Source organism: Stenella coeruleoalba (genome assembly GCF_951394435.1).
Source record: "Stenella coeruleoalba genome assembly, chromosome: 13".
Taxonomy (NCBI): Eukaryota; Metazoa; Chordata; class Mammalia; order Artiodactyla; family Delphinidae; genus Stenella; species Stenella coeruleoalba.
The window spans coordinates 82420728-82555653 of record NC_137159.1 but is presented as its reverse complement, the minus strand read 5'-3'; the positions used below and the strand labels follow the sequence as shown (position 1 = coordinate 82555653).

Sequence of the window (134926 nt, the reverse complement as noted above, 5' to 3'; positions counted from 1 at the left end):
TGAAGTATAGTTGATATATAATATTGTGCTAACTTTTGCTGTACAGCAAAGTGACTCAGTTATACACACATACACATTCTTTTTTATATTCTTTTCCATTATGGTTTATCTCAGGATATTGAATATAACAGTTTCTTTCTTAAGAATCTGTTTAAAATGTTTCTTTTTCAATGACGGAAGTGAGCAAATAGGCTTTGAAGAACTAGAAATAATACAAACGTGTACAGAGGAGAATATAAAAGTTCCTCCCCTCTCCCCACCCCAAGCTGGGAGGAAACTGTCAGTGTCAGAAAAAGAGCCTCTGCTTTTACACCCAAAGGAAGCTGGCCTCGTGGCCCCGACGCTTTGTCCTCTTTCAAGCCTACACAGACGTTTCCTCAACAAGGCTGGCATAGGGCTGGCCCGGGCTCCCCAGCTCCAGCGATTCTCATATGTTTGCGGCGTGTGCTCACTTCTGCCGGGATGGCTCCCGTTCCCAGGGCGCCGCAGGCCCTGCACCAGAAGGCCTGCTCCACCCGCCAGGAGCTGCCCAGCCTTGAACAGCTGACCCCAGTACTTCCTTCCTGGAGGCCCTTCCTCTCTGGGACGCTGACCCGCACATGGCCTGGGCCAAAGGCTTCATCCAGCAGCCTCTGGAGGGAACTTCCCATCTGGAGAGATTGGTGCTAAGAAGTGATGTCATCCAGACCTGTCATCCACATAAATTAGGTCAAAAGTGAGCTTGGCATCCCTCAAAAGGGGCCCGTCTGGAACTTAAAATAGGTAGTTTTTAGAGTGAAAAAAGAGAAGTATTATTGGCACAGCAGGAAGTCACTGTATAGATTTTGTTACTCCTTAAGTAACACGATTTTAAAAGGTTGGATGAAATCAAATTAAAACACTTATTACATGCTAGATGGTGAAAAGAATAAAGACACATAAACCCTGGTCTCTCCCTTCAGGGAGATTTAAAGTCATGGATATTGCTGTCATTTGGATATATTAGTCATTTGATTTTGCACTGTGAAGCAAAGATCTAAAGCTTCATCCTTTCATCTTCCAGAAGTTCAGCCCACAGCCTTGCTGGTGCTGGTACAGGAGCTCCACGAAATCACCAGGATCTGGGCTCTTCCCAACTCTCAGTGCCTCGTCCTGGGGTGCGTGCCTTGTCCTCATGGCCCAAGACGGCTGCTGGAACCTGGCCATTGTGCTGAAATTCCAGCCATTGTGGAGAAGGCTGGAGATTGGAAAGGATGCTCCCTCCATAAGAAACATTGGCTCCCAGAGTGGCACTTATCACTGCCATTTTCCCTTGTCTAGAACCTGGTGACATGGTCACACCTAGCTCCAGGGAGGCTGGGAAGTGCAGTCTTTATTCCAGAAGGGCATGTGCTAACATTTGGGATTTCTATTGGAAGATGGGGAGAGACTGTATTGGGGATGTTGTTACTACTATGCAGTAAACATAAAGGAAGTGCTGGGCTTTGGAGGGCTGTGGCCTCGGGGAGAAGCTGGGCGGACAGGCCTCTCGACACCATGCCTAGAGTATGCAGACCACTGGACCTGTTTGCTCTGGTTAGTTATATAGATTCTGAGACACTCAGGTTGAAAGTCCTGGAGGACACTTGATCCCGCTTCAAACCCCGTCTGACTTTGCAGGCCCCTCACAGGCTGCCCCTCTTCTGTTTGAACAGACCCGTGACACGCATCATTTCCTTCCAAGGCAGTTCTCATTTCTTCAACTTAAACGGTCTCTCTGTAGCTGGAACTTAAACCAGCTCACAATTTCTACCCAGGAATAATTCGATTAAATTAAAACGCGAATGAGGTGTGGGTACCTTGCCAGGCCAGGGGACGCGAAAGCCACTGAGAGGGGAACCCCCGATGTGCACACAGACCTCAGGGCACTCAGGGCATGAGTATGTGCCCTGTGGGTGGGCAGGAAGGGACCTCCTACCCAGAAGTGAGAGCAGGCAAGGAGGGGGCTGCCCCAGATGAGGGGCCAGAGACAGGCTCAGGGCTGGGCTTGAACCCGGGGCCGCTGGTCTGCAAGCACCTTTAGCAATAGCACCCTTTCCCCAGCCCCTGCGTAAAGCTGTGTGCAAACCCCAAGGGCAGCTCCACTGAGGGGGGCTAGACGGGCAGGGCACCCCCTGCTGGGATTCCCAGGCCCCCATATTGCTGCAGGCAGTGGGGAGCCCCCCAGCACCCCTGAAATGATGCTGCCCTTGTGCTGTCAGGCCCAACAGCCCTACAGGTCATCCTGACAAAAAGGCCCGGAGGAGTGAGACACCCCCAATGTCATGGCCACGTTCCCAGGGGCCGGCCACACCTCAAGGGTCAGGCGGGTTGCCTGCCCACGCTGTTGGCTTTTTCCATATTTACCCCTGAGAGTTCCTCCAAACAATTGAGAGGAAATACTCTCAACCCCAGCTGTCCAGGATACACGTGTCTGCAGCCTTTTTCCAGGGAGGGATCTGCTGATCGCAGGAAGGAAGCCCAGCCCGCAGGAAGCAATACTGTGGCATCGCTGATTTCTCAGCCACTGCGTTCTCCAGGCCGTGAGAGACGCATTGCATGCATCCTTCCCCAAATGTCGGGTTTGCTGTGGTCCCCGGGGGTTGCCACCGTGCTCCACCAGCAAACAAGATGCCACGGAGGGCTGCACACCAGGCCACGCAAGGCTCCCCTCATACACACACGCAGCCTGGCTCGAGCCCCACTTTGAGAGGTTTGGGGTCCCTCTAGCCCAGGGACCCTACCTTCTGACATGTATTACAAGGCAAGCCTCAATCAGCCACTCATGATCTTTCTGTCCGCTATCCCTGAGGACCACGGGAAAGATGGAAAATACAACCGGAACATGTAGTCCATCCCTGTCGAGACCCGGGCCCAGGTGGGAGAGGGAGATGGGCCCAGCACCACCCTCTCGGCCCCCAAGCCCTACTTCTTCAAACCAAGTGACTCTGTGTCAGCTGTTTGGTTCACCAGGGCTGCCATAACAAAGCACCACCAACTGAATGCCTTCAACAACAGAAATTCATCAGCTCATGGTTCTAGGGCTGGGAGTCCAAGATCAAGGTGTTATCAGGGTTGGTTCCTTCTGAGGCCGTGAGGGAGCATCTGTGCCAGGCCTTTCCCCCAGCTGCTGGTGGTCTGCTGGCGATGTCTGTGCCAGGCCTTTCCCCCAGCTGCTGGTGGTCTGCTGGCGATGTCTGGCATTCCTTGGCTGGTGGAAGCACCACCAGGATTCTGCTTTCATCTTCTCATGGCCTCCTCCTTGTGTTTGCGTATGTGTCCAAACTTCCCTCTTTATAAGAACACAGTCACCTTGGATTAGGGTCCACCCTAATGACCTCATTTTAACTTGATCATCTGAACGACCCTATTTCCAAATAAGGTCACGCTCATGGGTACAGGAGTTTAGGACTTCAACGTGTAGATTTGTGGGGGACACAGTTCAATCCATGGTGGAGATAAACTACAGGACCCCTGGTCATAGGTGAATATCAGTGTGTCCCATGCAGGAGATGGGACATACTTATACTAAAAAATTATTGGTTGTTTATCTGAAATTCAGATTTAACTAGGCATCCTGGACATTTTTTTTCCTTTCTACTGGCAACGCTACTATGAGTAAACCCCACCTGTGAAAACTGAGATATTCTCAACAGAAAAATGGGATGATTTGTTGTTTTATGAAACAATTAATCATAGGATGCCTTTAAACAGCAAATTCCTCTGGAGGCTTTGAGGCAATCGGAGTAAAGACCGACATCTGTGCGGCTAAGGCAGAAGCCCCCTGTCTGTCCTGCATCTGGGGCTGGGGTGGGGAGGGTCAGCTTGGGGAGAGGTACACGATGGAGCCCTTCTGGATTTGGCTCCCAGGGGTGTGAGGGTGGCAGGGGTGAGCCAGGTGGGTGACCCTCCCCTGGGCCTGGGGCCCAGGACCGTCTTGGCCTGGTCGTCCACCCTCTGAGCCTCGGTCTCTCCCGCACACCGGTCTCTTCCTCCCTGTCTTCACAACCCCTGTGGCAGCTCCCCGAACAGGCCCCCCAGGGCCACGCCTTCAGTCCTGGGCTTTAGACAGTTCTCCAGGTAGAGCACGAGGGGGAACAAACATGCCAAACTCCAAGGCCAGGTGACAACGAGGACACCAAGGGACATGAGAGGCGGGTAAGTGAGGTAAGGGATGCTCAGGGCAGGGGCAGGTGCTGAAGTCCCCACGTCCAGGGGTCTGGGTCCCCTTGGGGACGTGAACTCCTCTGTCCTTAAGGCGAGAGGCTGAGAGCCTGAGCCCACCCATGGGAGGCTGGCAGGCTGGAGTCTCCCTTCAAGGGAAGCGCCCTTGGCCTGCACCCCCCGGGACGCCAGGCCCTTCCTGCACAGTCAGCTGCTCAGTCGAGAATACGTGGCCGGTCTGGCCGTGGGCTGCCGGTGTTGGGAGCTTTCTCCACTGAGAGAAGGTCTGAGGGGAGCTGAAGCACATCACTCTCTCCAGGGTTCCAGAAACCCAGATTTTCCATTGTGGTGAGCAGCTCCCCAGAGATAATGGCAGGAAAATTATTCAGACAGATGGGATCAGATGTGGTTAGAATTCACCTGGAGTTCTTCTGTGCCGAGGAGCTGAGCTCCGCCATAGCTGAGATGACAGTAAATCACAGTGTCCATCTAAGCGGCACTGGGCAGCATGAGTCACCAGCAGCTAGACAAGGGGCAGTTAGCAGTGCCAGGCAGAAGCTTCAGGGGAACAGGGTCCTGGCACCTCTGCCTAGTGGCTCAGGGCTGCCTCAGCCCCATCTGGCTGGCACAGCAGAGCTGAGCCGAGGGACAGAGCCGGCATTCGCTCCTGGCAGCCACGGAGGCCCCATTATCCCCTCGAGTCGCGCTGAGCGCCCCATTCCAGTCTGGGACCTGACCCGTCACATTTGGCTTGCATCTTCCCTCAGACGTGCTGCTCACTACCTATTCCCAGGTCCTACGGAGCCTCAGGTGTTCACTCCTGGAAAAGCGCAAATCCAAGTGGCGACAAGGAGGGCCTAATCCTTGGAGCCTGACTGTGGGTGGCAAACACCCATGAGAGGAGGAATTGGTCTGTCTGCACAATTTGAGGAATCTGACAGATTGGGTATGACTCAGACGGGTAAGTCTACCATCTCCTTCGAGTGCATCATACCTCGTGTAATAATACTGGCGTGGGTTTTGTTCTCTTTTTCCATCACTATTATTTAATGTCCACACTCATCGTTTTCCCTGAATGATGAAACTGCATCCACAGACAGCCGTCAAGCATTGCAGACACAATCCCTCCCCCAGAGCGGATGGGTGCTGATGGGCGCAGGGAGACGCACGAGGTACAGGAGGGGAAGCAGGCGCCGTGCATCTGCAGGTGGTGTCTGGGGGTCACGAGGGGCGACCCTGATGCGCCCGGTGGGCAGCGGGAGGTAAGGACAGACCGTCCTGGGCGGGAGGGGCCGTGGCTGTCCTCCCTCACGTCACCTTGGCAACCACGCGACAGCTCCACGGATCAGGGCTCAGTCACTTCAGTCAAGCCGCAGAGAAAAGACGGAGCGTCCCAGCCCCTAGATGGGACGCCAAGAAGTGGGGTGTTGCTGTAACAAATACCTAAAAGATGTGGAAGTGGCCTTGGAACTGGGTGACGGGTAGAGGCTGCAGGCGTTGGGAGGGGCGGGCTGGGAGTACGGAAGCGAAGGGTGATTGTGGTGAGGACGCAGAAGGAAGCGGGGAGAGCTGGGAGGAAGGCCCAGTCTTCTTAGGGAACATCAAAGCGGCCACGAGCAGAACGTGAGCAGAAATGTGGACGGTGTCAGAAGGACCCACCGTGTGGCACAGGGAACTCTACTCAACACTCTGTAAGGACGTATACGGGAAAAGAATCTAAAAAAGAGCGGCTATATGTACAAGTACAACTGACACACTTCACTGTGCACCTGAAACTAACACAACATCGTAAATCAACTACACTCCAATAAAAATAAACAACAGGGCTCCCCTGGTGGCACAGTGGTTGGGAGTCCGCCTGCCGATGCAGGGGACGCAGCTTCGTGCCCCGGTCCGGGATGATCCGCATGCTGCGGAGCTGCTGGGCCCGTGAGCCATGGCCGCTGAGCCTGTGCGTCCGGAGCCTGTGCTCCGCAACGGGAGAGGCCACAACAGTGAGAGGCCCGCACCGCAATAAATAAATAAATAAATAAAAATAAACAACAAAGAAACACACACACAGAAAACAAGAAACGTGAATGGTAAAAGCCATTCTGATGAGGCCGCAGATGGAAGCAAGGAACATGTTATTGGAATCTAGAGAAAAGGTGATCCTTGCTATGAAGTGGCAAAGAACTTGACGGAACTGTGTTCACGTTCTAGTGTTTTGTGGGGGGTAGAACTTGTGAGTGAGGGAATTGGATATTTAGGAGATCTCTAGGCGAAGTGTTGAAGGAGCTGCCTGGTTCCTCCCGAAGGCTTCTGCTAAAATGCAAGAAGAGAGGAATGATTTGAACGCAGAACTGTTAAGCAAAAAGGAACCAGAACCTAAAGATTTGGAAAACTCTCAGCCTAGCCATATTGTGAAAAATAAACCAGTGTGTCTGGGAGAGAACACTAAGCGACCATCTGTCGCGGAGTGAACTAAGACAGAAATGGAGACAGACGGGAGTCTTCCGGAACGTTTCTCGGGAATGGAAGGGACTCTTCAGGGTCTGGTTTTGTCATGTTTTGTTTTCAAGCTATTTATGTGGTGCTGCAAAGAAAGGCTCGTGTTATTCCAACAAAGCAAGGTCAACTTGTCAACTTCACGTCAACTTTAGGACTGAAGACATTGGCCCCAAGTACTCAGAACTTCCAGATAATAGGAATTTGGCTTCTGCACTCAGGTCTTAGGAGAAAATGGCCCAAGACAACTAGGAGAGCTTGTGTTCAAAGGGCAACCTGCTGCAGTCAAAGCCGCGTCTTTGCAAGAGGTGCCCTAGCCCCTAATTCTTCCTACCTGCTCTCAAGTCAGTGCCAGGCCCTGGGCCTGGGGACCCACCAGGGGTTCACGGCTGAGTAAGATCCGGTCCTGGCCTTGAGGACTCAGTTCGCTCCTGTGGGGAATTATAACCCCCCACTGCAGCCCTCAGTGAACACGGGAGGGCGGTTCTGGGCACTGAGGGGGCCGCTGTCCTCAGTATCCCCTTGGAGTCCTGTCCAGTAGCACCTGAGTTTCAGAACGAGAGACCAGTCACATCCAGTCCATTTCTATTCCAAGACAGGACTTACCACGGCAGCAAAGGAAATCACAACTTTTTAGAAGGTTTTGCTAGAATGGGTAACTTTCCCCTTAGCTGGCTAGAGAATGGATTTAACTGCCCAGCCATGAGATTCTGCTACCCCGGACACTTGCTCTCACACGTCGAGATGGAGCCTGGAGCTGGCGTGACGTGGGCCTGGCTGGTCCTTACTGGCAATGCTGCAAGAATGTCACCTTAGCGTTTACACCCATTAGTGAGGCTTTGGGCAAAACCACAATGGCCAGAAGACTGGAGATGACAGAGGCCTCAGGAAAGAGCCTTGTATTTCTCTCATGTCATGGTCTGTAAGGAAGTCGTCGGAGCCGACGGGGCAGCCCAGCTGCAAGAAGTCCCTGAGGGGCCCAGGTTCCCTCCCTCCTGTGGCTCCGCCACCTCCCCATGTGCGTGGTCAGAGCTGGCCAGCAGCTTATCTGACACATCCCCACCTCTCGGGAAGAGAAAAAGAGGAGGTGCAGGAGAAGACATTTCCCTTCGATCTGGTGACGTGGAAGTAACACATGTGACCTGCTCACATCCGCTCCCGGGGGCTCGAGGACGCAGCCTTGGGCTAGATTGTGCGCCCAGCTAAATCCGGGAGTGTCCCGTGACTAGAGGAGTAAGGGGGACAGTTAGCAAACACCTGCACAGCCGGCCGTAACGCGTGGGGTCAGACAGGTGCGGAACCCACCGCAGCCTGGGTCACTGTCTCAGCTCTGGTCCTAACTGACACCCGGACAAGCAGCCTCTGGGCTTCCACTTCTGCAAAACTGGGTGGAATCTGCCCCTGGGGTTTCCACAAGTGCAAAAGCCCTGGCACAGTGTCTGGAATATTCTAGGTGCTCCGCCAGTGGCAGGCCTTGTTATCAAGCCTGTTATTTATGCTCACGACCTCCCAAATGGTCTGGGCGGTTACACTGAATTAAGATTTATTATGTGCAGGGACTTCCCTGGTGGTCCAGTGGCTAAGGCTCCGCGCTCCCAATGCTGGGGTCCCAGATTCTATCCCTGGTCAGGGAACTAGATCCTGCATGCCGCAACTAAGAGCCCACATGCCACAACTAAAGATCCTGCACGCGGCAACAAAGATCCCATGTGCCACAACTAAGACCCGACACAGCCAAATAAATAATAAGTAAATAAATATTTTTAAAAAGATTTATTACATGCATATTAATGCATGGAAACCTAGGTGTTCGGAATCTGAGGATCATCTGCGAGCCTGAACCAGAGCTAGAAAGACAACCCCGTGGCAGCAGTCAGATAGATCTGTGCTCACGTGGTTACAGTTCCTTTATACACATTATCATTCACCCCGCGTTATCCTCTTTTGGGAGGGAGGAACCAGGCTCCCGAGCTTGTGTGACCTGCCCCGGGTCACAGAGCTGACACTTGATTCCAAGTCCAGGCCTCTTTCTCCACCACGGCCGCCTCCTCCTTCGAACCCAGATCCAGACATGCTTCCCACCCGAGGGGACTCTCTCCATCCTGAGAATTTTGGGTCCTCTAGACCAGGGGTCCCTGTTAGGAACCTGGCCGCACAGCAGGAGGTGAGCGGCGGGCAAGTGAGCAAAGCTTCATCTGCCGCTCCCCACGGCTCCCCACGGCTCCCCATCGCTCGCACTTACCGCCTGAACCATCCCTCCGTCCCCTGGTCTGTGGAAAAATTGTCTTCCACGAAACCGGTCCCTGGTGTCACAAAGATTGGGGACCACTGCCCGACTTAGTAGCCTTGGTCTTGCGGTATGTAAAGCTGCCGTAGCCTCGGCCAATGCATGTGGGTGTGGAATAGAGGGCGGGTGACCTGCTTGGAACCAGCCAGAGGCCACAGTGGGAGAGGCGGGCTTCATATTTACTGGGCGTTCCTCTCCTTTTTACCATCAGTTCTTCTGAAATAACTGGGGTAACAAGAAAAGCCCTGTGAGCAGAGTTCCCTTGGCTGGAGTGAAGGAGGTATGGACAAGACAGCCCAAGGGTGTACTGGTTTTACTGGACATGCAGTTACCTTCAGCAGGACGGGGGGGCTGGTCACTGTGCTGACTGGGGTCCGCTCCAGGTGAGGCCCTGTAGACTCATCTGTGTCTGAAGAGTCCTCCAGATACTGCTTTGCAGAGGTCAGCAGCTGGAGGCCAGAGCTGTAAGTCAGCCTGGATGGAGACCTCCCCCCTCTTGTCTCTGAGTTTCTCTCCTTTCCGTCCATTCCCAGTCTGGCACCTTGAGACACCTGCTTAACCCAGACATCCTTTCCTGGAGCAACAAATGCCTAAGAATAGCCCTTCCTAGACCACCCAGGTATGTGCGCACCTTGAATTTCTGCTCCCAGGTACGTGTGCACAGACAGATACAAAAATCAAATAGAATAAGGGGTGGATGTCCAGTATATATAAAGAGCTCCTACAACTTAACGACAACAAAAAAACCCCAAACAACCCAATTTAAAAACTGGGCAAAGGACTTAAATAGATATTTCTCCAAAGAAGATACACAAATGGCCAACAGGCACACGAAGAGATGGTCAACATTTGTCGTCAGCTGGGAAATACAGTGAGATACCACTTCACATCCACTAGGATGGCTATTGTAAAAGATAAATACATTTTTTAAAGTAAGGAACAAAAACAGAAAATAACAAGTATTGGCAAGGATACGGAGAAACTGGAACCCTGGTGCATTGCTGGTAAGAATGTAAAATGGTGCAGACACTGTGGAAAATAGTTTGGCAGCTCCTCAAAAAGTTAAACATAGACTTACCGTACGACTCAGTAATTACACTCCAAGGCCTATACCCAAAGGAATTGAAAGCAGGGACTCAGAAAAGATACTTGGGCACCAAGGTCCACAGCAGCCAAAAGGTGGAAGCAACCCAGTGTCCATCAACAGACCAATGGATAAGCCAAACGTGGTCTATACACACAACGGAGTATTACGCAGCCATAGAAAAGAATAAAATGTGGATAGATGCTACTGCCACAAAGATGCATCTTGAAAACACATGGTTAGTGAAATAAGCCAGATGTGGAAGGACAGGTATTGTATGGTTTCAGTTATATGAGGTACCTAGAATTGTAAATTCATAGAGATGGAAGGTAGAGCAGAGGTCACCAGGTCAGGGGGTAGAGCGTTTCTCTTTGGGATGATGACAAATTCTGGAGATGGACGGCGGTGACGGCTGCACAACAATGTGGATGTGCCTAGTACCACTGAAGTGTTCTCTTACAAATGGTTAAAATAGCAGAATGATTCTCCCCCATGAATGGCACAGGCCACTGTTACTTGTATTAAGAATGGCATTTTCAGTGAGCAGATGCCCCGGTTAGCAGAGTGAGGCTCGCTGGGCACTGGGGCCTGAGCCGGGCCTGGGGAAGGGCTGGTGCTATGACAGAGCAGGAGCCTGGCCCGGGGCCCCCACTGTGCCGCTCGCTCCACGGTGCAGGCCCGGCAAGCATGGGGGATGGAGGGGGCGAGTCGAGCTGAGTCATCTGCAGGATGTGTAGGTCCGGGGAGGGTCTCCAAACTTGGTGGCCGTGGAGGAAATAATTTTCATTTTTTCTGAACTCTCATATAACCTAGACATTCAGCTGGGGCTCCGTTTCCTATTTCAAGACTTCTCCATACAGTTGTGTTTGCAGAGACCTTCATAAACAGACATCCAGGGGAAGGAACCAGAAGGAACCGGGCTTCTCTGGGGCCGCTGGTCAATCCCTCGGCCCCAGCGCGCCTTTAGGGTTTGAACAGGAACACGGTGGCGGAGCCAACCGAGGGGCAGGAAGACTCTCAGAGAAGCTTTCTGGATTTGACCTCCAGCCATGAAACAACTGCAAACAGGAACGGGAGTCAGAAGACTTCCTGAGCATCTATTTACTGGCACCTACAGAGCCCTCCGCCTGGCTGGCAGAGGAGGCCTGAGCTGGTGCAGTAACGCCGGCCTCTGCCCCCCCCCGATATGGGTTAATAGTCCCCTTTCTCTTGTGGCTTTTCCAGGGCTCTCAGAGGGAGCACGAGGGCCGGTTTCTGGATGGGGCCTCGGATTGCTCTCTCCTGGAACATCCGCCTTGCTTCCTTCGCCCCCCATGTGGCTGGGAGGTGGTCCCCGGGTGAGAGCCCCTTGCGCGACCACCCCCGGAGCCGAAAGCCTTGAGCTTCTCCTACCTCTGCACACCGCTTACCATTTTGCCTGATCTGTGTTTCCGGTTTGTCTTTTTTTTTTTTAAATACACTTAATGTTTTTCAACAGCTTTAGGGTTACAGAAAAATTGAGAATATGGTACAGGCTGTTCCCAGGTACCCACACCGGCTCCCACTCTTGCGAGCATCTCAGATTCGAGTGGCACGTTTGTTACAGCTCATGAATCAATGCGGATATGTTATCCTTAACTTAAGTCCAGACTTTACTCAGATTTCCTTGGTTTTAACCTAACGTCCTCTCTCTGTCCCAGGACCCCAGCCAGGACACCGTGTTACATTTCGTATCATGTCTCTTTAGGCTCCTCTTGGCCTAAGTTTCTCATGGATTTTTGCCTCCCTCCTTAGACTGGAAGCTCCTTAAGGACAAAAAGCACCCCCAACCCCTCACTGTGCCCTGAACGTGCTTTGCCCACCGAGTGCCCCATAAATGAGGAAGCATCGGCCTGTAGCTGTTTTCTCCCAGCAAATATCCAAACACCAGTAAGATCAAGCAAGAAAAACCAGTGGTTGTTCCTGCAGAGACGGGGTTCTGGGGGAAATTCGCTTTCCTTGTTACATTTCTATAATGTTTAAATCATTTTAAATAATCAGCATGTATTTCTCTTCTAATTAGAAAGAATAAGGGAAAATCGAGTTGCGAGTTGGGGCCTGACGGTTTAAGAACACAGCCTGGGCGGGTTCGTTCAGCACTGGAGGTGTCCGGACGTCACCCCCTCAACACACGAAGAGGCTGGTGCCCTGAGATATGGGGTGGCCGCCTGGGGTGACCATCGGGTACAAGATGTGCCCAGAGCACGGTGTACTGGTTCCTTCCAGCCCTCACCCACCCACCCAGGGTGCCAGAAGAGACGAGAGCTTCAAAGCCATTTGGTATAAATGAAACCCGACACATGCCCATGACCCCCAGGCTCCTCCTAAGGCATTTTGGACACCCAGGTCCCACTTCTGAAAAGAACCATTGTTGGAATGAGCAAGGCGATGTGGTGATGGAGGAAACAGGGGCTCAAGGTGGCCAAGTCACCCTTGGGCGCAGGAAGATGCCGGGGTACCCTTGCTCCGGAATCGAGGCCCCGCCCCTCTGGCTCCCGTGCCCCCCCCCCCCCCCGAGCCCTTTCACCTCCTGGCATATCTGCGGGCTGTCACTCATTCCCTGGGCCAGCCCTGTGCCTGGAGGTTCAGACTCCACTCCCCCAGCTCCCACGTTTCCCCTGCACTCCCCATCTGCTACTCCCACCCTGCACTGCCTTGCCCTGTCACGCTTTTCTTAGCTGAATTCTGTCCCCATGCAAGGAGGGACCCGGTCTTATCTGCCTCTTATATGTCCCCGCCTCTCATCCACTGTCTGGGACAATGCCAGGCACACACTGGGGGCTCAGAACACACCTTGCTGAAGGGTTTGAAGAGCAAACTGATTGAACAAGTATTTTCAAGTATAATTGACATAAACCCTGAAGCCTCAAGCCGTGTCTAGAGACCGTATCCTAATAAGGGAAGCTGGGAATTCAGGCAGACAAGCCAAGTCAGGTCTCCAGGGCCTGACTGCCCCCAGCTCTGGGGCCTCCAACCCGTAACAGCCATGCCCGCCTGGCTGCCTTCCCGCGTTTGCCCTGACCTGGTGACCGTCTTCCCAGCAAGGGCCCTCGGGGAGAAATGGGCAAACAATGAGGTTTTTCCACCAGACACTCTGCAGCCTAGAAATGATGGAAATACTTTCTAAAACTGCTGAGCTATAAGTCAGATTTATATATCGTGTGTTGTTACTTAAACTGCAGATTTGCTTTGGGCAGAAGTCAAATATTTGGTACCCAAGAAATTCGGATTCTGAAATCAAAGGCAGAAAGGACAGGGGTGAATGGGTGCAGGGGAATGCTCAAAATTCACCCGAAGCTCAGGGTTTATTCTCATCCAGAAGACTGCAGGGAAAGGAGCAGCAGGGATTTTTCCATTAGGGGTCTTGGCAATGTCCCAAGCAAGGGAGGAGAGGCCATGGCGACCACCAGGCAGCGGGACGAAGGAGCGGGGAGAAGCAGGAGGTGAGTCCTCTGGTCTTCGTCCCCAGCATCCTCTGAGATGGCCCTTCAAAGATAGAAGCTGTCTGGCAGGTTGCATCGGGAAGCGGGAGTGACCATCTGGTGGAGATTTGGCTTCTACTGATGAAACTTGTGGCGCAAATGGGGTCAGGCAGTGGGGAGCGGAGAGTAGGACTGCATCAACTGTTTCCATGGTAACGGAGCCTGTGACCCAAGTGTGGAGCTCACTTCGCTGACACGGGGCCTGGGACCTCATTTGGGGCTGAGTCTCCACCGTGGGGCTACCTTGTCACACAGTCAGATGACTGTCCTGTGGGCAGAACCCACCGGAAGGGTGTTCCTGCAGTGCCACACTTATGTGCCAAGCTGGGTCCACACTGGACCGAACGTGTTGACAAGACTGGGCAGGGAAGGGGGGTCAGATGTTGAACAAGGAACCTACCATTTTCTAAGCACTGTCTGGTTCTTTACACACTTTATCTCATTAAATGGCCCTGCAGCCTCGTGAGGCAGAATTATGCCCACTTGACAGAGAAAGAAATCCAGGGGCTTTTAATGTTTCCAAGTTTCTAGATGTGGTAACCGGCGAACCTGGCTGTTTCCTCTGAGCCTTTGGTACCCGGAGATCTGCAGGTGGGAGGCCAACGGTGGGTGTGGTCCCTGTCGAAGAAGTTGTTGCTATGGTTACCAGTAGCAGGGAGGAACTCTCAACCCACAAAGTTCACAGAGGTGCAGCCCAGTCTGATGGCCTTTTTTGTACGGGCACGCTCAGCCCCACGTCACCAGAGGGTACGACAGGAGCCAGAACAGGGTAGAGACGTGCAGTGTATTCTGTCCCAGCCCCTCACCCTTTATCAGCATCGGTTGAGACGGGGCTGCGTGGGGCTGACACAGCCCATCTCCTGGGGCCTGTCAGGGCTGGGAGAGTTAATTGGAGGGTTAAGGGTAGAGACGATGGATGGCCCTGTGACGGAAGAGCGAGCGGTTAGAAAGTAATAAGAGATGAGGATGAACAGAGAGTGAGGAGAGGTGGATAGAACCCTTAGATGGTGCGGCCCCTGGGGGCTCCCCAGGCTACGGGTGAGCTGGTGGGTCTTAGCCCCCAATCCTGATTTTTTCACGTAGTGTCTGCTACTCAGCTCTCCACAGTGAAGAACACGCTGGTTCTCCTTCACGTGCCGCTGCGCTCAGCTACACGAAAGGCCATGGCCCGTACTTGCTAGGCCAAAACCTGAGGGAAAGTAAGTATTTTCCAGCAGACATTTCTTTTTTTTTTTTTTTTGCGGTACGTAGGCCTCTCACTGTTGTGGCCTCTCCCGTTGCGGAGCCCAGGCTCCGGACGCGCAGGCTCAGCGGCCATGGCTCACGGGCCCAGCCGCTCCGCGGCATGTGGGATCTTCCCAGACTGGGGCACGAACCCGCGTCCCCTGCATCTGCATCAGCAGGCGGACTCTCAACCACTGTGCCACCAGGGAAGCCCACAGCCACACCTTTTTACGTGTGTTTTTCAAACAAATCTGTTGTCATGGTAACCCTCTTAAAACAAGAGGTGACCTGGTTTAAAGAACCAGAGCTAATTACAATAGGGCTTTATATTCAGTTACACCTTTCTTCTGAGGAGTTTAATGGACCTCATTCATTAAGCTCCATCCTCTGAAGTCTTTAGGGGACAGATACTATTAAACCCATTTTATAGACGCAGACACCAAGGCACGGACGGGTTAAGTGACTTGGCCGCTGACTGGCAACTTAACCACGAGCAAGTCTGGGCCAGACCCAGGTCTCCTCTTGTTTCCGTCTGTTTTCTCTACTCACCAGGCTCCAGTCTGGGTTTTGAAGCCCTTCATCATGAAAGGCTCAGAGTTTCCCACAGTGTGGCTGGGGGACCCCAGATTCTGCTGCCATCCTTGTGCAGAAAAGGCTGCCCGGCCAGGGGACTTAGGGGCGCGGGGAGGGGAGAGAGGAGGCCGGCCCTTCAGGGGTCTGGGGGCCAGAGGTGCTGTTCCTCCAGCATCGCACTGCCTGGGTCACAGCCTGCAGAGCCCGCATCATCCTGCACGCTTGGCCAGATGTTCCCAGGGCTGGTGGGGCGGCAGGGGCTGCTCCTGCCTCCACGCCAGGAGTCTGACACTACACTGGCCAACGGGCTCCTCCCTCAACCTCCAGGCAAAAGCCTGCCCTGGGGCCTCTGCTTGGTGGCTCTCAAAGGGGACCCTGCTATGTTAGAAACCCGAAGTTTCTGGCCCCATCTCAGACCCGCTGAATCAGAAACTCTGTTTCTCAAGATTTCTGGGGGCTTTTCAGTATCTCTGCCTAAAATGTTCCTCCCCCAGCATCCCAGCCACCCTTCCTCCCCTCCTTCAAGCCTTTTCTCAGATCTCACCTTCTCAACAGGCCTATCCTGACCCAGCCTAGTTGGCTCACAGGTGGACTCTGTCCCGTCCCACCTCCCCTGACCCAGCCCTCAGGGCCCTCTTCACCCTCACGACGTTTGAGAGACAGTGTCTGTCCCCCCGTGAAAATGGAAGCCCCGTGAGAACACGGCCCTTTGCTTGGTCACTTGCACAGTGTAATCCATCGATACTGATACGCACCATGATCTTTGACTCAGGTGACTGGATGCGCAACGAGGAAGAGGAACAAGTACTTGGGCTGAGGGTTGGTGGGGGCAAGGGGTCGATGCCGTGTGTTTTGGGCGAGGTGACCCGAGGCACCAGAGGGCACACGGATGAAAGGTGCAAGAGGTGGTCCTGTGAGAGGAGGAGGAAATCCCGGGGCACGTCCGCACCTGTGCAGGTACACGAAGATCGGCCAAGGACCAGACAGCGCCGGAAGCGCAAGGAGCCAAGCGGGGCGGGAGAAGCGGGTCTCAGATCCGGCAGACACAGGAAGTGAGCCTCCCCCTCTACAGGGCTTCAGTACAGGAATGGGGGGAGGGCAAGAGGGCGGGTAGGGAACACCCGGAGACGCTCAACTTGCCCTGCAGAGACCTAGGAGGCAGACCCAGCCGGGATGGGAGGAAGGCCATTTGTCAGCTGGGTATGTCAGCAGAAACTGGATGGTGAGTTCAAAGGGACAGGACAGGGGAAATCCAATCAGGCAGGTGTGTGGCCAGCTGAACTGGAAGGTCGGTCCCATCAAATCCCGGGAGTCCAGGATTCATGATGCTGTCCTGAGTCTGAAAGAACCCAAGGCTACTAGAAAAATACAGTTGGCCTCCCTCCCACCCAACAGGAAAGCTTGTGGCCCTATAACTTTGAAGTTCCATCTGGGTTTACAAAATAGTCTCAGAGTCTGGAACCCAGCACCGTCAGAGAATAACAACTTCCTCCTCAATTAAGATGTGTGTGTGTGTGTATGTGTGCGTGCGCGTAGACAGGAAAACTGGGAGTGTGTGGGTGATTTCCAGCCCCTGCAGGACAGCTGGGCAGCAGGACGCCCCACAAACACCCCGAGCTGTGTCCTTCCTGAAACCTGGCTCCAGGCCCATCATATCTTTAAGGGCAAGGACAGAACGTCTTCTAATACATTTCCATTCACCCAGGATGTGCTCATGATAAAGGTTCCATGTCTTGAGTAGAAGGCGGCACCCTAATTCCCAAGAGAATTCATTCAAATGTCACAGACTTTTTACTGCATAATTTTGGAAAATTTACATGTGGCTAAAACATGAATTTCAGGAATAAAAATTATTAGGACTGGAATTTCCCCTACGTGTTCATAAAGGTGTGTGGTATCCTAGATTCATTTAGCCACTTATATAGGCCTTAATATAAGGACACTCCACATATAAAGGCAACTCCATATTTTCCCAAAAAGAAGAAAAAAATTTATGCCAACCTGGGCAGGGATGTCGAGGAAATAATCAAGTATCTATTATAGTATTTATGCCAACCTGGACAGGGATGTCGAGGAAATAATCAAGTATCGATTATAGTATTTATGCCAACCTGGGCAGGGATGTCGAGGAAATAATCAAGTATCTATTATAGTATTTATGCCAACCTGAGCAGGGATGTCGAGGAAATAATCAAGTATCGATTATAGTATTTATGCCAACCTGGGCAGGGATGTCGAGGAAATAATCAAGTATCGATTATAGTATTTATGCCAACCTGGGCAGGGATGTCGAGGAAATAATCAAGTATCTATTATAGTATTTATGCCAACCTGGGCAGGGATGTCGAGGAAATAATCAAGTATCTATTATAGTATTTATTTATACATATACCTTTTCTAATACTTTGCTGTCCTCTTTCCGTTTTGAGAAGAATTCAGTCACTTCAAGACCCAACATGTTAATTTACTTTGGACTTTGCTTGGATTAAAATACATTACTTTTAGTATTCTCAGTGCAGATGAGAGATGAGTTTTCTATCAGATAAGAAATATGGAGGCAGGTCTTTTACAAAGAGTAGAATGGTCATGTAACTCCCATCATCTACCTTTGCTTAAAAACAATGACAGCATAAACTCCAGGATTTTGTTTCAACTTCATGGCTACATAGGTAATATGAGGTTTAAGAGTCATTTCAAAACCAAAATCAATCAAAAAACAATTAGATTTTTAATGCATCGAGAGTTTACCTAAGAACCATAAAATCTTTTAAATTTTCTTATAAAACCACCCAAACTGCTCTTCTATAAAATCTATTTTGCATTTAATTTATGCTGAAGATAGAGCTTTGAGAAAAAGAAAAGTCACTGAAATACTCATCTTGTGCATTCAGTCAAAAAAAAATTCTCATGGAAGCTCCAGCAAAATGTCTCACTACACAATTTATCACTATTAGAAGTTATAGCAACAATTACAGGTTTGGGGGACAAACTTTAGGGGGTTTTGCCAACATGCTCCTGGAGCATGAAGACAAACCCATCTGTTAGGGTAGGTGGCAATTTCCAACTCGCGGCTGGAGCCGTCATTACTGGGTCATGTAATCAATTTAATAGGTGTGAACTTATTTGGGGGAGGATGGTGGGGTAAAGGAAATGTTATAGGACAGAACAGAAAAATGCCAGCCTGCTTCATATACTGGGAGGTACAGTTTGTAACACTTTTGATACACGTGTTCTGGGTCACAGTGTCAAATGTATTTCTTACTGTGGGACATGGTTAAAAAAAAAAAACAAAACATTTGAAAAACACTGAGGTAGGATTCTGGAAACTCAGAGAGGCAATAAAATCCGAGGAAAAGCAAAAGCAGAACCCAGACTTCTCAGCTCTTACGTCCTGTGTTTTATTACTCTGAGGAAGCAATTGGTGTTCTACAAAGATGCTCACGGTGGGTGGAGGGGCAGGAAGGAGAGAAGGAACGGGATGGACAGTTCCTGGGGATTGAGAGATTCGGCCAGAACAAAGGGTTCTGAATAAGGGTGAGCTTGGTGTGTAAGCACAGAAGTTCAAGACGCGGTGAGCGGGGGAAGAAGCTCACCTTGGCCCAATGAGAAAACAGAAGCTATTAGAAGAGAACGTCTACCTGCCTCCCTGTCGCCTATCTGAACCCCAGTGGCCTCTGCCCGTGTGTCTGGGTGAGGTGGGTGTCTCTGTGCACTCTATCCCATTCCCTCTCAGGCTAGTGTGTGGGTGCTAAGATTTGTCTACAGATTCTTTCTAGGGTTGTCAAATCTAGCAAAAAAAAAACCAGATCATCCATCACATTTGATTTTGAGATGAATGTTTTTTTAAATCTAAGTACGCCCCATGCAACATTGGGGACATAGCTATACTAATAAGTTATGTTTATCTGAAATTTAAATGGAATTGGGTGCCCTGTATTTTATCTGGCAACCCTACGGGATACTCCCTCCACTTAAAAGATGGTACCCAATTCCTCTCCCACTGTGAGCGGGCTGTACTTAGTGACTCACCTGTAACAAATCAAAGAAAGGGTAAGTGATGACGTGCCACCCCTGACCCCAGGTCATAAAAAGCACAGTGGCTTCTGTCTTGGTCTCTCTTGCTGTCTGGGATCCCTTGCTCTGGGGGAGGGAGGACACTCGAGCAGCCCTATGGAGAGGCCCGTGGGGCACGGAACTGAGGCCTTCTGCCCACAGCCATGTGTGTGAGCTTGGAAGAGGGATCCTCTGGGCCCAGTCAAGGCTTTAGATGACTGTGGCCTTGGCGGACGTCTTGATGGTATCTTCACGAGAGACCAGGAGTCAGAACCACCCAGCAAAGCTGCTCCTGAATTCCTGGTCCACTGAGGCTGCTGGATAACTGTTACGTTAAGCCACTGTGTTTTGGGGCAATTACACGGCAACGGCAACTGCTGTACCTACTGATGGATGTCACTCCAGTAGCTGTCCCCTGTCTCTCTGACGTCACCGTTTCCTCTTCCTGGCTTACTTCCAGTGGTGTGCAGTCATGCTGGATTTCTCCCGTTTTAAAGAAAACTCTCTCTTGATCTCACATTTTCTGTTCCCCTGTATTCCCAAACTCCTGCCAACTGCTGTCTGTAGTCACTTCTTCTGACTCCTTTTTTCCTCTTCTTTCCTGAACTATTCAATCAGGCCTTTCAGCTCTGTAAAAGCTCTTGTCAAGTGAGAATCATCCCTCTGCTATTCAACCCCAAGTCTGATCTTCCGTCCTCATCTAACTTGACTCAGCTATTCATTTGATAAATACTTATTAAGTAGCTGCTATGTAACCAGGCATTGTACTAGGTGCTGGATACACAGCAGTAAACAAAACAGACCAGAAAAGAAAAGAAAAAACCATCTCCCTATCCTTATGGAAGTCACATTCTGGCGTGGGTGGAGGAGGGGATAAACAATAAACAAGTAAAGCGCTACGAATATTTCTTGTAAAATGATACAATGTCTGGGGATCAAAACACTTCAAAACAAAGGGCCAATGGACAGGAGTAAAGAGGAAACAGGATGAGCTTCTGTGGTTAATTACTGAAGCTGGATGATGAATGCGGACACGGAAGCTCATTAAACTGTTCTCCACTTTGGTTTGTGTTTGAAATTTTCCATAGTAATAAGTTTGTTTGCTTGTTTTTCTTCTCTTAAAGCACATTGTGGTGGATGTCGGTGCCGGGAGCAGGGGTGGGACAATTCTACGCAGGGTGGTCGCGACCTGAAAGGTGAGACAGACATGCCGTGGGCCGACGAGAAAGCACTCCAGGCAGAGGAAATGGCAGCTGCGGAGGCCCTGGCTTAAGAGAACACTCTGCGTGTTCCAGAAACAGCATCACATGGTGACAAGGAGTAACTGAAGGGGGTGCAGAAGGGCCGGACCTCATCACGCCATGGAGGCTCTGAGGATCTGGGTGTTTGCTCTGAGGGCAGCCCCTGCAGGGTTCTGAGAGGAGAAGGGACCTGATCGGATCTAGTCCGAGTGGAATCCGTCCTCACCCCCTCAGTCCCACACCAGCTCGGCTGGGGCCCAGCACTGGGGCCGCGGCCTCCTCTCCCCCTCATGCGGCGCCGCCAGCCCAGCCCAAATCCTGCCAACGCACCTTCAAAACAAATCAGGTCCCACCACCGCCTCCGCCCCGTCCAGGCCCGCCCAAGTCACCCAAGGGCCTCAGCGCTTCTGCCCATTCTTCTCATGGCAGCTGGAGGATAAGTGAGGCAGGTCTTTCATGAGGTGGAAACCCGCACAACTGTCTTAGGAACTTTAATGATTTCAGTTGCAGGCATAATAAGACGTCCATGAACAGTACTTGAACAGCACGCTAGAGTATGAGGAACATCTCAAATAGCACGGTTCGTTGGTATCGTGGTAGGTATGGTAAGAGTACACAGCTGTTCACAGACATTTAAGAGGATATACCTGCTACTGTTAGTAGTTACGGATTAGTTGGGAATTTGTTATCATGGGTACATGTGACTTTGATGAAATCATTCTGTTTCTTATGACTTTAATTGAAGTATAACATGACACAGAAAAGTGTACAAGTCATGAGAGTAGCTCAGCTCCCAGGTTAAGGACTGGAATCAACCAGGTGCTACAGATGCCCCATCATGTCCCCCTTCAACCACATTCCCCTCTCTCCAAAAGTAACCACTGCCCCAGCTGCTGGAAGCAACTTGCTTTTAATAGTTGGACCAAAAAAAAAAAAAATTAGGCATCAGGTCGGGGGTGTCAGAGAACGAAGGGGATCTGGTACAGGCAGGCTTAGAGAAGTCATGACTCAGTAACCGCAGGGTGGTCCTGAGGTAAGACCCACGCCCCCAGCTTTAGGCTGGGCCTCTCCTACTGGCTCAGGAACCCCCTGCCCTGGAGAAGCACGGCCACATCATCGGGTTGCTGAGGAAGCTATCAGAAACACAGGGAAATTATGCAGCACGAAACTCGTGTTTAACATTTTTAAAACAGAAGACTTCAAAGAAATGGGGGGATCGTAGCAGGTGCTTCAGGAATCGCCACCCTGAAGAGGTGGGCCTGTTTAAGGGGTCGCTAGGGGAACAGCGGTGCCTGGAGGATGCGCTCTGCAGCTTTCTATCTATCCAGCAAGTTTTTCTCGAATGTCCCTCACAGCTTCAGCTCAGGCCCTCCATCTGCCCTTTCAGGACTCCCCCAGAACAAAAGCTGAGGGGCACCTTGCTCTAGGAAAATCTTGATATTAAAGAATACGTTGAGGGACTTCCCTGGGGTCCAGTGGTTAAGAATCCACCTTCCAATGCAGGGGACGCGGGTTCAATCCCTGGCCAGGGAACTAAGATCCCACATGCCATGGAGCAACTAAGCCCGTATGCCACAACCACGGAGCCCACACGCTCTGGAGCCCGCACGCCACAACTAGAGAGAAGCCCGCACGCCACGACTAAGACCCGACACAGCCAAAAATAAATAAATAAATGAATGAATTAAAAAAAAAAGTAAAAAAAAAAAGAATGTGTTGAGTTCAGAGGGGCGGGTGTGCAGAGGGGAGGGGCGTGGCTGCTGAGCGAGCACTTCCTCCAGCACTCCTGAACCCAGCGAGGTGCTCGTGCACGTACGGGCCGCATTCGCTCCTCACCGAAATGAAGCGTCAGGCCCGCTTACAGGAGGAAACGAGACTCAGAGAAGTTACGGTCAGTGGGTACGGAACTGGTAGCAACAGGCCTGGGACCCCACCCTGGGTCGGGCCGGCCCCGCTGCCAGCGTCCCAAGCGTCCAGAATGGGTCCACACCATCCTCCTGGCCCTGGCGATGCTGCGGACTCAAATGAGCCCTAGCTTCACAGGGCGAACGAGGCCCCTCTGCCAGCTGCAGCACGGCTTCTGGAATCTGGCACACGGTGTACTGGCTCCCCACGTCACACGGAGGGCCCCGAAGAAGGAAAAGGGGGGCCCGGGAAGGCCAGGTGTATGTACGGAAGAGCCTGACCCCAGGAAACAGGTCTGGAGCACAACCCTCAACCCCTGGGGAAAAACTCCAGCTGGCAGTGTCCTTCTTTAAGTTCTTCTCAAACTCCCAGCTCCTGAAGACAGCAGCGTGGGAGACAGAAAAGCTAGCCACAGAGAGCTGAAGCCCCGTGAATAGCTTAGGGGACGAGCTGAGAAAGGAAAGTACCAAACAGGTGCGGGACCCTCTGGTATCACAACACAAGTTGGATTGGCTGCCCATGTAACCAGAGTCTCTTTCTGGTGACTGTGTCTGTATGTACACACACACACAGACACACAGACACAGACACACACAGACACACACAGACACACAGACACACACAGAGAGACACACACACACACACGCGCGCGCGTGCCTACTCTCTCTCAGACCACAGAGGTAACAGTGTGACCCATGCCGTTCCCTGCCTGGGGGAGCAGGCCAGTCTGCACAGAAGCGGAGATATAACGGGGAGGGGGTGTAGGAAGAGAAGAGGGGAGACCTGAGCAAACAGGAGTAATGTTGAAACAGGAGGGAGAAAAGAAAGGAGGGCAGATGGGCCTGAGTCTGGAAGGCCTGGATCCAGGTGTCCCGAGGCAGCTAAGGCTCGACAGCCTGGCTGTTAATTGACGCCTTTGCCCCTTGGCTCACGGCATTTCGAGTTAGAGTCTATCATTCACAATCCAAGGAGTCACTATCCCAGTTGTACATAAAGAAACGCATCTCCAAAATCACATTCATACACAAAAAACTAAGGAAACCAAAGTTATTTTTCAAATTAACTCAAGGAATGGGTCTCTCTCCAAGAAGCTGTTCAAATGAAAGCATTTATTTTTATAAACATTTTCTCCAGCCAGTATGTCTCTAATTACACTTAAGAAACAGAATAATAAAAAAAAAATCTGTATTTCATCTTGTGCCAAGTTAAAAGAATATCCAGTAGCTTCCACTTCTTGTTTTAGACTGTTATTACCATTACTTTATATTCTCTTGGTATAAAAATATATTTAAAAAAATCCCAAACTAACACATAAACAAGCAACACAGCTACCAGCATATCCTCATAAACATAAACACGACCGACGCTCCCAAGTCGGGCAAGACAGGAATGGCATCTCGGGGTGGCTGATTCACGGATGGTGGCAGGCAGTGCAAGAAAGTGTCTGGAAGACCGTCAGTCCTGGTTTCAGCACAAGAGAACCTCTCATGTCACGGTGCACGTTTCACAATATTCAAAAACCACCACCTCGTTTACTTGATTAAAACCGGGGAAAGGGACAATGTTCTCGGGGAGCCCTGGGGGCACCGCATGGCCAGCGGGCGCAGCCCCGCAGTCTGACCAGAGGCCTGGGACCGGCTGCCAGATGTCGACCCCTGCAGACGCAGCGAGGGTTTCCGCGGGGCTCCGGGAGCGTGCGTCCCCGGCGCAGACAACACCCTCTAACGATGGTCAAGTAGGGGAGGCAAGGTCCTCCCAACCACACGCGGGGTCGGTTCCAGACTCAGTGGAACGGCCGTCCTCTCCGGGGCCTGGACTTCAGGTGGCCGGCTGAACGGCGGAGGGTCTTCCTCTCTTGTCGGTGCAGTTTCGCAGCCTCCTGCTGCTTCTTCTGCTGTTCCGACTAAAAGAGAAGATTAAATGGGGAGAGAGAAAGAGAAAGGGAAGGCCAACACCCCTTTTTTGTGACCATCAGAATGCCAACAGCACAACCACTAATCACTGTCCGGCTCCGGCAGGGACAGCAGGACGAGGGCCAACCTTTACGGTCACTGTGAAACCTGAAATCCTAACCCCCTGGGTAAGAGAACGGCCTTGACACACGGGTCTAAACCACACAGTCTGAGGCTGGCTTTCCAACTCCCCACACAACACGGCCCCTCCCAGGAGAGCCAATTTTAAGAGGACGCTATTGCTTTCAAGATGTCCACGACTTCTCATGTAGAACTGTCTTTCGTTTACAAGCCAGAGACACTCATTAGTTTACTCAGACTGTCTTAAAGACACAAAAGTACTTCTGTGTCCTGAAAGCGTATAATAACCCACCCATGATTAAGCGTTCAGTCTCCAGAGCTGGTTCCAAAGAGTTTTTGGCTATTTCCAGAAAGTCAAACTCCCCTTGAAAGGCAGAGATCTACCATTAAATGCTGATAAAGGCTCGGCAGACACATCAGTCACAAGTTCATGGCTGGAACAGGCGCGTGGGTGGTAGGTGGGCTGCTTGAAAGGAACCGTTCTCAACACTCAGGCGAGAGCCAGACCTCCTCCAAACAGTTTCACTACGTTTAGCAGAAATTCTTAAAAGAGAGGAGTTTCAACGCAGAATCCGCAATGAAGGTAAGAGCTATAGAGTTTTAAAGACATTTTTGGTGGTTTGGATAATACAAACTCCTAACCATGAAGCTCAAAAAAAAAAACCTTAGCCGGTGGAACTGACAGAAGGTAACTGTGAAAGCAGGGGCAGGGACAAATTTTTAAAGGTTGAAAAGCACTGCCTTATAGACACCTACGTACGCAGCCTGCCTGCCTGTGACCTGTATTTTCCATGCACCTGAAAATACTATTTGTATTTCAGTCTTGAAGAGAAAGTCCCTGTGTTCACTTCCAGCTGGTATCATTCAATATTTTAAAGAGTTGGAAGGTGAGGGAATCGTGAGAAAGGAAAGCAATTTATAAGACCAAAAAGAGACGAATCGCCCCTATAGGAGACTCTTAGAGATTCCGAATAATTATTTAACTTCTTTTTCTGACTATTACCATTTTTGCAAAGGCTTTTCACAATAAGGCCTGCCCTGTGTACTCCTCCCCTTAGCTCTACCTTGGCCCCGTCCCAGGCCGGGGTGCTGTCCGCACCCCACGGGCCCCTCACTGCAGGGGAGGAGCCTGCAGCCACAGGACTTTTTAAAAATGAAAACAGTATGTAGTCTTCTGCTAACTAGAGCTTCTCAATAACTTTCCATGGCTCTTAGGATTGAGGTTAAAATTGAACATGACCTACTCACCAGGCCCCACAGGACAACTCTACACGTCTTTCAAGTTACACCCAAAGCCACGGTTCCCCTCCCCAAGGTGGCTGTTTCGGACGCATAGGCGCCTTCAGATCCCCGAGCGCGCCTGGAACCCTGCCTGCCCCACCCCGGCTCTGACTTGACTCTAAGATCCAGCCTGTCCCTCACTCATCCGCCCCGCACTCCATGTCCAGGCCAGGCCCGACACTCACAGCCCCGGGCCTCCCTGGGAGCACGTCCCACACTACAGCGATGTGACTGTATGTGTACCCCCTCTAGCGCCTGAGGACTGCGGTGGCAAAGACCAAGTCGGCCTTGTTCTGTGCATCCCCAGAACGTAGCACAGAGCAGGTATCTGATACACATTTGTTAACGGAACTCAGAAACCCCGAGGGAAACTGCATACTCCCTAGCAGACCAAATAACGGTGTCATCAAGACGCCTGTGAATCAGTGAATTTGGTTTTGCATGTTAAAAAGTATCCCTGGGGCTTCCCTGATGGCACAGTGGTTAAGAATCCACCTGACAGTGCAGGGGACACAGGTTCGAGCCCTGGCCCAGGAAGATCCCACGTGCCGCGGAGCAACTAAGCCTGTGCGCCACAACTACTGAGCCTGCGCTCTAGAGCCCGCGAGTCACAACTAGTGAGCCTGCGTGCCGCAACTACTGAAGCCCGTGCACCTAGAGCCCGGCTCCGCACAACAAGAGAAGCCACCGCGATGAGAAGCCCGCACACTGCAACGAGAAGCCCGCACACTGCAACAAAGAGTAGCCCGCGCTCGCTGCAACTAGAGAAAGCCCGCGCGCAGCAACAAAGACCCAACGCAGCCAAAAATAAATAAATTTATTTATTTTTTAAAAAAAGTATCCCTAGAAAAAGTGCTTCTTGTCCAAATAACTTTGGGAAAATAAAATAAAGATGAACAAGGTGTTCTGGGTGGGGCTTCTAAGTCAGGTGCTGTTATGCGTCTCTAATACAGACATCAGTGGTAGATTTCCCTTATGTGTCCGGTGGCAAAGCCCCTTTCCATGAGGCCCTGCCCACGGGTTCCCACAAGGCAGGAGCCTACGCAGGAGCTCGTATGCAAGAGCGATCGTCCTGCAGACAAACCCCTGTCCAGGAAAACCTCTCATCAGCCCCCTTCTGAAAAGAGGCTGTATTTGGAAGACGTCGCCACCACGTGACCCATTTGCTATGACCGAAGAGCCAACTAGCTCACTCCCCTCCTTGCTCCTGTCCCGACTCCCTCCCCTACAGCCACAGCAGCCCTGTCACAGAGGCAGGGGAGGATGAACACAAACCCACGCCCTCGCACTAGCAGCGGCCCAGGGCCCCTGAGGGACTGAACTGCAGGGCGTTTGAAACAGGATCTGGGGCCTAGGCCCAGTTCTGCCACCTCACAATTTTAAGTAATATTAAAGCATAGGTTTTCTCCCTCAGTTCGATTCACGTATGAAAATACTGGGGAAACTCGAGATCTTACCTGACTATGTTGTACCCCTAGTATGAAACGATCTGTATAAACAAATATACAAACAATTCCCTAAATATTCTTAAGTAAAACTAAGACTTAATAGTTAAACTTCTGTTAGCCAAGTGATAAAACAGGCATAAGCCAAACACCATTGATGCATCCCCCGAACAGTTCCCAAGCCTCTGCTGGACCCAACCACGAGGCTGTGTTAAGTACTTTTTACTCAGTGTTGCTTTTGTTTTCGGGGGGAAAACACCCAAGAAAATCAGAACCATATTATTTTCACTTTACCACGAATTACAACCTGATATTCAACTCAGTACCTTCCAATTAAGGGGAAAAAGTGGGAAAGGAGTGTGCATGCATCCTCCTTGAAGCTCACTCCGTGCCACAGAGGGAGCGCAGGGCCAGGGCAGCCGCGAGCCTGAGGTCCTCCCACAGCTGCCGTGCGCCTGATGCCACCTCGGCCTCTTGGACTTCAGGGGGAATCGGGAAATGTTTGACGGTACACAGAGAATTTCTAAGAAACTAGGTACAGGCACAGTTAGTTCATCTGAACACAGAGCCAGTTTTGGCTTATTTAAATGAGAAGTGTAAGAGTGCAAATTTGCTCTAAATGGAGGCAGATTTAACTGAAAAGCTTCTTATGCTTATAATAAAGATGTTCTGAGGCGGGGTGGGAGGAGGGGGGACTTGGAGAAAGGTGGTCAAAAGATACAAACTTCCAGTTAGCTAACACTGCTATATTATATTACACACATGAAAGCTGTTAAGACAGTAAATCCTAAGAGTTCTCATCACAAGGAAAAAACAACTTTTCTTCTTTTTTTTGCTTTTTCTTTTTATTGTATCTAATACAATGGATAATGGATGGTAACTAAGAAAAAAAATGTCCTTATCATTTGCCAAGCCTCCTGATGACACCAAGAGAACTGTCAAAGGATCAGAGATGAATGGGAGAGGATGTGAACAGACAGTTCTCCAAAGGAAATATACAAATGGCCAATAAGCCCATGAAAAGATGCTCTACCCTCGTTAGTCACCAGGAAAATGTAAATCAAAACCATAATGAGATACCACTTCACACCCACTAGGATGGCAACAATAAAAAAGACGAACAATAACAAGTGTTGGCAAGGAAGGGGATAAAGTGGAACCGTCATACACTGCGGGAGTGTGGGAGTGTAGAATGGTGCCGCCGCTTTGGGAAACAGTCTAGCCGTTCCTCAAAAGGTTAAACAGTTATCATATGGCTCAGCAGCTCCATTCCTAGGTATATACCCAAGAGCAATAAAAACAAGAGTCCATGCAGAAACATAGGCCTGAATTTTCACAACAGCATTATTCATAATAACAACAACAAAAAACCCAACCCAAATGTCCATCAACAGATTAAAGGATAAGCAAAATGTGGTATATCCACGCAATGAAATACCAGTCATAAAAAGGACTAAAGTTCTTACACGTGCTACAACATGGATTAATCTTTAAAACATGCTAAGGCGAAAGAAGCTGGTCACAAAAGAAAACATGTTGTATGATTCTATTTATATACAGTGTCTGGAACAGGCAAACCCCTAGGCAGGGGAGATGTGAGTACGGGGTGATTGCACAAGGGGTTTCCTTCTGGGGCGATGAGGACGTTCCAGATTTACACAGTGGTAATGAACACCCAGCTTGGTGAATATACTAAAACCTCTGAACTGTATGTACACTTTAAAAGGATGAATTTTATGATATGTGAATTAGAACTCAATTTTAAAAAAGAATCAGAGGCGGAGTCTTTGTCACTCTTTCCCTCTTGGAGACAATGTATATTAAGGAAGATTGACTAAATGAGAAAAAAAATTTGACAAATAAAACCATGTAGCAAAAATAGAAATGAAGTTTTCCCTCTCCTGAGAACAAAGAAAAATGAAGGGAACAGTGAACAGGCTAGAGAAGAAACATAACCTGGCCTGAAAGAGTTAATCAATCCTAGTTTTATTTTAACTGTTACTAATCTGTAGTGTCTGTAGTTAGATCTGTCCTTCACAAAGCTAACCTGTCACCCCTAATCCTGTGTAATTTACATTCTACACCTGGTATTTGCTCCCCCTGTAATCTCTTGTAGCAAATCACCCCTTGTAGCCGTTTGCACTTCAGAAAGGAGGTCACAGACCGATAACCCAGAGACTAACGGACCCAATTACCGGGCTGCTGGACCCAATTACCTGGTTGCCTGACTCCAGTGGGGACTGTCTTGAAATAATGCAAGAAGAAGAATGTAAGACCTTCACCATTTTGACCCTTATCACTCACTTCGGACTGCGAACTCCCCTATAAGAATCCCTGTACCTCCCCGGGAAGCGGGGGCACAGTTCTTGAGGCGCTGGCCTATTGTGTCTTCCCTTTGCCTGGCACAGAAACTAAAAAGCCTCTTCACTTCTTATCTTCCCAATCTCTGTATTTATGTTTGGCATCGGTGCACAGGGAGCCAAGACTTGGCAAGAGCGTCACCCATGAGTTCCCAGCAAATATTTAAAGCAGCTTATTCCTCCTTCAATCGGTGCCAGGCATCACCAATGCCGGCTGAAGAAATGACTGTTATAAGTCAGTTTAGAATAACCTACTACCGACAGAAACTACCTACCCTGGACAAGCTGATCTTACTGCCATGAACACATCAGAACTCACCAGTTCTTGATCTCCTTTAAGTCCATGTGAGCCTGAACTATTCCATTATACCACAGGAGGCCACGACTTGTGCTTCAGAAGGCCCTATTCAGGTGGTCCAGCCACCCAGAAACCACACGGCAGCTCCTCACCAACAGTACCAAGCCTGGGGTCACTGAGGCCCTGTCTCCCTCAGGACACCAGACACACGCCAGCTCTGCCGAGGCCAAGCTGTGTGCTTGCGGCCCAGGACGCATCTTGGCTGCAGGAAAGATGCCTGAAGAGAGCACAGCTCCTCAACAGGGGAAAAGCCTGAGAAGGCAGCTCTGAGGTCACACACACAACACTACTGGAGGCCTGTTTTGCTTCTGTAAATTAAAAAAGAACATTAAAAAGCACCTTACCTTCTTTAATGTAAATGTCAACTGTTTGCTGCCAACCGTGGTGTCCGATACACTCAATGTCCCATTTTTCGCTTCGAGTTTCAACCGGTCTTCAAGGGTTTTACTGCAGGAAATTTAAGAGAATGACATATTAATTAGCATTTTGTTTCGATTTACCATTTGAAACAAGTTTTAATTAGAATTGATCACACGAAGAATGATCTTTCACAAATTTAGTAAAGACAGAAAATGGCGTTCGTTTAATACAATCAATGGAGAGAATCGTCATTATTCAGACTCCGCAGATCCCTAGTAGAAACAATGGCTGCTCCAAACACCCACTAATTTAGTATTTTAAGTGGGGGTTCCACATATTTCAATGGTTGCTACTTATCTTACTAAATCACATTTCTGAAGCCAAAAGGCAAAGGAGCAATATTTCTGAAGCCTGTAATTTACCGTAACAGTCAGCGGCACTTACGCTGCTGAAGCGTTCTATATGTAATCCACGCATGAGTTAGGCATGTGAGCAGCTCGGCAACTCATTCACCTCCTACAAAGGCCTCAACAGAAAGGCAGCTCTCCAGGTCGAGCCACAGAGAAGTGCTATGAGAATTCTGATTTGTCCTTCACTCGGTCTTAGCTCATGGACCACACTCATCACCCATCGTATGACCAACTTGAAACGTGAATACTCGTCTGATTACACAGAGAGAACAAGAGCAGTAACACTGAGGGTAAATTCTATCTGATCCAGCCCTACTCACTGCTACTTCTCCAGGTGTTTTCCTTTCAATTTCTTACCTGAATTACCCTTTCTGACACAATTTGCCCAAATTTCAATTTCATTTTATTTCTTGATCATGTTTCTAAGGTCTCTTTTTATAATCTTTGTCACTGTTATGGTTTGCTGTGCCCGGCAACTGACTGCCAGCTACAACAATCAAGACGTTAAATTTGAATTTTGTACCAGTTATACAACACTTCATTGAATGTTCTTATAATAATGGATTATTATAAAATCAGATCATTGTTAAGCTGCTTTAGAGCGAAAAAACAGAATTAAGCCTAAAGATAGACATTTTGAGTAAGTTTTAAAGTTAGCTCTAGCCCTTCTAGAAAAGGCTAAAAGCAACACCCTCATATCCCTGGGATGAAACTAGGAGGGAACAAAAAACAAGAATATGGTTTTCTCTTCTATTCGGTTCCTTCCTCAAAAAAAAGTAAATATACTTCCCTTTCCAATCCTCCTTGCACCAACTTAAAACTGTGCACCCTTTTTAAAAGTTAATATGAAAAAACTTGGTTGAATTTAAAAGGGGGTGTGTGCACTGTGTGAAAGGGTCTTCTTTTTCCTGAAATATGATCTTCGTAACTAATTACTGAGTAGAACACAGCTCCTAAATGATCCATTAGACAAAATGATGTTCCTTTGAAATTCTGAAGCCAATGTTTGATGTTTACACCTTTGAAAGCCCTACCTCTAGTTTATGACTACTAGTTAGTACTAAACATACCTTCTTTACATGATTTGAGACGTAAACGTGGTTAGCATAAAAGTGGCACTGTTTTCTAAGCAATAATGTTATTAAGAAGCACTTTTAAAGTACTTTTCATCTTCAAGGTTCTTAACAGACTAATTCTTTCAACACCCCTGAGACAGAAGCGTTTATCCTCTATAGATGGCACAGAGGGAGGCACGATGTTCTCTGACTTGCCCCAGGCCACAGAAGGATTCAAGCCTAAAACCAGGACTCCACCTGAAGAATTCCTGGTTTCCAGGCGTGTGTCAGACCATGCCTGATTTATAAAGGTTTGCTCAGGAAATGTGTCCACTAAGTATTCTAAATGACAAGCTTCCACATGACAAACTGAATGAGAAATTAAGGTTTGGTTTCGCCTTTTTTTCACTTGAGCAGAACTCAAGGGTGACGTGTAAACTGACTCCGGCGCGCCTGTGACTCACGTCAGCTCTGCAAATTCCTCCAACCCTTCATTGCACTTTTGTTCTTTCCTTTCAGAGCTACAAGTGCTGAGATTTTAAAGGTAACAGGAATTCTGAGTAAGTATGGAGCCACTGAGACAAGGTGGTACACAGAGAACACTAATTTGGGAAGAAAAAGACTTTTCAAGTAAACTGTGGGAAATGACTCCTCTTTTCAGGGTGACCTATTTCCTGCAGGTAGGGCAGAGAAGCTCTGGTCTCCTCTCCGTGTACCTGGCCGGGCACCTGCAGGAACTTGTTCTGCCTCGGCTGCTTGGAGAGCCCTGAGCTTCAGGAGGAGCCGTGGCACAGGATCAGACGCAGGGGCCGAGGGCAGAGGCTCCCGCAGTAAAGCAGGCCCCGCTTCCCTCCCTTTAAAGGCGGCGTGTGGAAAGTGGCTGTGAACCACCAGCCCCGAAGCCTGAATTCCCGAAGTGTGAATTCGCTCAGAGGGGATTGAAGACGCAGTCAGGCCCCTGAAAACTGTCTACTGTAACCTTAGAGGAAAAGGCAGAACCCCCGCACCCCCGCCCGTCCTGCTCCCGTTCGCCCAGCGCTGGCCGGCCCTCCGTCCTGCTCCTCCTCCTGTCTAGGCTTCGGGTCGCGGGCCTCTGGCTGCTTTGTAACTGACGGTGAAGTTAAGAGGTTTAGGGAGAAAGTACCCCCCTGCCGGTCACAAGACGATCAAAACTCCCCCACATCTGCGGGGACTGCTGAGAAGACAGACATGGGCGGCAGAAGGTGGAAAGTGACAGGAATGACTCAGTATGGGATGGAGAGGGTATGGGGGGAAGAACCTACACGATCAGTGCGGCTGCATTAAAAGCAAGAAGAAAAACGGGCACACGCTACGAGGGGAAAAAATCAAATTAGATATTTATTAGATGCCCCAAGACAGCTGAACGATTTACTTCTTTGAAGCTTTAAAACACACACACACACGTATCTATTTCCTTAATTAAAACTAATTAAAAATAATGCTCCTTCACAGCGTTTTTAAATCACTCTGTGAGGAAAGGGAGGTAGGGGATTGGAAGACGTACCTAAAGGCACCTGCTTTAGTACAGCGTTGAGAAGAGCGAAATGAGCTTAACAGAAAGGAATCACCCCACACCGTCTACATCAAAGGGAGTAAGAAGAGAATGGAGAAACAGAAGTACTTAAAATTTAAGTACTTCGTTTTAAATATATAACTTTGACAAATATTTACATACGCTGTCAAGGTTACTGGAAACTATTTCAGTGCTTTCAGTTTGCACTCGTGGCTTCAAAGCCTCTATCTCAGCAGATACAAGTTCAAGCAACCACGAGATCGGTTATCTCAGTGCGCAGCTCAGTTCAAACTTGAGAAGATCCCTGACAGCCAGTGTTGTTGCGAGTGTGGGGAAACAGGCACCCTGGCAAGAGGGCACAGGGCCCAGAGCCCTTCTGGAGGCCGATCTGGCCAAACTGACCACACACCTCTTTCGGTCCAGCAAATTCCATCACTAGGTAAGGCAGTCTAAGGAAATTCTTGCGCATGTGTATACATTTGTAACTGTGAGAAAGGAAGAGAAAAACAAGAAACAATCTAAACATCGAAAATTAGATAGCATGGCCCATCCATCTCATGAAGTTTTTTTTTTGGCGGTATGCGGGCCTCTCACTGTTGTGGCCTCTCCCGTTGCGGAGCACAGGCTCTGGACGCGCAGGCTCAGCGGCCACGGCTCACGGGCCTAGCCGCTCCGCGGCATGTGGGATCCTCCCGGACCGGGGCACGAACCCGTGTCCCCTGCATCAGCAGGCGGACTCCCAACCACTGTGCCACCAGGGAAGCCCTTCATGAAATATGTATGCAGCCATAAGGCAGACCTCCATGTATTTACCAGGAAAAAATTTCAAAACTTATTGTTCAGTGAAAAGAGCACATGAAACAGCAACAAGGTTAGCGCAATCCTTTCATGTCAAAGGCAGAAAAGCTAGAACTGTACACGTGAGCGTGTGCATATACAGGAGTGACTGAAACCTAAGAAGGCGCCCGGCGCAGGACCTCAGGAAGGGAGTGTGGGCAAGAAGAGACTTTCACCTTCCATCCTGTGTTCCTAAGTATTACAATGATAATATGCTCGTGTATTACTGGAGCACATATTACTGGAGTAATAAAAGATTCTCTTTTTTTTAAAGTGAAAGTTTGGAATTAAACTGCTTTCAAAATTAGATTTTAAAAATGTTTATATTAGAAACGAGACTGCGTTCTTTTAGTTCTTATCCACAGTCAGTGAAGAAAATTAGCTGAAGAGTAAAAACTGGCCATAGTTATTTAAAGTGGATAAGTTTGCAGACATGATAAGCAGCTCACCAAGAGCTACTGAAGTAGCTGGTGAAGAAGATGAGGTCGTCAAAGGCAAACAATGTCTTAAAAATCTTTGAATTTCCAGGACCTACCAGAGGGTAGGTGCTTCAAAGAATGCTTTCATGAATTGGGCTGAAAGGGCCACCTAGCATGTAGTATTTATTACCCAAGAAGAGGAGCTACCCTCAACTACTGAAATTTAGAAAGTTATCCCAAAGACTCTTTCTCTGGGGTTTACCAACAGACACCTCCAATATTTACATCACGCGCTGCAGACCGAGGCTGCCCCAGGTAACTGAAGAGGCTGATGTGCCCAGATTCCTGCCGGCGGCCAGCTGGCGTGAACTCCCAATCTTTCTACCTAGAAACGCAATCACCTCCACCCATCCTGACTTCTCTCCCTTGTCTCTGAAGATGTACTGGTGCTCCTGGCCCCATTCACTCCGGACTGCTCACCTAATTAGCTCTGCCAATTCAGTCCAGTCTCTCACTTCTTCACTCTCCCCTCCTCTCTGCGTCCTGATCAGTCACATCTCTCAAGCCTAGAAACCCTTTCCTATCAAGTTACTGGCTCTGAATACCTTCCTTTCACTGCCAGTGTCTTGAGAGAACCATCTATGCTAATTGTTCACAATATTCTTTTACCTCCCATTCATTCATCAATCCTGAGAAATTCATCGCAATAAGACACTCTTCCTACGGCCTTTTTCCAATCTCCATTCCGGGGCCTCCCGTGCTCCGCCTGACATTCGAGCCACGCCCCTCTCGGTGAAAGTCTCTCCATGTTTGGCTCTTTCGTTTTCCTCCCGCCTCTTGGGCAGCTCCTTAGTAATGTTTACTGCCCACATTCTCCTTTACCAGCCCTCGAAATCAGAATTCTCAGCCCCAGCCTAGCGATATATTCCCAACACCGCTAAAATCACATGTGTTACTTTGCATGCACTTGTATGCTGTCAGAGAGGTGTATGGTTTTCATCATAGACACAAGAAAAATACTTGTTCCCAAGGGCTCCACTCTTAGCCCTCATCTCCCTCTACATAATGGTGGGAAGTCTTTTTTATGCCACAGTTTCAGTCCCACAATGAAGCTGGTATCTCTTAAACCAATGTCTCTGGCCCACCTCCTACATTTCCATTTGTCAGCTGGACATTACCAAGAAGACATTTGGGTCTTGCAGGCTTAATGTGCTGAACACCCGGCTCAATACTTTAGCCTTAAATTTGTTTTTTCATTCTGTATCCCTTATCTCGGTGGCAACATTGCTAGACATTTCAACGTCACCCCTGACTCTTGTGACATTAAATTAGTGACCAAACAGTGCTGTAGTGTGTGTGTCTTATTCTTAGACGTACTTATGAATACTCAGGCTCCTCTCCACCCCACACTTCAGGCTTTCGTCACTTCCCACCAGGACTGCTGTGCAGTGTGTGAGCTGACCTCACAGGCCCAGTCTCTCCCTGCATTCTCTCTAAAACTGCGGTATTTCATAAGTCTCTGGGAAATAGGGACTTTTTCGCTTATGTTTTTATTTTCTACAACAAACATGTACTGCTTTTACTGTGTAAGTATTTCCATCGTTGGGAGGAGGGGCTGAGCAGATCTGATCACGTTCATCTTAGCCCAAACCCTTCCCTGGCCCGCCAGGACCTGGGTCGGGGCCTAACACGCCTCTCCGGCTCACCAGCTGTGCCCCTGCCACTCACTCTGCGCTCTCGCGGCACAACGAGAGCGCTTCCCTCACTTCCACACAGCAGTCCTCCCTCCACGCCGCTCCCTCAGCCTAGAATGCCAGCTTTCCCACCCTGCTTTCCGTGCTCATCTTTTTCTTTCAAGAGACCAGTTTTAATAGGACCTCTAATAAAGATGCCCTCAAATCTCTAAAAACTGACCCTCTTTCTTCCTTGTACACGTTCCCCAGGCCTCTGAACAGCTCACAGTGTCAGCGAGAATGGGAATGCAACGGGCATGTGAGCTGTGCTTTTCCTTTCCATCCCCCGGGCCTAGAATAGCACTTTGCTCACATGAGGCACCCGACGAATGACTGACTGATGAATGGGTGGGTGGGGAGGCTGCCAGGTGGGTGAGCAGACACACAAACAAAGCGCAGCATACTGGAAGGCATATGAAAAGGTGCTGACAGACATGCGCGTTTACCTAAAGCCTTGTTACTACGTCAAGCAAAGGACTCACTCAAGCACCCGGTCAGGATTCACTCTTCACTTTTCCCTTTATAGAAATGGTTTTACGGTTGGGCAAGTCCAAGTGAACTTTTAAACATAATACACTTGCTTCTGATGTTGTGTTTTGTTGGTCGCCTTGTGGTAACTCACAGAATAAACATAAGGAATCACTACAGCTGTCTGAAGGATAAATGGTTCAATGCTTCATTAAATAACATTAAAATATTACAAGTTCAGAATTTGCCAGAATAATCCGGTCAAGACCAGAGTTCAGTAAGCAGTATGTGCCAAAACGCCAGCCAACTGCAGGCTGTTCACACCAAAGGGTCATTACTTTAAGCAACTGGATTTGGCTTTTAAGCTTGTGTAAGTATCATCACTCATATAGCTCCTCTTCTCAAAAAAACTGTTTAACTTATTGACGTTTAACTTAGTAAGAACGTTTAACTGCAGTGCATTAACTTAGCTATTATTTATCATTAAATACTAAATTTTCATCCCTTTTGTTTTTTACATTAATATCCTACTACAACCCACAGGCAAAGCAAGAATGTCAGTGAGTTTAGTCATGACTCCCACCCCCAAATTGTGGCTTCCTGTTACCATGGTTACCCTGAAAACAACTGCTCCCAGATTTTCCTGGGTTTCAGGTAAATGAGTTCTTTTTCAGCAGATCTTGAAAGGGTAACTTCCAGAGTTGCCTGACATGTAGGCAAGGCATAGAAGATTCACACTCTCACAAGGATTTATCAAGTGCCTACTCGGGTCTAGGTACTGATCCAGGAGCTAGGGGTAAATAATGCAAGACAAAAACAGCAGATAATCTAAAAAGAAATTCACTCCACGGAATCAGAATGCTGAAAACAAGCAGTCTTCCCTCTGCTTCTGAGTAGGACTCCAGATAAAAATCTAAGAATGACAGCTGCATAAAAAGCGAGGTGCACATACTGCTGATGGAAGGTAAAATGAAGAAGCCTCTTTGGAAAACAGTGCGGCAGTTTCTCAGAAGGTTAGACACAACGATACCATGGGACCAACAATCCCACTCCTAGGTACGCAGCCGGGAGAAATGAAAACATATGTCCACGCAAACACATACACAAATGTTCATAGTACCATTATCTGTGATAGGCAAAAACTGGAAACAACATAAATATCCTTCAACTGATAAATGGATAAATAAAATGTGGTATATCCATATCCTGGAATATTATTTGGCAATAAAAACTAATGAAGTACTGACACATACTACAACGCGGATGAACATGTAAAACATGCCAAGTAAAAGCCGTTGGACAAAACACCACATACTATATGATTCCATTTGTATGAAATGTCAGGGACTTCCCTGGTGGTCCAGTGGTTAAGAATCTGCCTTCCAACGCAGGGGACGTGGGTTCGATCCCCCGTCGGGGAACTAAGATCCCACATGCCACGGGGCAACTAAGCCTGTGCGCCACAACTACTGAGCCCCCATCCTCTGGAGCCCATGCACCTCGACTGGAGAGAAGCCCGCGTGCCCCAACTAAGACCAGACGCAGCCAAATAATAAATAAACAAACATGAAGGGAAAAAAGAAATGTCAGAATAGGCAAATCTACAGAGGTAGAGAATAGATTAGTGGATGCCCGGGGATGGGATGGGGTAAATGGGGGTGAATACCAACGGGGTAAGGAATTTTGTTTGGGGGCAATGAAAATGTTTTAAAACTGACTGCGGTGGTGGTCGCAGAACCCTGTGAATAGGCTAAAAACCAACGACTTACACACTTTAAGTACGTGACCTGTATGTTATACAGCCTACATTTCAAGAAAGTTGTTATGAAAAAAAAAAGTGAGGTTGGTAGGTAAAGAAAATTTCTTCAAAAGATAGTAAGCCTATTACTAGACTCTTTGTCTACCAACGTCTCTTTTGTTAGTCAGAACCAGAATTTCTAGGTGCTCCTGGATCTAAGTTGAAGGGTTTGCTCATCATTTGGTTTCCCAGATATTTGCGAGAAACTGCTGAAATAAAGACGAACAGGCACATCTCCATTCCAGAAACAAGTCAGCCTGTCTGTCAATATCTTCCCCACCTTTTCCCCCTCCTTCCGTCTGAAAAACCACATTTTTCAAAACGGGAAGTTGGGGGCTAGAGAAGTACAGGGTGCAGCGCTGGTACCGCCCCTGACCTAATGCCTCACCTGTCTCGCTCAGGCCCTGCTCCTCCCCCGCTTTCCTTGGCTCCCCAGGCCTTTAGGCTCTTCTTACAAGGTCATCTACTCTGATGGGCTATCGATCCAAGTCCTGTATATCAATACTCAGCCTAGAAATTCTCAAAGCAGAGACTTGGGTGACTTAGAGCTCATACACGTTTTGGGCTTACATACCCAGCTAGTTCCTTACTTAGACACTTGAAAACTGAAACTGTTTAAATAATACCATTTCTTTTAAGGTTGATTTTTTTATTGTGGTAAAATATATATAACATAAAAATCACCATGTTAACCATTTTTCAGTGAATAGTTCAGTGGATATTCACACTATTGTGCAACCATTACCACTGTCCATTTCTAGAACTTTCTTATCATTCTAAATTGAAACTCTGTATCTCATTAAGCAATGTCTCCCCACCCCTCAACCGCTGGCAACCACCATTCTACTTTCTGTCTCTATGTATTCGACTATCCTAGAACACCACTCTTTCTGATCTCTCAGTTTTCCTACAAAAGGCTTAAAATTCCTGGCAAATTTTCCAAGTGACCTTTTTAATAATCAGGTAAACTACGATGAGGGTAAACATAACTGAAATTCTAACTTCTAAAAATAACTTTCTGTTAAAGAAGTTGTTACCTCTTAATTACCACCGTAATTTAAGAGTGTGGCTTCTGCAGTATGAAAGTGCTCCGACGTATATATTTACCAATACTCATGGGGCCACACCCTGCACCTTATTGTATGTAAACTATACCTCAAAAAATTGTTAAAAATAGTCACAGTAAAGACCAGTGTATTTCCCCTCAGGCCTTGTGGTGCTTCCCTCACATTAACTCCAAAGATCCAAACGCCACCTTTAGGGCAAGGAGAAAAGCAAGGCTGGGACAACTCGATGAACCTTCACTGAAGGCTGTTCTACTCACTTCATCAGCTTCTGCTTTGTGGCAGAATCTCTGAAGCTTCTGAATTCTTCGCCTGCTTTGATCTCATAAAACTGGGGCTTGAGGACTGTCTGCCGGTCCTCCCTGAGCCGTTCCTGCCGCTTCACTTTTTCCTCCTGTTGGAGAAGTCGGCGCTGTTTCCTGACCTCTGCAACCCAGTCTTTGTCATCATCCGAACTCTCAGAACTTTCTGCATCACTTGGTTTTCCTTCCGGTTCTTCCTCCTCTTCCTGAAAATAAAAATAGTAAGAAGCAGCTCCTCTCCCCCAACCCAAAACACTGACCCACTATTTTCTTTTAAATAGCATTAGCCCATCAGAGTACGTGACCTTGCATGCATCGGAAAAAACATCTTTAATTAAATAAGATATATTCCTAAGCTGAAGGTCAAACAAATTACAGCTCAAGTTTGTTCAAAGACTCTTTCAACCTACACAGAAAACTTTATTTTAAACAAACAGGAGCAAATTCTAAATGATAAAGAGTACGTTACTTTTTCATGAAGTTCCTGTTGCTCTAAGAGTCTTAGTTTCTTCTTCCTTTTTTCACTAATTTTGGAAACAAGTGGATTCAAAAGCCTAAATTCTTCACTCTCTTCGTCTACTTGGAAGTCAGGGTTCTCAAACATAACTTTAAATCGATCATCGGTGAGAATATTAGGAAGGCTCTGTAAGGAAAAGAATGTCAAAATTTAAAGTTAATACTGGAATAAAATCTGACCAGAAAGATGGCTTAAACACATTTTACTCAATAATAAATTAATAAGCTACATAAAGCACAACTTATTAAATTATGAAATTGTTAAAAGAATCAGTTTCCAGAACTTTCTAACTGCTTATCTCTTACCCACAATCAAATTCGATTCACCCATTTCACAGAAAATATGTATTAGTTGGCCGATGCACACAGTGAGCTGAGACTGAGCCTTCTGGCCTAACTTTATGCTTAACACGTTAGAAAGAATTTCCTTCAATTAACATTTTTTGATGCAAAAACATTTTTCAAGAAAATACATGTTTTTGAAACATGGCTTTTTAAGCATAGCTACTATACTGAATGAAAATTAGTGAGACTTTCAACTTCATATTCTAAAACTGGTAGAGGAAGTTGCGTCAATCACAAGTCAAGAATTAACAAGGTGGGGAGCTGGTGGTGTAAGTTTACTGACTCTGAGCTATTCGGAAACCTAAGGGATATTTCCTTCCCTCATAGGACAGCCTCATCGATCTTTTTCTCCTAGGCCATTTAATTGTTCTCAAAGGATATAATGTGAGACTCTACGATATTGACATAATAAAACTTTACTACTGAGACCCATTTGGGATAGCTCAGGACTTGACACTGTATTCCCTTTTATTTATACCACTCTGAACAGAAACATTTTCTAGAATGTACTGTAAATTTATCTGTTCACTTGAACAGATGATAATCTTATACACTCAGGGCTCTCCTATTGTTCCTTATCTGCACTAGGCTTGGAAACAAGATAAATTAACCTGCTTAACATGGTTTGTAAAGTAAACAGCCTGAGCACAGGCTGGAAAAAATGAACCTGTTTGTGGTAAACTATGGCTCTACTTAACAGACTTTATTTTACTGGCTGCTTCTCCACTATTGGGAGTAAATAAGGTTGTAAGTAGTTGAGCTCAGAATGTTGTATAACTGAGCTACACAAAAAATCGGTAAACCACGAGACATTAAGGAACTTGGGCTATTTATTACCTGTATGTACCTAAAACCTGACAAACCCTTACTAAAATTCTATGATATACTGAATATATATTTGAGATATATCGAAGTCTTCCCTGACTAAGTATCATTTCCAAGACAGATTTAGGTTCAAGGAAGAAACAAAGATAGGTAAGTTCTAGTTCCTGATCCCAAGGCATTCACAACCTAATGAGCAAAAACCTTAAAAAGGATGCTAGACAGAGTTGAAAGTGCCCTAGGAGCAGAGAGGTAAAAAGTAATTCCAATAAGGTACACCTCAGAAGGGTTCACAGGGGATATGCATCGGGGAGGAAGCTTAAAAGATGGGTAGTTTTCAACAGATAGAAATTTGGGAAGAACATTTCCAGACAACTGAGGAGTGGTGAACAGTCTGATAATGCAAGGATAATGGCAAAATTTGAAAAAGCAATTTTTGATCAGGCCAGATGGTAAAGGATTTTAAATACCGTGACATTATTCTGCAGGTAAGGGGAAACTATTAGGGAAGAAGAGGATAAGGAGGAAAGATACAGACAGAAAAGTGCGTCAAGAGTCTCAGATGACAGGGCTTCCCTGGTGGCACAGTGGTTAAGAATCCGCCTGCCAGTGCAGGGGACACGGGTTCGAGCCCTGGTCTGGGAAGGTCCCAAATGCCGTGGAGCAACTAAGCCCGTGCGCCACAACTACTGAGCCTGTGCTCTAGAGCCCACGAGCCACAACTACTGAGCCCGCGCGCCACAACTACTGAAGCCCATGCGCCTAGAGCCCGTGCTCCACAACAAGAGAAGCTACCGCAATGAGAAGCCCACGCACTGCAACAAAGAGTAGCCCCTGCTCGCCGCAACTAGAGGAAGCCCGCACGCAGCAACGAAGACCAAATGCAGCCCAAAATAATAAATAAATTAATTAAAAAAAAAAAAAGAATCTCAGATGACAAAAAGAAGCCTGCTTTGCGATTCCGCAGCGGTGTGCTACATGATGGGCTGTTGAGGGAGAAACCTGAGTCATGAGGAAGACGAAGAGGCCTCTTGAGGAAACTGGGAAAAGAGACAGGGCCTGAATTAGGGCAACTGGAATCTAAGGGTGTTTTAGGAAAGGATGATAGTGAGATACACTTCTAAGTTCGAACTGATAGATACAGCTACAGATGAGATGGGAGGAGGAAGACTGAAAAAGAGGGGTAAAAATTTTTCTCAAGGGTCTAGCTTAAGTCACTAGAAAGCTGGTGATACAGTAAGTCAGGATTCATCACTGGAGATGATCAGAAAAAGAGGCATAGGGTGGAATAAAGGACAAGAAATTATGTACCAAGAAACCAAGACATCCCCCAGTAGCTAAATAGTAAGTACACCGTGGTACATTCAAGCAACTGAGTATTATTTAGCGCTAAAAAGAAGTAAGGTTTTCAGCCACAAAAAGACATGGAGGGACCCTAAATGCATATTACTAAGCAGAAAGAAGCCAATAGGAAAAGGCTACGATCCCAACTATATGACCCTGTAGAAAAGGTAAAACAATGGAGACGGTAAAAAGATCAGTAGTTGCCAGGGCTCAGGAGGAAGGGGTGAACGGTGGAGCACAGAGGATCTGAGGGGATGTGAAAATATTCTGATGTTCTAATAGTGGATACGTGTCATTATACATTTGTCCAAAACCGCGGAGTGAACAACCCCAAGAGGAAACCCTAATGTCAACTGTGGGCTTCCGGGGATGACGATGTATCAATGTAGGTCCATCGATTGTAACAAATGTTCCCTCTGGTGGGAGATATTAATGGGGGGAGGGGGGATTACGCACGTGTCCGGGCAGGGGTATATGGGAAATCTCTGTACCCTCCTCTTGATTTCGCTGTGAACGTAAAACTGTTCTAAAGTAAAAACTGTCTTAAAAAAATATCCAGTGCATGAGAAAAGTTAAAGAAATTATGTTCCATGTGTATATGTATAACTGATTCACTTTGTTATAAAGCAGAAACTAACACAACATTGCAAAGCAATTATACTCCAATAAAGATGTTAAAAAAATAAATAAAAAATAAAGTCCAATTGTTTGAATCAAAAAAAGAAATTACGTTCCATTTAAGACTGGTTAACTCAGTCTATGGCTCAAGGAGAACATCATCTGGATTCTGACAGACACCATTAGGTGCCTAATATCAAGGCACCAGGACTCAAGAGAGAAGAGGGGGATAATCTGGATAAATTTCAGAGTTACCTGTAAACACAGGATACATATACATAATACTGCCAAAGACCACATGAATAGCTATTGGCCTGTTACACATTTTCAGGTTTCATGTATGTGTGTGTGTGTGTGTGTATATATATATATATATATATATATATATATATATATGTGTGTGTGTGTGTGTATATGTAAATCCCAAGGGAAAACTTTTCTTTTTCATCTTACTGTATTATTACATAATCACATTTAACAAATAACTGAGAAATGTGTTAAAAAAGGATATGTTGGCTAGTATTCTTTTTTCCCTTAATTTAAAACAAATAAGTTGCATTGCCTAAAGACAAGTATGCCTTAGAAGAACAAATATAAAATACAAACTCTTCTAACCCAGCTGTAAAAATATTTCCATCAGAGTTTCCTAGTCTGTTTGTTTTCACAGCTGTCTAGGATGAGATGTAGTTAGTGACGTTCTATAGTAGTTCACGAGCGTCTGGCTAGCGATCTGCCCCATAAATACACATGTCCACATGCCGAACACTTGCCACTGGAATTTAGGAAACATCTTAAAGTATTGCTCATGCCACAGCCCTGCCTCAAAGAAGTATATTGTGTGCAGATCTGAGTAGCATGCTTATTATCAATACTTTGTCCCAACACAGGGACATATATGAGAAATACTTAACATTTAAAACAGATTAATTCTTTCAATGCTATGATATCTATGAAACTAAGGTGATGCAGACTTCTGAGTAAAGATGGTGGTTTGAACATGAGCATCTTCTAATCTCTGCTAAAACCCCACTAACACAATAGAAAAGGGGCTTTAAAAAGACACAAATCCTTAAGGATGAGAAGGATAGGAAAGGAAACAGGAGCGATGAGGTTGCAGAAGCTTAAAGGAAGGTCTAGCACTCGCGGTCTCCAGCTGGAGGGAGGCTTCTCTGGAGGGCAGGACGTGGCCAGCTGGGGCCACAGCACGGGGAGGCAAGGGGAGCACCTGGCACCAAGGGGGTGTAGGCGAGGGGCTGAGGTGCCACCCACCCCGACACCCCAAGCCCTCCTGATGGTAGCTCTCAGTCCTCAGAATGTTGGCAGCCAGGCCACCAGCCTCCAATCAGGAGACTCGGAGCGGCGGAGAGAAAGGCTGAAAGATGCTGCCGCTTGGCGCTTCCCCAAATAAACAGTTTGGCCAGGTCAGCACACAGGACTGATGAGCCCTGTCTCCACCTCAGAGCCTCCCGTCAGCTTTTCAAATCTTTCACTCTTTAATTTGAACAAATGACCATGAATCACAGCTGGGAAAGACTACTTAAAATTTTTTTAAGAAAATTTCCCAGTACTGTAGAACCTAAGTTCCTGGATTGAAAGAATAAAGCTGAAAGAATAAATGAAATAATTCTTAATTAGAATTAATACCATCAAATTAATTAATACCAAATACCACCAATTAATACTACCAAATTTCTAAGTTTGGATAAGGTCCAGATGTTTCGCGACATTATGAGGTGGGTCACTTGCCACCGCAGATCCAACATCAACTGAAAGGTAAACATCTTAGACTTTAATTATGTTATCAGTGATAGTGATATCTGGGAACATATTTCACCGTCGGCCTCCATGAAATTTCAGCCGGAGCCAAAGCAGAACATAACTGCACCATGCTGACTTTCAAATCAGAAGTTATCAGAGCTATTAAAGCTCCTGCGGGTTTAAAGAGCTGAATTCAAAGACGAGACTAATGAACTGCTGATGGATTTAACAATTCCTTCAAGTCTTCTTTACAATTATAATGAAGAAGTCTTTCCTTAATTCACGAATGGTTTTTAAGGTCTTTTTTTGGGGGGCGGGGGGGGGAACCACACCACGCGGCCTGTGGGATCTTAGTTCCCCGACCAGGGGTCGAACCCAGGCCCTGGCAGTGAAAGTGCGAAGTCCTAACCACTGGACCGCCAGGGAATTCCCCAGGTCATTTTAATTAGATAAAACTGTTAAACAAATCATACAAACTGTCTAATAACAGACTCAGATTTTTAGATGACTATATTTAAGTATTTCTGGAAAGAAACTGAGCTCTGGTAATGGAGCCTGACTTGGGTCAGCAAGCCACTAAGAGCAGATGAGCACACTGTACAAACGCCGCTCTCTGGCAGGGTTCTACAGTTCACACAGCTACAGACACCATGCTTCCAGCTTCCAACAGCTGAAGGGAAACTGCTTGATGGAAGAAGATAAGAATTTCCAAGGTTCTTCCTCTTTGCACTTGCAGTAGAAATAGCACATGGTCTGATGATTCTTTACAGGATAACCCTATAAATGTTTTGACTGAAACTGTCTTAAAGGCACAGACAACCATGATTTTCCCATTGACTCCTCAGATCACTTTGCATGTTTTCAGCTCCCAGGGTCGTTGTTACCATCCCGCACTAACGTGCACAGCAAGGGCAGCCTGTGTTCTCCATCTCTTCCGGCCGTCCCTAACCTCAACGAAAGTCTGTGAGGCAGATGGGGGGATGGTGAGAAAAGGGCGCTTCCCCCACATCTCCACAATCATAAGGCCTTTAAAAAGGATCCTGATCCTTAACTTTTTATGTGTATGCCGTGCTGCACAAAGTATCAAAATTAAATTTTAAGTGCCCTACTCTCTATAACATTAAATGTAATAAAGACTCATAAGCATAAAACATAGAAAAGAATACATCTGCAGCCTAAATTAGCTTCACTCCCTCCCTACTGAAACTTTAGGGCATGTAAATCCAAAGACCACTTCCATTAAGCTTGCAGAAGGACATATAAAGCTGAAAGGTACCTCCCTAACCATCCTCAGGCTGGGCTAACAAGACAATCAATGTGGGGACTTCCCTGGTGGCGCAGTGGTTAAGAATCCGCCTGTCAATACAGGGGACACGGGTTCGATCCCTGGTCCGGGAAGATCCCACATGCCGCAGGGCAACTAAGCCCATGCACCACAACTACTGAGCCTGTGCTCTAGAGCCCGTGAGCCACAACTACTGAGCTTGTGTGCCGCAACTACTGAAGCCCGCGTGCCTAGAGCCCATGCTCCGCAACAAGAGAAGCCACTGCAATGAGAAGCCCACACGCTGCAATGAAGAGTAGCCCCCGCTCACCACGACTAGAGAAAGCCCGTGTGCAGCAACGAAGATCCAACACATATATAAATAAATACAAATAAATTTATTAAAGAAAGAAAGAGAAAGAAAGGAAGGAAGGAAGAAAGAAAGGAAGAAAGAAAGAAAGGAAGAAAGAAAATAAATCAATGTGAATACTCTGCGGAGAAAGTCAACGTACAGGAAGCACTTACATTTTAAACATTTTAAGATATACATATATACTTAATACACTGATGTAAAGCAGGAAGGTGCACAGCCACAGCATATAGATGTATAAATTCATATAACAAGTTTAAGTCATTGTTTCAACATTGGTATACTATTCATGTAATCAAAGTAGAAATGTAAAAGCCATCTATGTACTTACTTGTGTGTGTGGGGGTGGGATGAACTGGGAGATTGGGATTGATTCATGTATACTAATATGTATAAAACAGATAACTAATGAGAACCTGCTGTATAGCACAGGGAACTCCACTTCCATGTACAGAAGAAACTAACACAACGCTGTAAAACAACTATACCCCAATAAAAAATAAATTTAAAAGAACTGGAAAAAGAAGGGAAAAAAACAGCATATTAAAAGAAGCGAACAGACCAGGATAAGAGGATGCAGAAAGAATGAGGAGGCCAAGGATGACGGAGGGAACAGTGAGAGTGAACCCGTTCATGGCACTGGGAACGCCCCTCGCTGGTCCTATTCCTGCATCTTAGAGAAGAACAAGCTATGACCCAGTGAAGCTGAGGATCACCCATGATGACACAACTAGTTAGCAAGGGGGCCAGACTCAAGACCCTTTAGTTGCAGTCCCTTGACGTCACTGAAGAGAATGGTACAAAAATTAACTCACTTATTAACTCACTGAAGAGCTCACTTATTAACTCACTGAAGAGCACTGAAGAGCTCACTTATCTCCTGTTCACTTACCTGGCTAAAAACCAGAGGGAGAACCGAGAAAGAATAAACAAGCAAACAATCCCCTCCTGAGAGCTCAACACAGCTGGCCCAGATACGAGGTTCGGCCATCTATCTATTCAGGCAGGTCCTGCAGGCTTGCAGGAGAGATCGGATCTTTACACCTCATTCCAGAGAACAGCCCATCTTGGTCATCTGCCTGCCTGATCTAAGCAGGTGAGAAAACAGCACTGGGGAGGAACGAGGAAGCCTTCGCATATCCGGGAAAATCAGAAAAATCTCCTCCTGTCTTGACAACATCAGCTAAATGAAGCATTGACCCTTATTTAGTTTACAGCCGACCTTTCTCTATTTTACATTAGGAACGGAATGTAGAGAGCAGTATTCATAGGAGTGCACAGTCCCAATGACGCCAAGTCTAAATGAAAACTGGTTACTTGTGAAGTTATAAACAAACCTAGTTAGTACAGAGAAAAACAATAAACAAACTCAGTATTGAACAATAAAAGGATTACTTAAAATACATGCACAAGATAAAATACGCAGCTCTCAAAAATATTTACGAAAGGATTTTTAATAAAAATGGGAAGCTATGTGTGTTATTTTATAGAACCAGGATAAATATTTTATATATACAGTAGTATCCTGCTATTATAGTTTATAATTTTAAGATAAATAAGACAGGAAGGAAATTCCCTAAAATATTAATGATGCCTTTGGATAGAATTATATGGGTGACTTTCTTCTTTATATTCTTTTCTACAAACTTCCCATATTGGGCACATACTATCTTAAAAGCAAGGAAAATAGAAAACTAAGTGCATTTTTAAAGTAAAAAGAAAAAAGGTACAAGTTACTGTCAAGAAAGTGGAGAAACAATTTATCAGTATTTTCTCTGCCTTATAAAATCTTACCTTAACCTTCTTTTTCCATGTAGATCTTTGCTTTTCCTCCTCTTCCTCAATTAATTTAAGTGCCAGCTCTTTGTTAACTTTTGGCAATTTCTAGTAGAGGTGAAAAAAAAAACTGTACTGAAACACCTACAATTTAGCTTTAAAGGTTAAAGCGAAAAGCAGGGACAGGAGGACTCCACATCCTAGCCTGACCTGTGGCCAATATACACACACTCACTGCTTTTAAAAACTTAACAAATAATCTGGAAAAAGGAAAAACCTGTCACTAGTCTTTTGCACTGAGAATGTGTGCATGTGTTTTAAACAATGTCCAGTTAGAAATGATTGTATCACTTGGTGGCTGACCTCAGTCGGAAGGCAGAAGGAGATGGGGTTTGCGCTTCCCCTCTGCTTGCCGTTGGCGCGACGTCACCCATCAACGCTTCGTTGTCCTGGCAACAACAGGTGGCTCCAGCAGAGCAGGGAGTCCATTTTGTGGTTCTCCCACGCTCCCGGAACAGCCTCATCCTACCTCGGGAACCCCAGCGCCAGCTGTCAGCCCTCCACGGAGGTCTGAGTCCCAGCTCTCAGGCCTGTCTCTCTCCTGCCGCCCAGCCCTGGAGTGTTAGCTGCTCCCTGAAGCCACGGCCTCTCTTATCAATACCTCAGTATTTTTGCCTTTTCAGTTCTCTAATACCTGGGTAACAATTCTTTACATTAAATTCCCTCCGTTAATAGAATTAGTGTGGCCTGATTCCTGTCTGGGCCCTGGCACAGTCTAATGACCATTTCCCATGATCCAAGCAGCTAGCCTAAGACGCTCCCAAATGTCAGAAAGAAATGGGGATTAGCAAAGCAACAACACTCCAAAATCTATATCCCTATTTGAAAATAGCATCATGTTTTCCTGGTAGGACTGACACTCTCAGCTCACCTGGCATTATTTTCCCACAATACCATTACCATAGAGTCTATAATGATAAAACTGTAAAGAGTATCTACCCTCACAACAAATAAAATATACCAGAAATATTAGTAAAAGATGTAAACTCAGGATGGAAAAACTAAGAAATGGATGGCAGGTTTCTTTGAATAATAAATAAAATACAAATGAAGTACCTTTCTCTAGTAGTTTCAATGCTGACTACAATATTTACCTTTAATTGGACTCTCTGTGCTCGTGTTTCTTCTATCTTCTGTCGGATCTTATCTTTCCTATATTCTTCAAAAGCAAATGGATTTACCATCAATTTCACCTTTTCAAAGTGGAAAAAAATTAAAAATAAGAGAATTGTATTTAGCAGCATGTCTCATATACAGCATGACTATCATGCCAAAGAACAGACAGATCGCTTACAAATCTTAAGTATGTTTTATAAAAACGAAAGTAAGTAGAGAAGAAATGGCTACAGAATGCTTTTGTTTATCACCTAAAATAACTGTAGTTTTGTACTTACCCTGTGGTAGAGTCTTATATCCATGAAAAATCCATGCATATATGCCCGGAGAAAAGGCGATCCAATGAGATGGGTAAGCCCTGGGCAAAGTTAATCAAAAGAGGGCAGATCTTTATGAAATCTTGATTAAAACTCAACGATCTTTCATGACAACAATTTGATTGTAAGTTCACTTCTGAGTAAAAATTTAAGGATCAGAATTACTGATCTTCTTCAATAATTGCAAAGAAAATTTTACTCTGCTTCAGCAATATCATCCTTACTTCTTTTTAATGCAATACTAAGCATAAAAATGATGGCAAGGTCTTTATGAACTATGACAGGGAAGTAACGAAGGGTTCCCTATACAAGTGGTTCTCAGAATTTTGGGTTCCATGAGCTATAGTTTAACTTTAAAAATAACACTGAGGGCACTTCCCGGGCGGTCCAGTGGTTAAGACTCCACGCTTCCACGGCAGGGGCACAGGTTCGATCCCTGATCGGGGAACTAAGATCCCGCATGCCGTGCAGTGCGGCCAAAAAAAAAAGCCCAAACAAACAAAAAATGCTGAGCTCAACGCTAGGTTGTCAACTTTCAAACTGCCAAGTAGGAACAGTGCTGGGGTTGGGGGGAGACCACTGTTATGGCCCATAATTTCCAAAAACAAAGGACACTGTCACAACAGTAATGTAGATAGGGCATGTTTTTCCCCCAAAAGAACAGCTTTTGGGAAATTTATACCAACATACATATTATATACAGACATACTTCATCATGGATGAATTAAAAGTTCAATGCCAATCAGTGTTTGGAAGCTTTAAACAGTATCTTTCACAGGGTTTCCTAGATTTAGATTTCATTTACAATTAGTGGTGCTGGTGGGCACATAAGGATACTCTGCCTATGTCACAGAAATTGTTTATTAATTGCAAATATTTACATAGAGGAAGGTTATGAGAATATTTATCTTCAGAATAAGACCACCTATGACATACTCACATAAAAGGCAGCTTTAGTTGGTATAATACTAAGTGACTACGTTTCCAAGGAAAACATTACCCTGATTTCCAAATTTAAGAAATAAACATCGCTCCAGACCTAAAAATCACTTACTAGGAAAATCACATAGACGTACAAAACAGTACACATTACAGAATAACATCAAAAGGCAAAATTAAATTTAGGATAATCTCATAAAGTAATAAGACTTGGTCAGAAAAATACTTTCCTAGAATTCATTAGGTTAATAAAACCACAGGGTTTGGATTTGCACAGGAGAAACTTAAAAGGTGGTAGGGGGGTCGGGGGGAGGGAGGGCTGAGCCTTAATGAAATGTCCAATGCGTAACAATCTGCATTTAGGTACCTGCACATGTGTGCTCCTAATTATTTGTTTCCTCTGTTAGGTATATAAAATTTATATTTATGGCCCAGCATTACTCCCATTCCAGGAGAAAGCTTTTCATATTCAAATAATTCTACACAGAGAATTTGGCAGGAGCAGCAGCTTTTCTCATCATTAGCTCCACAGAACACTAGTCCCAAGAGATCTTTGAGGAAGGAGAGGTTCTATGATCAAGTTAAGTTTGGGAACTGTTTCATATTCTCCTCCCACTCCTGGAGATTTATAGTGTATGATGGCATTAAAGGCGCAAAGAAGTCCATAAATAGAGAAACTGATTTATCTTGGCTTAACCTAACATTTCTCAAACTTATTTGCCACAAAACTCTTAAAATGATAGGTAACATTTATGTATTATGTTTCAAAACTGTGCTGAGTACTTTTCAAGCATTATCTGATTCATTCTCCAAGCAACCCTATGGGTAGGTATCATTACTATTGCCATTTTATAGATGAGGAAACCAAGGCACAATGAGGTTAAGTAAATTGGCCAAGTCATAGAGCTATTAGTCATGGGATGTGAGCCCATATCAGCCCATCTCTAATGCCCATGATATCAGCCACAATGCTACCCATCCAGCACTGCATACACAGTGGCCCATGAAACACGGTATAGGACCTGCTAAAGGCCATAATTGGGAAATGTCAGAACTTGCAAGTATTCAATGCTATAATCTTAAGAAATAAGGGAAGTTAGTTACATGGCCTTATTTTTACTTTAACATAAATTATTTAAAAAGGTTTTATATATGATCGTAAAATCTGTTGAAAAATTATAACCAATGGCTTATTTAATATTAAAAGATATTACTAATTTACATGAAGATGATTTCTAGTATAACTTATTTTGTTGAATATTATATCTATTTCCATAGTTTTAAAAATAGGCAGTATGAATGCATTTTAACAAAACGTATCTAAACCTTTATCACTGCCTTCCTCACCCAAAATAAACACAGTGAAGAGACTGAAAAAAACACCCAAAATATACTAAACACAGTAGTTTTTAAAAATCCACAAAATAGCAATGACTTTCTAGTCTCCAATTTAAGAAGGCGGGTGAGTGTGACGCAAGCAGACTGCAAAAATCACGCTGGGGGTGTGTAAGGAGGCACTTCAGTAGGAAGACTTAGTTCACCCTATTTCATCCAAAAGTCATATTTTTAAAAGGCTAAATACAACTCTTTTCTTTTTAAACACATTAAAATTTAAAGAATTATTTTGGTGGTAGTTGGTAGAAAATAATTCTGCCTGGATTAAGTGTGCTAAAAGATATAGTTTAAAAATAGAATTTAAGAATCTCTCTTCTAATCTACTTGGTATGTGATTCTATTTTCTTTTAGCATTTAACTGCTATAGTACCTCTATTTGTTCTAAAGACAACTAAGCTGCCTAGGCTTGTGGAGAACGGATCCTCTAAGTTTTCCCATTCTCAGTAATTTGCTGTGTAGCCTTTTCCCAACAATAGAACAAGATTAGCAAAACCTAGTCTTGTTATCCTACAAACCAGTACTAGTCAACTAAGATAAATATGTTCTTCAGAGGGGTCAGTATGTCTGAGGTTAAGAGCATGGACTCTAAGTTTAAAACTCTAACCCTCACATTTACCAACCACTGAAGCCTTTGGCAAGTTGCTTTAATCTTTCTGGGAAAAAAAAAAAAAATCTTTCTGTGCCTCAGTTTCTTTACCTATAAAATGAAATCATAATAGTATCCACTCCATAGCTGTGAGGATTAAATGAGTTGTATATAAAACATTCAGCCTGGCACGTGTAAGCCCTATTTTAAATGTTGGCCATTATTAAGAAGCATTTCTTGGTTTGTATTCTTTAAACCTAAGTAACTGTTAAGGTTCTACATATTTGAGGATTCAATCTATGGATTCTAAGTTTTGGATTAGGTCTTTTAATAAGCAAACCTACAGGGGGACAAAAATCATTTCCGTGCAGTCTCTGAGATTTCTCAAAATCTTATTATATTCAAATAGTACTTGAAAGTCACTGCTCCCTTGACTGAGACTTTTCCTATACATAGGTGGTAGGTTAAAAAAATTATTCCTCATTTAAGATACAAAAAAGCCTCAGTAGGTTGAATTTATCTGAATCTTTTTCTAAGCAGAGATTATATATACTAAGTTTAATGTCTGATTTGTCAGAAAGAGATTTGGAAAATCAGATAAATGTGACTCCATCGCTTCTAATGTTCAAAACTCAAAACAAAAACAAGTAGAAATAATCTTATAAACATTTCATCATAATTTTTTTTACCTAAATTTTCAAGGTCTTTCTTGGTGACAAATTTGTAATCATCATAAACTGTGCTTTCTGGATTCTCTTCCAGTTCTTCTGTCAAGTTGTCTAAGAAGGAACACCACCTGGGAGCAGGACCCAAAACCTGCCGGCGTTGATTAGAAGGTTAGCAAATGTACATTCTAATCATGTGAACTAAGAGTTATTTTACAACCAGATTTCGTGTTATATTTATATAATTTAAAAATCCTTGATTCTATCAGAAGTACTGAGAAACAACTGCAATATGCATAATCAAGTCTATAATGGAAGAGAAAAAACAGAGTAGGGAGAACTTAGTCCTATAAGGGAAAAATCTCAGTCTGGGACACAACAATATTAATGAATATTCTTACATGAGAACTATGAAAATATAAATAATAATTCAGGTAGTAATAGTAACATCCGTCTATAATTCTATTATCTCTTTCATTCAAAACAGTACTAGAATCTACAAAAGCACACTTGGCATATCAGACCTTTTGTTTGCCACTCAGGACGAAAGTCCAAAATGAGAATTACCCTTTTTAAGGGTTTTCAACTAATCACTTGATAATTACATTCTATCTTGTATGGTCCACTTCATTTAATTGATTAAAAATTAAAATTCTGTATACAGAATTCTTTAGATTTAACCTAAAATGGGCTGCCAGGATCCACAATCAGTCCCAATAAAAGGCTGAGGAACAAAGGATTGAACAGAATTTATAACCAAGTAATAAAATATGAATACTTCAATTTGTAACCCAATCACTTCCATAAAATACCGTGATTGCTTCTTACGCTTTTGCCCTTGGTACAAATCTTTCCCAGCAGATGCCTCACGCATTGAGGTCAATGCTTATCCCAAAAGAAATAACACTCAGCGGGAAAGCCAAGCTACTGAAACCCTCTCTCACGGTGGAGGCTTTCAGAAGAGAGAACTCTGGGCTCTTACAAAACAGAACTTCCAATGACTTCTTGCCTGTGTATTTTGACAGTAATCAATCATACAGAGGAAAAAAAACAAAATTCATAATGGAAATTATTAAATCTAGCTTAAACTTTTTGGAGAAGGGAAGGTAGGAGGAAGAGAGTTATAACAAAGGAAGACAGCCCCCAACACCCTCTTCAACCATTTAAAAAAAAAAAAAAAGTAAATATAAGATACAGCCGTACTAATTAATTCTATTATTTTGCCTGATTAGAGAGGGTGATCCCACCACTCCTGCCAAAGGCTGTGGGGCTCATGAACATGAAAAACAACTCTTAATGAGCATTAAAAAGTCCCATGGAGGACTTCCCTGGTGGCGCAGTGGTTGAGAGTCCGCCTGCCGATGCAGGGGACACAGGTTCGTGCCCCGGTTTGGGAGGATCCCACATGCCGCGGAGCGGCTGGGCCTATGAGCCATGGCCGCTGAGCCTGCGCGTCCGGAGCCTGTTCTCCGCAACGGGAGAGGCCACAATAGTGAGAGGCCCGCGTACAGCAAAAAAAAAAAAAAAAAAAAGTCCCATGGAGAATTTTCTTACTTGCATAATCTGTACAATTTTTAAAACAGAGGTAAAGGTCTTGATATGCTAAGTGGTTAGACTAACCATAAAGACAAACCTTCAAGAAATGAAAGGTATTTTTAAAAAAATTCAATGTAGACCACTTTAAAGAAACTGCTGTGATTTTAAGCAATTTTAGGACAGTAGCTTGAAGTCGACAAATATCGATATTAATTGCTACTACACATAAAGCACGGTGCTAAACCAAGGTCCCCACTATCCTCTTACTCCCCACGGAGTTAGAAACCTAACTGCAGCAGATGGTTTGTGCATGCACACACACGTGCACATGAGCACACACTCAGCCGTTCAAAGCAATGAACTGAGATTGTGCGGAATCCACGTGGAAGACGGGCGAGGGCTAGATGAAACAGGCCGGGTTGGGACACTCAGTAAGTATATTTGAAAGGACTTCCGGTTAGAATGAACACGTGAGCAAGCTAGGAAAACCACAGGGGCACCTTCTGAGAGTGAGAGTTTAGGCACCTGCAACTACAGGGTATCTGCTTCCCATCAGTCACAAATATGCAAAAGCAAAGCTCGGCCATGTACTGGTGTATGACCTAAGGACAGCAATCGTCTCCTCTTTTAGAGAGGAAGAAAGTACACTAACGCTTAGCACTTTTCTAGAATGTAAAATCCTCAAGAAATTGTTCTCACGGGAGGGTTTAAACTTCATCTGTTTTAAGTGCTTAATTTCCAGTACCTAGAACATTGCCTGCCAAGTAGTAGGTGTTCAATAAGTGTTTCATAAATAAATCTAGTCACACATAAAACATGTATGAATGCATTCATGAATTCCACTGCACAAGGCATGAAGACTTAAAGGGTTTACTTTGGCAAAAGTATTTTTTAAATTGTCTAGTTGTCCTCACTCAGATAAAAACATTCAAATAACCTCACCATAAAATTACTGGATATAAGAACACTTTTTAGTGAAAGTCAGACTTATTTTGCCTCCTATGCAAGGGGGTACTGGTACCAAAGGACCTCATAATAAAGTAGTTTCACCTTTAAACCTTAAATCAGTCATAAACATGGGCTTCAAAGACAATGAAAAGATTACACTGTGTTTACTGACTTTTCTTGGGGGATGAGGGGTAGGAATACTAAAATATCAGACCAGATCTGAACTTACTTTCACATGGCCCTTTTTTATAATGTTCCACAACACTCTTTTTGATAGTTATCTGGATTCTAATGAAACTGTTTCAAATTGCCTCTCCAGGGACAGCTCTGGTTATGGAAAATAATCTCTGCAATCAAATTCACGGCCATTAAATTTTACAGGAGGAAATATTTCCATCAAAAACAAAACTAAGTCTAATGGGTTGATTATTAATCACGTTTCCCTACTTCCTACTCAGAGAAAAAAATCAGAGTAACCATAACAAAGTTCAAATTACTGATTTAACTGGTATTCACTGAAGGTTTTATCCGCATCAGAGCTTTCCTCAAAGGTCTACCACTAAGTTGCAAAAACAGAGGTTGGCTTAACTAATAAGGAGGGTTTAACCACGTGCACAGCTCTGATGTACCTATAATGACCACAATATTAATTCATGTGTAAAAATTCCTCGGTCTTTATTCATAAAATATGTTAATCCTTCAACGAATATGTAAAAATATATTAATTTATTCTTAAATTTCAGGCTTTACAACTTGAAGAAAACATCTTTTTTAACAATTGGTGTACTATCACTACTACGTCAAAAGTTTCCAGGCTTTCTGTAGTGTCATTACATTGCTATATTCTATACTGCAGTCAAAACTGATTATTGCTTGGTTATCTACATTTTTATGCACCAGAAGAGTTTTGTTTCAGAAACTTGGTAAAGACTGTTCTATTTTAAACTTCAGTTATCTGTTAATGACTTTCCACTTTTTATAAGAATTTCCTAAAGTCACAGGTCAGTAAAAGTAGAGAATTGGACACGGACTCATCAAACTGCTATAAAGGGATACTGTGGGTCCCTCAGCAACTTTAATGACAATCATATCAATCAATTTAAACAGAAATACTTGGTCCTCCAAAATAGGAAAGAATCTTTATCAGTGTGCTTTGGGAAGGCCTTGACTGAAATGCAGCCGAGTATCTACTTGCTCTAATCCGTTTGGGCAAAAGAACCAATTTTAAGGTACATGAAAATACATGCCATGTGCCCAAGCTCATCTGCCTCTATGATTACAATCTACCTTTAAGATGTTAAGTACATATGCTTAATTTAAAACCTCAAAATTCTCATATATTCTGGTAATGGACAAAAATGACTAAGAGTGGGGAGGACAGACGATGAATATTAAGATTCTTAGGGAGTTGACAGAAGAGGGTACCCCTTGCCCCATTCTTTTGAAAAACCACTGTGCCACATCCTAAAGCTGGGTTAAGGCAGAAATAAGGACTGAGGATCACTGGATGGATGGTTTTAACAGATCAAGGGTGATTAAAATAACAACAAAGTATTATTAATATCATTAGAGACAAAGAACCAAACTGTACTAATTCAATATAGATGCCATAGTTTTTCCCATTTACTTATAATGCTACTTAGTATTTCCTATTTATATGAAAATCACCGATAATATAGCACAGCAATTAAATATGAAATTGTTACCCTGACTTTTAAAAATAAATTTATTTTTTGGCTGCATTGGGTCTTCGTTGCTGTGCGTGGGCTTTCTCTATTTGCGACGAGCGGGGGCTGCTCTTCGTTGCGGTGCGCGGGCTTCTCCTTGCGGTGGCTTCTCTCTTGTTGTGGAGCACGGGCTCTAGGTGCACGGGCTTCAGTAGTTGTGCCACATGGGCTCAGTAGTTGTGGCTCGTGGGCACTACAGTGCAGGCTCAGTAGTTGCATCACACGGGCTTAGTTGCCCCGCAGCACATGGGATCTTCCCGGACCAGGGATCGAACCCATGTCCCCTGCACTGGCAGGTGGATTCTCAACCACCGCGCCACCAGGGAAGTCCCTTCACTTTTAAACTAATGATTTAAAAACAATTTTAAAAACCTTAGTAACTAAGAAAATTCTTAATTACTCCATTTGGTAGTACTGTATCAATACACAATAAATAACTTCTTTTTTCTTTTTTCACAATAACTTCGAACAAAAATGGGAAACTTTAACTGTATGTAATATATCCAAGTGTTCTAACACGTATCAGTTAAAGTTTCCCCGTTAGAATTTTAACCCACATCTAATCTGAAATCTGTTGCTCTCACTATAAGGCCATAACGCTTTATCAGAAATAACTGGGGCCAGGGACTTCCCTGGTTGTCCAATGGTTAAGAATCCACCTTCCAGTGCAGGGGATGCGGGTCTGATCCCTGATCGGGGAACTAAGATCCCACATGCCATGGGGCAACTAAGCCTAAGCACCGCAACTACTGAGCCCACACGCACTGGAACCCAGTGCTCCACAACTAGAGAGAAGCCCATGTGCTGCAACGAAAGATCCCGCACGCCGCAATGAAGATTCCCGTGGTGCCGCAACTAAGACCCAATGCAGCCAAATAAATAAATAAATATTAAAAGAAGAGGAAGAAGAAGAAGAAACTACTGGGGCCAAAAAGCATTTGAAACCTTAGAATCTTCTGCATTTTCAAAAGGTAACACAGTACGTATAGTGCTTTTATGTAAAATCTTCAGTGGGGTCTGGGTCAGTGGTCCATAATCAAACACATTAATAGTTCTCTGCGGCAAAATCTACACATCTTCATACCGGTGATCTGGATAAATAGACTAGAAAGAGCCGCCTCATTACATGTCAGATTTGAGTCCTAATGAAGCGATTCAGGTTTTGCCACTGATCAGTTATAAAAAAAAAAAAATTCAGGGCTTTTTGGATTTCAGAATTGCAGATCAGAGATGATGCGGGTATACTATAATGTAACTATCATTAACCACTATTACGATTAATCATAATTTTTCTCAATGTATAGCCTGTATCTCCAGAAGGAGAACGGGATTTTGCCAACTAAGATGACCAACTCTGCGATACACAAACTCAAAGGCAAACTTCCTTTTCAAACTTTCCCTCTATTATTAGTTGAACAGCACCACTAGTACCAGCATGTATTTTTAAATTCTGACAGCTGGGGCTTATTAATAACCGGTCATAAATAAGCCTAAAAGAGGAGAGACAGCTGGGTGAGCCAAGGGAGTGGCCACGAATTTAAGCATGTAACTGCATTTGCAACATAATGAGCTGCCTAATTGCGTATCCAAGTTTACATGTATTTGCGTGAGTAATTGTGAGTCATTTAAAGGTACTCTACTTGTAGTACTTTGTTCTCTCATTCCTAAAAATCAGATCAGCAAAAGAGCAATTTAGTTTCAACATTTTAAAATATTTATTTTAAAAAGGAGAAAAATTATTATCTGCCATGATTTCAATTTTTTTCAATTCACTTTTTGAAAAGCAGTTTAGGCACTGAAATAAAATGATAATAAAAGAAGGCCAGGTGATAAAGAAAAAGATCACCTATGCCATTCTGTCCGTATCAGCTGACAAACCAAGAGTTAATCTATGCAATGCCCTATGAGTACAAACAAGCATGCGACGGAGCATCTATACTCAAGGGTTAGGGGAGGACAGGACACCCCAAGCTAACAATTCAATGGCGCACTAACTATGTATTTTTATCTCCTTTCCCTCCCAAGCCTACTTAAAATGATAGTAAACCAGTATAAAAGGTATTACCTTCAAGGACAAAAAGAACAAAAGAAGAAAATATAGCGGTTAAAGGATTTAGCACAGTATAAATGTTGGGTACAGGCTTCCGTGGTGGTGCAGTGGTTAAGAATCTGCCTGCTAATGCAGGGGACACGGGTTCGACATGGACCAGGACACGGCTTCCTGGTCCAGGAAGATCCCACATGCCGCAGAGCGACTAAGCCCATGCGCCACAACTACTGAGTCTGCACGCTAGAGCCTGCGAGCCACAGCTACTGAGTCCAAGTGCTACAACTACTGAAGCTCATGCTCCACAACAAAAGAAGCCACCGCAATGAGAAGTCCACGCACCACAATGAAGAGTAGCCCCCGCTCGCCGCAACTAGAGAAAGCCCGGGCACAGCAATGAAGACCCAACGCAGCCAAAAAAAAAAAAAAAAAAAAAAAAAAGTTGGGTGCTTACAGAGGTAAGTATCAAAGAGGAGACTAGATTCTTAGAGTCCTTGAGACCCAGCACTTCCAGGCTCCATGCATCTGGGAAGATGGGCCCACACAGAGGGGAGATGATGGAGTTGATGAATATCTAAAGTCCCACCACCCCTTAGGAAACCAGAGGATGATTTTTTGGAGAAAGTGAAGGAAAGCTGCTCCACGTGGGTGGATACCTGGCACAGGTGACTTGAGCTGCGGGGGCTGAAATTAGCAAACTAACTGGCAGCCTCCACATCAGTGTGTGACCCTCAGCTCCTTCTGCAGCTCCCAGAATGCCAGAAGCCAAACACAGGTTGCTGTGCTTCCATTCCAGCCAGCCTAAACCCCTGACACTCCTGGTGAGGAACCGGGGGATTCTCTATAGAAAACGGAAGATCCCCAAAGACAGACTTCCAGATGTTGATATCTGGGAATCCTCCAATATAGGCACAGACCTCATGTTATTGCACTTTGCAGATATTGTGTTCCTTACAAACTGAAGGTGTGTGGCAACCCTGTGTTGTCAGATGGATGACCGTTAGCATTTTTTAGCAATAAGGTATTTTTAAATTAAGATATGTACATAGTTTTATAGACATAATGCGATTGCACACTTAATAGACTACAGTATACTATCAACATAACTTTTATATGCACTGGGAAACCAAAAAATATGTGACTACCTTTATTGCGACATTTGCTTTATTGTAGTGGTCTGGAGCCAAACCTGTGATTTCTCCAAGGTATGCCTTTGGTCATTAGCTGAAGAGTTAGCATGAAAATTACCAGAAGACAAGACCACGGCATACAAAGAGCTTCCAATCAGCATTTAGTATTTCATTCTTTTTTTTTTTTTTTTGGCTGCGTGGGGTCTTTATTGCTGCACATGGGCCTTCTCTAGTTGCGGCGAGCGGGGGCTACTCTTCATTGCAGTGCGCGGGCTTCTCATTGCAGTGGCTTCTCTTGTTGTGGAGCACGGGCTCTAGGTGCACGGGCTTCAGTAGCTGTGGCACGCGGGCTCAGGAGTTGCGGCATGCGGGCACCCTAGAGCACGCAGGCTTCAGTAGTTGCTGTGCACGGGCTCTAGGGCGCGTGGGCTTCAGTAGCTGTGGCTCACAGGCTCTAGAGCGCAGGCTCAGTAGTTGTGGCGCACAGGCTTAGCTGCTCTGCGGCATGAGGGATCCTCCCGGACCAGGGATCAAACCCGAGTCCCCTGCATTGGCAGGCAGATTCTTAACCACTGTGCCACCAGGGAAGCCCCTAGTGTCTCATTCTTAAATAAGAATGGATTGCCAAAGATCACCATTCATTTACTCAATAAATAGTTATTGTCAAGCATTTTTCTCTTCACTGTAGATACAGCAGTGAACAAAAGAATCTCTACCTTTAAAGAGCTTTCATTCTGGAAAGGGAAACAATAAACAAAGGAAAGAGTATAGAGTATGACAGACAGTGATAAGAGCTATGGGGAAAATAAAGCAGTGAAGGGTGATGGAGAACACAGGGGAGGGGGAGCAGGGGTGGAGAGGGAAGCCCACGTTGAAGTGACAACTGAATACAGACCTAGAGGAGAGGAGAGAATAAACCATGAGAATATCTGGCATATGCAAAGGTCCTGAGATCAGAACTGCTTGGCAGGTTTGGGTATCAGCAAAGAGACCAACCCAGTATGGTGTGAACAGAGGGAGACAGGAAAGGGCTAGATCAGGTAGGGTCTTGCAGGCCACTGCAGGACTTCACCTTTTCCTTGAGTGAGCCGGAAGTCACTGGAGGGTTCTGAGCAGAGGCGTGACACGATCTGACTTATGTTTACAAGGATCCCTTTAAAAAGGATGGGAGACTTACTGGTTCCAGGAAAGCTCTGTCATCAGCTGAATTAAGTCAACTAAGCAGAGACTTTGGTGGCCACACAGAACAAAGCTATCAGATTTTACAGAGTTAATCCGGCAGAGTCTCTAAACAAACAAAATGGCAACAACAGTGAATTCAGGGTGGGGGTCATCTGCGTTGCATAACTCCCAAATTATATTATCTAAAACATCTAGTTTTCAACAAAAAATTACAAGACGTGCAGAGAAAGCACGGCTCATATACAGGGGATAAAAAGCAGTCAAGAGAACCTATCTTTTGAGGAAGTTCATACTTTAGACTTACCAGACAAAGACTTTAAATCAGCTATTACAGATATGCACAAAGAACTAAACAAACCCGTGCCTAAGAACTAATGAAATGTATGAGAACACATGTCTCATGAAATAGAGAATATCAACAAGGAGAGGGAAATTATAGAAAAGAACGAAATAAAAGTCTTGGAGTTGAATAATACAATGATTGAAATAAAAAATTCACTAGAGGGGCTCAACAGATATAAATCAGCAGAAGGAAGAATCAGCCAATTTGAAGACAGGTAAGTTGAGATTATCCAGTTTGAGAAATAGAAAGAAAACTGAACAGAGCCTCAGACACCTGTGGGACGTCAAACAGACCAACATACACAAAATGGGAGTCCCAGAAGAAAAGAAACAAAGGGGCAGAAAGAGTATCTGAAGAAATAATGGCCAAAAACTTCTCAAATTTGGTAAAAACTATTAAACTGCACATCCAAGAAGCTCAACTCCAAGTAGGACAAATTCAAAGAGATCCACACCTAGACACATCACTGTCAAACTGTGAAAAGACAAATGTACCTGAAAACAGATATTCATACCACTCCTCTCCTGTTTTAAACTTATGAATTTGAGGTATTGTAATGTCAAGAAAGCTTCTGGGAGACTGAAGTTAACAACGTACTGAAAACTGAACACATACATCCACTGGAGATCTACTGACTGTGAGCCTGGCAACATTCAGAACATGCAAGCTTACACCAAACAGTCCTGCTAAATTGAGGAAAAGGGGAAAGAGAATTACTCTCAAACCACTGCAATTTAAGAGAGCAAAAATCTTGTTCAAAACCATGAAATTCCTTCATAAACCAAATCTCTTAAAGTTCTCTTGTAAGTATTCAAAGCTGTATTATACTTAACCTAAGTAATTCTAATTTGAGTTAGAATGAAAAGCTTTTCCTGAAAATTACAAACAGTGCATTAAACAGCATGAAAAAGTCCTCAGCTTCCATCTTCCTTCAATTCAAGAAAAAAGAAAACAATATCTTATTATGGTCCCTGTCTTTTTCAAAGTCCACTGTTAGTTAAACAGGACAAACACGGTTCTTTTAAGGTCTCCCCTTTATTCTTTCCTGAAGAGCCTGGCTCTACACCTCTGCTGCAAATCACCACTGGATGTTTTTCATCATGTTACACTTGAAATCCCATGCAGTTTCCCCAAGTGCACATCCAGAGTTTACAGTTCCAACGACTCCAAGCAGTGCTTAAGTCCTCTACTTCCAGCCTTTTCCTGTCCCAGTTTCCTAACTACACTAAAAATGCTCAACCTTGACAGCTTTGTCTGCACATAAGTGTACACACAACAGTCCCATGGGTGCTAAAGGCACTAGGCCAATTTTATCATTTGAGAATGTATTTATCTTTTTGATCACACACCTGGTAATGTGCACTCTCCAAGATCTTGTTTTGTCATTTTATTCCTGCCAAGAGTTACACAGATGGTTTTAGTGTGTTATCCTGGTTACCACATCAGCAGTTTCCTGGTTCTATCCTACTTCCTCACAGGCAAAGAAATTTATTAATAATTTTTCGGCATATTCTTACGCTTTCCAATTCTTAAGTCTATGTAAAAACTAAGGGCATCCTAATATTTAAAAATATCTAGGGGTGGAAACTTGGCAGAAACAAAGGAAGAGTAAAATGTTTTTAAATGAAGGTTACACACTTCAACACTGCTACTCTAGGAGGTCAAAAAATATTTTGCCACCATTTAGCAGTTAATGTTTATCTACACGGTGCCACACATGGAACTAGGAAATCCTGAAGAATATATTTTAAATTCAAGCAAAAGGAGATTTCCATATATTCCCGAAGAAAGCCAAAGTGGAGCATTATACGGGCAAAACAAGAGGGTAAAAGAACCCAATTTTGACTCATAATTGAATAAAATGTAACCAACCATAAAGCACGTAAGTAATTTTCTACAACCCAGGTAGAATGTCTATTTCAGATTTTAAATACATATATTTCCCACTGTGATGGTAAACAGGATTCATACACGTGACAATATTAATGGCCCTATTAAGATACATGATGTATGTGTGTGCAGGGTTGTGGGAGGGAAGTAGTGTGTATATTGTATTTATCTTTTTTTAGTGAAGTCTTAGGATAAATTCCAAAAACTTCACGTAAATCTAATCATTTTCAAAAAGAGAAGTGCTTTACAAGGAAAACCATACACATAATGAAATATTTAAACTCAGACTGAAAGGAAAGCTATATAGTTTGGTGGGAGGAGTGATGAAAGGGAAAAGATTACCTGCTGTAGCAGAACCAAAAATTGAACTTTGGACTCCATGGCAACCATGGCAAAAGAGATGCATAATGAGGTAGACAGAGATCATTTACTTGATAAAGGAAGCATACTGATATGTCTGGAAAGAGAAACTCTCTTTTGGAACTAAACTCGAGAAGCATTTCATAGATCTCCCCCTAAGGAACTCTAACACTGAACAATACTTCTTTAAAAGAGGTTTACAAGAGAAACTTTATATGACTGTTAAACATCAAAGAAACACCATTAAACTGTAATTCATGAAGGCCCAAGTAACGTGATCCAAGCAAGCACCTTGATGACCTAACTTGACTCTGACATAGTTGAGAGCTGCGCTGTCCAATACGGCAGCCACTGGCCACATGTGGCTACTCAGATTAACTAAGATGGAGTAAAATCTAAAATTCGGTTCTTTAGGCACACCAAGCACATTTCAAGTGTTTAATAATCACACATGGCTAGTGGCTGCCATGTTGGACAGGGCAGATCTTAGAATATTTCCATCAGAGAAGTTCTACTAAACAGCACTGGTCTAGAGAACTGAAAGAAATGAGTGGTGAATATCCATTAACAGGAAACTAGACAAATAAATTATGACATATCTATAAAATGAAATATTGTGCAACTATTAAAAAGAATGGGTTTGCTTTATATTTATCTGATCTGATCAGAACAACATATTGTTAAGTGACAAAAACCCCTTTCGAAATTGTATGCATCATGAGACCCCAATTCTGCTAAAATGCACATGCTAGTGTTTGGGGGGTTTGGGGGGGCATGGAGGGAGACAGAACTGACTTGACTCTGCAAAGAGTATGCACCGACCTGTTAAGAATGGTAGTGGGAGGGGCGGTTATGAAGGACTTTTTCTTCCTTGGTTATATATTTTTACAATGTTTGATTAAAAAAAAAATAGAGCATTTTTCCTAAAGTAATAAACAACATCTCCAAAGGGACAGAGGCACAGAAACAGACAGAGTTACCAAATGATTAACAAGCCCCCTACAACATCAAACTGAAACATCAATTGTTTCAGAGCCTGTAATTCAGGATTGAGACCCTTAGTGAACATCTGGATTGGTATTTGTGATATTGACTGAGAAGAGACCTTTAAGAAAGACAAAAGATCCTTTTTCTCTCCAGAAAATTCAAGAACTTAACTCACTCACAACTTTTGATCCTTTCCATAGAGATAAACCAAAAGATCAAAACGCCCTCCCAGGAAGTAGCTTGCCATTATCTGAAGCTTCGGAGTTTTAAATCATATACCTGGGAGAGAAAACTTCAAGTCATCTCAACACTTCCAAAACTGAACTGAGCACCTGCTCCACCACCTGTAGCTTTTACCTTTGTCAACGGCATCATCACTCATTCAGCCCCATCTGCCTCTTAGTCCCCACTCCCAACGATCACCAAGCCCTAAGGAGGCATTACCTCCTGACCGCCTCTTCTATCTGTCTCCTCCTTCACCAGCCACTGCCACTACCTCAGAGGGTGCTCTCAGGACCTTTCCTGGTCAATTATGATCTGTCCTAGCCCCTGCTTCCAAAGCCACCCAATCCCTATAGGCAGAATAATCCTACACCCATATCTGATCGCACTCCCCTGAATAAAACCCTTCAAAGGCATGCCGCTCCACTTTAAATCAAAAGCAAAAATGCTAACATAGTACAAAGGTTTAGATTTAAGGCCCTTACATCTCTCCAGTTTTATTTATTTCTTGCCCCTCCCTGCCCCTGGAAAACCTAAGGAGCACACAGAACAGATCTGAGGCTCTAGCATCTAGTTTCAACTCCCTGTGTGTAGAAAGATCTCCCCGATTCCACCACCTTTCTTTCTACCTCTTTGTTGGTTAACTCCTACGTGTCCTTCAAGATTCAATTCAAATGTCTGTACTCCCCCTGACTATCCCACCAATGGAAAGACGGCTTCCTAGCGTGCTCCTACGACTGTAATGTTTGTTCCTTTACAAAACTATAAGCTCCAAGGCAACAAATAAAATGTCTTTGATATCCCAGGCCTTAGTGCAGGTGCATGAAAGGTGCCTACTAAGGATTAGTCCAATGACCCTTACTCCCCCCAAAACTCAAAGTAGAAACTAATCAACATAGACTATCTAGTCAAGCCCACAAGGACAAAAAACAAAGGGCTGGATTTCCTTCAGTGACCAATATAAAAATAAATGTACTTACAAATTAAAACAATGAGATACCATTACACATCATTAGAATAGCTAAAATCCAAAACACTGATAGCACCAAAAGCTGACAGGGATATGCAGCAACAGCAATTCTCTTTCATTGCTGGTGGGAATGCAAAATGGTACAGACACTTTGGAATAGTCTGGCGTTTCTTACAAAACTAAACATACTTTTATCAGACAATGCAGCAATCACACTCCTTGCTATTTACCCAGCAGAGTTGAAACCTTATGTCCACACAAAAACATACACATGAATGCTTAGAGCAGCTTTATTTATAACTGCCAAAACTTGAAGCAACGAGTTCAGCAGGTGAATGAATAAACAGACTGTGGTACATCCATGCAATGGAAGAGCATTCAGCAATAAAAAGAAATGAGCTATCAAGCCACAAAAAGACGTGGAGGGATCTTAAAGGCATATTACTAAGTGAAAGCAGCCAATCGAAAAAGGCTAAATACTGTATGATTCCGACTATGTGACATCTGGAAAAGGCAAGACCACACAGATAGTAAAAAGAGGAGTGGTTGGCAGGGGCTTGGGGGAAGAGGGAGGGATGAATGGGTGGAGCACACAGGATTTTTCGGGCAGTGAAACCATTCTGTATGATATATAATGGTGGATACACGTCATTATACATTTGTCAAAACCCACAGAATGGACAACACCAAGGGTGAGCCCTAATGACTTTGGGTGATAATGATGTGTCAATGTCAGTTCATCAACTACAACAAATGCACCCTCGGGTGCAGAATGCTGACAGTGGAGAAGGTGGTGTACACTGTGTGTGTGGGGGTATGTGTGTGTGTGAGAGAGAGGGGGTATGTGGAAACTCTGTACTTTGCACATGATTTTGCTGTGAACATTTTGAAAACTGCTCTAAAAAAAATAAAGTCATACAAATAAATGACTGAATGCATGAATGATACGACCATGTGCAAATACGAAAGAAACATAAACAGACCTAAACTTCCTTTCAATATGTCTCACTATTATCATTTACACATTATTTCTTTCCAACCAAGAATAACGTTCTGTTCCTCAAGAAGGTAAACAGAGCCTAACTAAAGATCTGTGCCAATGTGCAGATCAATTATTCATTTCCAGTTAACAATTTTCAACAACTTCTTTCTACAGCAATTTAAACTGCTAATAATACGAGTCAATCCCACCACCGCCCCCCAAAAAAGCATGGGGGGAAAGCACATGATACTGAAGCAAGGAGATGGATAGATGGGGGCTCTTTACATATATTTGAAATATTTCCAGAATAATTTTTTTTTTTTTTTTTTGCAGTACGCGGGCCTCTCACTGTTGTGGCCTCTCCCGTTGCGGAGCACAGGCTCTGGACACGCAGGCCCAGTGGCCGTGGCTCACGGGCCCAGCCGCTCCGCGGCATGTGGGATCCTCCCGGACCGGGGCACGAACCTGTGTCCCCTGCATCGGCAGGCGGACTTTCAACCACTGCACCACCAGGGAAGCCCCAGAATAAAATTTTTTAAATGAAATGTCAGTAATGGTCATTCCTTCAAATTGGCACGTATTCAGCAAGAGCCCACGAACTGTTCTGGGCACCAGGGACACAGCAAAAAGTAAAACACACAAAAGTCCTGCCCTCAGGGTGCTTACATCTGAGCACATGTGCATTAGAAGACAAACTTGCCTGGGATTTGAGAGAACACTAAATCAAAGTGAAGAAAAGTCTAAGTCTTAGAACTTTCTTCTTATTTTCTGTATTAGCTGGGCCTTTTAAAGGAATGTAGCCCAAATTTCTTGCCTATTTGTATAACTTGCCTTCTATTTTTAAGGAAAAAAAACCAAAACAACAAAAAAAACCCATAATAGGTAATGGGCATATTAATCAAAGAAAGTACCAGAGGGTTCAAGCAGTCAGGTAAACTCAGAAACTAAAATCAATCCCTGGTTGTGAGCACTACATCCTACCGCCGCCAACTAGGTGACCACACCAACAGGACAAAAGAATACTAGATTTACTTCCAACTCTATCTTGTCCAAAACAAGAATGGTAAAGAGATCAACCTGGTAAGCATGTAATCACCAGGGCTGGGAGATAAGATCTTTGGTCAATATTTGATTCAGAACTGAAAACCTAGCATCTGAATAGGAAGTTGTTATTTACTTTCAAGAAAACGGGCATGCCAGATGTGTAAACATTTGTGTAAAAAATAAATATCATCTAACATATTAACATAATAAAATAAATGTCATATGTGCGTCAAATATTTCCATATGGAAATTACATTCATTTTTACCTCACTGGAACTGAAATTAACTTTTGAAAATGTGACAGGATGCTCAGAAAATTACTTCCTGAGTGTCACACATTAACGCTTTCTGTATGTCTGCTATTCTTGTGACCCAATAAAATGTGATGGGAAATGGAGGATTTCCTTTGTTGAGAAAAATGCCACAGATACTATGTTACTGCCTGAAAGTGTTTAGATTAAAATAGGAAGTCCACATTTCCCCTTTGTAAAGACACAAACAACTTGTTTGTATTAGATCAGAACACTTTATTAGCCACCTGACATTTATGCCCTACTTCCCATTTCACAATTATGAATATATAACTGAAAAATTACAAACAGAACACAACACCTTATAAAGCGATTTCATGCATAAGATAAAATTCAGTTACAGTAGATCTGCTGTGAATTGGGTTAGAAAGGAAGCTCACTAAAAAGAAATGCATCTGCTTTTCATCCCTCTCCTTTTTTGTTAATTAAAAGAAGGTAATGAAAATACATGGAGTTTGGAATCTAACTTTTCCACTAACTTGCTGTTCTGACTTTAAGTGCTCAATAATGAAAATTTTCTTCCTTAGTCTAATGCCCCATCAGTTGTTTTATTTTTACCTCACAAAGGGTGACTTTCTTTTATGAACTTATTCTTTTCCTAAACCCTAAAAACATGCCTTTTCTAGATGCTGCCTGATAACACAATTCCTGAGCTCTTTTCTGATCTTTCTCTAATCCTCAATCTGTGAAACATTTCTCAATGAACATTCACGTTAACAGCCCCAAGATGGCCCTTTCAATTGTACCCCCTCGTCCTTCCCCACCCCCATTCACATGTGGAATCACTGCCAACATTCTGCTTAATTTATTCCTTTGATTTAGAGGTGAACAAAACCCCTGGATCCCTTTTTCACAAATGCTGCTGCTAAGCCCTATCTCACTCATTCTGAACTTGCTAACTATATTTTTTATTTATTTATTTATTTTTTTGCGGTACGCGGGCCTCTCACTGTCGTGGCCTCTCCCGTTGCGGAGCACAGGCTCCGGACGCGCAGACTCAGCGGCCATGGCTCACGGGCCCAGCTGCTCCGCAGAATGTGGGATCTTCCCAGACAGGGGCACGAACCCGTGTCCCCTGCATCGGCAGGCGGACTCTCAACCACTGCACCACCAGGGAAGCCCCGTTTTTTAAATCTTTCCCTTTCTCCTACTCTGTTCACTGCAATTAAAATTTCTGAATTTCATTGGTTTAACCTCTTACAGAGAGACCAGGTTCTAAAGTCAAGCAGCTAAGACTAAATAAAGTGTAATCAAACTTGAAAAATCCCTTTGGGATGTCCTTCAGTATGTCTAAAAGAGCACCTACGCCTCAGGTGTTGGACCAGATACAGTGACCTTACAGCCAGGAGCCTTGTCATACCAAAACCCCCTTACCTTAAATTACCCGAACCACACTCAGTGTGGCAATGCTATGAGAGGTAGTGGGAACAAAAATCTTTTGAAGAAAACATTCAAGCGGCCTTTTTTCTGAATGGCGTTCCTCATCTCAACCACATAACACAGGAAACGACTGTTTTCTCAAGTCTCCCAAGAATGATACGTAACTAGCACCTTCCTAAATGCATAGATGAGAAGGTGACCGACTACACTCGGTGGATGCTTTAGAGAATTAGGGCTGATTTCTGTTAGTTGAGAAACGATCTTCCACCTTAAATTCAGTCCTAGACGCAGGCCTGCAGCGTGAGATGGACGGAGCCACATCGCCCCCCAGCACCCACACCTTGAAGGACTTCTATTTAAATCTACGTAAGCTAAGTGAGCGTAATTATAGGATTTAGGTGACAATGTAACCAACAGCCACCAAGATGTTCCCAAACGCAAGGAAACTGTAACAGAAGCATCAGCAAGAGTGCCTCTGACTTGGCGAGACCACAGTTGGTTTTTTCATCTATTTAAACATTTTTTAAAAACTATATACTATTTTTATATTCACACACAAAACCCACTTTTTAATGATCTCCAAGAGCTTATGATAATTTGGGGAAACATTAATTAAGTGGGAAAAAGGCAAGATATTCAACCATATCAACGTTTCAGATGAAAACAATGGAAAAAATAGAGCCAAGTGTGTTTGCCTTTGGATGGTGGAAGAGTGACGTTTCTACTTGTCTTTATTTGATGTTTTCTATAAAGAGTGTGCTCTGTTTATATAATGTGGGGAAATGGACTTCACTTTTAAAAATCAGATTTTTAATTTGAGCAACCAGATTTCATCACTGCTTTCTGTTTCAATAGCTAACCGCAAAACCAATGGCATTCAATAGTTCTTTCTCAACCTCTATTTTATATGATCTGTAACAGACCGAACAATCTCAAATCATATTTCCGAAGTCATTTTCCTCACTCACACCTATGATTCTGTCACGACCTTTTCAGTGTATCTTTGTTGTGCTCAGTATCACATTCCTCCTAAAAGCTACATAAAAGCCCATGTCCATATAATGCTAAATATAAATACTCTTTGACACTGGATCCATCAAATTTTACTCATTGCAAAAAGAGTATAACAGTAACAATCAGCTGAACATCTACCAGGCACCAAGCACCATGATAAGTGACTAAGTATCTACCGTACACAGCTGCCTTACGACATCATTCTTCCTTTGTAGCTCAAGTAACCAAGGCTGAGACAAGGTAAGTAACTTATTCAAAGTCACCATATTTACAAGTAGCAAAGCTGGTATTCAAACTCAGGACAGACTAATTTTGAAATTCCTTCCATAAGTAATATGGAATGAAGAAATGCCTTCTATGATTCACTTTGTTATAAAGCAGAAACTAACACACCATTGTAAAGCAATTATACTCCAATAAAGATGTTTAAAAAAAAAAAAAAGAAATGCCTTCTAGATCCAGCTCTGTGACCAACTTGTCATTTGATCTTGAACAAATGACTTGACTCCGCCTATATATTAAGGGGCTAGACTAGATGACCTCAAAGTTCCCTTCCTGTTCTAGTGTTCTGTACTTCAAAAGCTTCCCCTGTTCCTTCGCAGCACATTGGAAAACCCTTTATTGTGGAAAGCCATTTCAGCAACCATTTGTCCAGTTTATGTTCTGTTTTGTTTTGTTTTGTTTTTTCGGTACGCAGGCCTCTCACTGTTGTGGCCTCTCCCGTTGCGGAGCACAGGCTCTGGACGCACAGGCTCAGCAGCCATGGCTCACGGGCCCAGCCGCTCCGTGGCATGTGGGATCTTCCCAGACCGGGGCACAAACCTGTGTCCCCTGCATCGGCAGGCAGACTCTCAACCACTGCGCCACCAGGGAAGCCCTATGTTCTGTTTTGTACATCCCTTGTATGTTGGCAAACTCCCCCGAGGACAGTTTTCTTTGCATCTGGTACTACCTCCCTAAACCAAGAGAATATGTTGCAACTGGCACTAGAAAATAGAAATTTCTAAATCTAAAAAAACTTAAAAAACCAAAACAACAACAAAAAAGGAATTTCTAACAAAATTACTTCTGTCGCCACATCTAACAGCTCTCTGCTTAAATAAGCATCTTAGAGGAAAACGTGATCCATCACTTTTAGGACTCTACATGGACACTAATATATTCAGGGCCACTTCAACATACACTAGTGGTCTGAAGAGATCTCACATCTGGGGAATCTCTGGTATCAAATTAGTAAACGTAAGTGCCTTCAGCCTTGGCTTCAAATCGAAATGGATCAATGGTCCGGATTCAAAGCCAAATCTTAGGGAGCAGCATGCACAGGACTTCCACCACCTCCAGCTAAAGCACAGGAAGAAAAACAACGGCATCGTTTCCAATCTTTAAAACACGTAAGTCCATCCTAAAGCCAACTTTTCCACAGATTTCAAAAAAGGTACAACAAAAGCCCTTACTTTCACATTCTCCTTTTGTATTTTTCTAAGAAAGAGTTCATCTTAACAGCACCATTAAATCTTTTGGACAAGGCATTTCTTTTAGAAATCTGACAGCATTCCCAAACACAGTGATTGCATCGTCCCAAGATTCTCTGATTCTGCTGATTAGAACATACTGTCAGAGCAAAGGAACTGATCCTTACCCTACTGTATAAAAATTATGTCTAACACTTATGAGTCATGTTCTCCACTTTTTAATTTCACTAATGGTAGGAGAAAAGGGCAGATGGTAAATTTGAATTTGGTATAACAGCTAAAAATCATTGCAAACCAGTCATTGTCAAAACATGCAAACATTATCCAAGATTCTTCAAATTACGGTCATCATATTACTCTCATATGTATTTGTTTTATTAATCTTCAGCACATATTAATTCAATGTCTACAGTATAGTAGACACTGCTTTAGGTGCTGGGAATATAACAGGGAAAAGAGCACAACAATATCCCTGTGTCCATGTTTTACATTATCATGAGGAAAGATATACATTTATCATTTATAAATGTATTCATATATTTATTATTTATATAAATTTACAAATAAGTAAATAAATATAGGAAGATTTTGTGTTCAATGGAAAGCTACGCATACTCTAGAGTGGGGGCCACAAACTTTTCCTTAAACGACCAGGTAGAGATTTTAGGGCTTGCAGACCACAGGGTCTTTCTGTCGTAACTACACAACTATGCCTTTTTAGTCAGAAAGCTGCCATAGACAACACGTGATAAATGAATGCGTGCACTGTGTTCCAGTAAAACTTTATTTACAAAAACAGGCAGCTGGTGCTTACGTGTTTAGTTTGCCAAACTCCTGGTCTAGAGATTATCTGATTCTGATTCCATGGGATATATTTTACAACTCTGTAAATTGCAAGTAACTGACAGCAATGCAAGATAACTGTCCACAGTCACGTAAATGCATTCTGTCCTGGACAGATAACCCTCCACAACTTCGGAAAGGCCTATCTATTTATTTGCACATTCCCAATCCAATATCACTTTATTCCACGTAAATCTGTGCTATTTTAGACTTCACCTTTGATGACATGTACCTGATTCCCTTATTTAATAAGTTAAATGAAATTTTCAGCACGTATTCATTTGGTATCTATGTGAAGGTCATGACTTCACATTTCTCTGAAAATCATCCTTTAACAGTTTTAGAGGTCCCACCAAGATGCACAGTGGATTCACCTGACAGTGTCAGGGAAACTCCATCACCAGAAAAGCACAGCCAAGCGCAGCTTGTCTTCTTGGCTCCATATGAATCCAAAGGGGCAGCAGGACTTCGGTAACTCTGTTTCGCTAACTTTAATTTTCCTCTCTACTAATTCTGTGCTTGGGTTTTGGTTAATTTATGGCCTATAAGTTATTCCCCCTTGCTGGCAGCAATGACTGGGGATTTGGTCTTATGCTCTAACCATCTGGTGATCCCTGTAAATGGATAAATGGTTTACAGAGATCTAGTCTCTAATGGGTGAGAGAAAATGGAGACTCTGGTGTTTTAGCCTTTTCCTGTTTGTGGGACATTTTAAGTTACGATAGGAGTTAAGATGCTATGCTATGCAAAATGATAAGCCTTTGGAAGGTTTAGGAAGAATGACAGACTCTGATTTTTGTTTTTATTTTTATATTTTAAATCAACCTGGCTGTTGTAAGGAAAATAGAATGCAAGAGAGACAAAAGAGAAAGAAGAAAGATCAGTTAAGAGGCCACTAAGGTAATCCAGATGAGTGGTAGGAACGGAAGTACTGAAAAATGGCTGGATTTGAACCAATATTGGAAAAAGAGTTGATGTGACATTCGGATGGATTGACGAGGAGGCGTAAAGGGAGGGGGAGGAAACATGGTGGTGCCTGCGCTCTGGGCCTAGAAACTGAGGAGACAACGGTGCCTCTGCGGGAACGGGAGACAGGCAGGGGTGGGGCGGGTGGAGAGCTGGGATCAAGACTTCTGCTGCAGGCACCTTAATACAGGGCACCAAGTAGACGTCCAGGTGGAGAAGCCCAGTAGCCCAGTGGATATGTACCTCTGCAGCTCCGAGAGGAAGGAAAGGCTGGAGACAGAAGTTTGCAAGTCAGCAGCACGCAGGCGCCTTACAGAGCCTAGGGACAGATGAGCTCCCTGGGGGAGAATACACAAAGAGACAAGCACTAAGCCCCAGGGCTCACTAACATTTGGGTCAAGGGGAGAGAGCTGAGGCCCAAGCACTGGGCCATGCCAGCAGAAGCCACCAACGAAGACCAACTGGAAGGGCCAACTGGGCGACGGGAGGAGAACCAAGAGAATGTGGTGTTCTAGAAGCTGGGCACAGCCTGGTCAACTGTGTCCAACGTTAAGTGATCTGCATACGAGATGTACTTTAAAGGAGAAAACACATCCAACTCTCCAGGAAAAGCAGAACCTTCTCTGTTGGCCAAAATTCTCTCTGCTGTTTGCGTTGTTTCTAGAGATTGTGGGACAAACTTGTCATTCACCATTTTGCCCCCAGGTGTGTGATGTGATCATCAGACAAAAAGAAGACCAAGGGACTTCCCTGGTGGCCCAGTGGGTAAGGCTCCACACTCCCAATGCAGGGGGTCGGGGTTGAATCCCTGGTCGAGGAATTAGATCCCGCATGCGTGCCACAACCAAGAGTTCGCACGCTGCAACTAAGAAGGCAACATGCCACAACTAAAGATCTCGTGTGCCTCAACTAAGACCCTGGGCCACCAAAATAAATAAATAAATAAACATTAAAAAAAAAAAAGAAGGGCTTCCCTGGTGGCGCAGTGTTTGAGAGTCCGCCTGCCGATGAGGGGGACGTGGGTTCGTGACCCAGTCCGGGAGGATCCCACATGCCACAGAGCGGCTGGGCCTGTGAGCCATGGCCGCTGAGCCTGCGCGTCCGGAGCCTGTGCTCTTCAACAGGAGAGGCCCGCGTACCGGGAAAAAAAAAAAAAGAAGACCAAGTTTCTAACCCTAAACTTTAAAACTAAAATGGAGAAGATAATAGCTATATAAAAAGGAGACATAAAATATCTGTAAGACACTGTCAAATCTAACGTTAAGCTAAAATAACATATTTATAATTTGGACAGCTGGTAAAAATATGTTATCTATGGTGAAGGTAAGGAATAATTGTTAGAAAGCACTATATAACTATGTTCTTAAGCCATCTGGAAAATGATGCCAAAACTTACCCAAACAGTAATATTTGAAATACTGGCCTTGAAAAAAAGAGGCCATCTCTGAGGGAGGCCACAGAAATACCTCGATAATGGACAATCTAATATAGTGGCTGAGTTTAGAAGTAGGCTGACAAGTTCAATTCACCACAGACAGAACAGTCAAAATTGTTCATATCTAAATTTCTTTGTTTCAGTCACAAAAGCCCTTAGAGAAAAAAACACCAGTGAAAAGGTTATGATATGCATTTGTAACTCTTCACTGAGCAACAAAAACAAAATGTGTCCAAATGCAAATATCCATGTATCTACTACAAAATGTTTCATTGCGCTTCTCTGAAACTGGCTTCCACACACTGCAAACGTATTTCAAAAGCAGCTCTCTGACCACCGCCAAACCAGGCGGTGCGCGCTGACCTCTTGTCTCCTGGAGGGCTGAAGCACAGGTGTTCGATCTATATCAGACTAAACCCCTCTGAACAGGAGCAAGTGAACCCAGCGATGGTATCTGGAGGCCATGGCTCTTTTGAAGACCTTTTGGGTTGGTGAGTGATAACTCACTGAAGTGAAGAGACTTAAAGACATTCGCTAGACTGAATCTTTTATTACATTTCACAAAATTTGACTAAACTTCACTAATTTGTTTTGCACTTCCTTTGGCTTTACGTGCCTTTGGGAGGATATGTGCGTGTGTGTTACAACTAGTGAAGCAAGCGCTCTTGAGATTTTATGCTTCTTAATACGCAGTCATCTCTCTTTGCAAAGACAGAGTTCCGGAGGTTTCATGCATTATGCTGGATAAGTTCAAGTGCTGTTTTCTTAAAAGAAACAGAAGCACTGGTGCAAGTTAAATATAACCCTTTATGCTTTTAACTCTGCCCTATTTGCAGGTACTCTGGCTCCAAAAGTACTTTCCAAATTTAAAATATAATTTTAAATTAAATAGTAAATGTTAAAATATTTAATACAGTTTTTTGATTCATTATAAAGAATAAAAACATCTCAATAAAAACAAGTATTTTGGGCTTCCCTGGTGGCGCAGTGGTTGAGAATCTGCCTGCCAATGCAGGGGACATAGGTTCGAGCCCTGGTCTGGGAAGATCCCACATGCCGCGGAGCAACTGGGCCCGTGAGCCACAACTACTGAGCCTGCGCGTCTGGAGCCTGTGCTCCACAACAAGAGAGGCCGCGACAGTGAGAGACCCGTGCACCGCGATGAAGAGTGGCCCCCGCTCGCCACAACTAGAGAAAGCCCTCGCACAGAAACGAAGACCCAACACAGCCAAAAATAAATAAATAAATAAGTAAAAACAAGTGTTTTTTCCCCCTAAGAAAATGTTTTAAAATAAAACACCTAACTGCCAATACTGAAAGATGGGTTCAGTGACATTGCATAGAATCATTATAGTGGCTTAAATTTACATGTTCGGAAAAAAAAAAAACCAAACCATTGATCCTTAATCAGCTGACTTTTATTCTTCTAATTCAAATAGCTTCCTAAACAAATAATAATTCTCTTTTTCCCAAGTTTACGCATCCATACACATTATCAAACACGCAAGCCATCAACTATCCCGTCATGAGTGGTCTCTGGAGCTCACTGACCCACGGGGCCTTGGAGCCCAAGGAGCATTTCCAACAGAAACAGTACGCAGCACACTGGCAGGTTTGGGGCTGGGTGCCACAGGACCTGGATTCCCTCTGGAGTCTATACAGTTGCCAAAGGTGTTAATTATGAAGAACTAACCTACGATTAAATTACATTTCAGAGGAACCCAAACTTGAAAAACTACTTCTGGCATTAGTCCTGAAAGCTGCCGTTGAATTAGGCCCTGGAATTTAAAAAACAAACAAACAAAATAACAGATCCTGGTCTCCGAGAGGGAAAAAAAAGAGTACTGAGAAAAAGGGGAAAGGGCTGGAGAAAATCCATTTGGTCATAAAAGACTAGTTAGCTATTGGGATATGTAAGTAGCACTGAGTATATAAATCAGTATTTGCATTTAATCTGAAAAGACTTCAAGTATTCAAGAAAGATGGTATCAGGTAGAAAGGCAAAACTTAATAAGCTAAAAGAACATTAAGCTGTCTTCATTTTCAGCACAGCCCCAAAGCAGGGAAAGAGAGTTTTCAGACCTGGTTTATAAGATGTTGATACAAATCACAGTCCCAACCTCCCATATTGGGCATGAATTATATATTAAACACACACTTCCCTGTTTCTATAGGCCTCAAATAAACCTCTGTGCCAAATCAGCTTGGTGAGTTTGATAAAATCTTATGAAAGATGGCAGGCTTTCAGACCCCTGGGCTCTCTCTGCTTTGAAGGAGTGTCACAAAGAACAGGTTCCAAGTAAAGACAAGCGGCACTCGGAAACCTCACTCCGTGCAAGGCAGCAGGGCAGGAAGGCAGGTCAGGAAGGACCACTTACGTACCAGCTGCAGCACAAGGCTTAACTGCACGAGAACAACTCCGCTCTCGCTGTCCGCACACGCACAGTCACCTGGGAGCAGCCTCTGGACTCTTTTTCAGCGCTCAAGTTAAATCTGAGCTACAGAGTCGAAACTAAAAAGACCTTATAAGATAAGCTAACATTTGTCAAGAAAGCAGTTTCTCACCACCTGGCCAGCATCTAGCCCCTCTCACATGTGCAAATTAAAGTTCCCAGAACTTGGAACAAAAAAGCCCACTCTGAGAAATAGACCCAGAGAAGCAGAAGGGAATAAGGGTCTCCTCCAGTTCTAAGAGTCTATCATCCCGTTTCTCCTCCTGGATTCAGCGAGGGACCTCCTCGTCTGCATGTTTACCAAGCAGAAAGCAGCTGTCATCTTTGGTTCTTTCCTCTCCTTTCCTCCTCACATCCAATCAATGACCAAGCCCGTCTTACAACCTTGACAATCTTTCCAATTCTGCCCCCACTGCCACCATCTTAGCACAAGCTGGTAACACAGCCTTCCCGCAGGAGTACTCAGAACTGCCCTCCCCGGCTCCACACCAAGGGGCTCTCAGCCCATGACTGCTGACCAGCTGAGCAGACCCCCCATGCGGCCTCCACGCTCCATCTCAGATTCTGGCGGATTCTACACACTTCTGACGGGAGGAAGGGCTCTTCCATTCAAGACATCGACGCCTTATAGGCAGCTGCTGACAATCAAAACACAGTAAGCGCTCCTGAGAGGAAGACGGAAAGAGACCTCCGCCAGGAGAAGTAAAGGGAGGGCAAGCTGATTTATTCTGCCTCTCCTGACATGCCCAGAGGGGCCGACGCTGCGAGAAGACTATTAACACTGGACCGAGGGAAGGCTCTTCTCGTGATCGACACAGGTCTTCATCAGTGGACACCTCCGGACACACCACCTGGCTATGCGTGGACAACAAGCCTCTGAAATCACTGCCCACCAGATCAGACTTCTTTCAAATTGCCCCAGGACCCCCAAAGCTCCAAATACTAAAAAGGGAGGCCTGGCCAAGGTAACACAGGGACCGTCACCTCTCCTGTAGATTGCTACAGCCTGTTCTCGCTGCTTCCAGACTGGATCCTACCTAATCCATTCTCCTGATGGCAGCCCAAATAATCCTTCAAAACTGCAGATCTGACCACAGCACTCTCCCGCTTACAGCTCTTCCAGGAGTGCCTGCCCTGCACCGTCACACCTGGCCTACAAGACCATCAGAGCCTGGCTGCAGAGAACCTTTTCAGCCTGAGCTACCACCAATCCTCAAGCGCTAATTCTCGGCTACGTGTGTTATCTTCTCCCTGATCTTAGCACACGATGTTCCCTTTACTTCCAAGACCCTTCTCCCATTCTGCACCCCACCCTCTTCATCCAGGAGACAGAACCAGCCTTCTGGTCTCTCCCTGGAAATCAATTCCTCTGGGAAGGTTTCTCCGAGTATCCTCCCCATTTCCCACCAGTTTCCAGCCCCATGATGGGTTCCTTACTTCTGTTACAGCATTCATCACACTGACTGGAAATTGTCTACTTTCTTGTTTTATTCCCTAATAATGAACTCCTTGAAGAAAGGGGCAGGACCCTATACACTGCCAACATATAGCACTGTGTCTGCCACACAGTTGATACAATCACTTATTGATCAGATGAAGATAAAGACATATAAACTAACAGGAATATGGAAGCAGTATCTGTGAGACTCCGGGGAGAAAAGGAACAAATGACAATTTAGGAAAATGGAAAAGCTGCTGTTTGAATAGCCTTCATTTCACTATCAATCAAAAGAAACATCTCAAAGTGCTTTCAACAACACATCACGTTCCTGAAACCACAGAAAGTCAACATCAACGGAATACTTTGTTTTTTTGAAATACACACATGGTTGAGATATTTCAAAAAACCATCATCAATATAAAGAACCTTCATAACTGGAGGCTAACAGCGACTATAGAGAGTTCACTGCCCTAAAGATGTGATCTTCAACACCCCTCACGCTCCTCCCCAAATCTCAGAAAAGGAGATGTCTGCTAACCGTAATCTAATGCCAACTTTGTACTATATGCTTTTCTGTTTAGGTAAAGGTAGGGAAGCTTCTGGCAAATCTAACAGAAGAATTCTTTAAGGAAGAAAAAACGCCACAAGATTGCAAACTGCATGTCATCACTGATCATGGCAATCTAAGATAGTTTCTTTTATATAAACTCATTTTTAAAAGACACAAACTACAAAGAGATGACTGGAAGAGAACTAGACTTTTATTTTAGAGGATTAGATCTCCTGATCACTAATAGCTGAAAGTTTAAGATTCTGGAATGCTTTGAAACAAAAAACAAATGTAGATCTGAAGAATAAAGAAGAATTTCTACTATTTTAATGGGATATTAAGTAGTTTCCCATGAACAATGGTTAAGCATTATTTTACCGGTTCCAGGAAGCACAGGGAATTGACAAGTGAGCCACTGTGTCTAATTTACACAGCCACATGCAGACCCAAAGTCCCTCGACACAGCCAGCTTAAAAAATACAGTATCTTTTCTTGTCCTATTTTTATCATACCTCCTTTCTGTATCACTTACCGGAATGTAATAGATGCCCATCTTGGGGGTTTCATTGGCAGTAAGAAGCATTCCTAAAAATAAACACAATGAAAAAGGTAAACACATGGGGAAAAGAAAAGCTCCCTTTTCTACTTGTTTTACGTTTTGAAATGGGTGAGGTGCTCAGAACACGGCGAACGGCAGAAGAGCCAGACCGGCAGCCAGGCACCCTTGGAGTCAGCTTGTGGCCTGTGGTCCCTGACCCTCCCAGACGGGGCACCTTAAGTATCAGAAAGACCAGCCTCCCCATCTGCAAAACACTTAGGCTGTCTGTACTAGCTAAGTGACTGAGCAGTTCCCACCATGAAGTGCTCAGGTCTATACAAAGTTCGCCATCATTTTTAAGGGGGAAAGTTTTAAGCTTCAGACACATAGATAAAATGTAGTTTTGATGCACTATTTATTATAATATAATAAGGAAGTCAAGAAGAAAGGTTTCTCTCTGTTAATCAGGAATCAAAGAACCAAGGTAAAGTATTTCCCACCAAATGGCACAGCAAAGTAGTTCCTAATGTTTGAATTAAACTTTACACCTTAACAGAAAACCAAATGGCTTACAGGGAATGCTATGTGTAGCTACACTAGAAAAGACCCATACAGAATCCAACAGCCTGGGACTTCCCTGGTGGCGCAGCGGTTAAGAATCCGCCTGCCAATGCAGGGGACACGGGTTCAAGCCCTGGTCCGGGAAGATCCCACATGCGCGGAGCAACTAAGCCCACGCACCCTAGAGCTTGCGCATTGCAACTACTGAGCCCAAGCGCCGCAACTACTGAAGTCTGCGTGCTCTAGTGCCCCCGTGCCCCAACTACTAAGCCCACGTGCTGCAACTACTGAAGCCCGTGTGCCTAGAGCCCGTGCTCCGCAACAAGAGAAGCCACCGCAATGAGAAACCCGTGCACCGTAACGAAGAGTAGCCTCCGCTCGCTGCAACTAGAGAAAGCCCGTGTGCAGCAACAAAGACCCAACGCAGCCAAAAATAAATAAATTAATCAATTAAAAAAATAAAGAATTTAGCGTCTGCAGACCTGCTTTTCTCGAGACCACACTATTCACTGTGCATGGGACGTGGCTCCCAGGGTGAGGCTGTGGATCAGGGCGGGGCTTCACAGCCACTTGGGAAGCATGTGAAAAGTAACTCATTTCGGGGCTCTACCCCAGACGCCGAGTCAGTACCCCTGATGTGTGTAGGGCCAAGCAAGCCGTACTTCTAAGACGCTCCCAGGCGATCCTAGGGGTGGCCAGGCTGGAGACCCGCTGCCAGATGCTGCCACCGCCCCCTGCCTCCTCATATTCAAAGGCTCAAAGAAGAAAACATAATCCTTCTCTCCAAATTTGCTCTCTCTCCTGTGCTCCCAATCTCGGCTCCGAGTATCACTTCCTACTCATCTTAGTTCAAAACTGATCTACCTTTTACCTGGTGGACAGAACCACCTCTGGAAGCAGGGTCTGAGTAGGTCCTGACCACAAACAGCACCCAGCCACTCAGCAGCTCACTCCTGGGTCCGCACCACCCGGGCACCACCTGCTTCCCACCCCATTCCTCCCAGAGCTCCTCCGTGCACCGTGCTGTGCCTCTGCCCATCCTTCCTGCCCTTCTTACACTGTCCCCTCATGGGGATCACCTCACCTCCCAACTCCACCCAGCACCCCACGCTCAATGCAGACAAAGATCTCCTCTATGTTCTCCTCTCATTGCTTCAGCTGAATCTCTCTCTCTCTCTCTCTCTCTCTCTGTCTCTGTCTGTCTCTCCCTCTGTCTCTCTCCTGACATCTGTACATACATAACAGAACTCTTCCTGCTTTGCCTTGTATCCCTCCGTCAAAATTATCTGTGTACGTCCGTCCTCAGAATATGACCCTGCTTGAGAGTGGTGCTCTCATTTTCCAGAATTCTTCACAGATCTGCCTTGAAGGGATTGTTAAACCTTAAAATCTGCCAGGTAATTTACTGAACAGCCTGCAACACAGAATATACGAAACCCACGGCTTTATGAGCCTGTGTATCATCATCAGGGAGCTCCAGCCTCCTCCAAATCCCTACACACGATTACCAGTCACATAAAACAGCTGAAGTGCACACTACGTAGCACCTCACCTGCCACCGACCTATGGACTGCTACCAGTTTCTACTAATAGCTAGGCTGGCTGAGGCCTAAGTCACTGAGAGGGTCACCTTCTCCATCATCCACGCCACTTCCTGCTCTTAATTTTTCAAGTAAATACAATATCCAAGAATTGTCCCAACCAAGCCAAACCCTGTCTTAAGAAATAAAATGAGTTTAAAACCCTATAAAGCATAACCTAGATTCATCTCGCAGAATGGCCCGCTGCTACATACTGCATACCTGAGTTGGGATAGAGGCAAACATCATTAATGTCATGTTCTGGCTCCAAGGAAGTAAATATTTTTCCCTAAAAGAAGCAAAAAGCAATTATTAAAATAAAGGAAGACAACTTTTGGCAATGTGATATACAGAAAATAACCGGGAGACCTAACTCCACTACACTCTGCTGATGTGAAAAAATAAAATCACCTAATTGAAATCACAGAATTTAAGTTCAAAAAAATCTTAGAGAATTTGTTTTATCAACTTATCAAATCTTCTCATTTTAGAGAGGAAGAAACTGAGGCTCGGGGGGAGAGGTGACTTTCTTGGGAAACTGAGTATAAACTTTTAAAGATAATGTCTAAACAGGAAAGGGTAAAGTCTAAAATAAAGTTGTACATCAACTTTAAAAAATTCTCATAACCTGGAGAACACACCCTCGGTAAACTTGTCCTCAAAGAAACCAAAGATGAAGAGACGGTCAACAAGGCAGAATAAGGATGGTATCTGCCACACCTGCGTCACAAGGACTTGAGGCGGATCGAGTAAGATGATGAATATAAAATAACTTACAAAAAAAATCCTATAAATACATAAAGTGTTAGTTATCACATAGCAAAGGGTAAATTTTTTTTTAATATGGGGGGAAATATACTCTAGTTTTAAAAATTAAAAGAAGTAAAAGAAAAAAGACAGAAAGTAAGTAGATGGGAGTGGAAGAAGGTGATGAGAAAGATAAACAAGGAAAGCAAGTCGAGCAGAACCAAGTAATTCGGGTGTTGGTCAAGAGGACGTATTTAGTCACTGCAACAACACCAAAATAAAACTTACTGTAGCAAGTACAACGTGATTTCAAGAACTGCTGTTGAAAATGTCTGCCAGCTCTTGCATTTATTAACCCATTATTAGAGGCTCCGCGGCAAAGTGGGGGCAGCAGTTAAAAAACTAATTTTGCACCCAGTGAAAAACAGCAGCCAGGTTCTAACTGGAGACAGACGATGGGACTCGCACGGCCACCTCCCTCCCTTTCGTCTCAAGTGCCCCCGAAACAAAAAACGGAAAGACGGAAGGAACAAGGAAGGTGAAATGGGAATAATAGCATGGAACAAAAAAGAAAAGGGGCCACAGTTCATAGAAATCCATGTTGGGGAAAACTATGCAGCAGTTAGAGGGCCTGGGAGGATCCAAATTGGTAAGTTTACCATTAGGTAGGATGGAAGCCAGGTCAAGGGAAACTTCTACTTTCCCAGTATGCTATGACCTTTCAAAAATAATATGTCTGCATTTGTAGTATTAAAAAGAAATACTGTTTCAAAGTAAACTAGTTTGGATTATCAGAAAAGAGCAGAGAAAATTCCAGCCTAAGACACCACGTATCTTCCTAAGAAAGCCCTCAAAACCCTCCAACTCAAAGCAGCATAGTCGGTTCCCGGGCAATCGTCAGGGTAATTCTTCCAGGGATTGAGAAAAGCCGGAAGCCCTTCCTCCTCTCCCTAACAGAGTCTCAGGAGCTACAAAGGTAACAGGGCTGGAGAGACGGGACACACCCCAAGGATAACTCTGAACCTCCACAGCACATCCAGAGAAAAAAAGAAAGGGAGCTAAGTAAGGTCAATACTTTGAGAGTTGACAAAATGAAAATGAAAAACAGAAGTAATGGTCCAGACAGGCAGGGATTCTGCTCAGTAGCTGAACCATGACGGAGCTGCTGGTGGCATCTCTGCCCTAAACGCGGGCAGCCCTCACAGGAGAGACCGGCGCTTGCCCTCCGGTAACTAATGCTGGGGCTGCTGGGCCTTCCACCCACATCCATCTCAAAAATGAATTTTTTTTTTTTTAAAGTAACACTTTTTGACTAAAGATGCTAAGTCTGAAATCAATAAACGCAAAGACTCTTAAAAGCAACTGCTACACTGAATGAATTTTTTCCCAGCTGGTGAACTAATCTTTTACTACTCTCTCAAAATACTTAGGTTTTAAAATGAAAAAGCAAAAACAGAAAGGAGAATAAAACCAGCAACACAGGGTTTTGTTACCTTTTAAATGACACTCAGAAGGGCAGGGAACATCAAATATTCTGACGAAAATATTGTTTTTAAGAAAAACACTATAGGAAATTATTGTGAAGGTATCATATCTAAAAATCCAATTGTTTGACATGGGGAAAGGGTAGGAAATTGAGATGTATAATAATACTGATATGGAAAGATTAGTAGCAGCTCATAAAAACCTTCAAGCGTTGTAAGACAGCCTCAAAATCTAGGGAGTTTCTCATGGATCAATCTTTTTTTTAAACAATGATTTACTCTCTACCTAACTGAACATGTAAAAATGCATGTCCGTTCTAGCAAATGAGGAAAACTTCTTAACAGGAAGAAAACAATCTTGACTACTTTGCATATGAATATTATCTATCCCGAAGTAACTGACTTCCAATACTAAGCCCAAACGGATGCTTAGTATTGATACTTCTTTCTCAAGAACGCACACTGCTCAAAAAAGGCAACAGAAAGAAAAGAAACATTACATGGAAAATAAGCAAATAGTAAGTAATGTTAACAACAAAAAATACGTACTGAGTTCTTATTCCACATTTTGATAATTCGAGAGTCAGCAGACAAAATCAAATCTAATGAATCCTGGAAATGAACTGATTTAATGGGCAGCCCATACTGGTGATCCTTAACTAGCAATGGCTTATCAGAACGAAGATCATACAATAAAACCTAGAAAGAAAAAAAGTTATTTCTGTTTAAACGAACTAAATATTTTATCTTGAAACTTTTAAAACTTAGAAAAACGGCTGCCATTTGCTTCATTACCTTTTTAATCAACACAATGAACACCCTTCACTCAGGGTACAAAGATTCTAAAGTCAGCCAGCAAAAAACACTCCAGAAAAATCTCTTAAATTACCCTTCCAGTATACGGTTTTATGAATGCAACCCTGAGAGTAGTTTTTAGGCACACTAAGATTGAGAACTATTTAGCTATATTAAGGAAGGAACCAAAAGGGAAGTCCACAAGAATCTGTGTCATTTATGAATTCAACAAATATATACACTGAGGGCCTACTGTGTACCAGGCACTGTCACAGCGGCTGACAGAAACAAGAACAAGAAGCATAATAAAGACAGCCCTGGTAGATTCAAGACAAATGGCGGTTGCAGGGTTATGACTTTCGGGGGCAGGGGGGTCTCTTCTGAGCCCTGTCTTGATAGGCAAGGGGCCTGGTGAAGCTGGATCTCAGTCCCAGGTGACAGATGACAGAGGCAGTAACTCTACTGGAAGCAGGGCTCACACCTGTGCTGAGGTCAGAACAGACTTACAAGTGTGTGGGCTCTGCCTTGAAGGAAAGAGAGAAAAGATGAAATTAAATCCCTGAAGCTATTTCATTTGTACTCCTCAGACTAGCGTTTGCTGAGGTATGTCCCACTGACCACGCACTGCACCGGATGTGGGTGATAGTGCTGGCTGAAAAAAAAGGTTCCTCGGGCAAATACATTTCGGAAATACTTACTCAACACATTTTTTGTCTGCAGGAATTCTCCGAGCTTTCAATAGATATTTAAATGTTTAAATAGATATTTAAATATTTATGTTTAAATAGATATTTAAATAGATATTTAAATATTTAAATAGATATTTAAATATTTAAACCTCACAGAGTAGAAATGTGGAGCATTCCAAACCTGTATGACCACGGAACTCCGCTCCACACTCTCTAGAAGAGGCTGCTCTAAACCACAGTCAGGACACCTGAGGCATAGCCCGCTGCAGCTTCAGCTCGAGAGCCTCTCACACCAACCATTCAGGCCAGGACCAGAATTTCTCAAGGTACTAAAGGAACACAGCATTCTGAGTACCCTCTCCACTCTGGCCAAAACAATAATGCTTCATTTTCTGTTCCCACAGTGAACAGACATGTGGATGTTTCCTGTGACACATACACGCCCCTGAAGTAGTAACTGAAGTGTGAAGTTTCCAACTTAAACATATTTACCTGCCCCGTGGATGTTCCAACTGCCATGGTCAAGGCACCATTAAATTTCAAAGCAGAGATCGTTGGTAAACTGTTTATCCTGAAAGGCAAAACATTTGTATTTCATGTATATATGGCCAAATCTCCTTCCAAATAACAAATTCATTATTAATCTTCACTTCAATTCTAATGGGGACAATCACATTTCTTAGCCTTCTGTTTAAAAGGTAATTGTAGCCAAACTTTCTTAATCAAAATGAAAAATAACCTTTACTTATAAATGTAATCTACCTTTAAAAATCTGTAGATTATGTTCTTTAAAAACTGTAAGAAATATTTTCAAAGTAGCTACAAGCAAAAAAAGTTTCTGAAAATATAAAACCAATTGAAAAAGATCAGTATGACAATATCTTTCATTTTGATTAAGCCAGGATAAGGTATTTACAGAAACATGCCCTTTTTTGCTTAAGAGAAAACAGTTTTATATTCGGGCATGGGTATACCCATTTTCTTTCTTTCTTTTTTTTTTTTCTTTTTTTGCAGTATGCGCGCCTCTCACTGTTGTGGTCTCTCCCGTTGCGGAGCACAGGCTCTGGACGCGCAGGCTCAGCGGCCATAGCTCACAGGCCCAGCCGCTCCGCGGCACGTGGGATCTTCCCAGACCGGGGCACGAACCCGTGTCCCCTGCATCGGCAGGCAGACTCTCAACCACTGCGCCACCAGGAAAGCCCTCCATTTTCATTTTTAACGTTAGTGATGTCAAGCTAAAATAAAGACTAGTCCCCAAACGGGGACACAGAACCTGTAAAGGTAACAAAATGATGGATGTTTATGGCTCTGAATCTGGAGTATGCTTCTCACTCGGTAAGCAAGAATAATGCTCTGAGGGGGAAAGGGTCCTAGAAGATGAGCCAGAAGCGGGCCACAGTCCTGATTTCAATACCTATTGTCTCCATAACCTTGGACCAAGACCTTCAGTCCAGGCTGCTGACTCTTGGCATCCTCAGGTCTCTTATGCCACCTAAAGCCTCAGCCTGCAACTACACTGAAGCATCCACGGGAACCTGGAGGTCTCTCGTCTGCATCACTTTCAGTCATCTACTCTTCAAAATAAACTCTGGAATCATTCCTCAGTGTGGTGACATTATTTTTCCTCATTTATTCAAACTCTTTGTTTGTTGTTTTTTTAAAATTTATTTTATTTATTTATTTTTGGCTGTGTTGGGTCTTCATTGTTGCACGCGGGCTCTCTCTAGTTGTGGCTAGCGGGGGCTACTCTTCATTGCAGTGCACAGGCTTCTCACTGCAGTGGCTTCTCTTGTTGTGGAGTATGGGTTCTAGGCGCGCGGGCTTCAGTAGTTGTGGCTCACGGGCTCAGAAGTTGTGGCTCGCAGGCTCTAGAGCACAGGCTCAGTAGTTGTGGTACACAGGCTGAGTTGCTCCGCTGCATGTGGGATCTTCCTGGAACAGGGCTTGAACCCGTGTCCCCTGCATTGGCAGGCGGATTCTTAACCACTGTGCCACCAGGGAAGCCCTAGTCAAACTTTTTTGTTTCTTAATAAAATTTTGTCCCTTTCTTCACATAGTCACTTCTTAAGCTTATCCCTCAGTATTTTACAATTGTTTTGTTGTAAATTATTTTGTTATGAGAACTGCTTTTCATTGTACCTTTCTAACTGGATATTGCTGATAAACATCAACGCCACTGATTTTGTACATTTATTTTGTAACCAATTTACTTAACTCTCATATTAGTGTTTATAGTTTTTCAGTTAGTTCTACTGGGTTTCTTAGGCAGACAATCACATCATCTGCAAAGAACAAAAGCCTGTCCTCCGCTAGCCAAAATTTAACACGTATTTCTTTCTCTGACTGTATTGGCTCCACCTTCCAGAACTCTACCTATGTCAAATAACAGAGGTGACGGCTTATAATGTTTGTGTAGGAAAAAAATAAAGCTAAGCATAAAAAAATTAATAAATAAAATCACCTGGGGCTTCCCTGGTGGTGCAGTGGTTGAGAGTCCGCCTGCCGATGCAGGGGACGCGGGTTCGTGCCCCGGTCTGGGAAGATCCTACATGCCGCGGAGCGGCTGGGCCCGTGAGCCATGGCCACTGAGCCTGCACGTCCGGAGCCTGTGCTCCGCAACGGGAGAGGCCACAGCGGTGAGAGGCCCGCGTACCGCAAAAAAAAAAAAAAAAAAAAAAAAAAAATCACCTGAAGCTGAATCAGCAGGCAGAGCTACTTTTAACACTTTGTAACATATGCAGATTTCGTCCCTATGACTGGACACATAAGTTCATTGTTTTCCTTATGAAAATGTGATAAAACTCTATAGGGAACTGTATGATTTGCTTTTCTACTTAACAGCATATTTGGAACATCTTTCCGTAGAAATAAATATGCTTCTGCCACATAATTCTTAAAGCCTACGTAGGCTATTGGTCAATACTTCCTCATCCGTAAAATAAATACAAAACAGTACCTGCATCAAAGACTGTTGTTGTTTTATTAAATAAGTTAATATATGTAGAGAACTTAGAACACTACCTGGCAAATAGAAAGTACTGTTAGCTATTATTTCTACCAAGCTGCATTTTGATTTGATATCCCGGGCTCTTTCTGACATCTTAGTATTATTATAATGGGATTAACACCTTGGGCTATGGAAGGTGGGAGAATGTGCACTCTGTACACGTAGGTAGACCTTTAAATTGATGTTACCTTTTCTTGTCAGGCAATTTAGCAATGGGTACCAAAAGCCTTAAGAACATGTATGCTGTTCAAGCTCTTGATATTTTCCCAGGAAATAATCATAAAACTGTAAATAGACGTGTACTAGTGAAAAACCATAAGCATCCTTCACGAACCAAGAGTGGTCTGTTACTTAAATTAGACCTACCTGTATATATGCAGAAGTCATTTTTACTTTCTTCCGTGCATTTTTGAAACTGCTTAGTATCTTTTTAGATTAAGTACACATCATCTTTACAAAATGAAAAAAAAAATTTAATAAATAAAATAACCTCCATCATGACAGCTGAAAAATGCCTCACCCCTAAGGACAAAAGAGGCCACCAAAAATATTTGTGAATCAATATTCTAACAAAAAAAGAAAGACTACTCCCATGTTTCTAGAGACCACAGTTAAGATTATTTTTTAACATCCCTTCCTTAAATTTTGTATAATGGTACTTCTATTGTAGTCATTAAAGTAGAAATAACCTTAAGACATACTGCAAATAACTCCTGCTGGCCTGTTTTCTTAAATGACTTTTCAAGATTAAACAATTAATGACAGAGTTTGTACACAAGTCTCTTTATTCTAATTCAAACACAAGTTAATGCTTAAGGGTAAGAGAAAATTAACCTCTTTGCTTCCTATAGAGTGAGTAAATATCTTTCACTTAAACCTGATTTTCTACTTTCTAAAAATAAACAAGTTTCTGATTCATTTTCTTTCATACCTATTTGATGAATACTAATAAGCATTTTCTGTTGCTTTATTCTATTAACAAATGTAGAGACTCATAATTCAGTAATATGCACATTAATGTTTTATGAGTTTTTCTGTATGTGTACATTTCACAATAAAAATGTCTAAGTAATTCCAAAACAAAATGAAAAATCAAATGTAGAATGAGTTTTCCATTTTTAGATTGTTTAATACACTATACTCCATACCATGACTAATGAAGTTATTCATTACTTTAATAAAACTCAGTAACAATACTCAGGAAAAAAATTTCCTATACTCACTTTCAATGTCATAATTAAAAGATGGAAAAAATTTTTTCTTTACTTATGACAGAGGGAAAAATGTATACATTAGAAACAGACATCTTTCCATTCAGTGATTCTTAGCTTTTTTTTCTAGGTCAAGAATGCTTTTTTACAAAGCTGAGTTTTTCAAAAGAAAGAACTATATTTCTTCTCTCCCCCAGAAAAATGCAAATCACACAAAATTCTACAATAAATTTAGAGTTAGTCTCTCTCAGCCCACCCATCTAACACTCCACCTCCTATGTGACATGACTGTAGATAAATGTCTCATCAACTGAAAGACAAAGTAAAATGACATTTCCATGAATAACAAGACCCCAGAGAAAGGGCATTCCCAAGCTGATTATAGCAACTAATCCCATATCAAGGATCTGACAAAGAGAGTGATAATCTGCATGTGTTAATATGAGCACAGAAAAATGTCTGAAGGGAATTCCCTGGCGGTCCAGTGGTTAGGACTCGGAACTTTCACTGCCAGGGGCCCGGGTTCGATCCCTGGTGGGTGCAGTAAGATCCCGCAAGCCATGCGTCAAGGCCAAAAAAAAAAAAATGTCTGAAAACATATGTACCAAGCAGTATAACAGTAAGTACTCTTGTGAGTGGGAAAAGGACAGGGGGCTTATAGGTATTACTTAATTCAAGCTTTAGAGGTTTTCATCCCCCAACTGTGATTTACTTTTCCAATTATTTTAAGTGTTGGAATGGCCAAACAGGAACAAGAAAATATCAAAAACATTGCTTCCCTCTACATTAGAATTCAAAGCACATATTTTTGTTTGTTAAATGGAGTGGTAGACTCCTGGTTCCACCACCATATCCTACAGAATGGGAAATACAAATTCCTGCAGTGTATTTGTTTTAACAAAATTCCACAGCAACTATATAAACAAGGAATTCCATCTGGCTTCCCCACTTAGTGACCTTTCACAGGAAAGGATTTCTACATAAAACAATCACAAAACCACAACCTCAGATAAACGTGTTTTAAGAGTGTCATCCTTTAGCAACTGATTTTAATTTAGTGTTGATACGTTTGTTTAAATCAGAAGCTGATGAGAATTTAAACTGCGACTTCACTCTCACTTACTCTGAATCAGCTGTGACACTACTTAAGGCGCAATCTAACAGGCCAACTCTGCCACGCGTCCTCGGGTCCCAGCACTCCACTCGGCCCTAAACAAATAAAACACAGTCATTTTAAATACTAGAAAATTTTTAGACAAATACCAAAAAAAAAGCCTCATTAACACTGATTATCTCGTGGGGAATAAGAATTTAACTTTTTCTGTATGCAAAAAATTATAAGACACTGATGAAAGAAATTAAAGATGATACAAATAGATGGAGAGATATACCATGTTCTTGGATTGGAAGAATCAACATTGTGAAAATGACTCTACTACTCAAAACAATCTACAGATTCAATGCAATCCCTATCAAACTACCACTGGCATTTTTCACAGAACTAGAACAAAAAATTTCACAATTTATATGGAAACACCAAAGACCCCGAATATCCAAAGCAATCTTGAGAACGAAAAACGGAGCTGGAGGAATCAGGCTCCCTGACTTCAGACTATACTACAAAGCTACAGTAATCAAGACAGTATGGTACTGGCACAAAAACAGAAATATAGATCAATGGAACAGGATAGAAAGCCCAGAGATAAACCCACGCACATATGGTCACCTTATCTTTGATAAAGGAGGCAGGAATGTACAGTGGAGAAAGGACAGCCTCTTCAATAAGTGGTGCTGGGAAAACTGGACAGGTACATGTAAAAGTATGAGATTAGATCACTCCCTAACACCATACACAAAAATAAGCTCAAAATGGATTAAAGGCCTAAATGTATGGCCAGAAACTATCAAACTCTTCGAGGAAAACATAGGCAGAACACTCTGACATAAATCACAGCAAGATCCTTTTTGAGCCACCTCCTAGAGAAATGGAAATAAAAACAAAAATAAACAAATGGGACCTAATGAAACTGCAAAGCTTTTGCACAGCCAAGGAAACCATACACAAGACCAAAAGACAACCCTCAGAATGGGAGAAAATATTTGCAAATGAAGCAACTGACAAAGGATTAATCTCCAAAATTTATAAGCAGCTCATGCAGCTCAATAACAAAAAAACAAACAACCCAATCCAAAAATGGGCAGAAGATCTAAATAGACATTTCTCCAAAGAAGATATACAGACTGCCAACAAACACATGAAAGAATGCTCAACATCATTAATCATTAGGGAAATACAAATCAAAACTACAATGAGATATCATCTCACACCAGTCAGAGGGCAATCATCAAAAAATCTAGAAACAATAAATGCTGGAGAGGGTGTGGAGAAAAGGGAACACTCTTGCACTCCTGGTGGGAATGTGAATTGATACAGCCACTATGGAGAACAGTATGGAGGTTCCTTAAAAAACTACAAATAGAACTACCATATGACCCAGCAATCCCACTACTGGGCATATACCCTGAGAAAACCAGAATTCAAAAAGAATCATGTACCACAATGTTCATTGCAGCTCTATTTACAATAGCAGGAGATGGAAACAACCTAAGTGTCCATCATCGGATGAATGGATAAAGAAGATGTGGCACATATATACAATGGAATATTACTCAGCCATAAAAGGAAACGAAATCGAGCTATTTGTAATGAGGTGGATGGACCTAGAATCTGTCATACAGAGTGAAGTAAGTCAGAAAGAGAAAGACAAATACCGTATGCTAACACATATATATGGAATTTAAGGAAAAAAAATGTCATGAAGAACCTAGGGGTAAGACAGGAATAAAGACACAGACCTACTAGAGAATGGACTTGAGGATATGGGGAGGGTGAAGGGTAAGCTGTGACAAAGTGAGAGAGTGGCATGGACATATATACACTACCAAACGTAAAATAGATAGCTAGTGGGAAGCAGCCGCATAGCACAGGGAGATCAGTTTGGTGCTTTGTGACCACCTAGAGGGGTGGGATAGGGAGGGTGGGAGGGAGGTAGATGCAAGAAGGAAGAGATATGGGAACATATGTATATGTATAACTGATTCACTTTGTTATAAAGCAGAAACTAACACACCATTGTAAAGCAATTATACTCCAATAAAGATGTTAAAAAAAAAAGAATTTAACTTTTTCAAACTTTTTACCTATATCATTTTTAGTACTGTTAAATGTTTTATCATTAGCTGCATTTCTTTTATAATTTAAAAGAAGAAAAGAAGGATGGTTAGGAAAAACAAGTGCAAAATGTGCTGCATGATCCTTGAATGGACCCTAATTTGGTTGGTGTGGTAGCGGGGAGAGGAGTTACGAAAGACATTTTGGTATAACTGGGAAAATATAAATTTGTAAATATTATTGTATCCATGATAAAAGTTTAATATATGTACTACAATAACTATCACAGAAGAAATCAAAATCCAACATATAATGTAAAAATTAGGACTTCCCTGGTGGCGCAGTGATTAAGAATCCGCCTGCCAATGCAGGGCACACGAGTTCAAGCCCTGGTCCGGGAAGATCACACGTGCCACAGAGCAACTAAGCCTGTGGGCCACAACTCCTGAGCCTGCACTCTAGAGCCCGCGAGCCACAACTACTGAACCCACATGCCACAACTACTGAAGCCCAAGCGCCTAGAGCCTGTGCTCCGCAACAAAGAGAAGCCACTGCGATAAGAAGCCTGCTCACCCCAATGAAGAGTAGCCCCCGCTACTCTTGCAGCTAGAGAAAGCCCGCATACAGCAACAAAGACTCAATGCAGCCAAAAATACATAAAGAAATGAATTTATTTTTTTAAAAATTAATGTAAAATGAATTTTAAAGTCTGGTCTGACTATGCATATCAAATTTCAAGCCCCCAGTAATCAAGGTACCCAAGGAATTTCAGGAACCCAGCCTTTGGTCTGGGGGGTTCTGCTCTCCCTTCAACAAGTCTCAGGGCTGGTCTTAAAACAGCTGGTGAGGGATTCCCTGGTGGCACAGTGGTTGAGAGTCCACCTGCCGATGCAGAGGACACGGGTTCGTGCCCTGGTCCGGGAAGATCCCACATGCCGCGGAGCGGCTGGGCCCATGAACCATGGCTGCTGAGCCTGTGCATCTGGAGCCTGTGCTCCGCAACGGGAGAGGCCACAACAGTGAGAGGCCCGCGTACCGCAAAGAAACAAAAGCAAATAAACAAACAAAAAAACAGCTGGTGAAAGAGCAACCTGCTCTAATACATAACTTCTCTTACAGAGCACGCTTCCTGATTTCTAGCCTATCTTGCTCTGTAAGGACTCTATTCAAATAAACAATTTTTTCAAGAAAATTATTTGAAAACTTCCCCTTGGTAATCTCAAGAAAAGTAATTAGCAAGATAATGCTTCACTGGCCTCACTTAGGCTTAATAGTATTATAACACTGTCAACATAGTTTTATGTATTTCCATTAAATCAACCTCATGTGTTCCATTTCAAATTTTAACCTTTCAACATAAAAATAATTTGAGTAAAGAAACCTAAATTTCATCCAGATGGATTGGTTTAATAAACTACAGTACATTCAAACAATGGAATCCTATCCATCAGTTTAAAAAAATTACTTTAGGGGCTTCCCTGGTCACGCAGTGGTTAAGAATCCACCTGCCAATGCAGGAGACTCGGGTTCGAGCCCTGGTCCAGGAAGATCCCACATGCCGCGGAGCAACCAAGCCCGTGAGCCACAACTACTGAAGCCCATGCGCCTAGAGCCCGTGCTTCACAACAAGAGAAGCCACTGAAATGAGAAGCCCGTGCACCGCAATGAAGAGTAGCCCCTGCTCGCCGCAACTATAGAAAGCCCGCGCGCAGCAACAAAGACCGAATGCAGACAAAAATAAATAAATTAATTTTTAAAAAATTACTTTAGCTTTATAAGTAATTACAAGTACCAATGTATAAAGACATACATTATATACCATTACATTAAAAAAAAAAGCAAATGAAGAACCATGGTATAATTTCAATTTTGTGAAAAACTTTTAAAACCATATTACTAACACATATGCATACCTGCACATACACAGAGAAACAAAAAAGAAAGGAGAATACTGCAAGCCATTAGAGTGACCTCGGGTGTACGAGGATTTGGTAACTGGAAAGCACAGAAGGGTACTTTTTTAATAATACATTTTTGACATTTTTACCTTTTTTTATTATGAGTATTTAACAATGTTGTAATTAAAAAATGCAAATCTAGAAAAACTACTGGTAAGCATGAAGGACACTGATTGAAAGGTGCTGTAGTTTAAAATGAAAATGTTGTGCATTTATCAAATGCTACTATAGAGGATGTCCAAATCACAACCCCATATACCTTTCCAGTTTATAATGTTTTCAAATAGGTTCTTTCATGTGATTCTCACCAGCACAGCACCTCTATACAGTTGCCAAGGTAAGTATTATCATCTCCATTTCACTGATGAGAAAAACAAGCCTCAGGGAAAGTCAGTCATAAAACTATCAAGCAGCAGAGAGCTGGGACTGCCTCCTGTTAAGAACAAGGGTGGCAATCATACTGGAGCTGGCAATCCAGCAGCGACTTCAGGTCTCACCCCCGACGATGATGGCCCTCGCAGACCAAATCAACGCACAAGGGGCACAGTCTGCAGCAACGGCACAGCTGTATCTCTGTGGAACGTGACCCACGGTCCATACGAAAAGCAAACCAGTGGCCTGTGGCTTCATCAGCACCCTGCTCTTAGGAACCAAGCAACGCTGTCTTTAAATAAAACTCCATTCGTTATCAAATATAGAGCAAATGTTCTAAAAAATAAAGTCAACGTACGCTTACCTCTATTGTTCCTGCGGCAAATAAGCCATGCACTGAATTTACGTCACAAACATTATTCTCCCTAAAATAGTAAAGCGATAAGGGAGTTTTAGCATCTACTTTTGCAGGGGGCGGGGACGACAGACACTCAATAAACTTTCTAAACAAACAGTAAACGCAATGCTGTGCGTAAGGTGGCAGCAGATTCTCTCGCTCATCTGCGTAGGCGAAGCACCGAGGCAGCGAAGGGGCCAGTGCATCGTACACAGTCCCCGCAGTGTCAGACCCCAGGGTGACACTCTGTCTGCCAGGGGACGAGACAAGGAAGGGCTTTCTTCAAAAACACTATTCCACCATCGCGAGAACACATTTCCCCATATATTTTCTCCCAAAGCAAAAAGAACGCAGGCTATCACGACGCCAATCCTGAGACTTGACCAGCTTGTTGAGTACACTGATCTAGGCTCGTTCTCTTTTTCTGAAAACTGGTATTCATCAATCTCATATGGTTGTTGTGAGGATTAAATGAAAAAACTACATGTTCAGCACAACGTCTAGAGTTTACAAGACAATAAATAAAAGTTGTTATTATAAACAGGAAATTCTGCAACTAAAGAGCATATAACTTTTTATTATTCAAGGATGCATCATGACATTACTATAATTTCTTTTTAAAGAAAATAAGAGTATTTCAAATCAATGTGGAAAAGAAACCCAGAGTTTACCTGGTTTTTATCGCTACCTGTTCTTCCAACCTTTAAAAATCCCCTTCAAAGCAATGAGGAAAATCCAACAAGCTCATTATATACACAGGTGAGAAGTAATCCAGCTTCCACTCTGTACTAGCTGTGTGAACGTAAACAAGCTACTTACCCTCTCTGAGTCTCAGCTGCCCTAGCTGTAAAATGGAGATAACAATAGTACCTATACTGTAAAAATATGTTGTAAGTTTCAAATGGGTGAATATATATAAAATCCTGAATAATGCTTGGCACACAGTAAGTGCTTTCACTACTGTTGTTGTTACTATTACTCAGTATTAATACTGTCATGATAGATTCATTCCTAAAGGATTTCTCTATGAATAAAACAAAAGTACAGACCATAACGTATGATGAAAAGAAAACATGAAGAACTCTTAAATGTCTGCCAGCAAAAGCATAACAAAATAAAATAAAAAAACAGTACTCCAAGTTACTTCAAAATTTCTCTATAAAAGAAAATACCACAAAACTAAATCACGAATGAAAATTTAAAGAACACAGAAAAAAACAGCAACTGAATTTCTGGAGTGAGTTAAAAACTCTTCACATATATTTAAAAAAATTTTTTTTTTAATTTTACAACATCCCCAGGTCTTCTAGTGAATTTTTTGTGTGGGAAAAAATTTAACGTTACTCTTTTACCTAAGCTGCCCAGAGCTCTGCTCACAGGCAACACGTGTCATTTGACAACAAATTGGGCGTCTGGCTTCATCTCCTGGCCAAAATAAATACAGCAGGATTCTTATAACAAAACACTCACGCAGCATCAGTCTGTAGAGGATTCAGGAACCGTCCTTGTTCCAAGTTCAATCTGTAAACTTCAGAGCTGCCAAACAATGAATAAAGTGAAAAATCCAGGCAACTACAATGAACGTTTCTTCAAGTAAATATAATTTTTAGAAACATGGATCTGTCACAAAGCATCACTTCCCTTTGTAAAACTGACACAAAAATGCATTCTAACCCTAAAAGATAACCACCTTACTTGTAAGTTTGTTCATGCATAAAAGTGATTTAAACGACCCACGTGCCAAGGAAATATTATGAAGTCATTAAGTAGGATATTATTTACAAATAACACGGAGAATACAAGATCCAAAATGCATCTATAAGTGTATGTATATAAGACTACAATGAAATAACAATAAAATACTAATAAGGGTTTCCTCTGAGTGGCATAATTATGGGTGATTTTTTTTTCTTCTTTATTCTTTTTTATATTTCCCCAATTTTCTAAAATGGATATGACTTATTTTTATAATCATAAAGAAGGTAGCATTTAAGAATAAAAGTTTTAAAATGCATGCAAGGGGGCTAAGATACTGACTCCACACCACTGCTACACTACTGGGTCACCCACCTCTCTCTAGATTTAGAGCACCACGCTAATAGAAGGCAAGGATGTAATTCCTAAATGAGCCGGTCACTTTGGAACTACACTCTTGGAGCAACCATAAGGCAGGGATAATGTCTTATCCTTCTTTTAATCCCTCTCCTCAATTTTAAGAACAGAAGTTGCTTGGGGAGGTGGAAAGGAGAAAACAAAGGGTGATTAGACCCCAATACCTTGCGCCAACGAAGTACAAGTCACAGGATGGATAATGGTAAGAAAAATCTCTCCCGAACTTTGGTATTCTGGTTTTGTAGTAGAAACCTGATTGTGAATGAAATTCAATGTATCTATCATTATGCAGGAAGACAATCTGAAAATGAAACAAGAAAATTAGTTTGCTTAGGTTAAAGTATTTATTTCATCATCATCACTGAAACCGGCAAAGCAAGAAAAGCTCTGATCTCTCATCCTCCTCCTTGCTCTCTGTAAACGCACGTGTATAAACACAACTCGCCACGATGGTTAAGAAATGTGTTTGAGAATCAAACCTCTCCATTAGTTACTTAATGCGTTCCTGCATCTTAGACAGGTTTTTGGCAAACTTTACCTTCTAACTGAAAGACTTAATACGAATGCCCTTCATCTATCTGGCGCCAGCACCCTGTAATGTAGAGCACTGCTCAGTAACCTCAGTGAGTCATTTCCTATTTCACTTAAGAACACGCTTTAGTAATCTCACTATTATCACACGGAGTTTGATAGGCTCCTTGTATAAATTTAACTTTAACGTATTACAAAGGTATCTTAAAAATCTGCAGATGGTATTGAAAAGCAAATTTATCAAGATCTAGAGAAAATATACTATAAAATTACAAGTCCCAAAACGTACGATAAACGGCTACCACAGGCAAAAGGATAAACTGTACCCCATAGTTTCCAGAACTGAAGACAACACAGAAAGCATGTCAGCTCTGAAAATTCAATTTTCCTTCATGATGACATCTCTCAAAGTTTTTCATTTTAAACTGAATAAGGCACTTTTACTGACAACCTTGTAACTGTTGAAAATTACCACAAGAGTTGAAAGATGCACTAATGGCACCAAAAAAGAAAGAAAAGGAAACATAAATATATTAGCTGTGTCTCGAGCTGTTTCAGTATATGCACAACCACTTATTTGCAGGGTTAAGAAAATTAAACATACAACACTGCTGCTGTACTTTTCACATACGAATAAGGAAACGAAAATAATAAATGCAATAATGAAAATCACACATCTAGAACACAGGATGGTCTAAAAAGATGACTGCTACCAATTCTTAAAAATATAGATAAGGTTTCATTCATACATGCTATGGCAAACTTATTTCGATATTAGACTGGCCAAAGGCTATCTCTATCCCAGTTGTCACATACATGTGACAAACTAAGTATATATTAATAGAAAACAATAGGTTTTATTTTACTATACAGCCATTTTAAATTTAACAATGGAAACATCATAAAAACACTTATCATAAAAACAAATCCCACTCATTCATTTCCTGAGGACAGGCAGGATAAACTAACGCTACAAAGCATACCTTTGAATAGTCATCAGACAAAGTTTCAAAGGTGACAACTGAAAAATAAGAAATAGGAAAAATACAATTATCAGTCCACTTCTTTAATAAAAATACAAATTTGATGCAAAGATTCTAACTCAACACAAATACTATATACAAATGCTGGGTTTTTCTTCCCTTTTTGCACCTACATAACACAAGAACAAAGTTTCCATGCTATATTGCCCCCCCAAAACACCAAATGGAAAATTAAAAGCTTTATAGTTTCTTTATACAGATCAGCTAGATTTTCTACAGAACTGAAGCAAATTAAATAATAAATTTACAAAACATAATGACTTGTAAATTTTGTCACAGTTTTTCTTAGATGTTCAAAGTAAAACAACAAACATTAAAAACTCAAAACTTTTTGCTTTAAAAAAGGTAACAGTGGGCTTCCCTGGTGGTGCAGTGGTTGAGAATCTCCCTGCCAGTGCAGGGGACACGGGTTCGAGCCCTGGTCTGGGAAGGTCCCACATGCCGCGGAGCAACTGGGCCCGTGAGCCACAACTACTGAGCCTGCGCATCTGGAGCCTGTGCTCCGCAATGGGAGAGGCCTGTGCTCCGCAATGGGAGAGGCCCGTGCACCGCGATGAAGAGTGGCCCCCGCTTGCCGCAACTAGAGAAAGCCCTCGCACAGAAACGAAGACCCAACACAGCCAAAAATAAATAAATAAATTTATAAAAAAAAAAAAAAAAAGTAACAGTAACTTTTTACTCATTCATAGTATACCTGCTAAATGAAAATAAAGAATGAAAACAGTTATTATTAGCAGCACATGGAGTTTGTACTGTTTTTTAAAAAGAAGACAGTGAAACAAGTTAAGAGAATACATATCCCATTAACTTCTTTTCTCTCAATCTCAAACATGGGGCCACCTGAAAAAAATACCTGAACTCTCCCATTTCAACCTGCGCCCTGTGCCAGGCAGAATTCTAAGAATGACCCCGCTGACCTTCCCCCCAGGGCAGTCCCCTCCTCTGGAGAGTGTGGGTGGACGCTATCAATGTGAGGAGACACCGCTCTTGTGATTACATCACGTTCTATGGCAAAGGAAAGATTTATAATCACACGAGCCCTTTCAAAGCAGAGTTTTCTCCAGCTGGTGGCAGAAGGGGTAGTCAGAGAGATTCAGAGCACGAGAAGGATCCAATGAGCTGCTGCTGGCTTGAAGGAGGAGGGGACCAGGTGAGGAGGAATGCAGGGGTCTCTAGAAGCTGAGCATGCCCCCAGGCTGACAGCCAGCGGCAGAGGGGTCCCTAGCCCTACAACCAAAACAAACTGCATTCTGCCAACATCCTGTAAGTTTGAAAAGAGGTCTTGCCCAGGGCCTCTGGAAGAGTCCCACCTGGCTGACACCTTGAGGTCAGCCCCGAGCACAGAACACAGAAAAGCCTGGACGGACTTTACCTACAGAGCTATGAGCTAATAAATGAATCTTTTTTAAGCTGCCGCGTTTATTGCAATTTGTTACACAGCACAGAAAACTGATACACAACCCATGCCCATTTTAAAAAGCAGAAGAGCAGCCAAAAATAACAACTATTTTTGTGATTTCAAATAGAACCTCTTACTTACCTTCTGAATCTAAACACCTTTCAAACTTCAAGGATAATTGATAGGTGTCATAACATCGAACTCGAGGTTTGTATGTTCCTATAAAAAAATTTAATGTGATGTAAGACCTAAAGGACATACTTTTCATTATCAATATCCTGCAGCTATGTTGAGTATACTTTTTGTTTAGAGGTAAGCAAGATTCATTATAAGCATATCAAACAGAAAGAATTTAAAAGCAGCCCTCTCCTAAAATGGACGGCCAGTGGGAAGCTGCTGCATGGCACAGGGAGATCAGCTCGATGCCTTTGTGACGATCTAGACGCCTGGGATAGAGAGGGTGGGAGGGAGGCTCAAGAGGGAGGGGATGTGGGGATATATGAATACATATAGCTGATTCACTTTGTTGTACAGCAGAAACTAACACAACACTGTAAAGCAATTATACGCCAATAAAGATATTAAAAAAAAACACAGCCCTCTCCAACATCCCAAGGGAAAAATGAACAAAGGATATAAACAAGCAAGACACGGAAAATGTATACACCTGTGTATGAAATACAAATAACTAATCAACTTCACAAATAATCTAACAAAGTAGATTTTTTAAAAATTAGTTTTTGTCAATATTTATAAAATAGATAAATAATAAGAACTTGCTGTATAAAAAATAAAATTCAAAAATTCAAAAAAAATTCAAAAAAATTAGTTTTTGTCTATCAAATGGCAAAGATGAAAAACTGGTTAGTATCTGCATTGAGGTTGATGTTCAAAAAAAGTTCTCTCATACTTTGGTGATAAGTATAAATTATTAGAAATTCTTTGGAGGACAATCTGGCAATATCTGTAAAACGTGATGCTCATACACCTTACATCTGTATTTCAACTTATACAAATTTATTCTATAGAAACACACCCATAAGTGTACCAAAGACATGAAGAATGTTCCTCGCAGCATTATTTACTGATGGCCAAAAATTGAAAGCAAATTAAATGTCCACAGATAGGGAAACGATTAAATAAATGATGGTAAATCATTATAGAGGTTATAAAGAGGATGACGCAGACCTGTAACTCCTGACATGGAAAGCTGCCAAACATACTACAAAGTGAAAGGGAGAGTGAGTACAGCGGGTGCAGTGAGGGCTGCAGAGTGGCGCTTATACTGTGATCCGGCTTTTGTAAAACTCAACAATGACCGTGTCAGCACTCTGTACAGAAAGAAGATGGAGCAATAAGCACAGTGATATCTTGTGTATTTTAGTGCAATCTTAGGGCCTTTCACATTTTATCTTATGTATTTCTATAATGTTTGCATTTTTTATAAGTTTATCATGAAAAGAAAAAGACTGACTTTTAAAACCACTAAGGATATTTTTAAAAGAAAGGAATGAAGTAGTCCTATGTTTTCTGGCATGGATCAAAGCCCAAGATCTCATTTAAAAACAGTATATAGTATAGAATACATACACACACATACTCTGTATACAATATATGTGTTATATATAAACTATAATTATAATTTAGATTCTGACCATAAAACTGGACGCTAAAAAATGTAGATAGTGTTAGTAATGAGACAACCATTGACACAGAACAAAAGAGACTAGCACATGGATGTATAAAAGTTGTCAAATAAGAAAGTGGTTGGAAAAGAGATATAGATGGATAATGTGAAGCCAACAAAACAATTTAAGTGGACAATACCCAGGATAGACGTAGCAAATCACAACCATAAAAAGGCTGGGTAATGCTGTTCTAACTTATAATATATTAAAAGTTCCCTATATTTGTTGACTTTTTGATACTGATGAATACTGCTAACATAAAATCTTAGTGACATAAAAAATACTAGTACATAATAGAGAAAATCATTACGATAAAAATGACCTTTCCTGGAACCATCATTCATTGCTGGTGGGAGCGCAAAATGATCTGACTGCTCTGGAAAACCATCTGGCAGTTTCTCATCAAACTAAATATATACCTACCCTCCGACCCAGCAATGTCCTCAAAACAGACTTAGACAAGACGGTTCATAATGCTTTACCAATAACAGTCGAAGAATGAAAATAGCCCAGGTGTCCACCAAATGAAGAATAAATTAACAAAGTGTGGCATATTCCTATAAGGAAATACCATTTGCTAATAAAGAAAGAACACATTACTGACACATATAATGACATGAATGAATCTGAAATATGAAGTCCTACATGAAATAAGTCTTACACAAAAAAAATACATAGTGTATGACTGCATTTACATGAAGTCCATTTAAAACAGGCTACACTTGTCTGTGGTGAAAAAGTCAATCACAGCAGCGGCTGGCTACACATGAGTGGGAGCAGGGATTGACTGCGGGGGGCATGACGGAATGCTCTGGATGAAAGAATGTTTTGTATCTTGGTAGGGGTTTGGGCTACACAGGCGTATGCATTTGTCCAAACTCATCAATGTACTTATACAAATTTATCTTTAAAAAAAAGCAATAAACGAATACTGAACTCTAGTTAATGATGTACACACTGAGGTATTTAGGGGTGAAGTATACTAATACCTGCAACTTACTCTGAAATGTATCAAAAAATAGGATGGATTGATGGATGGCAGAAAGATGGGTAGACAGATATGTGATAAAGCAAATACAGTAAACTACTGAAGAATCTAGGTGACAGGCTGTTCACTGTACAGTTTTTTCAATATTTCTATATGTTTGAAATTTTTTAATAATAAAATGTCAGGGTAATTTTTAAAAAGTGACCTTTCCCATCATAACATTTCCTGCTACGAAGTATATGTCAATCATAACCAAAAAGATGCTTACCGGTTGCTAAAATATACTGTCCATCTTTTGATACCTTAATAGTGGTACACACAGTAGGCATTTCAAAATCCTGAATAAGTTCAATTCTCCTACGGACATCTACAAAGAAAGAAGATAAATAACTGGTTTAACCGCCATGTGCTTACTCTTGTGTCCAGGAAGACAGTATTCAGAGCGGGGTCACTACCAACGGCAACGTCCCAGTGCCTCCCAGCGTCGGGAAGGTGCACGGACACAGCCCCGCCCATGACACAGCAAGCTTTTCTCTTAGCTCATACCTTATTTTTCTAAACTAAGTATTTTATTTTTATTTTTCAAAAAGGAAAAAGTGTCATCGTTAATTGGGGAAAAAAAATGTCCATAATAGTGCATCAAACATCCAGTTTCAAGCCCGGGATAAAGGGGCAACAGAATAAACATTAAACCACCATTGTTATTCAATCATGGATCACGGCTAAGACAAAAATCTTTACCATTTTTTCTCCTAAATAATAACAAGTCTAAACCTTTAAAATCTTAACTTTATATAAGAAGCTGCTACCAAGCTGACTTTTGCCTCTTTGTGGCAGCACTGATCTGCGGCCAAGAAGATCCAGGCTAGAGGAAGCCTTAGGGCAATCTCTGGGTCTAAACACTTAAACGTACTCTCACAAAAACTGGTTCCCTGCAACAAGAAAGTGTGGATTCTTGCCGGCTGCTACTGTAACAATGCGCCCACTGTAAGGACTGTGTATGACTCTCTGGCACATTATTGCCCTGTTCACTAAACCAACCAACTGAGCAGGAATGGCCCACTAAATTTGGAAGACACGCGATACTCTTGAGATGGGCTGGAAAGGAGTCAATGAACAATTTTTTCCTCTAAGTAATCTGAACCTGTTTTCTTACACACTAGAACACTGGAGTGGAATGAGAGTATCAGAAGAAATCAAAATCAGTAAGCACTGTGAAAGCAGCAATTATTCTTTTCCTTTGATTTAAAGTTGTAATTTTCTAATTTTATATAAAGCCTACTTCTTCTCCAAGATGCTTGCTTTGACGTATTTATCTCACATCCAGAAACCTTTTCAATATCTTAGGTCTCTGATTTTCAGAAAATAACTTGAACAAAATATGTGGAAACTTAATCATCTTTCAACTATGACAAGTTGTAATAGAGAAAATTTAATGAAAATTTGTCCAAAATGATTTAAGTTAAAAACTGATCTTACAAACCTATCTTCCCTGCTGTCATAACTTACAGAATCAAAATCTTCTACAATGACCATATATGTTCATGTTCATATGTCCTGTACGTAAAATTACTTTGTTCAGAAAGAAAATGTTCATTGTCTCTATAGCTCAAAAACTGACAAGTGGATTCAACAAATGGAAAAAGATATGATACACTGGAAAACAAAGTGATTATGGAACTGTTAGGAGAGCTAGTCCTTCTAGGACTGCTTGCATTCCTATTGGTCTTGCTGGGTAGGGCAAGACTGTAAGGCCCTGGCCACTCCTTTACCTGAGCCATTTCTCAGCATTATTTATGCAGCTGGGAACCTCCACAGGTAAGTCTCCTCGAGACAAAGAGCAGGTTTGTTTACTGCTTGCTGTAAAGGCAGTGGACTTCTCAAGTTCAGTGTTCCTCAGCTGCAACACAAAGCCACTGCACGCAGTGCGCCCATCTGGGCCACACTGAGTGCCCCTGTGGAACTTGGGCAGGGGGGCGACAGAGCATGCTGGTGATCATGCTATCTGCTGTGCCGCCTGAGTAATGCAGCCCTTGTCTCTGACCCAGGAGTCTTACGTCTTCTGCTATCATCCATGAAACAGTAACAAGCTAACTTACTAGTGCTTAAGTAGGTAAAATCAAACCCCATACCCACGGGACTGTATCAAGCACAACAAAGGTTTTCTTAAGAAGGAAAAGGGGGCTTCCCTGGTGGCGCAGTGGTTAAGAATCCACCTGCCAAGGCAGGGGACACGGGTTCAAGCCCTGGTCCGGGAAGATCCCACCTGCCGTGGAGCAACTCAGCCCGTGCGCCACAACTACTGAGCCCGTGTGCCACAACTACTGAAGCCCACACGCCTAGAGCCCATGCTCCGCAACAAGAGAAGTCACTGCAATGAGAAGCCCGTGCAGTGCAAGGAAGAGTAGCCCCCACTCGCTGCAACTAGAGAAAGCCCGTGCACAGCAACAAAAAAAACCCAACAGAGCCATAAATCAATAAATAAATTAATTAAAATTTTTTTAAAAAAAGGAAAAGGGCAGAAAGTCTATTTTCCACTGCATGAATTCCACTGTGTTTTTGTAAACCTTCACTTAAATATGATAACAATAAATGAGAAAAGCATTATAACGTGGATCACAAATGTAGCTGAAATGAAAAAAATAATACTCACCAACATCTTTCTTCTGAAGTGCTCTCTTTTTTCTGTCAGAAAGCCACTTAAAGAAAACAGAGACTTTATTTTAAAACATATTTACTTGAATTGTTTCTCTGCTTACAAACATAATACATGCTCATATTAAAAAATTGAAACTTTATAGGAATATATAACATAGAAAATGAAAATACTCTGTAATCCTAACCCTACTGTGAACATCCTGTTACATGGATTTTTTTTCTGGTATATATTTACATATACTAGACAATAAATTTTTAGAACTACCATATTTTATACAAGAGAAAACTAGTTCATCTAATCAACCTAAGGGAAAGGAGTAAGCCTCAAATATTATGGGTTATACCTAATATATGGAACTTTATTTAAGTGAAATTTTAAAAAGCAAACATTAAATGGAGAAAGTTTCTTAAAGAAATATATTTTTTACAAAACATAAACCTAGATAAATAAACCTGACCAAATAGCTGACACTTGATAATAAAGAAATGATACTTTTAAAAGTCACATTCGCTGACACCAGATTTTGTTCTGTAATTCCTGTACCTTTTAGCTTGCAGCATAAGTCCATTGCATGAACAGGTGCCAATGATGAAGCACTAATCAGTTACGATTACCTTAAAGCAGTGGTTCACAACCAGGGGCAATTTTGCCTCCGAAGGGCATCTGGCAATTCTTAAAGTGTACTTGGTTGCCACAATGGGAAGGGGTGGGCACTCCTGGCAACTAGTGGGCAGAGGTCAGGGACGCTGCCAAGCCTCCTACAATGCACAGGACAGCCTGTACAACAAGCACTGTCCAGCCCCAAATGTCAATAATGACGAGGTTAAGAAAACATACCCTCAGGAAATCAAAGAAAAGCAAGAGAAAAATTAACAGATGTCATTTCTAAAAGCACAAACCCAATGTACAGCCCATGTTAGACACAGGACATTATAATCTTTACGGCTCTCTGGTCATGTAGTCCCACTCCTGAAGACCCTAAGTGTGACGCCTGAGGCAGTGTGGACGCTGGAACAGGTGTCACTCTTTGAAGGGCCTCAGTCTGAGCCAGAGCTCTCCTCCTGCCTTGTGTTTAGGGCATTGGTTTACAGGTCTGTGCTAGTCTTTGTGATTACACTGCTCTGATTTCATTTTAGGTAGGAATGTTTCAATTAAAGGTGATGTTAAACTATATTTCTGGGCACTCGATACATTCTTCTACATCAACTTAATAGAAGCAAAACAAAGGGCTTCTCCTTTCATAGGGGATTCGATTTCCTCTTCTCAGGGAGTTATGCTAAAGAAGGTGGCAGTTCATTGGATAGCTGGTCTCACACATCAGGAGCTTGGGGCAAAGGGGAGGGGACTGAGATTGCCTTCTAAATGGGAGCCTGGGACCTAGAAGAGCCAGAAATTCCTTACAACGGTGACGATGGAAAAGAGTTGAAAAATGATGAAAAAACAGTTCACTCTGTAGTTTCTGTACACACTGACAGCACTACAGGAGAGCACACCAGACAGAGTCAGCACGGGGCAGGAATGAACCAGTCTAAGTTTTAAAAGTTCAACAAAGAACTGAAAGTTGTCACTGATATCAGGCATCCTCTTTGTGTTCTACAAAATCACAGCTGATAGAGAACGTCACTTTACCAATGCCAAAGAATTTAACCAGAAACCCAGCAAAAGAGCTCTGGAAATGCTGATGACCTAATTCTCTCACTGGACAGGCATCCCGCCATTGTTGGAAAAAAACAAAAGAAAAGAAAAGAAGAAAAAAAACCAAAACCCTGCTTGATCTTACATTTGAAGTAGGTAAAGCAAAACAGGCAATTTGTTGATAAGTCAGAATTACTTTAAAAGAAGATTTAGAGAGATTCCCTAACAGTATACACATACCTGTTTACTCAACATTTCCACCTGATGTTTATTAGAACATCAAACCTTCAGTATCAAAAATAAAACTTTTCATGCCTTTTGCTCACTACCTTCCCCCGACCCGCAATGTGCTCAATTCTCCATTTCAGTTATCAGCAACACCGTGTACCCAGTTATTCAGATCCACACCCTAAGAGTTCTCTCTTGATTCCTTCCTTTACCTCAACTTCCTACGACTATCCAACTCATTAGCAAGTCCCATTAGCCTACCTCCAAAACACCTCCTTTACCCCACCCAGTCTTAGCATCTCCTCTGCTACCATCCTAGCCCGAGCCACCTGTCTCTCAGTTGGACCACCTAACTCATCCCCACTCACACCCTCCCCAGCTGCAGTAATTTACCAGAGAGCAGCCCATCTGAAATCCAGCAACAGCTTCCAACAGCACTAAGAATAAAACCCTAATTTCCTGCCTTGGCCTACAAGGCCCACCTCTCCAGCCTCAGCTGTCCCCACCCTCTTGCCCCACTGAGCATTCCACAGCCACAACCGTGCTTCTCCTGTTTCTCCAACGTGCCAAGTGCCTTCCATTGTGGGTCACTGACACTTTCTGTTCCCTCAGTACGGAAAACTCTTCCTTTCTCCCATCTTCAAAAGACTCAATCCTTTTCATCAACCAAGTTTCTGTTCAAATGTGACCCCCTTGTAGAGGGGCCTTCCCTGAGGGCTTGAGTCCAAACCACTTTCTCTAAACAATTCATCCACAAGTGCTCTCTTATAGAAACTCAAAGCACTTTTCAGTATCTGAAGTTGTCCTATTTGCTTACTTATTATCCTTTTCCCCAACAGGGAACCTTATGTGACCGGTTTATCACGTATCCCAACACTTAGAACAGGGCTGCCTGCAGGTACTCACGTCTCAGCAAATGTGCAGAACCAAAGAACAAAATGAGAAGGATCATGCTGTGTGACAAACAGCTGGAGAACAAGGAGTTATTTAACCTGAATTCTGAGAAGAGTCTAATCACTGGCTCCAAATCCTTTAGGGTCAGACACAAGGAAGAGTTACACTTATTCTGATTTCCAAGGGCAGGACTCAGAGCAACCGCGGCATGTAGAAAGGGGGGGTGTTTTAAAACAACTGTCTAACAAGCAGTCTCAAAATGGAAGAGCTTCTGCCAAAAGTTTCTTCTCACTGGCAGTGCTTCGACAGCAGCCTGACCAGCACTTATGAGAAATAACACACAAGCTACAGAGCCTAGGTGGATGACTCTGGACAAGTCACCCTTCCCCTCGCTGGATCTTTTGCATATTTTCAACATGAAAAGATTGGAAGAGAATGGCTGACTTTCCAAACGCCTTCCAATTCTGATGTCCTAAGACTCAACGAAATCAAGTTAAGTTCAGCAAGGTTCAAAAATACTGCCGTCCACATCATAAATGCTGCTGACGCAAAGTCCGCATTTCTCTTCACTGCTGTATTTCTAGAACTTGGCATATAACAGGAATTCAACGAAGAGCTGATGAGCGGGCATTAAAGTGGGGGAGAAATACCTGTCAACCAATCTGTCCACGTTTTCCTCCTCGGTGTGGCAGCGACTGTGATCATTATACAAGCCCAAAGGGACAGCTCCTCTGTTCTAGAGAACTTTACCCGCAAAAAGTTCAAGCCAACTCATCAATCCCGATCACCCCTCGGCCCAGGCTCTGGCGCGGTAACAGCACTGTCCTCGTCTCCCAGCACCGACCAGCTCCCCCAGGCACCGTCCCTGGACTCTGGGCCTCCCCTAGTCTGGGGCCGGCCCAGGCCCAGCTGAAACTACCAGGAACAGGGAGGAGAGGGGCGGCTGCCCCGCGAAGAGGAGGACCCGACGTGACTCACCTCGGGAAGGGACTTGCCGCAGCTGAGACTGTAAATCTTCACTTCGTTGAGGCTGGAGACCTGCATCGCGGCGCCGAGGAGCAGCCACCCCCGTTCCCGTCCAGGACGCTGCAGTGCACGCAAGCACCGTAATCTCAGGGCCTCCTGGAGCGCCTGGGCGGCGTGGGGCCCGGGGCGCGGGCGCTGGGTGATGACGCACTTCCGGGCGCCGGAAAAAAGCGCCGGTCCCGGAAGTGGGAAAGTGGCGGAGTTAGGGAATGCTAACTAGTGAGGTCCTGGAGGCGGCGGGGCTGGGAGCGACCCTAATATAGGGAGGGCGAAGAACTGCTTTCCCTTTTGTCAGCAGGGAGGAGCAGGAAGCTCTTAGGGTCTCTGCTCAGGCCGAAGGGTCTAGGTACCCGGGAGGGCTGTCTGGGCTGACCGAGGCTTTGGGGGGGCCCGGTCAGGGAATCCAGGGAGAGAATGCGACCTGGGAGCGAATTCAAAGTGGAAGTGAGTTCTTTTCTCACCAGTGTTCCTGCAATATTCCATTAGAAATAAAAGATTTTTAAAAATGATATTAAAAAATATTTTCATCTGGAATTGACATTCATCCTGCAGGGGAGCAAAATTTGCCATCCCAAAATGTCTCTTTGGCGTGCGTATTATTTCTAGCTGAAACCAATCAAGGCCCAAAAGACACAGGAAAAAACTTTGACCTTCCCCTTCACTGTCTAGAAGAATGTAGTGTGAACTGGGTGTGGTAGACAGGGAGGAACCTAGCAAAGCCTGTTAAAATTCCCCTCTGTGTCCCATTGTCTCTGTGATACCCAGCAAGCATTTGTTTACCAAACACTTGCTTTTTAATCTCCATGTCAGTTGCCTTCCTCGCCTTTGAAGTCTCAAACCAGTGCCCGAAACAATCTTTTTTGTCTTTAGCTGAAGATGGTATTTAAGATGAGGGTTTCCAGCATTTTGGTGCATTACTCAGTTTTCCTGGGTCCCTCCCATGTATACATGTTATTACACTTTTGTTTGATTTTCACATATTAATCTGATGTCAATTTAATTCTTAGACCAGCCAAAAGAACCTAGAAAGGTAGAGAAAATTTTCTTCCTGGCAATCTCACTAAATAAGGAAAGAAAAGAAAAAGCGTAGTAAGAAGAGGGGAAAAAAGGTAAAAGAAGAGGTGATCAGGGAAGAAATGGAATTGAACCTGATGTTTTTTGAGATGGGTGTGTGACAGTATTGACAGACAGACCCTCACTTAAGTATCGTTTTCAGAAAAGTTCACAAACTTTCTCTGTTGATCATCCAGTTACTTAGAGACTGTTGCCTAGATCTGAGGACTTAAGAATTCTTGGTGTAGTTAGATGAAACTTCAGCAGAAAGTGTCGGTTAACTGTGCAAAAGGGTCCTTTTGAAACTGGAGAGTAGTACTCACTCCACTTTCATATAACTGAGGTGGGTCACTTTGAGCACAAGCTATATTGTTCATGGCAGAGTAAGGACTTCTGAGCTCAACAATTTTGTTCCTATTGTAACTGTCATTCTACCTTAAAGTTCCAGTCCAAATTCTACCTTCTGCCTGAGACTTTTTTTGAGAAAATACGTAGGACTGCCATCCTCCTTGGGGAGGCGGTGTCCCAAGGGAGAGAAAGATCATGGGCTTCAGAGTGGTAATAAAATAGGCCTTTTAAGCAAGTTGTAAAAATAGAAAACGTTAACAGAAACAGACTGACAGATCTAGAGAACAAACTAGTGGTTACCGGTGGGGAGATGGAAGGCGGAAGGGACACGATAGGGGTAGGGGATTCAGAGGTACAAACTATTGTGTATAAAATAAACAAGCTACAAGGATATATTGTACAGCACAGTGAATATAGCCAATATTTTATAATAACTTTAAATGGAGTATAATTATAAAAATATTGAATCACTATGTTGTACACCTGAAACTAATATTGTACTCAGCTATACCTCAATTTAAAAAAAAATGGAAAATGCTTATTTTCCAAAATATGCAGGATGATTTCCAAGACACTTTGAATACTTTCATACACAAAAAAATACTACCTTTATTTTTTTTTAAATAAATTTTTATTTATTTATTTTTATTTTTGGCTGCCTTGGGTCTTTGTTGCTGTGCGCGGGCTTTTCTCTAGTTGCAGTGAGCGGGGGCTACTCTTCGTTGTGGTTCCCGGGCTTCTCGTTGGGTGGCTTCTCTTGTTGCAGAGCACGGGCTCTAGGCGCGCGGACTTCAGTAGTTGTGGCACTCGGGCTCAGCAGTTGTGGCTCGCAGGCTCTAGAGCACAGGCTCAGTAGTTGTGGCGCACGGGCTTAGTTGCTCCGCAACATGTGGGATCTTCCCGGACCAGGGCTCGAACCTGTGTCCCGTGCACTGGCAGGCGGATTCTTAACCACTGCGCCACCAGGGAAGTCCCTACCTTTATTATTTTCAAGAACGTATTGTAAAGACCCATTGAGTGTAAACCACAAGCATGTCTGTCACTTATTAAGTGACATGTGTTAGGTATAATATATATAGATATAGCCTACTCCTAACTTTGATGATAAAGAGTCCTAGACCATTTCACTTTACCTTATTCAATCCGATTTCCCACTGACTGACCCCTAGATCTGCCGTCTACCTCATGAACATCAATTTCATTTCTCTGCTTTTGAATCTTGGCTGATGGTCATTTGAAGCCCTCCCCTTGTCCTTATATCCAGAGGCCACCATCTCCTCAAAACTCACCTTCTGAATATTTTTCTCATTCTCCCATGCTTTCACTGTACTGAATAAATACCATTTTTTTTGCAGATTTTTATTATTAAAATGCACAGTAATTTAACACATCCTACAGACAATAATAAGGAACACGGATGCCATGCGATACTAGATGCCTATTCTTGGCGGTTTCCTGCAGGCACTCTGGTTTCCTTAAGTCACAACCTCTCAAGCCTAATTAAAATATCATTTTTAAAATAGAGCCCATAAAGCTTCCTTTTTTGTTAAATTTGGGATGGGCTCCTTTTTTAAAATTTAAAAAGTTTTTGATTTCTGTACAATTTTTAAAGGTTACTTTCCATTTACAGTTATTACAAAATATTGGCTGTATTCCCCGTGTTGTACAGTACATCCTTGTGCCTATCTTACACCCAACAGTTTGTACCTCCCACTCCCCCACCCCTGTATTGCCCCCCACAACTGATAACCACTAGTTTGTTCTCTATATCGGTGAATCTGCTTCTTTTTTTACCTTCACAAGTTTGTTGTCTTTTTTAGAACACAAATAATACATATAAGTGATATCATACAGTATCTTTCTCTGTCTGACTTGTTTCACTTAGCATTATGCCCTCCAAATCCATCCATGTTGCCACAAATGGCAAAATTTCATTCTTTTTTATGGCTGAGTAATATTCCATCCTATACATATACCACAGTTTCTTTATCCATTCATCTGTTAATGGACACTTAAGTTGTTTCCATGGGGGATGGACTCCTTTTGAACATGTTCTTCACCCTGTTATTTTCTTTCTCCCTCATTTTCATTACTCTAGGAAATTTTTTAACATATTTAGAAGTATAATAGTGTATTGAACTCATGTACATAAAACCCAGCTTCAACAATTCACACATGAACCATTTATGTTTCAGCTATACCCTCACCACTTCCTCATCCTTGGTTTATTCTGAAAGATTTGAAGTAAATCCATGGCAATTACCTTTGTGGTTTGTAAGGTACTTGTCTGACCACCCTTTGCACCTAGACTTGATGACAGTCTGGGCCTTACTTCATCTCTGGGTTCCCTGGGCCTAACCCACTGCCTGGTGAATAGCACACTCTCAGTAAATATTTCTTGATAAAAATGAGTCGATTACTCACTCCACATCCTGACCCAAAGTCCTAATTCTTTGTCCCGTACATTTTGGCCTTTGGCATATTGGAAACAGCACAGCTCTCTGCCAAATGATTGTTTCAAACATGCCCATTTATACATCTTCCTTCTCCAACAAGAAATGTCAGAGAGTCAGGAACCACACTGCAAGGAACATGGTGTTTTCTGCCAGGTAGAACAAGGTGTACTTGGTCCTTGGTGCCAGGATGGTGCCCCTCCCGCAGTCACTGCCCTGAGGGTTCAATCCTCTGCGTTCTAGGGTTGTTTTCCACTGAGGGTGGAACTACAAAGCAGGTGTTGCTTCTTGGGTGTTTCTAGTTTCATCTCTAACACGAATATTCAGTCCCTAGACTGTGATGAACTTGAATGTGGTGCTTTATCCAATGCCCGTTCTTGGAGCTAAGAGTACAGTCTTCAAAGCCAGACTGCACGGGTCCAAATCCTGGCTACCTGGATAGAGGCTGGATAGAACAAGTTCATGTAATCTCTCTGCTTCTGTTTCCTCATTTGAACAATGAGGATAATAATAGAACCTACCTCAGAGGGCTGTTATAAAGATAAAATGAGTGTGTGTTATAATTCACTGAGTCCAGGATATTTTTATCATCCCTGAAATCAGGTTTGTCTTGTATGTCATGCATATTTAATTGACAGTATTTTTCTTCTAATGGTACATGGGATAATGGTGCATCTTATAGTTAATGGGCTTTTAGATTCAATAAAATACAGCACATATGAAACGCTTAGAACTGTTCCTAACATAGTAAGCACTATTTATTAGTTATTATTATTTACTCCTGGGAACAAAAACATTAAAAACTGTCTAAGAAAAAAAATAAAGTTGTAGACTCCAAATAACCTTAACTGCTGTGTTATTAGTTGCCATTCCAGAGACCTTCAAGTAAACATTCAAGATTCGTCTCCCAATTCTTTACGTCCACAGCCAATCCAACTCCAAATCCTTTAGAGTCTCCCTTTCAGATGTCAAATTCATTCTTCTCTGTTCCCACTGCCAGAGGAATTCAAATTTCATCCTCTCCCACCTGGCCATCACAATCCTTTTATTCTGGTCTTCCTGCCCCAAATCTGTCTCTCACAGGAGACAAAGTCATGTCTCTAATGGGCAAACCTGATCACATCAACAGTCTAACTCAAAACTCTTTAGTTCTCCCCAAGCCTAGAAGAACACCTTTGCTGGCCCCTTCCAACTTTCCCAGCCACTGTACCTGATGCTGCCCCCTCCCCAGCTCGTCTCTCACCCCCGCTCACTCCCTAGACTCTCCAAGCTGAATTACTCACAGCGTGAAAAATACAAGACCCTCTCTCACACCTCCTTCGAGTCTTTGCACCTGCTCTTCGGACTACTATTAATCCCACCCTCTGTACCTCAGTAACTCCAGTTCATCCTCCTTCACCTCCAGGGGGCCGTAAATACCTAGATTCTCATCATACATTGTATTTAATCTCACTGCAGTGTTTCTTAAACTGGGGCTTACAGTTGTATTTGCAAAATAACATTTCGTTGTGGTTTTTTTCTATTTCAAAAATAAGTTTTTAACCAACTGATATAAGCATATCTGATTATCTGGTTGGCGTCTTCTGAAAAGCACTAGGGCTCATATCAGCGCCAAGTTTGTTTTTAAGTTTACAGTTCACTGGCTCCACGTGCCACTACTTTTATTGTCTCGGTTCAGTGATTAGAAGGAGAGAGGATGGCATGAAATAATATGATAGGGACACGTCTGAGCCAAGTGAAAGCCCAACGATGTCATGGCCTATTATGTGAAAGAAGGTTTTGCAATTGATCATGTAGAGGACGGTGGTGGGAAGAATTAAATCAGGTGGGGATAGAGAATGCAACAGATCTCATGTCATAGCAGTGCTATATATTCATCTAGCAAAGCAGCAACTGGTTTTCATCAAAAATATCTATATATCAATTATCATAGTAAATTAATTTGAATTCTATTGGTTTGAAGTTTTACGTGAAAATAATGTATCAATTTGTTTTGGTGTATAGTAATACAAGAGCTGAAAGCATAATAAACTTATACTAGGTTTACATTTGTGCATCTTTAAATAACACACTAAAAAGAATTAAGTCCTAAATGCAACATGGTGGTGTCCTGGATTGGATCCAGGAACAGAAAGATGATATTAGCAAAAACATTGGTAAAATCTGAATAAAATCTGTAGTTTAGTTAATAGTGTTGCACAATGTTAATTTCTTAGTATTGATACATACGCCATAGTTATGTAAGATGGGCAGAATGGGGGAGCTGAGTGAAGCGTATATGGGAACTCTCTGTAGTATATTTACAACTTTTCTGTACATCTAAAATTATTTCAAAATAAAGTTTTTTTGTTTTGTTTTGTTTTGTTACGATGAAGCCAGTGTTGAGAGTCCTCCTGCTAAGCCCATGGAGCGTCTCTGTTTCTTCTGGAAACTCCTTCCTCGTTTTCTCTCCATGAGGCACTACAATAGGCTGTGGATAGATTTCCCAACCATCCACCAGAACCAGAGCTCTTGATACCCATCACCCCTGGCCTTCCCCCTCCCAATAAACAGGATTATATTCACCAAGCGGTTCACTCTCCAAGTCAAATCCACCGGGAAGTCTATCTGCTTTATCTCCAAAGAAGATTTTCTGGATTTCTACTCTGCCACTGCCACCCACTGCCTGGCTCCCCAAGCTGCCAGCTGGTCTCCCTGCTTTCACTCATCCCCTGACCCTCAGCCCTCAGAGCAACCTTTTTAAAATAGTGCATCAGATGGTTTCGCTCCCTTGCTTAGAACCCAGTGCACTCACATTTAAATCCAAACTCCTTCCTGATGCCTAACAAGATCCTCCACCACTTGTGTTCAGCCTACCTCTCTCTCCCCAGTGACTTGGCCACACTGTTTTCTTGCTTTTCTGGCCTCAGGGTCTTTGCACTTGCTGTTCTCTCTGTCCAGAATGCTCTGTCCTCAGCATTTCCACGCTGCTACTTTGCAGCATCCGGATCTCATTTCAGATGTCACCCCCCACCCCCAAATGCCTTCTCCGACCCATAGCAGCCCTGCCCCCGCCCAGCTGCGTCCATCACATCCATGTGCTTTATTGTCTTTCTTGCATTTATTACCTGAAATGACTTTACTCTTTAACACTCGAAGTGTTTTATACTCTGGTTCCTCCATGCTCACTAGCATATAAGCCCCGTGAGAACAGGGACCTTATCCATCTGACTGCTATACATATATGTAATTATATGCAACACTGAGAAGAGAGCAAATATAAGTATTTGTTGAATGAAGGAAAGAGGAAGATGTTACTATAAGTGATCCCCAAAGATAACATTTCTCTCTTCCAGACGCTTGCTGGTCGCGTGGTCTTCTTCTCGCCTGTCAGACCCCATTTCAGAATACTGAAATGCCTGATAGCTAGCCACGCCCTTCCCAGCCCAGGATGCCTAGCTCACCCATTTCCCTGTTACTCTGAATCATTGCTTCGGGTTCCGCATAACCTGCAGAGGAATTTTCCACACCTTAAAAATACCATTAACCACTGGATTCGTTTTCTATTGCTAATAGCAAATTACCACAAACTTGGTGGCTCAAAGCAGCGTAGATATTGACCCACAGTTCTGTAGGTCAGAATTATGGCATTGGCGTGGCTGGTTCTCTGGCAGAAACTAAGGTGTCGGCCAGGCTGGCTGGTCTGGAGGCTCTGGGGAGAAATCAGCTCCCCAGATCATTCTTGTTGTTGGCAGAATTCGGTTTTCTTCAGTTGCAGGGCTGAGATCCCTTGTTTCCTTGCTGGCTGTCAGCCGGGGGCCACTCCCAGCTCCCAGAAGCCGTTCTCAGGTCCTTCCTCCGTGACCCCCATGGGCAGCTCACAGTCTGCATGCTCATGGTCTTTCAAGCTGGCCACAGTGGGTCTCAGGGACTTCCCCTCTGCATCCAGCAGAGAAGACTCTTCTAAAGGGCTCATGTGAGTAGGTGGCCCTATCTTAAGATCAACTGATTAGTAACCTTAATTATATCTGCCAAATCTTTTTTGCCATGTGATGTAACATAATAGCCTATCATAGTTACAGAGGAGGGAGCTATGCAAGGGTGAAGGACATGGGGTCATCTTAGAGTTCTGCCTAACTTCATGTGGCTTGCATGGTCGTCACCATCAACATCATCATCATCATCACCATCATCATGTACAGGTTGTCTTTCCCACCGAGGGAAAAAGAGAACCATTCCTCCCTCCATGCGATAGACTCCTGGAGTATAGCAAAGATGTGAGAAATTAAATTTAGTTAAGCACACATGTATTCAGCTACTACCATGTGTAAATGCCATGTTTGAATTGAATTGAAATGCCTTTAGGACTTACTATAAAGTTTTTGTGTTATTTTAATAATTAACTCTTAATCATGTGTCCTGTAACACTATTCATTCATACACTCATTCAGAGAATATCTATTGAGTTACTACTATGTGTTCAGACATTTGTCAATATGTCTGCCTTAGGCTGTAAGTTTTTTTTAGAAGGCAGATTTCAAGTGAACTTACACACGTGAAAATGCTTTGTAGATGACATTATTATATAAAAGTAAGACAATACCATGTAAATCTTTCTCTGTGGGCTGAATTGACACACAGATTCCAGAATGTATGAGATAATGTTAACATGCAGATGCAGTTTGCATACCTGAAATACAGTGCTGCCCTGTATTTTTACACAGCCTTGTGTTATGCCTTTTGTCCATTTTATGTGACTTGAGCAAAAAAGAGAAAGGAATAGACAGTTAATAGTTTTACTGTTAAAAAGATTTACTTTTGGGCTTCCCTGGTGGCGCAGTGGTTACGAAACCGCCTGCCAATGCAGGGGACACGGGTTCGAGCTGTGGTCCGGGAAGATCCCACATGCTGTGGAGCAACTAAGTTCACGCGCCACAGCTACTGAGCCCGTGCGCCTAGAGCCCGTGCTCCGCAACAAGAGAAGCCACCGCGATGAGAAGCCCACGCACCGCAATGAAGAGTAGCCCCTGCTTGCCACAACTAGAGAAAGCCTGCACAGAAAAAAGAAGATCCGACTCAGCCAAAAATAAATAAAATAAAAAAAATTATTTAAAAAAAGATTTACTTTTTTATTATGTTAAGTCCACAAATGGCCAATGGTGAAATAAACTATAGAATGTTTGATCATGAAAATCTACTCCCTAGTTACAACACATGATAGGCACTCAATGCCTGTTGAATAAATAAATAAATGAATAAATTAAAAAATGGTTAAAGCTATATGCATGTTATTAAGAAAATAACTTTCATAAATATTATTAATATACATTTATTATTGTTTTCATTAGTATTATTAATATGGACATTTAACTGTCTTAAATGCACCAGAATGAGTTATTATCTACATTATGGACAAAGTTAAGCTGAACTTTAGATTAAGTAAAGCTGTGTTTTCTTTGCTTGTCTGCTCTGGGTGGTGGTGGTAGGGATAATATAAGTTAACTTACTTCCACAAGATAATATAATCCAACGCTGTAATCCCCCTTCTGTTTCCTTCCCTCTTTTTTTCTCCCTTTATCTTCCATTCAGTAGCCAGACATTTACTGGACTTATTGCCAGACCTTGTGCATATTAGGAATAAAGGTCTGCATAGGATGTAGTCCACATTGCCAAGGAGTTCTAGAGTGGGAGAAATCAAGCCAGGGAAGTTGGCAGTAAGATAGACTGGAAGACCTCTTATACTTGACCATGAAGACCCTCACTAGGACCTGGGCCCCAAACCAGATTGCAATAAACACCACACCTCACCCCAGGCAGTGGGATGCTACCTCACTGCACGCTTTCTCCTTCAATCACACACTAATACTTTGCATAAATGATACCAAATACACACGGGCGTGCATTTCCAGTCTATTTGAAGGAGCTATTTTGGACAGTTTAATGTATAGAATCCTTTGAATAAGAACGGATATTTACTGAGAATGAACACAGGCTAATTATACTACACGGAAACTGCTGACGTCTGTGCTTGAAAGTTTATCACAAGCTCCACCTTTGTGGTGGGATTACTGGCTGACATCACAACCACAAGCAAATTCATCCCATCAGGGCTCTCAGTGCCCTGATCACAGTGGGCCTCACGGAACATAATCATTTGTTGACTCAGTTTTCAGAACTGAGCAGCTGGACTATAATAGTAGTCAATGTTCTACCTTCTAAGGGCATTCAAAGTGATCAGGTTATAACAAAAGACAAAAGCCATTGATTTTGGAAGAAAGCAGCTCACTTCATGGATGACTTGCCTGGGTCCTTCAGAGTTCTAGGGCTTCCTGCTCCACACAAACAGAGACAATGACAAGAGTGGGAAGTGCAAAGGCCCTGTGCAGTCACACAGGGCCCCATGCTCATGAGACCCTCACTCACACCTGGTTTAAAACTCTGCTGTTGTCATCTTGAAATTCTTAATAATTTTTGAGCAAGGGACCCTGCGTTATGTGCCCAGTCCTGTGTACAGGGCATGACTGCTGCATCAAGGAGGGGTCCCAACTCATGTGGGGGGGGAGGCTTTCAGAAAAAGGAAGGGACAGCGAATGTCAGGAAATGTAGCTGAAAAGGTGAGAAAGAGCCAGGTCATGAACTGGTACATTTCAAGTTAAGGCAACTGGGACTGATCCTGGAACTAATGGGTTTCAAGCCAGAGTAGCGGGGTCAGATGTGCAAAAACAGTCTCTCTCAGGCTGGTGCATGAGCTGCATGAGCTGCATTTGCAGGGTCCAGGTAATTAATCAGAGACTGCAATTATCCGGGTGAGTAATGAGGAAGGCCTGCACTAGCACGGTAGCACTAGGGACAAAGGAGAAAAATCAGCAGGCCGTCATGATTGCTGTCAGGGCTAAGGGAGAGGGCAAAGTTAAGGGTGCCTCCCAGCTTCAGGGTCAGGTATGACAGTAGATAACACAAGAGCAGATCTTGGTGTGTGTGGGGGGAGTGGGAGGATGGGGAGATACATAAATAATTCAAGATGAGATTTGTCATTAAGATGTCCATTCTCTTGGCTTCCCTGGTGGCGCAGTGGTTGACAGTCCGCCTGCCGATGCAGGGGACACGGGTTCGTGCCCCAGTCCGGGAAGATCCCACATGCCGCGGAGCGGCTGGGCCCGTGAGCCATGGCCGCTGAGCCTGTGTGTCCGGAGCCTGTGCTCCGCAACGGGAGAGGCCACAACGGTGAGAGACCCGCGTACCACACACACAAAAAAAGAAAAGTCCATTCTTGGGCTTCCCTTGTGGCACAGTGGTTAAGAATCCACCTGCCAATGCAGGGGACATGGGTTCGAGCCCTGGTCCGGGAAGATTCCCACATGCCGTGGAGCAACTAAGCCGATGCGCCACAACTACTGAGCCCACACGTCACAGCTACTGAAGCCTGCACACCTAGAGCCCGTGCTCCGCAACAAGAGAAGCCACCGCAATGAGAAGCCCACACACACAACGAAGAGTAGCCCCTGCTCACCGCACCTAGAGAAAGCCCGTGTGCAGCAACGAAGACCCAATGCAGCCAAAAATAAATAAATTAATTAATTAATTAATTTTAAAAAAAGACAGTTAAGAAGATGAATAAGCAAGATACAGGCTGGTAGAAAATATTCGCAAAACGTGTATCAGATGGTGGCCTGGTATCCAGGACGTATAAAGAACTCCTACAACTCAACAGTGAGAAAACAACAACCCAATACAAAATATATGAGTATATTAATGACCAACAAACACATGAAAGTGTCCTCTACATAATTAGTCATCACGGAAATGCGAGTTAAAACCACAATGAGCTGTCATTACGCACGCATCTGGATGGCTAAAATTTTAAATTCTGAAAACACCAAGTATTGATGAAGATTTGGAATGACAGGAACTTTCACACATTGCTGCTGGGGTGTTTGGCTTAGTGCGATCACTTTGGAAAACTAGAATTATCTACATCAGTTAAATATAGGTAAACTCCAGGATCCAACAATTTCACCCCCAGATATATATTCAACAGGAGTACATACAACGTGTTCACCGAAAGACATGTACAAGAATGTTCACAGCGGCATGATTGCTAAAAGCCCCAAACTTGAAACAGAAGTCCACCAAAATACACCACGGGACACCCGGCAGTGAATACTGCACACCGGTTAAAATGAACACCCAAGAACATCGAACCTCAAAAGCATAATGTAGGAATCAAGAAGCCAGGCACCGAAGAGTAGATAGTGTACGATTCTATTTATAACAGGCAAAGCTACTCAATGGCTTTAGAGGTCAGGCTGGCCGTTTCCTTTGGAGGGTGCGAGGAAATACCAAATGGCAGAGGGCCAAGGGGGCTTCTGGTGCATTACTAATACTCTTTTTTCTTTTCTTTTCTTTCTTTTTTTTTTTAACTAATGCTCTATTTCTTGATTTGGTTCCATGGGTGTTCCTACCTGTGATTCATTGAGCTGTACACCTGTAATTTGTTCTCTATCCTGTATACATTATAGTTCCTCTTTTAAAATAATAGACATTAATTTTTAGAGCAGTTTTAGGTTCGTGACCAAATTGAACGGAAAGTACAGAATTCCCACGTGCACAGCCGCCCCCATGATCAAGTCCCCCACCAGAGTGTTATATTTGTTACAATCCGTGAACCTACATTGACACATCATTACCACCTAGTTTGTAGTTTACATTAGGTTTCATCCTTGGTGCTCATTCTTGGTGTTCTGTGGGTTTGGACAAAATGTATAATGACATGTATCCATCATCATAATAATATTATACAAAGTAGTTTCTCTATCCTAAAAATCTTCTGTGTTCTGCCTATTCGCCCCTCACTTTCCACTACACTTCAATGTTTAAAAGTTGTAAAGAATAGATGGTCCTGCGGGAATGTTTGAAATCTCTCTGGGAAAGTGTATAGATGAGGCTTCTAGAGTCCGAGAGTCTAGAGGGGCCCACAAACTCCTTGATAATATCATATGAAAAGAATCCTATGTATTGTGTAATGTGCAGTTATTTTTTCTAGGAGGAGAGGTCAACAGAGAATCAAAGGGATCTGTGATCCCCCAAAGTCACAAACCTCCGGTGCAGGGAGAGAAAGGAGCGGGCAAAGAATGGAGTTTTGGGGACAACAAAAGTAAAGGGAGGTCAGAGAAAGGACATGCAGGAGAGAGTCAGGAAATGAGTGGCCACAGGAGAGGATGGAGTCGTGCAAGTCCCAGCAAGGGGTGATTCCAGAGGAGAGCGTTAAGCGGGGCTTAAAAATGGAGGGAGGATTGTTTTCGAGGAAGCGGTGAGGACAGATGGTAGCGGCTTGAGGTGGGAATGGTTCCCACCTACACACACTGTCCCCAGCAGAGCCGGGAGTCTCCTCCCACCAGGCATGGCTCTTCCTGTCCCCACCCCTCACGAATCTGGGTGATTCTAAACTTTCAGGCCCTGTCATTTCTCCAGGGAGAACCCTATTTGAAGTGGGTTTTCCCCGTTACTCTCAATCTCACTACCCCTTTTAATCTTCTTCATAGAACTTTAAAAAAAATATGTAAATTTCTCATTTACCTGTTTACTTGCATGTGATCTGCCTTCCACACCAGAATGTAAGCTGCCTGAGGCCAGGGCCTTGCCTGTCATGGCTCCCGTGGTTACCCCAGCAATGAGCATAGGTTCAAGCACACAGTAGGTCCTTCAACAGCAGGGGAACTCGGCTGTACCTGGCAGTCAGGATGCGAACACAGTACTGGAAGTTTAGAAGGAAGGAGAGAGATTGGGGAGGGGGGTGTGTAGAGTGAGGCTCAGGGCCTAAGGAGGGTAGTTGAAAGACAGAAGATGATGGAGGGAGTGCCTTGGCGGTCCAGTGGTTAGGACTTAGCGCTTTCACTGGGGTGGCCCGGTTTAATTCCTAGTCAGGGAACTAAAATCCTGCAAGCCCCATGGCGGGGACAAAATTAAAAAAAAAAAACAAACAGAGAAGACAATTGAGCTTGTTTGCATGCCGAGGGGAAGGATCGTGGAATGACGGTGTGACGATGAAGGATAGCCAGGAGATAACCGATAGGGGAAGTAGAGGGGGTCCTCGGTGATGAGCACGGGGGGTGGGGGACACTGGCCTTGAAGAGGAGGACCTGTCGCGTTCTCTAAACAAGAAGAACAAAGCAGCTGTGGGGTTAGAGGTACGTAGGGTGGTAAATTCATAGCTTGGCAGAATTAGAAATGATATGACATCCGAGGGTATCACTTTCCTTGAAGTAGGGGGCAAGGTCATCTTCAGAATGAAGGCTGCAAAGCCCTAGGTAGTCACTGCAGCAGAACAGTGAGGCTGACCCCGCTGGACCACCGTGACGGTCATTTATCTATTTACTGGGTCCCCCCAGCAGCAGGGCAGGTCTCTGAGAGCAGGCACCTGATCTGGCTTTGACCGCTGAGCCCCAGGAACCTTGAACAGCCCTGGCCCGCGTTGGAGATCAAAGCGTATTCACTGGAAGCATGAACGGGTGAGTGACCAAAGGGAAGGGACAGCTGGGAAAGTAGGACAAGAGCGGTGCTGGGCAGCACTGTGGGGCCGCTCTGGCACTGCTGAGCTGCCCAGATGTAGGTGGGGGAGACTCAGCATCAAGGGTTTTGCTGAAATGAGCTGGGGGTGATTCACGGGAGGAGTAGGGCACGAGAGAATCAAAGGTGCTGATGAGAGGGAAGTTCAGACAGTCAGGCCTGGCAGGAAAAGAAGCCAGATTGGGAGGAGGTGACAGAGCAGGGGAAGGCAGAGGCATGCGTGTGTGCGTGTGTGTGTGTACGTGTGTGGGCGCGCTGAGCGCAGCGCAGTGGGAGTTGGGCACGAGAGTGGGATATTGCTATCTAAGCTTTCAGAGGTGGGGCAGTTTCACGTGATGACAAGGTGCAGGGTGCGTCCACAGGAGTGGGCAGCTGAAAGGACCAAAGGGAAGGGCCTTGGAGTGGAGGAGCTTAGAGGCCGGGATGGACGTTGTCCATACGAACACTCAAGCCATTCCATCTGAGCTGGAGAGAAATACTGCACCAAAGTCAGGTGCCCGGCCTCATAGAGCAGGGGGGAGGGACCAGATGATGACATTTCACTCATTCCTCTTCATCCATCCATTTACTCATTCATTCGTTCAGGAAATACTCATTGTTGATTTCCCTCACAGGGAACCAGGCAGACAGGGGTCTCTCCCTGACAGACCTTGTCATCTCCAAGGACCTACCACCATGCACGCAGGTCCCTTCCTAGGAGGGGGAGAGTGCGGTGGTCTGCTGGACCCTCGGCAGGAGGGGTTTCTTCGCGGACACGGAGGCATCTGGCCTGGCAGCACCGGTTTCCCCATGGATATCCTCAGGGGAGGGCTAAGCAGGAAGGAGGCAGGTTGACATACAACAAGTGTGTTTGCCCTGGATGGTGTCTCCAGGGAGCCCCCAGGCTCAGAGATCGGGCAAGGCCTCAGAGCACCCTGGGAAGAACAGGAGTGAGGCAAGCAGGAAGTGCTCAGGTGTGACGGATGAGCTGGTCAAAGACATGAGGGTCCCCAAGGGCCTCCCAAACTCACAGACGCACGGCTCAGGCTCACACCCAACCTGGACCCACAGCCCTCTCCCGAGAGACTTCGGCCCTGAGTTCACTAACACCTGGAAAGCCCTGCTTAGTACGTCAGCAGGCTTCCGGAAAGCAGAGACTTGCTGAAAATTCGTGCTGCTCCTCGTGGCAGTTATGTGTGTTGAGAACCATCGTTCCTTTAAACATTCTTAGTCAAAATTCCCTAGGACTGCAGCACTCATTTTCCAAATGGGCACCGTCATTGCGTCACTCTCGCCAAATATATCCAGAGAGAGAAGGATGTAGTCCAGATCGGTATACATTTTCACAGGGGCTACCAGCAGCTCTAAATGGGAATTTTACAGGCTCTTTAAGAAAATGCTGGGCAGGAGCCTCATTTGCAGCCAGGGAACCACCTACGCTGTCCTCCGAGGGGCGGGGACTTTCCCCTGGCTGGCCTCAGGCTCTCAGTGGAATGAAAGAACAAGGAGGACAGGATGGGCCACTTCCTCCACCACTGTCACCTGTGCTCTCCTGTCTCTGCCTGCAAACTTCTTCCCGCTGGCCTGTTGGCTAAGCGCAGATCTCTAGGACCAGTTCAGGTAGGATAGCCCGCAGAGCAAGCCTTCCTGAGGACCCCGTCCGTGTGGGACACTATGTCTGCAACAGGGGCCCAGAGATGATTCAGAGTCAGGGTCTAGAGGGCCTGTATCATCTCCAGAGCCGGCTGCAGGCTGAGGATGAGCGAGGGGATGGGCAGCTGGGCTGGTGGGTTCAGGGAAATGCCCGGCCACTCCAGCCACCTACCCAGTGGCTTGCTCCCTAAAATGCTGGCTGCCCAGTGCTGAGATCAAAATAGAGTTCAAGTATTCGGAGAATCTGACATACTTGACCTCTGAAGTTATTAAGTACAGCACGGTTCTCAGAACCACAGATTCAACAATGTTTATCAGATGTTGATGAATCGAAGGTTCGTGCCTATGAATGTTTCTCAAACAATTAAATATCTAATTGACATTTATTAAATGTCACAATATTTATCAAGATGATTATGAGGATTCACTCATGAAACAAACATGTACCGGCAACCTTCCTTGTGCCGGGCACGTGGTGATGCAGAGAAGAGTGAAGTATGACCCTTGGCCTCTAGTAGCCCCAGCCCAGCGATGAGGACAGATGGACTGCAGGCTCCCACACGGAAAGCCGTGAGAGAGGGACGGGAGTCGTCAGGCCGTGTGGGAAACCAAACAAGGATCTGGAAAGGTTTCACCAGCAGGTCATGCTTGAGCAGCCTTGTTTGTTTTCAGTTACCTTTTTGGTAAATGGTATTTGTGGTTGATTTCTATTTTTTAACAACTTTATTGAGAAACAGTTCACATACCGTACAATTCACTCATTAAATTACAATTCCCTGTTTTGTGGTATATTCATAGAGTTGTACGGCCATCCCCACAGTCAATCTTACACTTTCATCATCCCTCAGAGAAACTCCATACCTGCTAGTAACCACTTTCTATTCTCCTCCGATTCTTCCCCATTCCCTGCTCTCTCCCAAACCCTAGGAAACTCCTGATCTGCTTTCTGCCTTGGACTGGCCTGTTCTGGGTATTTCACATAAAGTGAATCATATAATGTATGGTCTTCGGTGACTGGCTTCAATGTTTGCAAGGTTCATGCATATTGAAGCCTGCGTCACTGCCCCACTTCTTTTTGTTTGTTTGTTTAGTTTTCTTTTTTTTTTTTTTTTTTTGGCCATGCTGGGTAGCTTGCGGGATCTCAGTTCCCTGACCCGAGATTGAACCCGGGCCGTGGCAGTGAAAGCCCGGAATCCTAACCACTAGGCCACCAGGGAACTCCCCCCACTCCTTTTCATTGCAAATAATATGCCTCATTTTATTTATCTACTCATCAGCTGAAGGACATTTGGGTGGTTTCCACACTTTGGCTATTATGAATAATGCTGCTATTCACATTTGCGTCCAAGTTTTTGTGTGTATATAGTTTTAATTTCTTCAGTATATACCCGGGAGTGGAATTGCTGTGTCACCTGGGAACTCTGTTTAACATTTAAGAAATTGCCGGGGCTTCCCTGGTGGCACAATTGTTAAGAATCCACCTGCCAATGCAGGGGACACAGGTTTGAGCCCTGGTCCAGGAATATCCCACATGCCGTGGAGCAACTAAGCCCATGTGCCACAACTATTGAAGCCCAGGCACCACAACTACTGAAGCCCACACACCTAGAGCCTGTGCTCCGCAACAAGAGAAGCCACCGCAATGAGAAGCCCGTGCGCCGCAATGAAGAGTAGCCCCTGCTCGCCGCAACTAAAGAAAGCCTGTGTGCAGCAACGAAGACCCAACACAGCCATAAATGAATGAATGAATGAATAAATAAATGAAGAGAAGAAAGAAAGAAAGAAATTGCCGAACTGTTTTCCAAAGAGGCTGCACCATTTTCTATTCCCACCGACAATGTATGAGGGTTCCAACTTGCCTACATCCTCATCAACACTTGTCCTTTTTAAAATGATAGCTATGTTGGTGAGTGTGAAGTGGCAACTCATTGTGGTTTTTATTTGCATTTCTCTAATGACTAATGATACTGAGCACCTTTTCATATACTTATTGGCCATCTGTATATCTTCTTTGGAGAATGTCTGTTCAGATCCACTGCTCATTTTTTCATTAGGTTATTTCTCTTTTTATCACTGAGTAGTAAGTGTTCTTTATAAATGCTGGATACAGGTCCCTTATCAGATATACGATTTGCAAATATTTTTCTCCCAGTCTGTGAGCTGTCTTTTCACCTTCTTGATGATGTCCTTTGAAATGCAAAAGTTTTTGTTTTGATGAAGTTCAATTTATTTTTCTTTTGTTGTTCGCGATTTTGGTATCATATCTGAGAAATGGATTTTTTTCCCAACTCAATCACAAAGCTTTACTCCTTTGTTTTCTTCTAAGAATGTTATAGTTTCAGCTCTTTCATTTAAGTCTGTGACCCATTTCGAGTTATTTTTTGTATATGATGATGGGGGCTTGTGGGGGTTTTCTTTGGATTGTTTTAGTTTTCTTAGAGAATTAGCAAAGTCCTCTGCTGAGGGTAGAGATGGAATAAGATGAAATAGACATACAGGAGAGAAGAGAGTTTAAAATACTTGTCTGGGAGAGTGGGAGAGAGAATGAATTGGGGAAATAACATAAAGTACTGGACTCTACCAAGGCCTCAACTTAGGTTCCTGGTCATAAATTTAAAGCAGAATTGCAGGGGAGGAAAAACTCTCCTCCACCCTGTCTGGGTCTCTGGCCGGGCCTAGGAATTAAACTGACACAGAACAAATTAACAGAAGAGCGTATAATTTTTTTGACCAGAGCAGGAAGCTTTTGTATCTTTCAGACAAAGACACAATGAATTTGTGACAAATTGACAAGACAAAGGGGTTTGGACGTGGGGTGGTAAGTGGTGAAGAAGTAACTAGGAAGATAAAGGTTAGTTTAATAAGCTTGTTGGTACAGATTTCTCAGCTTCCAATCTCCCGTCTCTGGTGATAAGAATGTCTTCCTTCTTCCCAGGACAGAGCAGATACCTGGGAGCTTTATCTCCTGCTTTTAGGAAGAAAAACAGGGTCAATGTCCTCCTTGCCCCTGTGTTTCTTGAGTGCCTTTAACTCAAAATAATCAATATGCCAAAGTGGCCTATTTGGGGATGAAATATTCTAGTTTCCTTCAATCAGTATAGACCAATCAGTATAGTCTTATGTTTTCCTCCAGCCGGTGGGTGCATGACCCAGGTGAGGCAGGTGGAGGGTTGGATTTTTGCCCATCAAGTAAAACCAAGCAAGTGAAGGACAAGCGGGCTGAAGGGAGGGGCAAGGAAGTAGACAAAATGATGGGCCATGAAGTTTAAGGAGGGAAGTGAGGGCATGACGGTGTGACAGACAGATAGACAATGGCAGGGTCGATGGATTTTGGTCCCAGTGGGTACTAGGGAAATGAGGAGGAAAAATGGGAGTGGTCGTGTTGGGGCAAAAATAATTCACCTGGTAAATGGGGTAGGCCCTGGTTTGGGGTAGCCCAAACCAGGGCTCGAACCCCTGTCCCCCGCATTGGCAGGCGGATTCTTAACCACTGTGCCACCAGGGAAGCCCCTGTTTCTACCTTAAGAGCCCCTTGTATTATGAAAAAGTTGAAACTGTAAAGGTCAAAGGAAAAGAGAACATCTGTAATCCCACTTTCCAGCAACATCTTGATGTATTTGTGTTCCCTTTTAAAATAGATGTATACTATGTACTTATTCTATTTATACATGATTTCTTACAACACTGGCACCTTAATTTTGGATTTTCCACTGAAAATTTTATGATTATTTCATACGTCATTTAATATTCCTCTAAAACATTTTTAACAACAGCATGATTATACCATTAGTAACTTGTCCAATCCCTTTTGTCCGGCATAGATATTGTCTCCAATCTTCAGCCTTATAAACAAAATTGAATGACCATGGGGGTCACACACGTTTAACCTACATAGCCAATCCTTACATACAGTCTTATATCTTCATGACCCTTTGAAACTGCTTAAAACTTCTAAAACAGAATAGATCTAGAAGAGCGAAAGAATTCTCACTCAGCTTCCTAGGATCTGCCAGGCAGTCTCCAGCTTTTAGGTTCCTTGCTTCAGGTGATCCAAAAAGTATTCAGCACTAAGAACTTGACAGTGAACGAAGCAGGTGTGGTCCCTGCCTTCCCGAAGGCTGTAATCTAGGGTGAAAAGACGAGCATACGAGCGAGCATCGGGCACGTTTGGACATTTTGCATGCCCTATCTCATTCCACTTTTACTGTAATTCTCTAACAAGACCTTGACTTCCCTATTTTATAGGTGAGGAAACTGGGCTATGGGGAGCTTGTATTTGGAAAGGGCGCAGCTGATACACGACAGAACTTGAGGCTGGGGGTCAGATCCTCTCAACTCCAAAGCAGAGCTCGAAGTGCCTGCGGGTTCTCTTAGCTAGAGACTCCTCCCCAAGCACCTGCTACCCTCTCCTTTCCAGCTTAACTACATCAAAGACATGTTTGAAGAAGTGAATGCATGAGTGACAGACGGGTCACGTGTTTATAACTGGGCAGGATCAGTATCTTCCAAAAGAACCCTGGGAGGGGAAAAAGGAACTTAGAAATGAGAAACAAAAGGAGAAGAAGAAGCAGAGAAGCGTGAAGCTTTTTAAGGTGGCTGATACTCAGAGCATACTTTGATGACTTAATAGGGACCGGTCACTGTGCCAGATCATTTAATCCCCAGAAAAACCTCACTTTATTTTTTTATTTTTGGCTGCATTGGGTCTTCATGGCTGCGCACAGACTTTCTCCAGCTGATGCAGGCGGGGGCTGCTCTTTGTTGCGGTGCGTGGGCTTCTCATCACGGTGGCTTCTCTTGTTGTGGAGCACGGGCTCTAGGCGCGCGGGCTCAGTAGTTGTGGCTCACGGGCTTAGCTGCTCCGCGGCATGTGGGATCTTCCCAGACCAGGGATCGAACCCGTGTCTCCTGCATTGGCAGGTGGATTCTTAACCCCTGCACCACCAGGGAAGCCCAGAAAAACCTTATTAAACAGGAACTATTATTATCCCCATTTTACAGCCCTCTGAACCCAAGTAGCTGTGCGAGTTCACTTGGCTGATGGTGGGAAAGCCAGGAATTGAACTCCACGTAGTGTGCCAGTAGCTGGTTCCTTGGACCAGGTAGTAGAGCAGTAGCTTAGACACTGTTGTGCAATATTCAGAAGAATGAATTTCAAATCTGAGGCCACCATTAACTGTGCTCTCAATCAGCTCACCTAATGGGCTTGTTTCCTCATCTGTGAAATGAGGATCATGGCATTTCTTGAATATTTATGTCTAACTTTTATGCGTGTGTCACATCCCACTCAGTGTTTTATGTTCAAACCTTCGTGAGTTGGGACTGCTCATAATTCTGTTTACCATATTTGCTTTGCTGTACCACGAGTCTGAAAACTCTGATTTATTTTTGCAAACTCCAGAGGCTGGAAGATACTGAAAAAAAAAAAAAAAGAAAACAAACAAAAAAACTTGTTAAATGAAATGAACAGAGAAGCCTTCTCCTTATCTCGATGCACTCGAGCAAATGAATCATGAGAATTCCTCCTCCGTCTTATTTTCTCCAAGAAAAAAATGAACACCATCAGAACACTCCTTAAATCAAAAGGGTATTGGCCAGATGACAAAATGTAGATCAGAGGACTTTGGGCCCTTGGAGAAAGATGCCGGGCAATAACAAGGGATTATAATAATGTACCAAACGTAAAGCATAAAACCATAAAGACCGTCTAAGAAAGGAGAGGGAGTGAGAGGGGAAAGGAACATTTACTGAGCACAACTGGTTCCCAGGCTCTGACTTTGGTGCCTCAGATGCTCTTCTCTCTTATCCTCAGAACAGGCCTGAAAGTTGAGCATAATTGCCCTCCTTTTTTCAGATGGGAACCCTGCAGCTCAGCAAAGTTAAGCAGCTAGTCCGATTATTTGATTCTCAAGCCTAATCTGTTTCTACAGCACCAGGTGGACACTCAAGGAACAATTCGGCTTACGCTTTTCTCTACTAGAGACCTGTCCCTCCAGAAAAACTTCCTTGGGTCCTTCTCAGCAAAGCCTAGAAAAATCCACCTGAGCTGATCGTAGGTGGAATTGTGTGTCTGCGCTAATCTGGGGACAGCATCTTTGGAAAGGGCTGTCTCCATGAAGTAATGAAGAGGTCTAAAAGGGTACCATCTGGGAGGGGCCGGTGGACAACAGACCAACTAGGCCAGCCTCGTCCTTCTGGTTCCCAAACCTGATGGGACGGTACCACCTCGCACAGACTTCAGCTGGCTCAGTGCACAACCAGTGCCGGCTGCAGAAATATTTCTGGAATATCTAGCTGAAGCCAAATTCATAATAAGCTAGAGATGATTCAGGGCTGATGGCATTTCCTCCTCAGCCTTTATTTCCAGGAAGAAATAGCATTCTTTCTGACCTGGGTTCTTTCGGGATTGTGTCCATGAACATGTTTTTCATAACCTGGGGGTATTTTATAAGTGGTGGTCAAGGCACTTAAACTTAGCTGCCTCTTTCAGAGACTCTGGGAGGGGTGGAGACACTGAATATGGGCCTTAAGGGCTGCTTCAGGCCGATACATGGAAGGAAACCGTTTTTGTTCTATTTGGGGTGGGAATGCTGCTTTATATTCTCCTAATAGCCTAAAGGATCGAGCTCCACAACTTTTGGTTGATGTCTCCTTCTTTCTTTGTTTTAAAAATTGGTCTCACTTTATAGGGAAATAAAGAGAATAACACATCAGTTCAAAACTGGTAAGTACATATACTCTCTTTGAAAACTGCAAGTCAAAAAGCCCTGGGGCAAGACAGTGTTGTTTTTGTCTCTCCCTCTCTCTTTTTTTTTCTTCAAGGTATAAGTTGTCCAACAAGATCTTTTTATTTGCCTTTGAAATCAAATGTTTCTGACTCAAGTTCTGAGCTGTGGCAAATTGCTGATGACATTGGGTTATCCTTTACTGATAATATAGAATGATAATTTTTTTGATCTTTAAAAAGCAATCCAGGGGCTTCCCTGGTGGTGCAGTGGTTAAGAATCCACCTGCCAATGCACGAGACACGGGTTCGAGCCCTGGTCCAGGAAGATCCCACAGGCCACAGAGCAGCTAAGCCCGTG

The 134926-nt window shown here is 43.6% G+C and overlaps 1 protein-coding gene across 1 annotated transcript; it reads right to left on the bottom strand.

The window, feature by feature from the left end:
* Nucleotides 1–23624: 23624 nt before the first annotated feature.
* NOL10 (nucleolar protein 10) lies at nucleotides 23625–111934 on the bottom strand. The gene is made up of 21 exons (XM_079940276.1): nucleotides 111763–111934; nucleotides 108022–108067; nucleotides 105637–105735; nucleotides 102834–102911; nucleotides 101234–101271; nucleotides 99884–100020; nucleotides 99078–99143; nucleotides 97575–97635; nucleotides 92832–92917; nucleotides 87983–88061; nucleotides 86556–86705; nucleotides 83998–84064; nucleotides 81629–81681; nucleotides 53888–54014; nucleotides 50240–50319; nucleotides 49940–50038; nucleotides 48804–48893; nucleotides 40442–40615; nucleotides 39931–40178; nucleotides 30337–30439; nucleotides 23625–24418 (listed from the first exon to the last, which is right to left on the bottom strand). Exons 1-21 carry the CDS (start codon nucleotides 111826–111828, stop codon nucleotides 24299–24301), a joined length of 2067 nt encoding a protein of 688 aa, XP_079796402.1. The 5' UTR covers nucleotides 111829–111934; the 3' UTR covers nucleotides 23625–24298.
* Between the last annotated feature and the right edge of the window lie 22992 nt (nucleotides 111935–134926).

Coding starts and splice junctions, on each gene's coding strand:
- NOL10 (XM_079940276.1), bottom strand. CDS start 111,828: ATGCAGGTCTCCAGCCTCAACGAAGTGAAGATTTACAGTCTCAGCTGC. Junction 81,682..83,997: donor TTGCCTCTATCCCAACTCAG/GTATGCAGTATG, acceptor GTTTATTTTTAG/GAATGCTTCTTACTGCCAAT. Junction 50,320..53,887: donor GAAAGACCTTGAAAATTTAG/GTAAAAAAAATT, acceptor AACTTTGCCCAG/GGCTTACCCATCTCATTGGA.